This window comes from Chrysoperla carnea, chromosome 5, assembly GCF_905475395.1.
Source record: "Chrysoperla carnea chromosome 5, inChrCarn1.1, whole genome shotgun sequence".
Lineage (NCBI taxonomy): Eukaryota > Metazoa > Arthropoda > Insecta > Neuroptera > Chrysopidae > Chrysoperla > Chrysoperla carnea.
In genome coordinates this window covers 69,480,635-69,624,813 of record NC_058341.1, presented here as the reverse complement: position 1 = coordinate 69,624,813, position 144,179 = coordinate 69,480,635, and the positions used below count along the sequence as shown (strand labels likewise).

The following is a 144,179-nucleotide window of genomic DNA, read 5'->3' as shown; positions in this document are numbered from 1 at the left end:
GACGACTTTTATACTTTACGTCTCTCTATTACTAACAATCAAGGAAATTTTATTATACCATGTATACAGGGCGTTCTGTTATTGACTGCAGATCGTTATCCTATAAAATAAGCTCATATAGACGAAAAAAAAAGTTATTTTCCACTTTTGGATATGAGGCCTACTTTGCGAGATAATTAACAAAATAAATTAATATATCTTTAGCGAATCACAGTTCAATAACATTTTGAATGAAACCAATAAAACACTACTTAAAGAGAGGATGTGTTTTATCATAGTGGAAGGCGTCTCTAAATGCAAAATTATTACAAAAAAACTCTATTTGGCTACTTTTGTTATTATAAAAACTAACCCATTAAAACCTACACTACGTTTCTTGGTAAATTAAATGTTGTACGCAACTAATCGTGCGTATATCACATACGTTAGGCATATATTTGGCAAGACGGACAATTGTCCGTTTTGATAAATGTATGCTGAGATACACATACACCGACACAAACCAAAGTATGTATGTTGTGTGTTGAAGTTGTAAAGTAATACAATGTTTAAGATTTTGTATTCTGTATTACACTATTTATTCCCCCCTGCCCCGTACCTATATTAATATATAATTTGATACCTCCCACATCTAACTGGCTATTGGTGATTTATATTTTAGTTTTCTTTATAAAGAATAACAACAAAATATTTTTTTTAATATTCACTACCCAATTAAATCAATTATTGTTTTATGATAGTCTCCTCTAAGTGACACCTACTAATTTAATGAATTTGATAGGTTTGTGAATTCATAAATCTTTCTATTTTCCCATAGGCACATCGCCCGTATCTGGCCTCAAATCGAGATTTGGTAGAGAGTTATTTTGTTCGTCTTTATGAGCTTATTCTGTAGGCCAACGATCTGCAGTTAATAACAGAACGCCCTGTATATGAAATATACATAGTATTATAAGTTTTTATACCATGTATATATGAAATATACATAGTATTATAAGTTTAGTCCCAAGTTTGTAACGCCTAAAAATATTGATGCTACAAAAAAAAAATTGGTATAGGTGCTCATAAAATCACCTAATTAATCCATTTCCGGTTGTCCGTCCGTCCGTCCGTCCGGCCGTCCGTCTGTGGTCACGATTACTCAAAAACGAAAAGAGATATCAAGCTGAAATTTTTACAGCGTGCTTAGGACGTAAAAAGTGAGGTCAAGTTCGTAAATAAGCAACATGGGTCAATTGGGTCATGGGTCCGTAGTACCCATCTTGTAAACCGTTAGAGATAGAATAAAAGTTTAAATGTAAAAAATGTTCCTTACAAAAAAATAAACAACTTTTGTTTGAAACATTTTTTTGTAAACATCACTGTTTACCCACGAGGGCGTTAATTAGGTACAAATTTTATAGTATGTATTAATATAGGAATATCAAAGTGAATATCTTTTGTTATTTACATGACGTCAAAAAAAAACAAACGATTGCGCATCAACACTTGCGCATTATATGAGAATATCAGTTAAATATGTCAGATATGTATGTATGTGAAATGTGACAGAGTTATCAACACTGCCTATACATGGTATTTCAACAATTAACTCAGTCAATTGTTTGTTTTCACTTGTTATTGATAATTTTAATTTTGGGTTGGCTACTAAATCAGAAGTATGTCGTTATTTATACTAATATTACGATTATTCATAAAGTATAGAGTTAAAGTAGCTTTAATATTTAATTCTTTAAACAATAAAACAAGTATTGTTTTATTCTTAAATTAATACTTTTTCAGAATTACCAAAGCACAGACATGCAAACAGTATCGTTAGAGAAAAAAAAACCATTTACCAGAAACTAATTAAACTAAACCTGTAGGCGTGCCACAAAACTAATATTTATAATTAATTACTCATACAGTTATTTGTATTTTCAAATAATTTTTATCTTGTAGTATATTTTTCATTTTTTTGGAAAAGACCTCGCACGATATAGATGTAATCTGCATTTCGGTCAAACTTTTTCAAATTTTGGCAAATGGTAGTTTAAGTCATTCTTAAGAAAAGTTACCATGGTCACAAGTCATGAAAATGGCAGAATTTCATGTTATATTTCAGAATTTATTTAATTTAGTATAATATTTGCTATGTGTGTATAGGCAAATATACATATACTGATATGTATAACTACATGCAAACGTGTGTTTTTTAATGTAAGGGAGATGTTAATTCTTGTTTTTTTGAAGAATATGTTACGAAATTCAAAGAAGAATAAGTGTTAAATGTTCAGTGGATCAATAATATGAATTGTTAAGATCAATATTTTCAGCTATGCAAATGATTTTTGACAATTAAATTATAATATTTTTTTTTTATATAAATGAGTACATTTTCCAATTTTAATTTAGCGATAACTTGAAATCCTGTCATTTTCATGACTTGTGACAATGGGAACTTTTATTTAGAATGAGTTAAACTATCATTCCCCAAAATTTGAAAGAGTTTGACCGAAATGCAGGTTACTTATAACTTGTGCGAGGTCTTTTTTTATAGCAAATTGACTACCAGTCACACTGAATATTTTAAAAAATAGACAGACGAAAAAAGCACAAAATGATCTTACAAATTTGAACATGTGCATAAGCATTAAAATCAGCAAACAAATCAAAGCAAATCTGAGTAAAAAAGTAAGCGCCACATTTATAATATACGAAGATACGATATGAACATATATCCTACCGAGTGTCCCACGACACCTATCTTTTTTAAGTTTTTATTAATCAACTCCGTATGGGCTATTTCACTGAGGAACAATTTATTATGTATTTATTATCAAATAGAACCATTTGCGGAACTTCCTCATGGCTAATTTTAATGATATTTGACACCTAAGAAACACACTCCAAGAGGTTTTAGTGAACAGCGTGCGGGTTATTTCATTTTTCTTAATTTGTATCATCTTTGACTGTACTAAATTTAAATAGCTCACACATTTATTTATATTTCTGGTCTAATGAATTTTTACAAGGTCGAAATTACAATGAAGTCATTATTTACCTACTTAATAGTTCTTATGATTATTCTAATAATGTTTATAATTCTAATAGACGAAGAAACGAGCTCTAAAAATGATCACAGTTCGAAAAATTTGAGCAGCAAGTCGGATTTGAATGCGGCTTTCAGAATTCGATTCATTAGAGCGTCAGGAAATTTTGAGACCTAATTTGATTTATAAGAAATTAAAAATATACAATTACCATAATTAATATGCATTTTATAATTGCATTTTAAATTGACCCTAAATATTAAATTCACAATTTGGTTAACAGTGATGAAAATGATTTCAAATTTCTTACACGGGGGTTTTTGGAGTCGCTGAACACGAGTATCGCGACAGAATTGGTCTAATAGATACCTGATGGCAAGGATAAACGGTTCCATGTGCATCCTAGAGTTTTCGGGAAATTTGTTATATAATCGGTCCAAACTAGTTACTCGAGGATTTTTGGGGTCGCTAAACACAAATATTGTGGCAGAATTGGACTCAGAGGTACCTGGTGCCTAGGATAAACGGTATGCAAATCGCTTCTTGGAGTTTTGGGGAAATTCATCTTATAATCAGTTCCAACTCGTTACTCAGGAGTTTTTGGGGTTGCTGAACACGAATATTGTGACAGAATTGGTGTCCAGGTTGAACGAAAACTTTAGGAGACGACGGAGATAACGTTCATCCTAGGGACCAGGTAGATCTGAGACCAATTCTGTCATGGTATTCATATTCAGCAACCCCAAATACTCCCGTGCAACAAGTTTGAAATCATTATCATCACTATTAACCGAATTTACAGTCAATTTAAAATAAATTTATAAAATGCTTATTAAGTATGCTAATTGCATATTTTTAATTTCTTATAAATCAAATTATGTCAAAAAATTTCCTGTCGCTCTAACGAATCGAATGCTAAAAACCGCATTCAAATCCAACTTACTGCACAAATTTAACTTTATTCCTTCGTTTCTTCGTCTATAAGAATATAATACAGTAGAATCTCGATAAGTTAAAGTCCAAGGGAAACACAAAATATTTTAAGTTATAGAGGTTTTAAGTTATCAAGTGTCTATGTTAGGTAAAGGTTAATATAGAGGTATGTACATGTACATGCATGTTTCTATGTACCCTAGTTAATATAGAGGTATGTACATGTTTCTATGTAGTTACTGAGGGCCTATACAGAGATTATTTATTTAAGTTATAGAGGTTGCGTCTTTTAAGTTATAGAGGTTTTGGGCTCTGATGGGAAGGGAACATAGTATTTTTTGAAGTAACAGAGGTTTTTATGTTACCGAGATTCTACTGTAGAATAGTAATTTTTGATCATTGAACTTTTCTCGATTATTTTGTTGTGAAAAATTGTGAGTCAGAGATCAGAGACATACCCTGACTTTCTCTATGGAGTTGTTCGGTAAGAAGTTACCATTTATATGCATAGTATATAATTTTTGATGTAATACTTTGAAATTTCTTGATACTCCTTTGAAATGCCTGAAATTGGCTGATTTAATTGTTTAAATACCATGTACAGATAGTGTTGATGACGCAATCGTTTGTTTTTTTACGTCATGTAAGTAAAGAAAGATAGCCACTGTTACACACATATAATGAGATCTTTCTTCTCACTTCCTCAGTGGACATACTAATAAACAAACACAAGCATGTGTATACACTACATGTATACATACTATATTTATGTTCTAAAGGTAAACAGTGATGTAACGAAAAAATGTTTCAAACTAAAGTTGTTTATTTTTTCTCTTCCGATTTACTAAGGTCCTTCAGACCCCAGATTCAATTGATCTATGTTCATATACGAACTCGACCTCAATTTAAAAATGGGCCAATTAGGTGATTTTATGAACATCTTTACCAAAATTTTGTTCGTAGCATCAATATTTTTAAGCGGTACAAACTTGGGACTAAATTTAGTATACCTTGATAAATTTCATATATACATAGTATAATAAGCATGACAAAAAAAGGTAGTTAGTGATAGGGGCTGTCGACGGAAGCGAAAAATTCAAACTTTGGAATACTGTTTTTTTTTTTTTTTTTTAAATTTTTTAATTTCTTATAGAATAAATAATTAAAATTTCATAATTTTTAAATTGAAATTATTAACGTGTGTCTAAAAAACTATTATAAATAATAATAAAAGGCAACAACACACATGATTTCAAGCGTTGAGAGAACCGATGTTTTCAATGTGGTATGTATGGAGGAGTGTGACGATGACACGAGTTCCTTGATTTTTGTTCGCCCAAAAAGTGCTCAACGTACCGAACAAAATTTTCACGTTAAAAATAGTACAAGCGAGAATTTTGATATTGAGTGAACTTTTCTGATGAACAAACAGGGATTTTCAAAATAAATTTCATATTTAACCGAATCAATGCACAGACGTTACACATTTCAAAAGACGCTCAATCGATATGCTGGTCTTTAGGGTATTTATATCTACATTAGACTAGAAGTTTCGACATGAGGCTAAGAGTTTTGCACGAAAAATTAGAAAGAGGCAATTTTCAACGACATGCAACGGTAAAAAAAAATTTGAGACCATTGACCGTCTCTGTTAGCTGATATAAATTTTCAAATTAGCCGATATTTATCATGTAAAGGATAAGAATTCATACTATTTACAAGATGTTTTTGAACATATTTAGTTCGCGTTTTTGCTACAGTTATTGACTATTTAGTTTACGTAATAGAATAAATAAAGATTACTTTTTGACCAATATTTATATTAATACAGAAGTGAAATGTGCAAGCGACAATGTTGTTCAATTTACTCTTTGTGCTGTGAACATGAGATGCTTGACTATTGTGTACACAGATGTGCAATATATGGTAGTATTCATTGTAGCGTTGACAGATTTACTAAAATATATAATTGGCTACATTTAATATTAATTTTAATTGAATGGCCATCTGTTGATTCTTTCAAGTATTAAAAAACGTCATAATGAAAAATACAAAAATACAAAAAACGTGATAAAAAAACATAAACAATTAATTTTGGCAGTTCTACAGTAGAATAACTAAAAAAATTAAGTGATATTAATACAAGTAATTAAAAAATTTTAATTATAGTTATTATAATTTTATAGTTATTAATTAATTGTTATTAAAGCAATAAAATGACACGACGTCGTACGTTGACGGGTCGTAAAGAGGGTGATCGTAATCGATCATTAATGGGTGATGATCGTAAACGACGAAAACAAGATCAAGAACAATTATATCTTTATCGAGATGATATTAATTTTAAAATGTATGCAGAAAATTTTGAGATTGCTAAAAAGAATTTGCATTTTGAAGTATGTAATGTATGTCATCGTCGTTGGTTTGATTTACAAATTAATAAAGATGGGTTTTGTTGTATTTCTCATCAATTTAAAAAAAAAAATGAATTGAATATTTTCACAGCGGATAATAACATGGATCCTGGTTTACAACCTGATGTTTTAAAGAAATAAACGTATGTTGAGGAACAATTAAATAAAAAATATATATATTTGTCAATAATTGAAGTATAATTTTATTTTAGAAATATATATTTTATATGATACCATTCGCGAGCCATTACAAAGTTATACTTTTAGCTAGTAATTATAGCTTAGGGATGTAGTATAAAGTCCTACTTTAGGCGAGGGGGGTGTTTAAGTCAGGGAGGTGTTCAATTCATGTGCTTGCTTTTGATTGGCTGCGGCTCTCACTTGCGGGAAAATCCAAATAGAATACTGTGTGTGTTTTAGATTTAAATATTCCTATATATCCATGGTTTTGAATGCCTCAAGCAATATGCCTGCTTTTGTTGATTGGCTGCGGCTGTTCGCACTCTCAATTGCGGGAAAATTTAATTGTTTCTCGAATTCTGCGTGTGTTGTAAATTGCACCAAGCAAAAAATCTTTTTATTTAAAGTAAAATCTTTTACCCTAAAGAAAAAATTGTTTTTTTTTTTTTTAATACAATTTAGAAATTAATTACAAATATAATATTTTTAACTAATTACCCTTGGATGAAGGAATGTACCTTTAATATTCCTATGACCGACTAATTACCTAAAGAATATATCGCAAATAATTCGTAAAATAAGAAAAATATAACTTCACTTATTTAAATTTAGATTAGGTTAACGGGTACATAATTAAATACCTAAATAAGTAATAATTTTCTCAAATAAATTTTCATATTTAAAAAATTTTATAGTACGTTGAAATTTAGTATTGAAAATTAATCGACGTATTTTCGAGACATTCTTAAGAATTATGTTAGTTAACTTATAATGGTCGTAACACTAGGGTTGAAAATTGAATATTCACTAAATTGAATAGAATATTGTTGCGTTTAGGTGACTTATATCGTTGAAAAAATTGATTTAAAACAAGCATAAATACTTCATATATTTATTTTTCTTTACAAATTTTACTATTCTTTGAATAAAAGCTAATTACCCGACTGAGCAACGCAAAGGAGTGGTAACTTGTTTATCAGCTATGTATGTGTGTTCCTATCTGTCTCACTAGAGACCAAATGCGTGGGCCGATTTTGATGATTCAGACGTCAATTGATTTGTCTTAACCTTGGAAGTGCTACTGAAGATATGACAGTCATGAAAATTCAATGTGGCCCACTAGAGACCCACTAGATGTGGCCCACTAGAGACTAAACGCGTGTTCCGATTTTGAAATCAATCGATTTGTTTTAACCTTGTGAGTGCTACCGAAGATATGGAAGTCATATGGAAGACAACTTCCATTTGGCGACCAGCAGACGTCATATTGTGAAAAGAATGCATGTAGCGAAATTGGGATCACACGTGTGATCCGTTTTTGATGATTCTGACGTCATTCGATTTTTCTTAACCTTGTAAGTGCTATTGAAGATATAACAGTAATGAAAATTCAATAAGGCGACCACCAGATTAACAGCCAATAGAAAGCAGGCTCAATGATACCCTGACTCCCCCCCCTGAGTGAGGTTCACCCCACTCGGTTATAATCCATCCCTTTTAAAATATTTCTATATCCATGGTCATGAACAATGTGTGCCATAGTGTAAACTAAACTTTACAATATAACTGACAAGTGAACACTGACCAATCACTACTGATCAAGTCCTAGACATTGTATGAATTGGGCTTTTCATTTTAAAATCACGATTCACTTTTGTTTCTTACTAAATGATATTTATAACCAACTAGATTGATACCCACCCGCTTCGCTGGGTTTAAAAATAACGATTGATATAGATCGCTCTCGCTTATCCCCTTTCGATAACACTCGAAATAATGGTAAGGATTGATTTACACAAGTAAAATATTTATATGGTTTTCTATTTTTTTAAATGTATAATAGTTATTATTCATTGAGTATATCAGAGAAGATGGCCATGATATATTTTATATTGCATATTTTTACAGAAATCTGTAATTTATGGTAATTTAAATGTCAAATTAAAATAAATTTTTTTATTTTTTTTAAAAAAGACTAAAAATCACTAACTCAATTTAGTTATCTGCCTACTGCCTACCCCCTAAGAACGATGGCGTGATTATTTATAGCCTATGACCATTTCTAGGTTATCATCTATCACCATACCAAATTTCATCAAAATCCGTTCAGCCGTTTAGGCGTGAAAGAGTAACAGACAGACAGAGTTACTTTCGCATTTATAACATTAGTATGGATGTGATTAAAAATGAATAACAAATATTTTCTATCTTAGTTCTACTTATTGCTGTCAGTACGAACAAATAAACGATGCATTTGCGCTTATGACATGATGAAAAGGCCAATTCAATTTATTATTATGTGGTTGCGTTAATGAATAAACTATTTGATCAACATTAATAATTGTTTTGTTTCAATCGTTTATACCAAACGATTACAATGTGCAGTAAAATTAAATAATATAAAATTTTAATCTAGTAAAATTTGATTAAATCGCAGTTGATGTCGGCAACCTAGTTCATCCTGTTGCGAGACGTCCGTGTCGTGAGAGGCTTCAAAATAAACAATTGAATTATGAATGGCAGTGGTAAAAGATAATCTTGTATGACTGTTAAAATAAAAAAAGTGTCCAACAAAAATCGTAAAATGAGGTTTCATTGAATGGCCACAATGGCGCTCGTGAGAATGGGGACTACTCTAACTTGTTTAGATATCCATCTTACTCTTTTTAATTGGTATTTCAGTACACCAGTACCACCTTAATTTTACTCATTTTTTTAGTTTTTTCTTTTAAACGGGTTGTTCTCCCATGTTCTTCTACAATCCATAAATTTAACGACCTTTTTTTTTTTTTAAAAACAAACATGTATTAATTTCAAAATCAAATAATTTACATATTTTTATTACAACATTCCAATTCAATCCATTCCATTCCAATATTTTCTTTATATATGCATCCATACAATTCTATAATTAAAGTAGTGTATCGTTACCATGTCATAGTATAGTGTATCGTAAAACCAATTTCTGGCGTGGCGCCACGCTATATGATGGTATATATATACAGTCTATATGCAGTAGTGTGTATATTATTATTATATACACACTACTATATTATTATTACTATACACTCACTATATACAGTCTATATGCAGTAGTTGTGTACGGTGATTTAAATAAATATTTTGTATTTAATGAAAATAAATGTTTATTCAATAGTCATCGTTATCTGGAAAAAAAATCGTAATATATTATTTTATCATTATGACATATTTAGTTCCTATCACAATCTGTTCTTTTCTGCATATTACTTTTACAAAATAATGTCGATGTTTCACATCTGCCAGGCGTCCCGTGACGGCTCACATTTTTTTTACATGGATTATGCATTATGGCCAAGAGTAACGAGCGTCTACTAAAAATTATGGCGATGTTGATTTTTAAAGATTTCACTCTCAGGTTCTATGAAATCAATTTTAAACTTTTCCCTTGATTTAAAAATTTTTTTATTTGTTAATTAAAATAATAACATTTAGATGTTTATGATCATTCAATTCGTTTTTATTTGTAAATATTCTGTCGCAATCTTCACACGCATATGGAGTTTGATCACTATGAATTCTTCTATGTTTTACAAAGTTTATTTTCATGCTAAATGTTCTATGACAAACATAACAACAATATGGCTTGTCTCCTAAATGCGTTCGTTTATGCTTAGTTAAAGTATGCTTCAGACTGAATGCTTTATCACAAACATCACATGTATATGGCTTCTCTCCTGTATGAGTTCGTTTGTGTATATTTAGGCTGCTGTGCTGAGTAAATGTTTTATTACAAACATTGCATGAATGAGGTCTTTCTCCCGTATGAGTTCTTTTATGAGTATCTAAATGTTCTTTACGGTAGAATATTTTACCACAAACATCACAATCAAAATATTCTTCTGCTGTATGAATTCGTTTGTGTCTCAATAAAAGTAAATTCGAAGTAAATTTTTGATCACAAATTTCACATTTAAAAGGTTTTTCTTGAGTATGTGTTCGTTTATGTACAACTAAATCACCACTATATCTGTATGATTTATTACAAACATCACATGAGTAAGGTGTTTCTCCGGTATGAGTTCGTTTGTGACTACTTAAATTGTACCTGGATTTGAATTTTTTATCACAAACATCACATGCATGCGCCTTTTTTCCTGTATGAATTTTTTTATGTGTAATTAGATCACCAGCAGCAGCGAATGTTTTATCACAAATTTCACATGAATAGGGTTTTTCGCCGGTATGTCTTCGTTCATGTACAGCAAGATTAGATTTTTCTCTGAATGTTTTATTACAAATATTACAAGAATAACGTTTTTCTCCGGTATGTCTTAGCTTATGTTTAGCAACATAACATTTATCTCTGAATGTTTTATTACAAATATTACAAGAATAACGTTTTTCTCCGGTATGCCCTAGCATATGTCTAGCAGCATAACATTTATCTCTGAATGTTTTATTACAAATATTACAAGAATGAGGTTTTTCTCCAGAATGAACAAGTTTATGTCTAACCATACTCTCAGAATGAGTGAATTTTTTATTACAAACATTACAAGAATAAGGTCTTTCTCCTGTATGGATTCGTTTATGTCTAACTAAATTGCCGTTGCTGGTGAATGCGTTATCACATACATCACACACGTAAGGTTTTTCTCCTGTATGAGTTCGTTTATGATAAGTTAATTTGGTACTAGTTCTGAACTTTTGGTCACAAACATCACATGCATGCGGCTTTTTACCTTTATGAATTTTTTTATGGTTACATAGATCACCAACAGCAACGAATGTTTTATCATAAATTTCACATGAATAGGGTTTTTCGCCGGTATGTCTTCGTTCATGTACAGCAAGATTAGATTTTTCTCTGAATGTTTTATTACAAATATTACAAGAATAAGGTTTCTCTCCAGAATGAACTCGTCTATGTATTTTCAAGCTAGTTTTTTTGTTGAATTTTTGGTTACAAACATCACACGAAAAAAGCTCTTTTTGTGTATTTGTGTGAATTTCTTTTAACATTTCATCATTTTCTGATTCACATCTGTTAAACATTTCGTCGAAATCTTCATGTTTTAAAATTAATTCCGAATGTAAAGCTTGTTCAATTTTAATTTTTGATTTTTTCAACATCTCATCAATATTCTCATCCATTTCATCATGGTTTGAATAAAATTCTTTTGATATTTCTTCGTCATTGCAATCAACTAATTGTAAATTTAACTCTTGTTCAATTTTAATTTTTTCTTTTTTCAATATTTGTTCACCATTTTCAATATTTGTTAATCCATCAATTAAAATTAGTCCTGTTTGTAACTCTATTTCAATTTTTGTTTTGTCATTTTCAACTATTTGTGTTTCATCAATATCCTCATCCATTTCATCATTATTTGAGTAAAATTCTTTTGACATTTCGGTATAATTAATTAACAAAACCTATTTTCACCATGAACATAAATATTGTAAATATAATATGATAACATTTTAAATATAATATAAAAAATAAAATAATAAAAATTTCTTACCATTCATAAATCACCAAACAGGTTATACATACATATACAGGAAGCACGTGCAAACCATAGGTCGCTGTGTAAGTGGAAATGGCTGCAAAAATATAAATTAGATCATGAAGGTTATAAAGAAGGAGAACGATCGCTATAGAAAATATTGTCCCCAATATTTTGAAAAAATAAGTGAGGTGCTGGGATCGCTAAGTTGTATCATTAAATGCGGGCTGTTGTGCGCTAATATACTACTTACCGACGACAGCGCGGCTGGTGGCTGAAAATGAACTATAAATTCTACAAATTTTCAGGGACAGGTGCGCTAATGCTTTAGTAGTACATAGCGATCGTTCTCCTTCTTTATAACCTTCATGAATTAGATTATGAATTTGTTAGCATCTGTAGCATGAAGGTTATAAAGAAAGAGAACGATCGCTATAGAAAATATTGTCCCCGAAATATGGATAAAATAAGTCCTCACCTATTTTATCCATATTTCGGGGACAATAGTTTCTATAGCGATCGTTCTCGATCGCTGCGATCGTTAAGTTGTATCAATAAAAGCGGGCTGTTGTGCGCTAATTTGAAATGATATATCAATTTGTACATTATGCAACTAACTTCATATACTTGTACTCATAAACAGCTAACTTCGCAGATACTACTTAATGATGACAGCGCGGCTGGTGGCTGAAAAATGAACTATAAATTCTACATTTTTTCAGGGACAGACGCGCTTTAACACGTAGCGATCGTTCTCCTTCTTTATAACCTTCATGATCTGTAGAACGTCTCACGATAGGAACATAATTGATTGAAATATAAATTGAGAAAGATTGAAATATAAATATATCATCTAAAAACTTACTTAGAAATGAAATGTGTAAATAACATGTTTTTGTCTGTTCTAAATAACATATTTTTTTTTGGTTTTGTGAACGTTCTCAATTTGAACGAATTGAACACAATGCCATATTTTAATTTTATACCAAATATATTAAATTTAATGTGTCATTGTTTACAAAATAATTCAAAATTCATATATGATACTTAAATTGATATATGATATATAACCTCTTTGAATTAAATTTTTCAGTTATTAACAAACTAGCTGTGAACTACCCGCTTTGCTGGGCAACATCCCCACTTGCACCCCTCCCTCCGCATTTCCTTGCGTGGGATAACAGTTTTGTAATGTACACGTCATGCTCTTTTATTTTATACCCCACTTAGGTATATTTGTAAATATTCGATAATTCCTTCCCACTTTCTCGCTACACCTTTCTACCCTCCGAAGGTTAAAAGTAGATAAAAACAATAGATCTTTGAAGCTGGTTGTATATCGTGTCAATATTGAAGCATATCCCTTTCAACCCCTATTTCAACCCCTTACTCTACTATAATATGGATGTATTATACTTTATACATAAAAACCTTCCTCTTGAATCACTCTATCTATTAAAAAAAACCGCATCAAAATCCGTTGCGCAGTTTCAAAGATTTAAGCATACAAAGGGACATATGGACATAGGGACAGAGAAAGCGACTTTGTTTTATACTATGTATATTGATTGATATGACCAATTTACCAGTTGTTACAAACTTAAACTTAAAATATTTCCAACTATCCAACTAAAATTTTTTTTGTTTTTATTTATAGTTTATTAGCTTGTTACACCATCTACCATCGTCAATTAGAAATAAAAATGGCCTTAAACTTGTGCATTTAACTTATTCATCTGTTTACTGATATAGTCTCTGTATCTTGGTTCTTAAAGCATCTTTCAATTGCTTTCAATCCGCTCGTATAGTTTGATTATACCATAACATTACGACCACAATTAATAATGGACGGTGAGAATTTTTAATTATAATTATTTATTTATAATATTTATTTAAAAGATACTAAAATAAAATATAGGTTAAATTATGAAAAATGAAGAATGATGTTTAGAATTGGAAATCAAAGAAGAGGTTAATGACATTAAACAAAAGTTACATTCAGAATTAATTATAAAAGATGAAAGTTAAGATGAAATGTTTGAAGAAACTGAAGCTGATTCAAATTAATATCAAGAATTGTTAAAGGAAAATTATTTTTGTGATTAAATATTTACAACTAAAATTAAATTACGTAAACCTAAAAAACTGCACAAGCAGAAATTGTATTTTAGCAATTTAGTAAATTTAGTAAAAAGCAATTTAGTTAAACATGAACGAACTCATACTGGAGAAAAACCATTCTCGTGTGATATTTGTGAGAAAAAATTGAACGTTGAACACAATTTAGTTCGTCATAAACGAAGAATGCATATTAGCGAAAACACCTCCGTGTGTAGTAAAACATAAGGTCACCAACACCTCCATATGCATGTGAAGATTGTGATCTAATAATTATTAATCAAAATGAACTAAAAGATCATAAACATAAAAATATTGTTATTTTAATAAACAAATTAATATTTATTTATTAAAACTATAAAAAAAGTTTTTCTTTTAGAATATCGTTTATTTAGCCCCAGCGTACCCGTTTTCCAGGTAATTTAAGTACTGCGGGACAAATTAGCAAGTAATCTTATATTACCGGGTAATTAAGGATATTTTAAAATTTCGTTAATTATTTACATGTTTCCTTATATTTAAACAGAGTTGGATACATTTTTTATCAAATTGAATGCATTTTACACAATTTTAACAATTGTTTTCATATGTATACCTATAAAATAATGGTATAACGCAACAACTTTTGATTTTGATTTGGTTTAAATTAAAAAAGCAGTTTTATTGGAATTTGTTTAAAATCGGATGGTTTTTCATTATTTATCCGGTTATCAGCCAATTACATAGAAGTAATAATATAGAACCGTAATATAGAAGTGGCCGCCCAAACCGTTGATCGTTTGAACTTTGAAAATATACTAACTGAAATTGGCAACAGAGTGGGTGCGTTTAGCAGAAAAAAGCGCTAGTTCTGATTTCGATCAAGTATCTTAAAAAATCAGACCCATCACTCTGTGTGAGTGCAAAATTTTAAATCGATATTTCTCTAAATAACGTGAGTATGAGGGTGTACTCATCTTCATTGCGATGCACTGTATATTGTTAACTTATTACAGTGTCTTAGAGCGCAATCAGCTAAATCGTGGACTTTTATACAAGCGAGATTGAGCGTTAGAGAGTGAGGTCAAACCTACCGACAGCCAAAGTCTTTTTTTTCTCACTGAACTTGATATTTAATATCTTTTTATTTAATTATGGAAGCAAAATTGGATATTTTATTAAAACCCGATAGGAACTATGTTCCTACCGCATCTTCGTACATTATAAATGTAGCGCTTAGCGCTAGTTCTGATTTCGATCAAGTATCTTAAAAAATCAGACCCATCACTCTGTGTGAGTGCAAAATTTTAAATCGATATTTCTCTAAATAACGTGAGTATGAGGGTGTACTCATCTTCATTGCGATGCACTGTATATTGTTAACTTATTACAGTGTACTTAGAGCGCAATCAGCTAAATCGTGGACTTGTATACAAGCGAGATTGAGCGTTAGAGAGTGTGGTCAAACCTACCGACAGCCAAAGTCTTTTTTTTCTCACTGAACTTGATATTTAATATCTTTTTATTTAATTATGGAAGCAAAATTGGATATTTTATTAAAACCCGATAGGAACTATGTTCCTACCGCATCTTCGTATATTATAAATGTAGCGCATACTTTTTTTACTCAGATTTCTTGTGATTTTTTTGCTGGTTTTAATGATTCATTATGCACATGTTAAATTTTGTAAGATCATTTTGTGCTTTTTTCTTCTGTCTATACTTTAACAAATATTCAACGCGATTTGTAGTCGATTTGCTATCAAAAAAATTTTGAAAATACAAATAACTGTATTAGTAATTAATTATAAATATTAGTTTTGTGGTGTGATGCCTTACAGGTTTGGTGTAATTAGATAACCGCGCCAGGATGGCAATGAATTCTTACTACTTTACACTCCAAATTATTGTCAAAATAATCCAATTAATCTACGAAGGCCTAAAGTTTTTGACAAAATTGCTATCAGAAAACAAAAAAGACGTTGTTATAGAAGAAAACAAGCCAAGAAACATAGCGTTTTTTGTTTGCGGCCATTCAATGGCTAAGTTACCCTAAAAAAATCGCAAAAGTAAAAAAAAAAAAGATTTTCTTGCGATTAAAAAAAAGTTGACGTACAATGCAAAAGATTAAGTGATGAAGTTCTAGATATCAAGAAAACTTATCCATTCACGTCAGGTAAGTCAGATTTAGATGTTGTTCATTTACGAACTCGACCTCACTTTTTACGTCCTCGGCACGATATAAAAATTTCAGCTTGATATCTCTTTTCGTTTTTGAGTAATCGTGATGACAGACGGACAGATGACAGATAGACAGACAGACAACCGGAAATGAACTAATTAGGTGATTTTATGAACACCTATTTTCGCTCTTTTTTTCAAGTTTTCTCGGCATCCAAATCGGACTTGTTTGACGTAAATGGATGGAGGTTTTTGGAGATCTAAAAAACCGTTTTTTTTACATTAGCGAATTTTTTGCGTTAACTTAGCCATTCATTAACCATCAACAAAAAACACTCTGTTTTTTGGCTTGTTTTCTTCAACAACGAGTTTTTTGTTTTCTGATAGCCATTTTGTCACTCGTTGCGCAGGTTAATTGGATTACAATGTAAACTAATAGCAAGTCTCTGTAGTAACTTTTTTTTTTCTTTTTATAAAAAAATAACCAAGCGCGGATCCAACCTTCAAAAAAGGTGATGGGCACGGCACAGCACCTGAAAATCGTCCAAATGCGAATCGAAATATTAACTACTATCATTCTTAAAAAAGAGATGTTTACAAAATATCTGACGCCCTAGCCAAAATTTTGTACAGTGTATTTGCCCACGTAGGCAAAGTCGTGGGGCGAACAGTAATAAATTGATAAACTTGTAAAATGTTAGTTTGTTCGCTGACAATAATTAAAAAAGTAAATGTGTGTTTGGTTGCACATCACAGTGTTGCATTTAGACTCTAAACTACTGAACCAATTTTGGTGAAATTTTTAAAATTCAAATTAAATTAAACACCTGTAGAGATTTTGCATTAAATAATTTTATTTTAGTTCTTACTTAAATTACAAGTTCAAGCTTTCATTTTTTTCGCGAAAGCTTTGACAATATCATCGATATCCAGATGTTTAGAAAACCTAGCCCGAATAATCTTTCTTGTTCTATTGAAGCACGCAATCAAGATTTTACCTCGTGAAGTGTAGAAAACGATCTCTCTGCGGTAGCTACGCTGGCTGGAAGAGTTGCGGTACAAATCTTGGTCGCATGCTTCAATGAGATGAGCTACCGACTCTGGTATGGCGGAAGTGTTTTCACATTCTATTTTCCATTTGGCCATCCAGAGACGGAATTAATTTATTGATGCCGTTGATTCATTATCATTAATGAACCGCCTGTACATCTAAACCACTTTTTTTACTGCCTGGATATCGATATTCAGCTCCTTGATATCAACATTTGGTTCACGTAGTAAAACTCCCAACTGAAATTGGTCGAGTACCTCCGGAGACAATCTTTGCCCCAAATCATTCATAACGGAATCATATGTAAATTGATTTTTAAAAGTACTCTTTCTTACCGATTTTTTTTCGATTTTTGAAATTCACATGTTTTGAAACAAAAAATTGATCCCTCCAAAAATTATTAGATGGGGATTTAGTATGAAATTAGGAACAATAGACTTACTATTTGAACCGATTCATTTTTTTTTTTTTTTTTTTTTTTTTAATTTTATCTATAAATATATAGGAGACTTTCTATAGATATAGATAGTCACTCATCACGATATCTCTGGAACTATAAGACCTAGAGACTTGAAATTTGGCAGGAATATTCCTTTTGCCAAGTAGAGGTCAGCTAAGAACGGATTTTACGAAATTCCACCCACAAGGGGGGTTGCGGGGGTGTTCATGAATAAAAAATTCATATTTTTCAATTATGGCTTTTAATAGTTCAAAACTTGGTCAGAATGTTATAAATTATATTTAGAAATTTTTTTAACCTTCGGAGGGTAGAAAGGTGTAGGGAGAAAGTGGGAAGGAAATATCGAATATTTACAAATATACCTAAGTGGGGTATCAAATAAAAGAGCATGACGTGTACATTACAAAACTGTTATCCAACGCAAGGAAATGTGGAGGGAGGGGTGCAAGTGGGGATGTTGCCCAGCAAAGCGGGTAGTTCCCAGCTAGTATATATATATAGGAGACTTTCTATAGATCTATATAGATAGTCACTCATCACGATATCTCTGGAACTGTAAGACCTAGAGACTTGAAATTTGGCAGGAATATTCCTTTTGCCAAGTAGAGGTCAGCTAAGAACGGATTTTACGAAATTCCACCCACAAGGGGGGTTGCGGGGGTGTTCATGAATAAAAAATTCATATTTTTAAATTATGGCTTTTAATAGTTTAAAACTTGGTCAGAATGTTTTAAATTACATTTAGAAATTTTTTTTTACCTTCGGAGGGTAGAAAGGTGTAGCGAGAAAGTGGGAAGGAAATATCGAATATTTGCAAATATACCTAAGTGGGGTATCAAATAAAAGAGCATGACGTGTACATTACAAAAATGTTATACAACGCGAGGAAATGTGGAGGGAGGGGTGCAAGTGGGGATGTTGCCCAGCAAAGCGGGTATATTTTACGCCACGCAAAGCGGGCGGGTAACAGCTAGTTATTTCATAAGTTTATTTATGTGATGTATATGTCCATCATGCCCACATGGGTAGATTCGTCTATGAAAATAACTAAATTTGAAAATGCGAAAAGAGTAAGTAAGGCATCAAAATGGGATGGATGGGAAAAATGTACAAATATAATAACATAATGGTATCACAGAGATGGTAAAAGAAGCTAAGGGCGACAATCAAAAATCAATGGATGAGAATTGTGAAAGGTAGGAAAAATGGAAGTCTTTGTCGAAGGACAAGCTGTTGAAAAATCTTGATTTTTTATAAGAAACATTAAATTTTTACATTCTCGAGCTAGGGCTGATTGAGAATAGTAATATTCTACCGATCATATTTAATGTAGTCAATAATTTTAACCGTCTTCTGGAATAAGCTAGATCACATGCGCCACCTATAAGCTAGAACTGGTAAAGAATAATATGGCGAAAATTTAAATTTAATTGAAACTTAGCCCGTTTTTTAAAATGTTCTAGTTTATTACTTTTTGAAAAGCAATAATAGAAATAATTATTCAAAATGCATTTACAGTCAAACATTTTATTGGGTTTTGTTATTCTAGGTTAAAACAATGTGATTATTTAATTTGCATATAAAAATCAAAAACACTCGGCTGAATAAAATTTGCCTTCATAAAATTGAAACATGCACTTATAACTTTCGAATAGTCAATCCTTAAATGATAACGCATTCGAAGATTTTTTAGTCATATTTTTTCCGAATGTATACCTACACTGATACAATGTATTGAAGGTCAAGCCGTGGGGTTTGTTATAAATCCGTTTCATGATCCTTAGAACATATTTTATGCGGTTTTAGAGGTACGAGAGCTTTGTTATTGGAAGGGGAAAATAACCTCCCAATAATAGTGAAATAAGATGTTTAAAATTTTATTTTTGTATCACAGCTGGACAAGAAAAAAAATATAATGGTTCCTTTACCCTTTGGGAACGGAACCCTAAAAACTATACAAATTTTTTTAATTAGCTTATTGTAAACAATTTAATTAAAGAAAACTTTCAAAAAATTTTTTTAAAATAATTTTGTAATAACATTCACGTCAATAGTTTATGTATTACAATAATAATAACAACATCAATGTCTGAAATTTTATCAAGATAATTCCATAAAAACAGTAAGTTTTGAAAATTGTTAACAATGGGAATTATTATTTAAACAAGTGAAAACAAACAATAGACTGAGTTATTTGTTGAAATACCATGTATAGACAGTGTTGATAACGCAATCGTTTCTTTTTTGACTTCACGTAAATAACAAAAGATATCCACTTTTAAATAGCCACACACACATAACTGATATTCCCATATTAATACATACTAAAAAAATTTGCACCTTATTAGCGCCCTTGTGGGTAAACAGTGATGTTTACAGAAAAATGTTTCAAACAAAAGTTGTTTATTTTTTTATAAGGAACATTTTTTATATTTTAACTTTTGTTCTATCTCTAACCGTTTACCAGATGGGTTCCACGGACCCAAACACCAATTGACCTATATTACTCCTTTACGAACTGGACCTCACTTTTTCAAATTTCAGCTTGTTATCTCTTTTCGTTTTTGAGTTATCGTGTTGACAGACAGACAGACAGACAACCGGAAATGAACCAATTAGGTGATTTTATGAACACCTATACCAAAATTTTGTTCATAGCATCAATATTTTCTAAGCGTTACAAACTTGGGACTAAACTTAATATACTATGTATATTTCATATATACATGGTATAAAAATATTACTTTTACTTTTTGTATTCCTAGTAAAAAATTGAACCAAGATGGTCCTAGTGATTAATGGATCTATATACCATGTATATGAAATATATCAAGGTATACTAAGTTTAGTCCCAAGTAACGCTTAAATATATTGATTCAACGAATTAAATTTTGGCATAGGTGTTCATAAAATCACCTAATTAGTCCATTTTCGGTTGTCTGTCCGTCTGTCTATCAACACGATAGCTCAAAAACGAAAAAAAGATACCAAGCTGAAAGTTTTATAGCGTGCTCAGGGCGTAAAAAAGTGAGGTCGAGTTCGTAAATGAGCAACATAGGTCAATTGGGTCTTGGGTCCATAGAACCCATCTTGTAAACCGTTAGAGATAGAACAAAAGTTTAGATGTAAGAAATCTATATATATAAAAAGAGAGTGTTTGTTTGTATGTCCCCGATTTTCCCTAAAACTAACCATTGACCTTCGGTAGGGGATTATGTCATTGGGTAGCCTATAGGCTCCCATTGTGAATAAGGGAGTTTGGTGGGGGTGGAATTAAAAATGATCTAGGAATTCATAGAAAATAGATTAAAAAAATAGTTCTAATAATTTCCAATAGATGGCGCCACTGTCAATAGTACAATTTTCACTAGATGGCGCTACTGGCGCAAATGTTCAATGGATTTCTATCGAATTTACTAGAATTTTCTCGAACATTCTGGAATGTTATATGGATTTCTATCGAATTTTCTAGAACTTTCTCGAATATTCTCGAATGTTGTATGGATTTTTATTGAATTTTATCAAACTTTCCCGAACAATCTGGAATGTTCCATGGGTTTCTGTCGAATTTTCTAGAATTTTCTCGAACATTATGGAATGTTCCATGGATTTCTATCGAATTTTCTAGAACTTTCTCGAATATTCTGGAATGTTCCATGGGTTTCTATCGATCTTTCCCTTACTTTTCCGTACACACAGAGAGTGTAGACATAATATTGGGATCGGCCAAAAAAATCTTACTGTTCCGTACACACAGAGAGAATTAAAAAAAAGTCTTTCATTTAACAATTTTGATATTTAAATGTGCAAAAACAACCCAGCGAAGCAGGTTTAACAGCTAGTATTCTATAAAAAATAAACAACTTTTGTTTGAAACACTTTTTTGTAAAAATCACTATTTCTCGTGAGAGCTAGGGAATATAGAAGTCTGTGTGAATTTGGTATCGTGTGGACCTACTATTAGACTATATTGACTCCTATAAACAGGAAATCAAAACCAAATACTTTGATTTTTAGTACAAGAAAAAATATATTTAAATTAATTAGTACAAGAAAAAATATATTAATTAAAATTTCATGCGGAACCTTTTATAAAAACTGATATTCTAGCGATGACCTTTGTAAATCAGAATTTTACCAAAATGCTTCTAAAAATTTTCTAGTTAATCCATTTCTTTCCCACTGAACACCCCCTGATTTACAAAAAAATATCAATTTAAGATTTACTAAAATGTATCAATTTGCTAACAGTGCAAAAAGATGTTAAATTGTTTATTTTCAAACAACAAAAATTTTATTAATAAAAATATAAGTAAATAAACATTAAATTTAAAATATTAGAAGCATTTTCAAATGAATTAATTTTTTTAAGGTTGGCATGTCACCTGAGCACATTATGCACTGAAAGGCTAGAAACACGTACTCATTCAGTCAAAGAGATTATTATTAATGTCTTCTTCAACTGCATTTTATCATTTATGGATTGATTATTCCAGGCTCATTAGTACTGGTTTTTTGATTTTTGATTGACAAATAAAATTTTGGTGTTGTTTCAGATTAATTTTAACCTAAAATGGGTAAACACAATACAATTCTTGTCGATAAGTACATTAAAGTAATAATTATTTCTACTATTGCCTTTCAAACAATAATAACTGGGACACTTTTAACTAACGGGCTAAATTTCAAACACCATTCTAAATCAACTTTGCATGCGCTGCCCAATATTTCAACAATAGTTTTTCCGAAAGAATCAACAGATTTGATTTCAAAAAACTTTTTACCCTTTAATGAAGATATATTTAATCAGTTAAGTCATAGAAAGTCCAAAGTACATCCAATTCGTCGAGATTCTCGAAAATGTTGCACTATTAACTTTAACAACAAATGCAAAACAGATACTTATTATAACACGTTTTGTGAATTTTGTGAATCAAAAGTAGAATATTTTCAAAGCAGCGTACAAAACATTCTCGAAAATGGTTTGGACGATATATGCAATCAAAGAAATTGTGCATGTAACTCGGAAGAAGGCGATGACTGCCAAAAATTATATAACATTTGTGAATGCGCTGTAGAATTAGTGGGATACGAAATACCAGATGGATCATTTGAATTTACTAAAATTATGAAGAAAAATTTGGAAATATACAAGCAAACTTTATCGAAGATATCTAAGCTGGTTAAAAAATTTAAAGAAGTTAGTGAAGAGGACGAGTGTTTGGCTCCAATTTTAATTGGTAAATATAAATTCAAGCAAATTGCAAAGAGAGTTGTTACACTCATAGAAAAAATAGATGAAATACTAAAAAATACACAAGTATCAAGGAAGACAACTAAGGCAAGTAAAGTAACTCGTCCAACTAGACCAATTAATCCCATTAAACCAACTCAGACAAGTAAGATTTCTTCGAATGAAAATGAAATCGTATCTGATATTGTAAACGGACGAGTAAAAAGTGCTATTGAGAAATTTGAAGCTTCAAAAAGACTGGATATATCAATTATTACAGACAATGCATATAGTTATCGGTGTTGAGAAATTAAAAACTACCGAATGGATTTGAATCAAATATTTACCGAATTTGAATGGATTATAATTTATAAAGATATATTTAAAAAAAATTAAAAAAATTAAATTTAATCTATCATTTTACTGCTCCATCTATGATCATCATTTTGAACCATAAATTAAATATTTCTGTAAAAATTTAAAATGTGTTTAAAGTAAAGAAGTAAAGAAATTATTTCCATTTTTATTATGTTTTCAAAGAGTTCGAAAATTATTAGAAGGGCACATGCCAACCCCCGCCCCCCTCCGTAAGAATGCCTATGGTTGTATTAGTACCTACATTAGCACAAGAATTAACGATTCACTTTAATTATAATTTATTTTTTACTCTGTAAATACTGAATTTTAAGAGTAAGTTAGTTAATAATCACCAAATTTCGTCACAAATTCTGCTCAGGCGCCAAATCATTCTTCTAACGGCGGTTTCTGTAATAATAGTAGGGAAGCAGGTAGAGTGCAGAGTCCGGGTGTAGGGCCCGAAATGCCGGAAAAAAGCTCTTAATGTACAACTATACCAAAGACGAAACTTATTTTTAACGATTGATTAAAGTCAAAGAAATGGGAAAATGTAAATCTTCAATTCGAAAAATGTGGTCTTCCCAGGTATTAAACATTGTAAAAATAATTTTAAAATGTACAAATTGACCAAGGTTGAGCTTTTGTCAGTAAATAGTTGGCGTAGTAAGTTAACGGAAAATTATTGTATTATTAAATTACAGTTGCAAACATGGTCTTCCCAGGTGTTAGACATTGCAATTTTGTATCAATTTGTACATTTTAAAATTATTTTTGCAATGACTAACATCTGGACAGACGCATTTAACAACATTTTTCTCATTTCTTTGACTTTAATTAATCGATAAAAATAAGTTTCGTCTTTGGTCAAATCGTTTCGTCTTAGTGAACAAACAAATTGTTTAATTTATCTTTGATTTAATCACAAAATATTACACAAACTACAATTTACTACACTTTTAAAAATGATATAAATTTTTATTACATATTTAATAATTCAAGTTTTAATATATGACATTTATTACACTTGGTTTACAACAGCAGTCGTGGCCGAGTGGTTAAGGCGTCTGACTAGAAATCAGATTCCCTCTGGGAGCGTAGGTTCGAGTCCTACCGACTGCGAATGGTAATATATATTTTTTAACATGGTAATATATATTTAAAACAGTTAGTGGAAAACCTCATGTCTTTATAAATAATTCACCCTCAAGGCAAAATTTGTAAGACATTTTTTAAAAAGTCATGAGCAAATTCGGTTTTCCACTAAGTGTTTTGTCTGAAAATGGGTTGAAACTATGATTTGAACACCATTCATTCCAAATATTGAAATTATTTCTTCAACAATTCTTTTTCAACAATTTCTTCGACAATTTTCATGCATACTTAGCTCGAGAAATAACGGGTTGATATTTTTTTTAAGGTTCTTAATTGCAACTGTTTGATAAATAGGGATGATAGTTTGCTAACAAGTAGATGTCATTTTAAAGAAGTGAGAAATCTGATCTTAGATAACCACCTTAAATTACGTACAAAAATCCAAACGCCATGTGTCTATTTCAACAGTTATCGTTGGCATAAACGGTAAACAATAGACAAATTTTTTAAGGTTTCTAATTATTGAAGTACACTTGAAAAATTAGTATGAAAATTATTAGAGTAACACAAAAATTGTTGTGATAGCTGGGTTGCAAAAAATTTGCAAAGGTTATAAAAAATTAAAGATGAAAAAAAACAAAGGTATTTCGTTTTTAGCAAATATTTCATAAAATATTAATATTTAGATATTTAAAAAAAAGATTCTTAAAGAGAAGGTAGTATATCTCCATTATTTACAATTTTAATTTAATGCTCAAAATAGGTCTTCGTGCGTCAATTTTAGATTGTTGTAATAGCATTAAAAACGAGTATCTGAAATTAATAATTTTTTCAAGGCAATAAAATATTAATTTAAAGATTTGAACAAATTATTATATATTCTGAACATTCTAAAGAATTTATTATCCTTGGAAATTTATCTTAAAGTTAATTTTTCATCAAGTTAGAAAATTGCTTCTTAACAAAATTTTCTTGAATTTTTGTTTTCATTATAAACTAAAAAAAAAAAAATGTTTAAATAATTGACGTTAAATTTTTTGTCTTCGTAGAGCACTCTATTATTTATATACTTAACAGGATCGCGTCAATAAAAAATTATTCATTTTTTAAGTATATACATAAGAAGGGCTCCACAAAGCCAACAAATTTAACGACAATTATTTAATCATTTATTTTAGTTTACAATGAAAACGAAAATTCATGAAAATTTTGTTAAGAAACCATTGTCTAACTTTTTGAAAAATTATAAAAATAAATTTCCGAAGGATTTGAAACATTAAAATAGTTTTGTTTTAAATTACTTGAAAATGGAGTACGTGCTGAAATTTGGTATCGTGCCGTTATTTTAGGTATTTAAAATTTAAAAGAAGATATATTATCAATATCAATTAGTGTAAGCCAATTAAAATAAGGAATTTTGATTAGAAAATTTAGACATAAATTACTGCCTATAAAAAAGGCACTGTACTACTCTCATGGCTTACTTGATTTTTGAAACCTTAATCATCGGAAGCAGTTTTTACTCAAAAATTGAAGTACGAAAATTTAAATTGCTCTAAATAATTTTTAATTATTGGATAAATCTAGCGGATTTTGATAATGAATTCTTTTGTTGTAAAAAATACAGAAATGGAGTTTTCCGGTTTTAAATTTCGATTTTTGCCCCAATTTCCTAGATCAGTTTTTTGTATTTTTAAAATACGTATTTTCGACTACCAAGTAGTCATCATCAGTAAGACTTAGCTAGTGAATGTTACTCTTTGCTAATTTGGTGGCGGACTGCACACTGTTACTTTCGTGTTTTTACAATTTATACTGTTCACAGTATCTGTCAAATTGTAGTATCAGTGGCGCTGACCAATCAACTTCCATCAGTTGACTAGTGCTGGCCATCGTAATTACTCTTATGTTACTCGTTGCTAATTTGGTGGCGGACTGCACCATTGAATTGGGGCAAAAATCGAAATTTATTATGATGGGCGTGTTTAAAAATATATAAAATTTCATAAAATCTAAGTCTCATTTGGTCATCAGATGGATGAAGATAGACCTTTTTAACCGTCTTTTTGACTAGTTGCAACCTTATTTACACGTGTAATTGTAATAATTTTTTTATGTTTTGTCATTATAGAGAAGAAGTAAGGAACTTGATGCAAAAAGCCCCACTAAGTTTCATTAATGAAAAAGGCATTAAAAATCGTAACAAATTTCAATTTGAAAATATAACCAAAATTACAACCGTATTTATCTGCGGTCGCTATAACCTAGTTGTTAAAAAGCGACCTTAAATAAAAATTAAAAAAACCTTATCTTATATTAACAAGTGAAAACAAACAATTGACTGAGTTAATTGTTGAAATACCATGCATAGACAGTGTTGTGACTCCATCACATTACACATACATTGATGTCACACATAATAACTGATATAGAGTTCGTACAAAACGAAGTGGCACCGAGCAAGAGAGAGTGTATGATGTATATGTATGTGCACTCGTATCTACACTCTCTCTTGTTCAGTGCCACTTTGTTTTGTACGAACTCTACCCATAATTACATACTATACAATTTACGCTTAATTTGCGCCCTCACAGGTAAACAGTGATATTTACGAAAAAGTGTTTCAAACAATAGTTGGTTATTTTTTTATAAGGAATATTTTTACTTTTAAACTATTGTTCAATCTCTAACGGTTTACAACATGGGTCTTACGGACCCAAGACCTAATTGACCTATGTTGCTCATTTACGAACTTGACCTCACTTTTTACCTCACTTTTAATAATGATGCTAGGATTAGTCCATTTCCGGGTGTCCGTCCGTCCGTCCGTCCGTCTGTGGACACGATAACTCAAAAACGAAAAAAGATATCGAGCTGAAATTTTTACAGCGTACTCAGGACGTAAAAAGTGAGGTCGAGTTCGTAAATGAGCATCATAGGTCAATTGGGTCTTGGGTCCGTTGGACCCATCTTGTAAACCGTTAGAGATAGAACAAAAGTTTAAATGTAAAAAATGTTCCTTATAAAAAAATAAAAAACTTTTGTTTGAAACATTTTTTTGTAAACATCACTATTTACCCACGAGGGCGCTTATTAGGTGCAAATTTTATGGTATGCATTAATATGGGAATATCAGTGTGTGTGTAGCTATTTAAAAATGGATATCTTTTTTTATTTACGTGACGTCAAAAAACAAACGATTGTTTCATCAACACAGTCTATACATGGTATTTCAACAATTAACTCAGCCAATTGTTTGTTTTCACTTGTTTTGGTAGTTATTTTGATTTTAATCAGTTGCGTAGCTCTCCTTGTAGGGGACCTTTATCAAAATTAGTTTGGGGGCCTAAATAAATGGTAAAGATTTCTCACAAAAGAAACAAAAGTGCTTGCATTAAATTAAAATAAATATTTATTGATTATAAGTTATCATTTCCTCCTAGAAATTGAACTAGCCAAACAATTTAAATTAAATATTCACTTTTCTAGCCTTTTTTCGGCAAATTGATTTATTAAATCATCTATATCTGAAGATGATTTCAGTTTTTCTAAAATTTCTGCCTCTAGACAATAGTGACAGGTCTGATACCTACCTGTCCCATCAAAGTCCTAAGATAATTTTTTATCAGTATTAATTTTGAAAAACTTCTTTCAGCTGTTGTGGTTGTATCTAGAAGGGTCAAAAATATATGGATGCCAGGCTATTGAATTTTGTCAGCAATAATTCCATGAACTTTTTGTACTTCAGATTTTAAGTATGTTTTCAGAGCATATAATTGCTCATAAAAGTTAACTGGGATGTCTTTACTGTATTTAGTTGACAGTTTTTCGGAAACGTTTTTTATCTCTTCGTTTGAAAAAGAGATAATATCTCTTGAGTTTTTCCGGTTGTAATAGTACGAACATATAACTCAGATCACAAAGGTTCTGAAATCTTAGTTTAGTTTGAGAAATTAATATATCTAAACAGCAATTGTATACATTGACCTTGAAATATGATTCTGGGTATGACATTCTCTCATCTCGTGATAACACTTACTTACACAAGTTAGAGGCCTCTGTAGCCTGCCCCCCCCCCATTGATACGCGGTAGCTACTTCCTTGGTAATAATTCTACCTAGATTTAATTTTAATATTTTATTGGTTATTTTAGTTACATATCTATTTTATTTTATTTTATTTTATCTTATTTTAGTAATTTGATTTGATTGTTATATTTATCTTTTAAGTAATGCTACTGAAGGTGGTTCTCAAAGCAGTCGAAACAAATCTAGCAAATTGATAATAATTGTATAAATCTAGCTATAAATATTTTTATTGTGGGTCACGTCCGGAAGGAAATATATTTTAACAAAATGCACAACACTTTTAGTGTGTAAATTGGTAAAATGAACTTGTAGATGATTGCAATGATATAATTTGTATGTAAATGGCACGCTTAGCGCGTCCTTGCATAACGTTTCGCTTTATTTATTGTCCAACAATACTGGTTAGATCGAAGAATAATGATTAATATTGATAGATCAAAGAATGAAAATAAGCAATGAAAATAATGAAACTAGATATTAACCAAGTATGACGGTCACAAATTGTGTATGTTCTGAAGGCGAAAAAGCGCGCCGTCATTTTTTATTTATAACATTTTTATCTAATCTCACCGTTTTCGAAAGCATTTGAAAAATAAAAAGCGGAAATTTCTCCGAAAACTTGTTATTGAGGAAACTAAAGATTATTTTGTGGTTCCGGACAAAACTGTAATTTGAAAGCCATTAGTTATTATATTTTGGACCATTTTAAGTAATTTTTTGACTCGTGACAATTTTCACTAAAGCTCACTGTTTTCGATATATAATCGATTAAAAAAATAAATTAGGTATGGATTTTTACCGAAAATTGGTTATTGATGAAAATACTTTTTCTCTTCACTTTTTTCTTCACATTTTTTTACTCGTGACATTTTTACCTTACCTCACCGTTTTCGATATCTCAGCGTTTGAAAAAAAGTTTTTTTCCGAACATTTGTTATTGACGAAAATCAAAACTGTTTTGTGGTTGTGGTGAAAATTTTGATTTTATATTATTGACCTAAGACCCAATTGATCTATGTTCCTCATTTGAACTCGATCTCACTTTTACGTTCTCAGCATGCTGCTTCAACTTGATATCTTTTTTCGTTTTTGAGTTATCGTGATGACAGACGACAGACGACAAACAGACAGACAGACAACCGAAAATGGACTAATTAGGTGATTTTATGAACAACTATACTAAAATTTTGTTCGTAGCATCAATATTTGTAAGCGTTACAAACTTGGGACTAAACTTAGTATACCTTGATATATTCCATATACATGGTATAAAAATACGAATTAAAGCTTGTTCATCAAGGTACTGTCAACTTAAAAAAGACATTCTATATTAATTATTAATTCACGTACTTATTAAACCGAATTTGAACAATTTTTGGGTTTAGATATTTGTTTTATTAGTAAGAATTGATTTTCAGCTCTGCTAGAATAGATCGTTGGAACGGAATGTTTAAAAACAGCAGAGAATATATCGAGTCCCTGTAAATAGTAACTTTACTAAAAGAAAGAATATTTACACTGCATACGAAATTGTTCAAGCAGTTACACCTGATTCGATTGATTAGTAATGTAAGAAAACGTAAATACTTGATACAACAAAATTTCATGTTTTCGTCTAATACAATAATTATTTTACAGATTTGGAAATACGAGTAGTGCCACCTGTAGATGAAATAACAAGCTTTACAATGGTTTGTAGTCATGTTCCTTGTTTTATAAAATAGTGTATGTCTACGATACGAATGGCTTTTCGCTTATTATTCAACAGATTTCGTTAGTAACATAAAAACTCTATACACTATTCAAATAGATAATAAAGCGTCAAAGCGACAATTATAATTTTAATTTAATTTTTAATTTCCTGGCAAGGGATGTTTTTATTTAAAAAAAAATATTTCGAAACTTTTATGATAATTATTTAACAAATATATTTGTATGCGTATGGGTTCGTGGGTGCGAATCTGTTGCGTGCGCCCGTGAATGATGGAACTCCAAGTGGAATTGACACCATATCTTGGGAACAAAAAGTCATACCTTTTTTCCAATGATCATGGTCTTTTTTCGACGACACGTTCCGTTAAAGATTGATTGGAGCAAGGGGATTTTCAAGTTCATATTTTGTGGCTATTGATTGCGTCCAGGCTATATGTCGCATTCACCATTGGCACCTCATGTACCTTAAAGAAAAATGGAATATCATGTAGGGGTGCCGGTACTATCACTTATTAGTGCAATTAAACTAAATATCTAAAATGGAAAAATTAATGTCTCTTTCAAAATTTCTACAGTTGTTTGGGTGTAAACACTTCGAAAAAAAAGTCGACCTATCAGGGACGTACACAACTCCCTTTGGGGGGGAGGGGGGCAGTTGGGTGTTTTAATCATTTTTGTACAAATTTAATACTAATTGACATTTCAAAAGAAATTGGTGAAATGATAAAAGCAAAGCATACCTACCCTTAGCATTTTGCTCAGAAAACATGGACTTTTCTATATAAAAGTTTATATTATACATACAACGTTTCTGTAACAGTCATGGCCTATGTTATTTAATTTAGAACCTATTTACTGCAGCGACATTAATAGGGTATTCTACTATTTTTAAAACAGTACTTCAAAATGTTGATTTTGCTAATAAAAATCCACCAAAAATTTATTTCGGAAAAATACACACGCTTTCTTTCCAAAAACTTAAAATAAATTTTAAACCTTTTTTAAACTGTCAGCAATGCGGCCATCCAATTTGGTGATGTAATATCGGTATCATTATACGAAATAACAGACAAGTTTGACAGACAACTAATTATATTAAATATAAATAATTATTATCTATGGATATATTATACCCAGCTGTCTACACTGCACTAACTGACGGTCTATGGTTCATACCGATATACCATCACAGCAGGGCTTACCCGCGTTTTAGGTCACGTGATATACAGTTTAAAAATTACTATTTTTAATATTATAAAACAATTATATACTTTTATGACAGAATATTTAAGTAAATTTTAACATAAATTTTAACTTTTTTCAAATTTCATAATTTATTTTTCACTAGTGAAAGATAATTTTTTTTGGAGCTCATTTAGCTCACATGATAAAAACGATTGGAGTGAATTTTTGAAACTTTGAGATTTAATAGTAATAATTTAATCATTTGGTAGTTTTACCTGCAAAGTTTTCCAGGAGTTTCGAAAATGGGTGGTTTTATAGATTGTGAGGTACTCTTTCTGAATTTCCACTTTGCTACCTTGCATCTTTGCCGCTCACGCTGCTATATTGGAAAGATGGCGTAGAAAAACAGTTTTTTTTAACAATATCTCCTTTTTGAGTCATTTTATGAGGATATACGTACAAAATTAAACCTAAAAAAATTTCCTACAATTTGTGTTTTAACAACCAAGTATTTGACGTTAAATAACGTTAATTTGACGTTAAAATTTTGACGTTTTTTGAAAAAAGTATATCATACAATTTTAAAATTAGTAGAAAAAACCTTGAAAATGAAAAAAGTTTCAAGTCATTTGCACGAAAATTAACGGTGTTATAATGAAAAGAAAGTTTCTCGTACCTTTTTTTATGTTTTATTCAGCACAAAACCTGATAAATTTACCACGGGAACTAAAATTCAATTAATGCTTGCCGCTTTCCAATTTACTTTATTAAGGTACTGACAACATGCTTAAAAAGTTTTAACAGTTTCGGTTACAAAGTTTTTGAAATATTGCAATTTAAATGCAAAAAAAAGTTTAGAAAACAACGGAAAAAATTGTCTTTTCCGTTAAATAACTCGAAAAATAATAAAGTTACAAAAAAAAGTTTAGAAGGAAAAAATTTAGCTCTTTTTCCACAGAATATTTTACCTCCCAAACTTTTTTTGTCGCTTTATTATTTTTGGAGTTATTTAATGATAAAGACATTTTTTTTTTGTTTTTTTCGGAAAACTATTACTTTTATGAACGAAATGGTCTGGACATAAATTGTAGGAATTTTTTTCTAGTTTAATTTCCTATGCAAATTTTTCCCTCGTAAAATAACTCGGAAAGGAGTTATCATCAAAAAACTACGTTTCGAAGTCATTTTTCCAATATGCCGGCGCGAGCGGCAAATATACGAGGTACGTTTTGAAAATCACTCATTTTCAAAAATCCCGGAAAACTTTTCAGGTAACCCCTTTTTTGAACCAAATGATGAGTATAAGCCCAGATTCCAAGTTATAAGGTGTAGATTACTTACTATATATATGGGATTGACTTACTTATTGAAAATAACGGTGAGTGAATTTCTCGAGTTTATAATTATGAAATCGCATTACGTATTTACGTAACATAAATTGTAGCAGATAAATTTTGGTACATATTTAACACCTCCATAAGAATTCAAAATTCACAAAGAAGTGGAAATACTAAACATTACAAAGTTGTAAAATATTAATTTATCATAATTTGTCAATGGATACGATAGTTTATTTAATTCAAAAGTTATTAATCTGACCCTTTATTACGGGCAAATCAAGCACGACTTGTTTATAAATAACATCAACAAGAAACAATGAAAATATTTCTTTTGTTATAGACAACTTGTACAACATATATGTAACAAGTATAATCATACTATACAGACAAGCTTGATGTGTTTTTTCATTCAATACCCAAGTTAATTAATTAAAAACCAAGAGAAACTTTTATTAAAGTTGTAGTTATTTTATTTTAAAAGCATATAATTTGTTAAAAATGTGTAATAATATTACACTCTTCTCAGAATTTTTCAAATTAAAAAAAAAAATTATCATAATTACTTTTTCCATGAATAAATTTTGTTTATTAAGGTAGTACCAGCATGAAATCACTTTTCGACAGATTTGGCCGAATTTTTTTTCTCGGGTTTATAATAGCTTTATTTATGAATTCCTAAAATTTCATAATTTTTGACCGTTTAGATCGCGAGATATTTAAAGACAAAGTTCGCGATTTTGAGGCTCATGTCCCATTTAAAGCATGTAAAATGTCCGGTCTCTCTCCTATTTTTTATGATATTATTATATATTGAAGAAAAAGTAGAAAAAAATGTTTATACAATACAATTCTAAAAAAAAAATTTAGAAATTAATTTTCACTTTCGAGATATTAATTTTGACGTAAATTGATCGAAATTGGGACGTTGGCATAATTATTTCCCATTTTAAACGGTCAAAATTTCTGAAACTTTGGGAATTAATAGTAAGCATTATTAAATTCTTAAATTTAATTTTTCGTTAAATTCTGTCGAAAAAAAAATTGTACCATTGCTTTAACATAGAAACTGCAAATACCATGCTGGAACATCCTTAAATTGTAAATCACATCGTGTGTTCAACCTTACGTCAGTAACTGAATTCATTGACTAGTCTCGATCAATATTATTGACTCCAATATATGTTAAAATTCGGGTGTCGTTATATTATGAAACAATATTGGTAATAATTATTCGGTAATATTGGTAATAATTTGGTAAAATTGGTAATTATTGGTAATAATTCTTTGAATAGAGACAGCACCTTAAACAAACTGACGAGTTACTTTTTATCAAAGTAGAATTTTTGTCATATTTTTGAAAACTTACTGCCCCGCTAAAAAAGCTGCGTACTTATAAACAATTTAAATTTTCTCGAAATTTAAAACAATTTTATCTCGGCTAAAATATAAATTTATTTTATGTTTTCTAATATTCTAATTAAGTAATATTTTAATTCAATTAATCCGCATCTTTTTTTGTAGGGTTTTGTGCATTTATAGTCAGTACGTGGAACTGAACCTATTTAAATAAAAAAATAACTCCTGTAATTTAATTCAGAAAAAGATTCTCTGTAGTCAGCAGTATTCAAGGTCTTGCTAAAAAAATTGCGTTTCTCATACATTTCCAAAGTTATTAATAAAATAAAGAATAGTTTTGATCGTAGGTTAGGTTAGGTTAGGCTAGGTTATATTGGCTGTTCACGAAGGACACACTTAGGCTATAGAGCCCATTGTGATACCATATATGTGTTTTACCACCTTTCCGCTGATAATTTCATTTATCAGCTCCTCAATTTCAGTGGCTGAGTGCACCCCTTCATGCATATACCAGCCCATCACAACTAATAATTAAATTAATTTTGTTGCGACGGCGGGAATCGAACCCGCTACCCTATGCATACCGCGAACGGAATTGATCACGCCTTAACCAACTGAGCTACTAGGGTGACAGTTTGATCGTATCTTTGCATAATTTCATAATTTGGAGTAACCTTCTGTATAAAGCGGTTAGAGATAATACAAATTTTTATATTGTGCTTTGAAAACTACAAAGTTCAAGTTTTTGAATTTGCTGTGCGTGCTCGACGCCCAAATATTTTTAGTGGAAATACAACAGCAAAAAAAAAAAAAAAAAAAAATTGAAAAATTTCAACTTTGCACGTAAAATGTTGTTCTTCGTGAGAATATTTAGAATATTTTAAACGGGAAAACTATTTTATTACTCTTATTTCACGCTTAGCAATTGCATCTGAATGCGTGAACATTGGGAAAAATTATTTTAATTCACAAAATACTAATTAGTCATGAAAGAGACTAGTATTTTATTTGATTTATCTATCTCATGTAATTTAAATTCTTATACGGTTATATACTTAATAAAGCTGTAAATGGGCATAATTATATATTAAGGATGTATGAGCATGACAACAACGTTTGATTTAAAGGCTCAAAACTTTTTTATTTTTTTATAAGCAGACTTTTACTCAAACAATATGTGGTTAAAATTTCACCATAGGAATCCGTGCAAATTTTTTTAAAAACATTCCTTGAAAATCGATATAAAATACATTGACTTTTGTGGAGGAATATAAAAAAACGTCATATTTTGAAAGTTTTTGATAATTTTCACTGGAATGAATACAAATAAATTTAAAAAAAAAACTTTTAAATAGAAAGTTAACATATAAGCAATGGAATAGAAAAAAACCAAGTGTCTCCGTCCATATAAGGGATGTAAGAGCAGGGTAGATTTAGGGTTCAAATTATTTTTATCTTATTTTCAACTTTGATGATGAATTTTGTTATAACTTCATGAATCTAGACGAAAAATAAGTACACAATTTTCGATATGTGCCTTGGTTTTCGAAATATCGAAAGCTGAATAAATAAACAAAATTTTCAATTTTCGATATTTTGAAAATTACGACAGATATCGAAAAATTGAGTTCATATTTTTCGTCTTGTATCATCAAGCTACATAAGAGACTGTTTATATTTTTATTTCCAGTATCCCTTGGTATTCATTAACTGATTCGCATTGCTTAATTAATTATTTCTTGGAAAATTGAGTATTGAGTATGCAGTACATTATTGTTAAAAACTCAATAGTTTAAAAGTTACGAACAAAAATTTAATTGGAAATACATTTGGTTGGCAATTAAAGAACAAGATAGCCAAGATACTCTTCTTCAAAGTGAAGAAAAATTTCATTTTGACGACTACTACTTAATAATTTTTTAAAAATAAATCCGACATCAAAAGAAAAAAAGTGTACAAAAACGTAAAATAAAACTCATAGTACGATCCTTCTAAGATGTCAATAGTATATAAACAAACTACTTTTAAATAGTTAGATGCTAGTAATAACTTGACAGGAGTAGTGTTCTTTGAGTTTAAAACTATATAAAAATATAGTTCTTGAAAAGCAGAAATATTTAAAAGTATAAATCTTTGAGAAAAGTTTTTGTTAATTAGTATTATTTAAGAGTAGTATTATTTAGGAGTAGTATTATTAAGTATTATTTTCTATTTCAAAAGTAACGAAATCTAAATATTATTATGAGATAAAATTTGTGTGTATGTAAATAGTTTGTCGGAAATTGCAAAATGGCAGCTATGATCATCTGATAATCTATACTTGTAGGCTCACGTAATGTGAGCATACTAAGAGTTCGATAACAAAAGTCCAAAAAAAACTACACTGTTACGAGCGAAACCAGATACTACAATAGTAGTAGGTTGTAGATAGGTCTTCTTCATGGGGTTTCAATATCTAACAGTTCGAAATTGAAACCTCAAACCATACTGTATATGAAAATGTGTATATAAACTGAATTTTTCCCGAGTTATCATATTTGCTCTGTGCACGAGTTTTATTTCAGGGACTTAGCATAGTAACGACACACTGCTTTATTAATATAAATGTATGCAGGCTGTAGATAGATCTTCAAGGGGTTTTAAGGCGTAAAGAAGGATAACAAGAGTCAAGGAGTGTGAATACAATTGGCTAGCCATGCGGGGGGGGGTAGTAATAATGAGTTATTGATAAAAGTATTAATGAACATTTTTTTTTATAAAAACTGACATAAAAAATTCTAGTCGATTCTCTATAATGCTTACGATAAATTGATTATTAAAAACAGCCATTTTTAAATGGTGGTATATGAAGAAGTCGTAATTAATGTTGGTTTTTAGTTAATAACTCAGTGCTGGATTACCCATTAGGCCGGACTAGGCCATGGCCTAGGGCCCCGGACGGGCAGAGGCCCCCTGATATGATTATTTTTGAACAAAAATTTTCAATTTCAAGCTATTTAACAGAAAAAATTACAATATAATTTAACAGAAAAAATTATTTTGTTCATTTTATTTCGTTTATAACCTTGGAATGATATGAATAGGCTGTACGAATGCTATGAATACACAAATAACGATTAATTTTACAATTATTCAAAAAAGGGGGGCCCCAAAATTTTATTGCCCTATGGCCTCCGATGGGCTTAATCCGGCACTGTAATAACTGCTTTCAAAATGTTTTACTATTAACGTAAGAAACATTTATTAATATTCCTCTAGTTTTAAGCTTTAAAACCATACCAAAATTTAAAAATGAAAACCTTTTTTTTTTGGTATAACACTGACTTTCATAGTTAATTTCTTCTTAACCGAACGGAGACGAGGTATGAATTTTTCACAAAAACATATAAAAGGATGAATTATTTATAAATAAAATTTAAAATCCTTGGTATCATTTCAATTTACGGTATCAAAATACCAAATAGAGTTGAAATGGAAATAATAAAAAAAATTTTAATTTATCAATTAATCATCCCTTTTTTATACGTCTTTTGTGAAAAATTAAAATCGATTCTCAGTGCGGTTTATGAGAAATGTGCCTTTTTTGTTTGTAGCTAATTTCCCCCAAATCGATCAGAGAATCGATATGAATTCTTCAGAAAAGACATATAAAAAAGATGATTTCAAACTTTTTTGTTCATTTTCATTTTTGTCGGTATCGAAATACGTTAAGTGCGTACAGGTAGACTTTTTTCGAAAGGCCATAAATATAGTACCATAAATTTACAAAAGCATTGTTATCAATATCGATACAAAATGTATAGTAGCATAACACAATTGATTCTGTATTCTATATTAAAGTACATACCAGCCAAAGCTTTTAATATAATTACAAATTTGTGAACTTAATTCATTGAATAATCGAATTTGGGTTTAGTTTGTAACAATATAAAGAAAGGGTGTCACAAAAAAACCTATCGTGTTTAAATATTCTGGACAATCAGGACCAGGGGTACAAAGGGTTTACGCAACGAAGTCTAATAAACACCTTACGTACAGTTCGAAAATAAAATCTCAAAACATGCATGCTTATGGATATGCACTGAATCTTTCCTGAGTTATCATATTCGCTCCGTGCATCAGTATTAATTCAGGGAGCGACCATAGTAATGACACACGCTTTATTAATATACTTGTGAGGTTGGACATATAAGTCTATGGATTGTATGTATGTTAAACATAGAAAATTTAATATTATTTTCTAACAAATTTAATTAAGTAACTAGTTGAATAAATCTACCGGATTTTGATAAAGAATTCCATAAATTTTTTCAATGGCTTAATTTTTTTTAACAGTTGTTTTTTGTTGTTGTAAAAAATAAAGAAAAAAATTTTCTGGTTCCCGAATGATTCGCGTGAACTTCTGCACGCGGTTTTATTGCAACATTGTTTTCTTTGGTGACGTTTCCTTGAATATCTCCCCCCCCCCAACAAAGGGTGCTAGGCACGCCCTGAGAGGTTTTTTCAAACTTTTTTTACAAAGTGTTTACAACCTCATAAACAACTGTGGAAAATTTTAAAGTTGCATTAATTTTAAAAATTAAACCTCTCAGGGCGTGCCTAGCACCCTTTGTATATATATATCAACGATCTCGGAAATGGCACCAACAATTTTCATGAAAGTTAGTATGCAGAGGTTTTTTGGGGAGAAAAATCGATCTAGCTAGGTTTAATTTTTAAAAAATGTCGTTTTATCAGTGTGTTCAGGTAAAACTGAACCATAAACTGCAAAATGTGACTCTTTCTGACATCTATTGGTGTATATCGTAGTAAACGAAATAAAATACGTTACCGGGACATTGAAATTGGTTTTTGTGCTCAAAAACTACCCAACAAAGCTCGGTCATCCAGATATTTTCATTTTATTAGACTAGTATGGTATTCTAGCCACATAATAATGATAGAAAACATAAACAAAATTTTGCCACACCCAGTTGAAGGAAAGCAAAAAAACGCAAAAAAATATATCAATTGCTAAAAATAGGCATTTTTTTTTTCAAAATTTAACACTTTCTTGTGCTACAAAACACACATTATTTCTACAAAAGCCATGAGAAAATTGTCACAAATTTTACCTTAGGTGTAAAACTTTACCATTAGATAGATTTCGCATCAATGCAATAAATACTTTTCACAACTCAATAACGAGGATAAAAGAATCTAGTTCTATTTATAATTGTATATTTATTCATGTACCCTTATATTTATTTTAATTAACATTGCCTAAACTAGAGATTTTTAGGGAAGATAAAAACATCATGACATAAATCTGCATAAATCGTGAGGATTTATGAGTTTATGTTAATAGGTATGAATGGATAGATGTTTATTACGCTTTCACACAAAAACTATTAGATGAATTTTGACGAAACTTGTCTGACAAATGTCTCGTAAATATTATACACAGTTATGTAGTCTGAATTAATATGTATACTTAGTCTGAATAAATGTCTATACTCTTTTGCGAGTGCAGCGAGCTTCGTGGCCGAACGCTGAAGCCAGACCTAAGGTCGTATAGTCCAATGTTTGGAAATACAATTGGTTTTAGAAGGCCAGCTTAGCGAGGACAAGTAGGTTGAAGAAGAGTCGGTGGAGGTTTTATTTTAAAAGTTGATATTGGTTATAATTCAAATGCTATCGGGGGGGGGGGGGGTAGTAGACAAGGGAAGTAAAGTCAATAACGCGATATTTTTTATTTTTAAAGCTAGAATTTCCCAGAATAACGTGCGAGTAACTGCTAATTCTTTATAAACTGGTTTTTGCGAATAGAACTTACCAATGGACTTGCTTTGAAAATAATTGAAAGTTTTCGATGGATTCGATTTTGCAATTATGATCGAATCGATTTATTTTACCAAAATTTTACAATCAATTTGTACCACAAATCGATAGTTGATTAACTTCAATACCTTCTAATGAAAAACAATGTCACGAAATGGTAAGTTTAATTTAGAATCACAAAACTAACTTAACCTTATAGAGAATTCATCAGGTCAGTTGTCAGATTTTTTTCCCTTGGTTTTGTAAGGGATTCTCTGGGCCTTTTGAGCTGATTTCTAGAACAGTTTAAAATATAATCAGAAATTAATAGTTATAAGACCACCGTTCATTTTTCAGACTTTTTCGGTCTAAAATTGAGAAAACACAATGTTGAGACCCATTTTTTTGCTCCGCCAGGTTAAAATTGATAAATATTTGCAAGTTTTCTTATTTTAATAAGAAAAGAATCGAGTGTCTAACATTGTAGTCTTTGGTCCGACACTCCATAAAGAGCTGTGCTTATTTTATAAAAATTGAAAAATTTCACAGTATCTGAAAAATGAAATTTAATATTTCAAAGTACCGGAGTATCAACACGGCACGGCCCTTTACTTAGTTTCAGATCAGGGTCTACAGTGTCGAAGATCCTATTATTTTTCTAATGGAATAAAGAATGGAATATTTTTCTAACGAAACAATATACTTTAAGGAATTAATCTTCGCAAATCAAGGGTATAAACAACCCCAGTTGCTTTGGTAAGAATAATGGTACCATACATTCAATTTTCGATAGAAACGCAATCACAATATAATTTTCCAACTTATATTGAGTGAAGGCGATACATAGGGAGTCACTATTTTTAAATAACGAATTCGGAAAATTTTTAAATGTCCCGCCAGGTTAATATTGAATATTTTTCTTTTATTTTTTAACCTCCGAACTAAAAAATAAGGGTGTTATAAGTTTGACCGCTAGGTGTGCGTGTCTGTCTGTGGTATCGTAACGCCTAAGCGGATAAACCGATTTTAAGTTTTTTGGTTTCATTTGAAAGGTAATTTCACGGAGAGTGTTTTTAGCTATGTTCAAGTTCAAGCGCAAGTTTAGGGTCCCGTACCCAAAAAAAGCTAAAAAATTGCGACGATCTTCAAAATGCTTTAAGGAAAAATGTAATTTAATGGAGAATGTTCTTAAATATGTTTCAAGTACCCGATAAATTTGTCGTTTTTTTGTAAAGTTCACTTGTTTAGGATGATAATTATTTCTCCGTTCAATAAAGCGCTGCGTTTGTCTACCAACATGAGGACTACGACCACATAAATTTAAAAAATAAATTACCTTAATTTTAATTTGAATATCGGTTTCTTTCCAAAATATTCGAATACCTTCGATTTTTCTGTGACACCCTAATATAAATATAATATAACAGAGCGAGCGCATTCAACATCATATCCTTTCAAAATACATTTAACGTTCTTGTTAGTTCAAACAATTCATTTAGACTGTCAGAAACACAAACATTTATTAATAATACAATAATGCTATTGCTGGCTGCTGCCTGGTTGTATTATAAGAAGTTTTGTTCGTTATTGTAACATAAGCATAACATAAGCATTGTAGCATTAGACACAAAGTGTACAACAAACCAAACCAAAAACTCTTTATATAATAACAATGCAAAAGCTTCATCATATAGATATGTATTTGAGAGTCAAAACTTAATTGGCGAATTATTGGGGAAAAAATTGTATGAAAACAATTTGCCTGGGAATTTTTGTTGATTTTCTTTTTGCGAATAGCTGAAATTTTGCTCCCCGAGAAGAGGACAAAAAGATATAACCATTTTTACCTTTTTTTTGAATGGTTTTATTCGAATAGGAGATTGACTCTAAAAATAATATGTATGCCGCGAAAGATAACGGTTTTTATGTTATTTCACCTCGATTTTAATTTTAATATCGCCACTTCCAGCACCAAAACTAATAATTTCCAGAAAATCGTAAAATTAAGTTTTTACACAGTTTTTTTATTTTAATTTTAATTTTAATTTTTTTTTTTTTAAATTGAGAAGATCAATATTACCTAAAAATACCATCCATTGTTTTCCAGTTTTGGTCAATACCCCAAACGCATTTCCTGCAATATCTCCGGTTCTAGATGAATGAAAATAAATCGGCTGGCGGCAAAAGTTGGGCCGTGGCCTACTCTAACAACGTGCATAATTTAGCTAACTTAAAGGAATTATAACCTGAACTATTTACCACTTCTTCGATGCCCGAATTTTCCAAATTTACTTCAGAAGTCGGAGTATTGACATCTGTCACGGCATAAATATTATTTTAGATTCAACCTACTATTCGAAAAAAAAATCTTAAAAATGGGTAATAATGACCATATCTTTTTTGTCACACCTCGGAGAGCAAAATGATCCAGACATTTGCAATTTTTTTTAACGGGCTCGATTTTGACTATTTTTAGACTGGACTATAAAAGATTTATCATAATACACTAAAGAGGTCACCTTATCCCAAAAAAAATTCGGTACTCGGTATGCCTAGGTTAACGTGGTCGATTCCCACCATCACAAAAAAAAAAGAAGAATTTATTTAAAGGTTGTTATAGGCTGTTGTAGTGCATGGTATATGCATGACGGAGGTGCACTCAGCCTCTCAAAATAAATGAGGAGTTGATAAAGGAAATTATCAGCGGAAAAGGTGGTAAAATACATATATAGTATCTCTATGGGCCGTATGGGCTAAGTGTGTCTTTCGTAGGCATCCAATATAACCTAACCGAACCTACCCCAACAAAAATTCAAATATCTTAGTTGTATTAGAAGCCGTACTAACTAGGTTGCCTTGTTGATATAATGTAGATTCATTTCAGCATTTGAATTAAAAACACTGGCTGCGTTTTTAACCAAGAGAAAGAAGACAAAATCCCGATCTGCTTAAAAAATCCACTGGAATGCAAGAAATGATTTATGAAAAGTCCATTACAAAATCATATACGCAAAAAAAATTATTTTGTTTCAAAGGTCGCGAAAATAGGTTTTTTTCAAATATCTCGTAAACTATTAAGTTTATGGTAGTTTCAGCTATTATAAAATTTGTTTGTGAGTTAATTTTACTAAAAAAGGTTCCATACAAAATATTCGTAGAAGTAATAGTACTCAAGATATTTGGCTGAAACTATTTTTTTCATTTTTACTTCATTTATTATTTATTTTTATACTCTGTATATAAGAAATATATCAAGGTATATTAAGTTTAGTCCCAAGTTTGTAAAGCTTAAAAATATTGATGCTCAGAACAAAATTTTGGTATAGTGTTCAAAAAACCATCGAATTAGTCGGTTCATCTGTCTGTCGACACGATAAGTCAAAAAAGCAAAAAGATATCAAGCTGAAATTTTTAAAGAGTCTGCAGAACGTAAAAAGTGAGGTTGAGTTCGTAAATGAGCAACAGAGGTCGGTTGGGTCTTGGGTCGGTTGGACCCATCTCGAAAATAGTTAGAGATAGGAAAAGTTTAAAGTTAAAAAATTTTCCTTATGAAAAAATAAACAATTTTTGCTTGAATCTTTTTTCGTAAACATCCCTGTTAACCTGTGAGTGCGAAAATTAAGTCCAAATTATATAGTATGTATTATATGAGAACATTAGTTATGTGTGTGTGTGTGACATGTATTGTGTGTGTGGCTATCTATCTTTACTTACATGGCGTAAAAAACAAACGATTACGTAATCAACAGTATCTATACATGGCATGTCAATAAGTAACTCAGTCAACAGTTTGCTTTCATATTTTTGTCGTTTCGTAAATCGAAAGGCGAATTTTCTCAGTTAAATACTTCGAAACTATGAAATTTTGCTTCTACGGAAATTTTGTAAACAACCTTTTTTATGTAAAATTAGCTCACGGACAAATTTTATAATAGCTAAAATATAAAATATTTAATAATTTTTTTTGCGCACATGATTTTGCAATGGACTTTTCATAGGTCATTTCAAACATCACTCGGATTTTTTAATCAGAAAAATCTTAATTTTCCTGGGCTATTTGCCGATAGTATTCTAAAAATTGAGCGTTCAATGTCTATTCATAACGTTAAAGAGCAATTGAGTGTAATTATCTCCCAAATAAAATTACCAATTGAAAGATTCCAAATTGTAGCAAAAATTTTTTTCGGTGGATTATTTTTTTAGAAAAATATATTTAGTTAAATAATTCCTGACTTCTCGATACTGTCGTCATTTAAACTCATTGGTGGGTTCTCTCAATAAACGTAATGTCATCAATCAATGTAAATTGAATTAATTTATTTGCATAAGCACGAATTGTTAAATTTAATTTTAACTAAATGGATGTAGAATTAATTACGTATTGCCTGCAACTTTGTTAGTAATGAGTCGATAGTATAATCATTACCTCTCATTTTTTGCATACCATTTGGTGAGTAAAATCCAATAAAGAAGTGACGTAGCATTACTGGACAGTGTTGGTTTGTTAAAAATTATTTTAATAAGAATAATGTATCAACTTAAAACGCTAAGATTACGAAACTCTGGCCTTTGCAAGTAAGCTAAGTGCTGGTATGCAATGATCCTGATATCAAATTTAAGGTTGCTAGCTCAATAGTATCTTGTAGTTTTACCCGGAAAGTTTTCCGGGAGTTTTGAAAATGGGTGATTTTATAGATTTTAAGGTGCTCTTTTTGAATTTCCACTTTTGACAATATCTCCTTTCCGAGCCATAAAAGTGTACAAATTACTTTTTTCAAAAAACGTCAAATTTTTTAGTTATTTAACGTTAAATACTCCGAATTTAAATCGTCAATAACTCAGAAAGTATTGAAATATGACTTATATAAATGACATTTTGTGTTAAGATATCATCACTCTATCGATTCCCGTTGCCATTTTCAAAATATAGTTTTTTACTCCCTAAAAGGGGAGGTTACATTTTGCGGCGCTCGTACGTTGAAACTATTTAATTGTAGTAAACTTTTTCTAGTTTAATTTTGTATCTCGATTTTTCCTCGTTAAATGACTTGGAAAGTAGATTAAAAAACTGCTTGTTCGACACCATTTTTCTAAAATGGCGGCACAAGCGGCAAAGATACGAGGTAGCAAAAAGGAAATTTGAAAAGAGCACCTCAAAATCTGTAAAATCACTCATTTTTAAAACTCCCGGAAAACTTTTCAGGTAACCCCTTGTTTTTGGACCAAATGATTAGAGAACAACCAACAGGTTATTTACTCGTCGCAAATAATTTTAAATATGTGAGCTCTCACGCCATCTACAAAACAATGTGATATGTATGGAACATGACGCCTGACGATGACGCGAGTTCCATGATTTTTGTTCACCCAAAAAAGTACTCAACGCGCCAAAGCAGTTTCATTTCAAAAAGAGAAGGAATCAACTGATATGTTACTTTTCACCGCTGAAAATTAAACCTCCTGTTATAATACCAAAATGTTTTCCTAAAGGGCCAAAGACAAAAAAGTAAAACTACCATTACGAAGTTAGAATTATTTGTTCTACTTGGACAGTATATGAGTTAGTCACCACTTATTTTCATATCTATCCGCCAATTCAGTTTGAATTAATGGGGACAATAAGCTGAAATAGTTTGTACAACAGATTTTGTTATTTCATATGGTATGTGTATACTTATAGGCCAGACGATAGATTGGAAAAAGTGGGGTTAAATGAAAAAACATCGGAAGCTTATGAAACTTTTTTGTTCAGGGGTTGTTGTTCAGGGATGGTCAATTAATAATTTCTAAAGTTTTGTACCTTGAGGAATCTGTACGAAAAGAGAAGGGTAGAGAACTACCAAATTTTCGACTTTCCTCCGATTTTGCATCAACAACTTTTTTCCCTTACGTCCTATGACAAAAGCATCATTTTTATTTAGTAGAACGTAAAATTTTCTCACAATTTGATTTTCAAACATGTTTGTTTATCAATTCGTTATCGAGATATGGAACTTCGAAGAAAAAATCATTTTTAAAATTCGCTAAATATGCAGAATTCCACTTTTTTTTTTGTTATACTCGAATTATGCTGGAATGTTGTTGTAATTATGGTTCCTGGTTACAATCAAAAACTTTGGATTGGTAGCGACATATGGATTACTATCGATTTTAGTGTTATAATTCTACAGCTTAACCAACTGCGCTTTCGATGCGTGTTGCATATATACGAGCTTAATTCAAACTTTCTGCAAGTTTTAACATCAATCTTCATGTAGTTGGCTTAATCACATATGGACTAGACATGATAGATATGCGATTATCATAAGCAAATCCTCTTTTTATAGTAAACGAAAAGAAATTTTCTTTTAATACATCGATTCGCTTTATCTACTCGATTATATATTCCAACTAAGTACATTTTTATTTTTTATCAATAAAATGCATGACTTTGTTTATTTATCTTCAGTGACTCTGTATCAATTGTAAGAAAAGTATTTTTATTTTATTTCAATATGAAACGGCCAACTATGACCTAGCCGGCCTGGGATAATTATGTAGTGGGGTGGGGATGCATATCAATCTGAAAAGTAACTAAAACAATACCAACATGATGTAGGTATGTTTTACTTTCCCCAGAGAGGAAAATTAGCTTTCGAAGATTGGGTTTGGAAAGGGAAGGGGGGGGAGGTGTTGAGGGGAAGTTGTCTTCAAAGGTGTTTATTGTAACCAGGAAACATAATTAAAACAACATATAATTCGGATATATCAAAAGAAGTAAGGTGGAATTCTGCATTTTCAAGCATTCTTCTAAGGGCTATATCTCAATAACGAATTGACATGTTTGAAAATCAAAATTGTAGAACATTTAACGTTCTTCAAAAAAATATAACGATGCCTTTGCCGAAAATACTCCGATCGACATGTAGTTTCAGATGGAAAAAGGTCATACGTGAATGAAACTTGGGATGTTGTTCAGGGATGGTTAATAACCATTTTTTCAAGTTTTGGACCTCGAGGATTCTCTACGAAAAGATCAGCAAAAACTGCAAAAACTTCGACCTTATTCCAATAAATTCTTATTTTACGTTTTTTTTTCAATAAATTATTATAACGTCCTTCAGAAAAAGCATTCCATCCCTTCTTTGTTTGCCTATTCATATAGCAATTGTGCAAAAGTGCGATCCTCCCTCCATCTAGGATTTGCCATTTTTAAGATATCATCTTTAAGCAGCAGCTTGCAGTTCGCGAACGGAGCTTCTGGATGCCTATTGATGCTTGTGCCCGACAGCATTGTGTCATTTCTAGCAAGCTTGCCGGCTTCACAATTTCCTGGAATGCATCTGTGTCCCGGTACCCATACCAAGTTTACATTCATTTGAAGTATTTAAGAGCTGCTTGGCTATCGGTGAAGATAGTAATGTCACTGCATTGAGAGTGTTTAGTCTTATACATTCACATACCTCGTAAATAGCCATTCCTCCCGCTTGGTGCCAGCCGAAAAACAGTGATCTGGCAACCGAAATGATCAAACTGGCAAATTGAGATTTCACAACCTTCTCTCCTCTCTAACCTAGATCCGTTGGTATAAAATACCACGCCTTTTGGTTTAACCAAGTCCAATTCAACTTCATCCTAATCCTGTCTGGAGGGGATCTTTACTGAGAGCTTGTTCCCGAAGTTAGGAGAGGGCAGAACGTAGTCTATGGATCGTGGAAGTGAATATTTTCTTAATATCCATCACCAGATTTAGCGTGAGAGCTTCACCTGCCGCGCATTTCTCAAAGAGGTCAGTTGGCAGGAGGTACAGAATTACATCAAGAGCTTTAGAAGGTTTTGTCCGTAGACATGCTTCACTAACTATCGACCTTTTTCTACCTGAAACTCTTTTTCGACTGCACTAATATACAAGTTCAATATTATTAAAATGGAAGAAGGTGACATTAAAATGAAGAGTATCCATTCTGGTCATTTTATATCGTCTTCGTTACTCGTTTTACAACTCCAGTTGTAGTTATAGTTGTTTATAAGTATAACATTTATATCATTTACTTCCTTACATATAGCTTTAACTATAGCTCTGGTTATACTAATAACAGTACTGTTTTGCCTTTAATATCCATTATCTTAAATTTATTGTAACTTGTTTTGACAACCTGAAATCCTGAAATGTAATCTGTAAATTTTGTATTAGGGATAGTCATTCATGTATAGCTATTACTATGATGATTATGATCAGTGAAGTAGTTGAAAACATTTAATTAGGGGGAAAAGGGTGTAATTCTATTTGTAAAATTATTAAAGAACAATTTTTCGTAAAAATTTATTTATACATTTCGTTTTTTCTCCAATTTTTGAACTATGTTCCTTATCGCACGTTATAGTTTCTTTGCTAGTTGGGAGGTAAAACAAAAACATGAGCAACAATTTAAAACAACCTTAAAATCCGACGATGTGTTACCTAGGATACCAAAATTTGTTTAATCGATTCAGCTAGCCATGAATTTTGAGAATATTTTGGAAATAATTTACAATCTGTCAATTTATATTTTTATCAGAAGAAGTTAAACATATTAGAGATAATTTAAAGTAAGAACAAGGAAATTTTATGTTATGTCATAAAAAATAGCATGATGAAAGCAAATGAAGATGATGTTCGCACATATTGGGTTGACTACTAAATCAGAAGTATGTCTTTTTTAAACTAATATAACAATTAGTTCATTAAGTATAGAGTAGCTATTACATTTAATTATTTAAATAATTAAACAAGTATTTGACTTCTTAAATTAATACTTTAAATTTTCAGAAACGCAAACAGTAGCGTGAGGGAAAAAAACCATTTACAAGAATTACACTAAAACTGCAAGGTAGCTAATAACTAATATTTATATTTAATTACTAAGACATTTATTTGTATTTTCAAATAATTTTTATCTTGTTGAATATTTTTCATTTTTTTGGAATTGTATTTTTTTTTTTAACAAATCAACTACAAGTCAAACTGAATATTAAAAAAAATAGACAGTTGAAAAAAGCACAAAATGATCTTACAAAATTGAACACATGCATAATCAATCATTCAAACCATCAAAAAAATCAAAACAAATATGAGGAAAAAAGTAAGCGCTACATTTATAATTTACAAAGATAGAAACATAGCTCCAACTGGGCGTCCCATGAAACCTCTCGTTTTTTATATCGTTTGTTGTATAACACGTATCGATTACCATGCCATCATCTTGAGTATTAGCTAATAGCTAAAGAATCAGTGGATGGTAGACAACACATATTTGAAGAAAGCCTAACATTTCCTGAGTAATCCTGCTGTATCTGCCGACTATGAGGTGGAAGATAGCTAAGCGCGATATCGGTGGTTTCAGCGTCTCTCAAGTGCGATTTTTGTAATAATTTCAAGAACTAAAATGAATTTGAAGAAAGCTGTCGTTTTTATATGCTAAAATATACTAATATAGCTACTTACAAATGAAATGGCAAATGACTAACATGGTGGTAACCTGGTGGCAGACGAATTGAAAATTTTAAAAAAAAATCTCATATTTCTGAAGGCAGATGTGCCTGACGATTGCTTTGACCGGCAGACTGTAAAGCCGTTTTCTCTAGTGTAAGCATACAAATATATAGAACAACCTATTAATGTATCAAACTATTTTATATGCATTATATAAAATATCTGGATGACCTGGTAATTTTTTAGTTAAAAAGACACAAATTTTATCACAAATATAAGAACCGTTTAAAATATTTCCACACAAATACCAATTCGAATGTCCCGGTGATGGACTTTATTTCGTTAACTACGATTTAGACCAAAATATGTCAGGAAGAAACATATTTTGCAGTTTTTGTTTCAGTTTTTCCTGAAACACGGATAAAACGACGTTTTTCAAAAATGAAACCTAGCTAGATCGACTTAACCCCCCCCCCCCCAAATTTATCAAACGTTTTAATATATATGAGATAAACAAGCACACTGTCTTTGAATGGATTTTGTGGAAAATGAGTCATTACAAAACAATATTAAATGTTAGAGAATAATAATGATATTATGAAATAGAAATGATTCATTTTCTCCATAGTCTATTCAAAGGCAGTAATACTAATAGTAATACAGATAGTAGGACCCAGGAATCGACTCCTCGCCAATGGATTTTTATAGAAGCCGGTAGAAAATATAAATATACCCAAATTTCCAGTAACTTTACAACCCATAATTGTCGTCTCATGAAATTATTTTGCCCAAATACAATCATTATCATATCAGGACACTCTGTATGAACTTGAAAAATTATTTTGTAAACTTTTTAATCCATTTGCACATGTTTTTAAGGAAGGAGGACATTGCCCTTTCCTAGATACGATACTGTAAATGACACTGATACTCTTACATCAATTACATTTTCTTAAATAAATTATATCATTTTCATTTTCTGATTATCTCCATCCTTTCTCGAGTGTTTTTGATAATCAAAACGAATATTGTAATTTGATTTTGTTTAATAATTCATATGTAATATGCTTTTTATTCATGTTTGGAGGTGTTTTTGTATTATGGAAAACAAATCATACAGCATAATAGATTTTTACAAAGATAGCAAAACAAAATTAAATAAAACAAGTGAAAACAAACAATTGACTGAGTTAATTGTTGAAATACCATGTAGAGACTAGTTGATATTATTAAATTTCATTTAATTTAATAATTTCATTTAATAATATTCAACTAAGGAAGGGATTTTTTAAAAGTATAAAATGGATTACTACGTAAACAAACAATGATAAATTTTTTACTAATAATTATTACTATTTTCTCACGATAACAAAATAAAAATATAAAAAGTGGGATAGTTTGACCAAATTCAATTAAATAATTTTACACTTTTAAAAAAATCCCTTCCATTATTAAGTGAAACTTACTAATATCTACTGATTATCATTGGCTACTGGTAATCGAATGATAGTCAGTGAATGAACAAATGTATCAAGATTGGTCATACCCGTATCTCCCAAATTAGGCCTCAGATCCAAATTTGGAAAATAATTTTGTTGTTGTTCTTGATGAGTTTATTTTTGGAAGCTAGGTTTCTGTAGTCAATAACAGAACACGTTGTACACATGGTATAAAAAGTATGGCAATAATGAAAAAAGTGTTGCATCTTTGAAATTTTCCACATTCTTTATTACTTTGATTAGTTTTAATAACGAACAATTTTCATCTATCTCTTACCTGTAACTGACCTTCAAGGTTAAAGTGCTATCTAAGGTGCCTGTGAGATACCCACCTTTAATACAAGCAACTTTTGCTAGAAATTTTTCTAATAAGAAACAATTAGAAGTTGAAAGTTAACATTTTGGAGGAATTTTTAACACCCTACTTGTACACCATCCTTTGTAGTCCGGTGTCCGAGACTTGAAAAAAACTGAGAAAAGTTTATTTTAATGGAAAAAACTCTCTTTCTTAACAAGTTAAATTTCACTTAAAAAACCCCCAACAAATGCGATTTATTCCTTATAAACCGATTTTTGGAAACTTAGCTATAAAATGTTCTCAATCAAGTAGGTTTGACCGTTTAGGGGTTACGATGTCACTGAGAAACACACAGACGCACAGATAAACACTTTAAACTTATAATACTCTTTACTAATATCAAAGCGATGGTCAAGGACATCAGATGAGATGAAAAGGATACTTAGAGAGTTATAATTATTTGGGATAAATTTTTGGAAATATTTTAATTGAAATTGAAATATTTGAGTTGACTTTGTGCTTTTGATTTATTGTTTTGAATTACCTAATTATTTACCATTTCACTTTTCGAAATGAATTGAGCCAGGTTTATTTGACCATTCAATTCCGTAGTAGTTATTTATATGTTAAAATTATTTGTCATGCCTTTTCCAAACTGAATCGGTTTTGAAGATCATCGCCAAGTTTTTAGTTTTTTCGGGGGGCGGAACTTTAAGCTCGCACTTGAAACACAGCTAAGAAACATAGCAAAAGAAACCAAAAAAATTAAAATCGCTTCAACCGTTCAGGCGCTACGATGCCACAGACAGACAAACACACAGACACACACATAGTGGTCAAACTTATAACACTCCTTTTTTAGTTCGGGGGGTTAAAAACTTATAGTGTCTGTGTGTATGCCGAAAAAACTTTGAATCGATTTTTACTATTTTTCCATGATCCAATCGAGCTGAAACTTTGCAAGCAGACTCGTGCTTTAGCAAAACTTTATTATTATGGGTTAGTTCTTTTCTAATTTTAAACAAATCAATTTGAACCTTAATTTATGTGTAGATACTTTATATTTGGATAAAAATAGAGCCATAGACTACAAGCCCATGCTGTTTTTCGGATGAAATAACCCACCAAGAATCATGATGAAAAAGATGCTCTTATATGTAAAAGTAATTTTAAGCACCATTACGTCATTTTTGCGCGGTACAGCTGAGAACAGTTGAGCACCACGAAATATTCGACGTAAATTATATAAATGGCGTACAAAAATAAATCAGGTAACTTTGGTACTGTGGGTAAAAAATTTTTTTTAATCTTCTGTCAATTTTCGAAGATTTTGATGGAGCAGGGATGAGACACCAAGTGGTGTGACATTCATATTCTCACCTGTACTCACCTTTACCGCGCAAATTACTTTTACATATAGGAGCATCTTTTCAACATGATTCCTGGTGAGTCATATTACCTGAAAAATTTCAGCATGGGATTGTGGTCTACTAGAATAAACTTTTTATTAATTTATGTTTTAATTTAATTTATTTATAACGAACATATGAATTTTTGTGATAATTAAATGATTCTAAAAAAAAATCAACCGTATTTTGAATTAATTTTTTAGTAAATTAGAAAAAAAGTACATATTATTCTGCAACGGAACTAGGCTCATTTGTTAGGTACCTTGATAAAGTTAATTTTACTGTACAATAATTTCGAATTTGCAGTCAGGAAAATTTCTTTTGCAGTTTTTACTATTTAATATGTATCATCATATGTGTCATTAACATTTAAATTTTACTTCTTAACTCGTCAGCACCCTCGCGAGGGTTGAAACGATTGACGCGTCAATGGATTCTTAATCATTAGCCGCGTGATTAGAGATTTGCTCACGCGTTTTGCTTATGCGTCAAATCTTTCGCGCCTTTAATAATTTTCAACTTTGTCATAACCTGTACATAATTTTATACATTTTTTTTAAATACATTAGTTTCTTAAAAATAATTTGTTTACGTAATGACAAACATAAGGGTCTAAGAACATTATTGAATATGTTTATGAAAATAAGAGCAGAGAAATCATCTTAATAATTAAATTCATTTTAATTAATTTCCTTATTTTTCTACCACAAGTTTTTTAATTTACTGAGTTCGAATTACATTAAACTAACGAAATTACCTTAACATTTTCTCTTTACTCTCGTGAATTCATGATTCTCACAATTTCTGAAGGACTCGAAATATATGTTTGAAAACTGTAGATAAATTGAATAAATCTGAATAATTCATAATTCGAAAATAGATAAAATTATCTGAAGATAGAAAAAGTTTCAACCACATAACAATTTGAAAAATGAAAGTTTTAAATTGAGCGTGAGCAAAATTTTGTAGCTTATTTTATAACGAACAATTGGAACTTTATTTGAGTGCTCTATGATCTTTTAGTGCTCTATGAGCGGAAATATAATCGAAAAGCTGAATAAAAATATTATGCGGATATCTGATCGATGAATGTAAAACAATTTTTTCCGAATTCTAGAGTAAATTTTTACAAAAATAAATTTTCTAATATTTTCCAACTTTTTGGGGACAAAATTTTCTTTGGATAGCAGACTATTCTGTATTAGTACGTAGCGATATCGAGTTTTTTCGATATCTTGCAGAACTTCTTAGATATGGAAATTTAAGACCAGTAGTCTTAGATATGAAAATTTTGTAACAGTCTTTTTTTTTCTGTTGTAACATTTTTTTGTGTCTCGCCTTTTCTATGCTTTCTAAGAAATTCCATTTTGACCAGTTTATAAGCTTCTAAAGAAGTTTAGGTATTATACCTACATGCAATCACTTGTCGATATATTTGGCCTATTTTTCACTGGCTCGGGGATTTTTCAGGCACAAACTTTATTTTATTTCACAGGCTCAGAATAATGTTAGCTGTGAATAGCTGCCGATATTGCATAATTTTTGGTCACTTAGATCGCGAGATAATCAGCTGCAAAGTTCGCTATTTCGAAAGTCAAAGCATGTAAAACTCACTGTCCTCCCACCTGTTTTTATACCATGTATATATGAAATATACATAGTATTAATATATAAGTTTAGTTATACCATGTATATATGAAATATACATAGTATTATAAGTTTAGTCCCAAGTTTGTAACGCCTAAAAATATTATTGCTACAAAAAAAAAATTGGTATAGGTGTTCATAAAATCACCTAATTAATCCATTTCCGGTTGTCCGTCCGTCCGTCCGTCCGTCTGTGGTCACGATTACTCAAAAACGAAAAGAGATATCAAGCTGAAATTTTTACAGCGTGCTTAGGACGTAAAAAGTAAGGTCAAGTTCGTAAATGAGCAACATGGGTCAATTGGGTCATGGGTCCGTAGTACCCATCTTGTAAACCGTTAGAGATAAAATAAAAGTTTAAATGTAAAAAATGTTCCTTACAAAAAAATAAACAACTTTTGTTTGAAACATTTTTTTGTAAACATCACTGTTTACCCACGAGGGCGTTAATTAGGTACAAATTTTATAGTATGTATTAATATAGGAATATCAAAGTGAATATCTTTTGTTATTTACATGACGTCAAAAAAAACGATTGCGCATCAACACTTGCGCATTATATGAGAATATCAGTTAAATATGTCAGATATGTATGTATGTGAAATGTGACAGAGTTATCAACACTGCCTATACATGGTATTTCAACAATTAACTCAGTCAATTGTTTGTTTTTACTTGTTTACGATATAAATTTTATCAAAGATAATAAATTAGATCTCTAGAATATTTCGAAATACAAATTTCGATTTTTGCTCAATTTCCTAGATCAATTTTTGTATACTATAAATTCGTATTTCGACTACCAAGTAGTTATTATCAGTATAAATTAGCTAATCGTAATTACTCTTATTATGTATGTTACTCGTTGCTTATTTGGTGACGATCTGCACACCAGAGCAGTAGCCAGCGTATGTAAAAAAGACATTAGACTCCAAGTGTAAAATATATTTAGTCTGTGCACAGTGGAGTATTTGTATCAAACCGGACAAAATATAATGCACGGATTTTTATGCTCAAAATTTATTCAAAAGATTATTTATATGCAAAAGTACCTTTTATTTGGTAATAATTTTGCTTCTGAGCCGCTTTTCTTATCTATGCTTGCTTTTGTTTCCTCGTAAGGTAATTTTGGAATTATAAGTTACAAATTTTCACTGGAAAACTGCTTGCTCCCTTTTTTGACTTTTGGCCTAAGCTTTCTTAATCTCTATCCTTATCTTAGTCTTAAAGGAAAGGCGCCAGTTTGCGCAAGATTTTTTTCCATAAAAATATTATAGAAAACTTAAACTTTGCCCTTTTACAAAATATTTTACCGGGCAAAAAGGGGCTCATAAACAAAAAGCTTTCAGTTTCATAAATTTAATGAAAAAATTTATCTTTCTTAACAGCAAATATGAATCACAAATATTAATTATATTAATCGAAACATTATCATTAAATACTAATAAGTTAAGCAAAAAACTTTGTTTTCAATTTTAAAAAAAATTTTCTTACTTAATTGCCCTAACAAACACAGTAAACGTAAATTGAATGACTCGGTAAATCGAGAGCATCAACAATAATAACATGCATCCAAGGAGCAGGTAGATTGAGACTTACAAAACAGGCGGGGAGCGAGGTTAAAGCTACTCAAGTGACTTGTTTGTGATGGAGTAGTTATTTAACCTACACCAAAAAAAAAAAACTCTCAATGCAAAACAAAAGAGTTGTCTTTTCGGACTTTTGTCCGGAAATTTTGTATAAATACTTTACTGTGCTGCGTATGTAAAATAGACATTAGACGTTGAAAGGATCTTCAAAAATATGCATATTCACGCATTCAAAGACCTTGACAAGATGATAGAAGTACTATTTTAAAACTTGAATAAAATTTCGAAGAACACCTAAAAATTTTATTGAAATATTCAAGGTCAAAATACGAAAATATTGTAGGAGTCTAGTTTAAAAATTTAGGTAAACTGAATAAAATTATGAAAAACATTTAAAAAAAAAATCTAATAAAGTCTTATCTAATTTGTTCTAAATAATGAATACACATTTTTTTATTAAGTAAATAAATAAATATCTCCTCACTTATATATTTATATTTGACATGTTGCAAAATCATAAAAGTCACATATTATATATATTACACTGATAAAATTATCAAACCTATAAAGATTAATTTTCTTTTTATGACTTGTTTGTGTGAACTAAGATTTTGTTCACTTTTTAGATAGACAGTTATTGTTTTCATCATGACAATCGAAATTCAAAAGTCATTCCTTTTAGCTTTAATCTTGAAAAATTTTGTACAACCGAAATCGAGAGACATAAATATAGAACCTAAGAGGGATCGAAGATTTATTGAAAACCACCCCTTGAGTTCATGTCTCAATTGCTGGGAGGATTATTTGCTAATTTGTAGAATTTAACCAAGAGGGAGGGATTTGGGAGGCTTTGAAGATTGGTCATAAGCTACCATCGATGTTCAAATCCTATTCCCGGCACACTTATTCTTTGTATCTCTCAATTTTGAGTATACCTGTGAAATTCAGTAGAGTTTGAGGGGGGGGGGAGGGAGGAAGGATTTACGTTCTGTACTATAAGCCTTCAGGTTGGGCATAAGAGATGGTATTTAACCAAACTTCTAGGGCTCCCAGATTTTATATCAGCATCATTCGAATTTGGTAATGTCTGTGGGTTTTTTTTCAATTTTGGAATAGGGTTTGTTGCTCTAAAAATGTATTCTTGTGATATCTTAGACAAAAAGCAATCGGAAAATGTTAGTTTTAGTTCATAAAATAACAAAATAAATTTTAAAATTAAATTTCAAATTTTCAGTTTTTATCCCATGTATATATGAAATATATTAAAGTATACTAAGTTTAGTCCCAACTTTGTAACGCTTAAAAGTATTGATGTTACCAACAAAATTTTGGTATGAGTGTTCATGAAATCCATTTTCGATTGTCCCTACGTCCGTCCGTATGTCTGTCTGACTGTGGACACGATAACTAAAAAAAAGAAATATCAAGCTGAAATTTGCATAGCATGCTTAGGACGTAAACAGAGAGGTTGAGTCAATTGGGTCTTGGGTCCGTAGGATCCATTTTGTAAACCGTTAGAGATAGAACAAAAGTTTAAATGTAAAAAACTGTTCCATATAAGAAAATAAACAACTTTTGTTTGAAACATTTTTTCGTAAACATCACTGCTTACCCGTGAGGGCAGAAATTAGGTGCAAATTAAATTTTATGTATTATATAGGAATATCAGGTATGCGAGTATGAGACTGTATATATATATATATATATATATATATATATATATATATATATATATATATATATATATATATATATATATATATATATATATGTGGCTATATCTAAGAGTGGCCATCTTTCCTTATTTACATGACGTAAAATAAAAACAGATTATGGCGTAATCAACACTGTCGATATACATGATATTTGAATAATTAACTCAATCAATTGCGTGCTTTCAATTGTTTTAATCTGGTTTTTTACACCATGAAACAGTAGCTTTACCATGTTATTACGTCAACTAAAAAGTGAAACGTGTAAACTAAAAACTTTAAATTATAAACAATTATTAAACAAAATACCGTCGCATTTGTTTACACAGCCAACGAACGTCATGTCCGTTAGGTAAGTAAATATTATTTTCTGAACGTTTTCGAAATTTAAAAATTGATAACGCCCTATGGAACGAAGGAGATGGGTTTACATTCTATCAATCGTCGCAGCCTCCTCGATTATAAAATTGTATCGCTCAGTTTTGGTTGTAAAATTATTGAAAAAGAGAGGGAGGCGGCAGATTTGCGCAAAATTGATAGGCCTGCAGAATGTTGTTTCTAAAAACATCGGACGGCTATTTCATTATCCAAAAAATGTATGAGACATAGCTTTGCATCAGGTAACGATACCGAAGTGTTCCTGGACGATGGACTATTCCGCTTTCTTATGATATGAATGTGGTTATCATACAACTACAAAAATGATCCAAATGATCCAAATTTTTCTTTAAAAAATTATTTTAGTTCCATAAATAAGTAGATTTAAATATCATATCATATAGTCACATCGTAGGAGTTGCAGGAAAAAGTATTTTTGTTCTTTTTGGAATCTGCTAGCTTTGAAACAAGTAGTTAAATAATTTTGCGCCTTCACGGTTAAACAGGAATTTTTTCGAAAAATGTTTCATACAAAATTTGTTTATTTTTTTTATACGGAATTTTTTTACATTTAAAATTTTGTTCTATCTCTAACGGTTTACAAGATGCAAGACCCAATTGACCCAATTATTGCTTATTTACGAACTCAATCTCACCCTTTACGTCCTAAACATGAAGTTTATAAGAAGGAGAACGATCGCTATAGAAAATATTGTCCCCGAAATATGGATAAAATAAGTGAGGCGCTGCGACCGCTAAGTAGTATCAATAAAAGCGGGCTGTTGTGCGCTAATTTGAAATGATATATCAATTTGTACATTATGCAACTAACTTCATCTACTTGTACTCATAAACAGCTAACTTCGCAGATACTACTTCTTGATGACAGCGCGGCTGGTGGCTGGAAAATGAACTATAAATTCTACAAATTTTCAGGGACAGACGCTCTAAAATGCTTTAACACGTAACGATCGTTCTCCTTCTTTATAACCTTCATGGTCCTAAACATGCTATACAAATTTAAGTTTATTATTTCTTTTCGTTTTTGAGTTATCGTGATTAATAAGGCGATTTTGAGAAGGCCTATACCAAAATTTTGCTCATAGCATCAATATTTTAAGCGTTACAAACTTGGGACTAAACTTAGTTTACAATTGCGAGTTCATTGTCCTGTATATTTTTGTTTTTGTACAAAGCATTTTAAATAAAAAATACATAAACGTTACATCTTGTACGATGGTGCGAAATCCTTCGAACGACTCGCTTTTGGAAAAATTATTGAAAATTCGATTTAAAATTTAAAAAATGATATTTAAAGTCCAAACCTACTTTTTAGCTTTACCGTGATATAATTTACCGGAATAATAACTTGATTAATTTGCTTTATTTTAAAATGCATGCATAATTTAATTTAATAAAACAGAAAGTTATTGGTCTGACATCTAAAAATCATAACTACAACATAATTTTATTTTTTTAAATAAAGAATTTTAGTTCATAAAACGATACTTTTTTTAACTGTTTATGTGGTGTCCTGTGTTTTAAGGAAAATTTATTATTTGTAAGAAAACTAGTGCTAGATATTTCTGTGAATGGAAAAGTGAATTAATCTTTGTGAATTTGATAGTGACTGGGAAACGTGAAATTATTCTATTTTTATTCAAAACAGTGCAGTGATAAAAGAATTGTTATTTAAGTTATCTGTTTGGTAGGTTTTTGATGTGGCTATTTTTTAATAATATTTAAAATGAAAATATTGTATTGAACGAAGTTCTTTACAGAATGAAAGTCCATTATAAAAATTGAAAAAAATGTTTTATTAAACTTGGTAACTAGAAATTCGATATTACTTCTCTTTTAATGGAAATGTAGCATTGATCGAGATTTTTTTTAGCGAATATTAGTCATAATTAATTTTTTTTAAAAATTTTTCCCTGTCGTTCTTTACTCCCATAAACAAGGAGAAAAAAAGACGAAATCTCTAAAATTTGACCTACATCACCGATTTCGATGAAAATTTGGGATAAAGCTTTTTTCAACTAGAACAAAATGGTGCTTAGTGGTGCTTTTGCCAAGGGGGTGGAATAATATATGTTGAAATGCCAATCGGTAAAACGTTGAAATCCAAGCAATAAATTTCTTTCAAATATATTTCTAAAAGTCAATTCCTTCCGAGGTATTGGCGATTGAAATTCAGAGTATTTAACATTAAATAACTAAAAAATCAGATGTTTTTTGAAAAAAGTAATCAACATTTAAGGTACTATAAAAAAGTTGAAAATGAAGGGTTTGGAAGGAAAAATATTCTGTGGAAATATAGCTAAATTTTTTCCCTTTTATTGCAATTATTATTGCAAATTGCAATATTTTGACAACTATATATCTGAAATGACTTGAACTTTTTAAACATGTTGTCAGTACCTAAATAAAGTAAATAGTAGAATAAAATTACGCCTTGTGTATGGATTAAAAGTTCGGGCAGCGAAACTTTGGGGTTTTTCCTTTCACATCAAAATAAGTATTTTTTGAAATTTGTTACTTTCCCTGAGCGGTGCCAACATGTATAACCAACAAAATTTCGTCAAAAATGGAATTTTTTCAGAAATTTTATCATTTTTATTTTATATTCGCAAGAGGAGACATCGGTGCATATCCAAATTTGGTAGGTTTTTGGTCAATTTTAAGAACTACTCCTCATATTTATTTGGGGGAGGTTTCGTCCCTTCTCCTCCCAGTTATATATATATGTATACATACATATGGTAAAACAGTTCATTTGACTATAACTTGAAAAATATTATTTGATTTTGATGAAACTAATATCAATAGTAGGTTTTATTACTTACAACTTTCGGTTAAAATTTTAGCGAAATCCGTTAAATAGTTCGGCCAAAATTTCCGAAGGTGTATGGACTGTCTTTGGGGGGTGTTTTTTTTTTGGCTTCAGAAATCTGTTTTTAAAAGAGGTCTATATGGTTCAAAACAAAATTTTTAAGTTTTATCCCCGGCGATATTAAGGGGAAGGGGTGTATGGAAAAAATGTATTTTAAAAGATTTTAAAAAGAGGTCAAAATAGTTTAAAATGCCAAAGTAACCCAAAACTTTAGATTTTTTTATTAATATAACCCTTTTTACAACATTCACTCCCCTCCCCCTCCCGCTTTCATATTTTTTGCAAATTTAGAATTTTTATGACGTATACAGGGGTTTTGGGGATACGCTTCGAACTTTTTGGCCCAAATAAGTACACCCCCTAGAAATATTACCACTTTTTTGATAATCTAAAGAAGAATTCGAGATCAGCGACCCCAAAACCCCTTTATACATCATAAAAATTCGCAATTTGAAACAAAAGAAGAAAAAGGGTGGGGGAGGGGAGTGGATATGGTAAAAAGGGCTTTATTAATAAAAACATCTAGTTTTGGGTTACTTTAGCATTTTAAACTATTTTGACCTCTTTTTAAAATCTTTTAGAATACATTTATTCCATACACCCCTTCCTCCTTACAGCGCGGGGGTTAAAACTTAAAAATTTAGCTTTAAACCATGATACTTTTTAAAACAAACGTCCTATTTTTCTGTTATTTAACGTTAAATACATTGAATTTCAATTGCCAATCACTCGGAAAATATTAACTTCGCAAAATTTCCTTTATTTGCTTGTATTTCATCGCTTTATCGATTCCCGTTGCCATTTTCAACATATATATTTCCACCCCTATAAAGGGTTGGTTACTACCCCCTGGGCAAAAGCACCACTAAGCATCATATAGCTTTTGATCTAGCGGGCCCAAATTTTCAGGTAAATCGAAGCTATAGGAAATAATTTAGAAGTTTAAGCCTCGTTTACTGGAGTACTTGTTATACGAATCACTGCAAAATAATTCACTGCAGTTCCCATTATGCATCTTCTAATCCCCTTATCTTCTTTTAAGAATTTTTTTTTAAATCTTAGCAAAATGTTTTGAGATTAACTTTTGACTTTTGATCAAGAAAATATGTACCTAGAATTTCTTTAAAAAACAAATTTTTTTTATCAATTTAAATTGTTCGGTTTGATATTGGTTTTCGACTAAAATACGTATGTGTTAAAATAAGTGTTTAAGGTGTTTCGATACCAAAACGAAAGTGTTACTAAAATTTTGTGTGTCAATTAATGAGTGTTTAATACGCCACCTGTATAAAACAAATTGATTCTCTGTACGGTTTGTGAGACATTAATTATTAAAAACATCACGTTTTACTTGGTGGTATATGAAGAAGTCGTAATTAATGGTGGTTTTTCAGCCAATAAGTGATTTTAAAAATATTTTACCACGTACATAAAAAAGTTTCATCAGTATTCCTCAAGTTTTAAGCTTTAAAATTATACCGAAATTAAGAAATTTTTTGTTGTTGATAAAAACACTGACTTTGATAGTTAATTTCTCCTAAACCGTTCAGAGAATTGATATGAATTTTTCACAAAAGACGTATAAAAGGATGATTAATTGATAAATAGACTTTCAAATTTTTGGTATCATTTTCATTTTTATGTCATGGAAATATCTTAACGAGTTGAAATGGAAATGATAACAAAAATTTAAAATTTTATTTATAAAATAATCATCCTTGTGTCTTTTTTAAAAAATTCATATCTATTCTTTGTAAGGTTTATGAGAAAGGTAACCTTTTTTTGGTAGTTGATTTCTACTAAACCGTTCAGAGAGAACCTTAAACTTTTGACTGCAAAACAGAACTTCTCAACCATAGCTTGTAGCTAAAATCAAAGTTAAAAAATTAAAAAAAATAAAAACTTGACCGACTCGACACGGCTCGACCGAATGTTATGAACTATTTTCGGATCATAGGTCCGTTAAAACTCGATCGGCACATGAACGAAGTCGATATCATTTTTGTTCGCGCGATATCGATCAAGATAAAATTTAAGAAAAAGCTCGGCCGACTCGACCAAATGTTATGAAATTTTTTCGGATCATATTGCTTTTAATACGCATCGATCGATACGAAATGTCTACGTACGTAAGCAAACACACACACACACATACTTCTTCTCCAAATTAGTGTTAATGCCATATCCTAATCATGAAACATAAAGATATGTTGAAAATTTCGATATCGATAATCGAACCCATTACAATAACTTCATATAGTGGGAAGTGGAAAAGTTTTTTTTAAATCAATTTATCAAAAACATGTACTTCTGTGACTGAGTTAAGAGTAATCATTTTGAATATTTTATAATGGTACAAGGAAATCAAGTGGTGTTCCCAATACTAGCATAAAGAAGTTTCATAATTCGAAAAGAATAGTAAAGTTCGGACTTTTCGGGAGACTGTTCACTTTGTATCAGCAAAAAGTGGCCTTTAATTGTTTTTGAACCTATTAACTAAAACCTATTTCGCAATCTTTGACCTTGATTATTTTTTTGCCCAAATGATTTTGCAATGGACTTTTCATAGGTCATTTCATAGGAGTCGGTTAAAAGAGATTTTTACCGATTTTGTTTTTTAGTCAAAATGAATTTTTTTATTAAAATTCAAAAATAAATAATTTCGATATCCGCTACGTAAAAAGAGATGAATAAGTTTTATTTACACCAGAACAAACTGGTGTAAATAAAAGTCCGAAATCTCTGACTCGTCGAAAAATAAAATCAAAAAGAATTTCACTAAGTCATTTGAAGATGTTTTTAAGTTGATCTAAAAATCTACTTCTTGCTGTGTTCGATCGGGAAGGGGTGGCGTAAGTACGAGCTTCAAAAGATACTAGGGTCTTAAGTAAGGGATCCCACTTGTCATCGCTTCTTTTCTTGCTTTATATTAATGGCCCAGGAGCGGATTGCCAAATCACTTATCTCATCGGTAACCGGCTCGACCTTTACATTCAGACTCTAAACTACTGAACCAATTTTGATGAAGTTTTTACAAATTAATTAAACGCCAGCATACATTTTATATTAACAAATTTTATTTAGGTTTTTACCTAAAAAATTCAAGCTTTCGTTTTTTTTCCACACGAATAGCGTTGATATCATCGATTTCCAGATGTTTAGGAAAGCAAGCCTGAATAATCTTTTCTGTCCCATTGATTCACGCTACCAAGATTTAACCTCGTGAAGTGTAGAAAACGATCTCTCTGTGGTAGCTATGCTGGGCGGAAGAGTTATTAATGAGATGAGCCACCGACTCTGGAATGGGGGAATTATTTTTACATTCTGTTTTCCATTTGGCCGCCCAGGTCGGTATTCATTTATAATAGTTGATTCATATCATTAATGATTCGCCGGTACATCTGAATCACTTGTTTCACTGCCTGTATATCGATATTCAAGGACTTGATCTGTATACTTGAATCATTGATAATTGAATCTAATTATATAGGGGTATGTATATTGATTTCCGTAAATACTATTCTACCTGTTTCGCTGGGATTTTTTTCGATTTTTAGAACCTACATGCTTTGAAACGATTAAAAAAAAAATTTAGGTAGGGGTTTAGTATGAAATTAGGAACAATAGATTAACTATTTAGGTGAATGACATGCCCATATGGGTGGATCCGCCACTGTTCCTAGGGCAAAATCAATGTCTACTGAAATTTGCAATTTATTTTGAATGGCTTCAAATTTTTTGCAAGATAATAGATAATTTGTCGTTGGTGGTACTTTGCAGAAACAACAAGCCGGTGGTCTTGATTTATCAATTTAGTACGAATGGGCTGCTTTGTGACCAATGCGAAGCCCAGCTAGGGCTACTTCAAAAGAGCGATTTTCTTGATGTGTGGTTTCCCATTATATCCATCTTTATGGACGTGATTTGAAGACTGAATATTTTAACTGAATTTCTTCTCTGTCTCTTTTGATACAAACTATGTAGGTATGACGTTCTAATTGACAATCACTGTAAAAAACATATATTTAGTTAACTAACCAAATAGAAGAAAAATAAAAGAAAGTAATCAACTGGATTTAATCCGTTGGGTGTTCTTAAAATGTTGTCAAGCTTTTTTTTTTTGTTAGCTCATTCTTAGTAGATAGAAGTAAACTAGACAAGTGTACATACTATTGCTGCTGTACAGATAAAAACTCATATATAGAAATGTATCCGCCTATTCCATTTCTTAAATTATTGGTATGTGTATATCTGTGGTTACATTCTGAACTCAAATATATCCCCTAAGTTAAAATTAAATGTTCTCACTATCTCAATGCAATAATAATAATATGGGATCTGATTTAAATGAATAATTTTTTGTAGCATGTCGACATTTCCTTCTATTGAGGGTTTGTTTTACATATTACACTTGTAACTTGCTATCAAAAATTATAAGTACCTACTTTGAAAATGAAAAGTTCTTGTTGCCATTTTTAGCAATCAGGGCCCTTTAAAATTGTTTACTCTTAACTCATATTTTGTATTTATCTGGTTGCCACCTTCTGTTCCATTGGCTGGCGGCGCCTCTGAATAGTAATAATATTTGCGAAGTAATTGAAGTTACTAGAAAATAAAACAAATAAATAAGTAATCATCCATTTTGATAAAATCTATTCCTCTTAGAACCCTTAAAAGTATCAAATTTTATTGTCCTTAGGGTCCTTAGGGGATATATTTTAACAAAACAACTTTCAAAACAAATTAATATTCACTAAAAAGAAAAAATATAATGTAGTTACAATTATGATTATTTTTGGTGTCAGGGTCAGCCAACTGTCACAGAACAGTTTGCTACATTAACTTGGCTGACACCGACTCCAAAAATAACAATAATTGTAAATACATTATTTTTTTACTTTTTAGTGCATATTAATTTGTTTTGGAATATATATGTCGGTTTTTAGTGAATCTGAAGTACACTAACTAATTTGTCACTAAAAAAGATTCATCGAAATCGGTTTGCGTGATATTGAGTTATTTGTCCATTTGCCGCGCACATAATGCAAATTTACACATGGGACAGACCAGCTTTCAAATAAAAAAAAGAATCATTCAAATCGGTTCACCCGATCGAAAGTTTTGAGATAAGAAACATAACAAAAAAATACAGTCGAATTTAGAACCTTCAGAAATGCTCATCTTAATTTGAATAAGTAATTATCGATAAACTTATAAAGAAAGAAAAATAATTACCAAGGCTCAGAGCAAAACTTGAACTTGAAAGAATTTTGGACAAACACTAACTTCTTTTTACCCCGACTATACAATGGCGAGGGTTATGTGTTTGGTACATATGTATGTACGTTCATCTGTTCCCGTCTAGCTTCTAAACTACTGACCATAATTTTACAAATGAGATATCGTTAGAAGCATTTTGATTGCCCAATGCTATGTGGCGTCACATTAAATTAAATATGGCGTTCTCTACAGGACATAAAGTTATGATCGAAAAACAATCTCCCCTGTGAATGAACAAATTTATAAACTTTTGGCATACCTGTAGCGCCCAAATTAGGGCTCAGATCCAAAATTGGTAAATAACTTTTTCCTTCGTCTTTATGAGCTTATTCTATAGGCCCACGATCTGCAGTTAATAACAGAAAGCCCTGTATACACGGTGTTTACCAATTTTGGATCTGAGCCCTAATTTGGGCGATACAGGTATGCCAAAAATTTATAAATTTGTTCATTCACAGGGGAGATTGGTGGTGTCCTCATTATTCGTATCAGCTTAGTTGGTGTCAGGCTGAGTGAAATTTTTGCATGCTGTGTCCACGCAGGGCTTGCACACTGCAGAGCACAACAGACCAGGCCTTTTAACAGCTGCAGCCTGCAGTAGCCCAACCACTCGTACACTTTCAGCTTATTATATGAAGCAGCTGTCCTGGAGCAGCGTCCATCGTTGTAGTGATGGGAACCAGACCTGTAGACTAATGAATCAGTCAATTAATGCACGTGCATTGTATATGTTGTTACGAAAATATTTAACAAAATACTTACCTTGTTTGATAAACTTCCGTACCCATTGAAAAGGGTAATGTTGATGTCTTTCTTGGCTTCCCATCCACGCCTGAACTTGAAAGTAGGTCCTGTATGAGTGGTACTTGGCAGCATCTCTAGTTGATGGTAGTCTGATAAGCTGACATTTCCTGTTTTTCCAAATAACATCAATGAAAATGTTTGGGAAATTCGATAAATTTGAAAATGCTACCCCAATAATGGATGAATTTTTCCTTTTCAATCAATCAATTATTCAATTGCATTTTGGTAAACTTGATTTACAAGGAAAGAGATTGTATTAACAACTTGGGCTTTATTACTAAATATCATACACAATCACTTGAATAATGTAGTTGTTTACATTTTCCCACAAATTTTAACTTTTCCGAGTTTTTAAATGTATAATGTTTCAAATAAATAAAAACATTCCGAAATCATAAAACGAAATTATTTTGAACGAAAATAATACTTAATGATGACAAAATTATTATCCTGAAAAAATAATGGAAACTGCAGATCAAAACAATAATCTTGTTCGGCGGAACCTCCTCCCACCCCGTGACATCACATTGTCTGTACAACGTAAGAGTATTTGGTGTGAGTGAAGGTTTCTAAAAATGCACTTCTTACATTAAAATGAGACACCTCGCGTTTAGGGAAGAGGGAAAAATGGGTTAGGGGTAGGACTGTGGCCATAGTTGTATTAAGCTGTTGATATTGATGTGCGATTAATATAATTAACATGATATGATGGTAATAAATAGTTATAGGGACAAAACCTTCATGTTTCGGCTACTTTTTTACATTTCGAGTAACTTTGTCTACCTTTGATCGGCTGTATCTCGAACACTAATAAGTCTAGAAAGTACATGTCTACTAGAGTATGTACATTGCATCACATTACGTACAATGAAGGCTTTCAAAACCAGGCGCTTCTTTTGTAATGCGTATAGTTCAAAAACTACTTGACGGATTGTCAAGCAATTTTTTTTATTTTGTAGCTAATATTATCAGGTTTTATTTAAATAAAAAAAATATGTGACCATATCAGAGGATATTTAATTGTTTTTTTCACTAGAATGAAAAAATTTATGAAAAAATTACACATTTTTCTTAATATTCGTCCGCTATTTTTATTTTTTCAAATGGAACGTTTTTCATTTGATTAGAGATGTCAATAAGAATCGATTGACACCTCAATCACTTAAATCGGTGCAACCGTTTTGATTCTATAAATTTTTTAAAGTATGCAGACGCCATTTTGGAAAAGGTCCGCCATCTTGAGTTCCAGTGGATGAAATTTGTGTTTCCTCGGGTGAAATCATTCATATTGGTCCCTGGTATCACTGGGTAAAGTGGCTTGCTTTCTGTATAAAATGCAGTTTCATTTTGCTAAGCCCTATGACTATATCTAAATAATTTTTTTTTTGTTTTATATGTTAAATATAAAAATTATTATTCTGTTGGCTGTTTTACGTAAATAAATTACTAAAATTAATTAACAAAATTGTAAAATGTCACAGAAAAAATTGTATGTGTGTATATTTTTTTTTTTACAAAAGGTATATTATATATACGTATAATTTCATATTTATATATTTTTTTAAATTAATCAAAATAATTTATAACAGTTACTTTGATTTATTTATTTTAGTTTCTTTTTCATTCTCTCATATAATTTTATAATGTCATATAATAAAAATAATAACAATAATAATAATAATAATAGTATATACAATTATTTTAGTTATATGTTATATTTATATATTAATAATTGAACAAAATGTAACAGAGATAATATTTCAAATTGTAATGTTAGCGCCCAGCAATGTCTGTTGTATACGCATAACGTATTCGTTGCGTTCAGAATCAACGCCAGAGGTAGTAAATTAAAAAATTTCATACGATAAAAAAAAAATCATTTGTTAAAAAATTTACTGGCAATGAACTTTTGACTTTTAAACTTTTTTCTATACACATGATATTTCTAATATTTACGTTGAATAAATTGAAGAAAACAATTAATACGCTAGTTGCACGATGTCGAATTTGCCGTATCACTCATAAAAATATAAAACTAGACTTGATACCATGACAAAATTTGAAAATGAAATTAAAATTGATTTAAAAACGAAAAAGTTATAAGCATTCAAAGATTGTTACCTATCTGCATTTATAAAAGCAAAGTTTTATGTGCATTTTATATGTAACTCTATGGTGATGTCAGACAATGACGTTACTAACCCATAAACCAAAAACCAACTTTACTGTTCTTCAAGCGTATTGACAATTCTTCACCTGAAGTGATAAGAAAAAACCCTTTACACAAAAACAAAAAAAAAAAATTCTTCAAAAAGCAAAAAAAATAAAATTGGAGTAAAAAGTAAAAAAATAACGATATTATAATGTAGCTATAATTATTGTTATTTTTGGAGTCAGTGTCAGTCAAGTTATTGTAGCAAACAATTCCGTCACAGTAGTTTCCTTTGCTGACACCGACTCGTTTAGTGCATTTTTATTTTTTAACCGACTTCAAACAGAAACGGAGGAGGTTATCAATTCGACTGTATTTTTTTTTTTTTTTTATGTTTGTTACTTCAGAACTTTTGATTGGGTGAACCGATTTTGATGATTCTTTATCTGTTTGAAAGCTGGTGCTTTCAAACAGATAAAGAATCCAAATTCATCGAATTAAAGAATACAAATTCTTCATTTTGGTACAGCTCCGACAACGGCATCCATGAGAAAACCATAAAAGTCTTAAATTTTCATTAAGTATGTACGACAAGAAGACGAATAACTCAATATCACTTCGATGATTCTTTCTTTAGTGACAAGTTAGTGAGTGTACTTCAGATTCACTAAAAATCACAAAATAAAAAAAACTTTTAACAAAAAGAAAACCGACTTCAAAAGGAAAACTTTTCCAAAATATATTAAAATGCACTAAAAAATAAAAAAAATACGATAATATAATGTAATTAAAATTAATGTTATTTTTGGAGTCGGTGTCAGCCAAGGAAACAACTCTGACAGAACAGTTTTCTACATTAGCTTGGCTGACACGGACTCCAAAAATAACAATAATTTTAACTACATTATATTATCGTTATTTTTTACTTTTTAGTGCATTTTAATATATTTTGGAAAAGTTTTCCTTTTGAAGTCGGTTTTCTTTTTTTTAAATGTTTTTTTTATTACTTTTTGAACTCGGTTTTTTTTTTTTGCTAAAAGTTTTTTTTATTTTTAGTGAATCTAAAATACACGAACTAATTTGTCATTAAAAAAAGAATCATCGATATTGGTTGGCAAGATATTGAGTTATTTGTCCATTTGTCGCGCACATACTTAATGCAAATTTAAGACTTATATGGTTTTCTCATAGATGCTACTGTCATAATTGGACCAAATTGAAATGGGGCCACACGGGAAGTACCACCTTTCAAACAGAATCATCACAATCGGTTCACCCAGGCAGAAGTTCTGAGGTAACAAACATTAAAACAAATGCAATCGAATTGAGAACCTCCACCTTTTTTGTTTGAAGTTGATTAAAAAATTTAGTCATCAAGCCTATTCCAATTTAATATATAAACATTGAAACGTTCGCGCTTCACCTCAAATTTGAACTTACCTTTACTTATTTTGCATGAACGTACATCACTACATATTATAAAACAAAGTCGCTTTTTCTGTCCCTATGTCCCTATGTACGCTTAAATCTTTGAAACTACGAAACGGATTTTGATGCGGTGATAGATAGATAGAGTGATTCAAGAGGAAGCTTTTTATGTATAATACATCCATATTATAGTAGAGTAAGGGGTTGAAATAGGGGTTGAAAGGGATATGCTTCAAAAATTAAAAAAGTTGTGCATCGATTAAGATCAATTATTGACACGATATACAACCAGCTTCAAAGATCTATTGTTTTTATTTACTTTTAACCTTCGGAGGGTAGAAAGGTATAGCGAGAAAGTGGGAAGGAATTATCGAATATTTACAAATATACCTAAGTGGGGTATCAAATAAAAGAGCATGACGTGTACAGTACAAAAATGTTATCCCACGCAAGGAAATGTGGAGGGAGGAGTGCAAGTGGGAATGTTGCCTAGCAAAGCGGGTAATTCACAGCTAGTAATATTAATAAATGTCTTTAAAACTCGGAATATAAGTTGTTCCGTAATGTTTTAGGAACTATACAAGACATTCTTCAAAAGGCTTTCACGATTCCCAATGCGAAATCGTTATACAAGTTACCTAATATAAAGGACTTTTAATATATCAGTTAATGATAAAATATAAAAATACTTAAAAATTCCACAGATGTTTCCCTTAAATTGTAAATCATAATTTCTGATTCATCTTGTACAAATTTATAGAGCTTTAACACCTTTTTCACTTGAATATTGTGTAAAGACATGCAAACTTTAATGTTTTATAATTTGCTTTCGACATATCTCCACCCTTCAATCTTAAAATTGTTTTTATATATACAAACAATTATTATTTATTAATGTTATTATAATAATAATTTTATTTATTTTATTTTAAATTTAAAAAAAATTCATATTTTTTAGACAGTTTCCAATTATATCTAGATAATTAATTAATGAAAGTAGTCCTGTGTATCATCAAAGACTTGACATTAATTATTCAAAGCAAAAAAAGTATTATAGCATACTTTTCTCAACCTTTAAAAATTCGTTTTAATTGGGAGTTTTGATTTTTTAAATTTATTTAAATGACTATGACTGCTAGCGATCATGTTAAAGGATTCAATAAACACTATTTTTTCCGTAATTAAGGTCAGCCAAACTTAAAGAAACAAGTAAAAAAACCCCAACTGACTGAGTTAATTGTTGAAATACCTTATATAGGAAGTGTTGAATATCAGTGCTTGCATTATTTTTTTTTTATAAATTAGAAGAGTTTAAAAACCAACAAAATTATGGCGGCCGTATGGTCGTTTTTCGAAAATGTTAACTTAAATGATAGCTACTTGAATATATCTGCAAATAATCAAGTCTTTCTTTACCTTTTATAGTTTTAGAGAAAATGGACGCCAAAGATTTGTCCTAATTTAACCAATCACTAGGCATGCAAAAATACGACTTAAAATATGCCATTATTGCATTTATTCGAAAAAAATTCTAGCTAGCTTTAGAAAAATTTTTTCGGGAAAAGTTTTGAAGGGCACTGAATGTCATTTAATTGTGGTTTAAGCCCCGGTAAATTTTCAAAATTATTTGAAGATCAAGTTTAAATAACCTTGATACTAGAATTTTAGGTCAAAATCATTGACACAGGGTAAAATCTCCTATTGCCCTTGAGAACTTTCGGCCAAAGCATTTTTTTCTAGCTACCGTGTTTTGGTTTAAATGCATAAATAACCTTTTTTAAGTCGTATTTCCTCTCAAAGCTAACGATTTTCGAAGAAAATGTTTTAAATAAAGAATGGTAGTTTTTTTATGAGGATCCATTTGGTATTTTGAAGTGTGATTCTATCTCTTACCTTTTAGGATTTAATCTGACCATTAAAGGATTCTGAAGAACTAGACCATTAAAGGATCCTGAAGAACTAGACCATTAAAGGATTCTGAAGAACTCTAATTTAAACTCAGAACATAATGTCCCCAAACTCTGCAATTTTTTTTATTTTTTGTTTGATTAACTACAAAAAAGCCATTGTGCATTTATTTACTTACTATAGCTGTGTAATCACTTGTTATTAGTTTAGATTTCCACAGTTATTTGAATAATTTGATGGGTTGAAAATGCGTGCGATAATATTTCAACTGAGTCCGCCAAGTAGTTCTTATCTCACGGGCGTAGATAAAAATTATAAAATAAACATCTTCTAAATATCTTATCACAATATTTTACAAGAATATTCATACTGTTGAATGAAAAGGAAAGAAATATTTATAAAAAATGAAAACGGATTTGTATATGAAATTTAAATATTTACATGAATCACGAATAATATATTACATCGTAGGTATTGTATTAGCTATGTATTTTTCTTCATTATTTTGTTTATCCTCTGGTAAATTAAATTTCTTTTTAAAGGTGTCACACAGAATCATCTTTTCTCGGTTGTAACGTCTATGGCACCTTTCCTTATTTAAAATAGGTCTATTATTATTTAACCAACCAAAATAAAATGTGACATCGACCTACAGTCATTTATAAAAGGTATAAACTATAAAGAGAAAAAACATTCGATTTTTTGCATGATTGTTAGTTTCAAAACTACAAACCCATTTGAAAAATTCTTTTAGCTGTAGAAAGCTACTTTAGGAACGTGTAGCACGGGTTGTATTCTATTTTCAACAAGTAAAATTTACAAAATTTGAAAAACCCGCGAGAAATTTTTCGGGTACGGAACTCATAACTCTCACTTGAAACATAGAACACTCGCCATTTAATTACATTTCAAAAGGAACAAACAAATTTCAAATCGGTTCATCAATTTATTCGCTACGATGCCACAGATAGACAGACACACATAGCGGTTCGGGAGTTAAAAAGCTATGCACAATAGTAAATTACGAAAACAAACGAGTGCACGTGAATTTAGTAACTATAATTAAAACAAGTGAAAACAAACAATTGACTGAGTTAATTGTTGAAATACTATGCATAGTCAGTGTTGATTTATTTATCACATAACACATACATACATGTGACACATACATAACTGATATTCAAGTATAGTACATATTATAAAATTTCCGCCTAATTGGCGCCCTCACGGGTAAACAGTGATGTTTACGAAAAAATGTTTCAAACAAACGTTGTTTAGTTTTTGATAAGGAACATTTTTTACATTTAAACTTTTGTTCTATCTCTAACGATTTACAAGATGGGTCCTACGGACCCAAGACCCAATTGACTTATGATGCTCATTTACGAACTTGACCTTACTTTTTACGTCCTGAGTACGCTGTAAAAATTTCAGCTCGATGTCTTTTTTCGTTTTTGAGTTATCGTGTCCACAGACGGACGGACGGACGGACAACCGGAAATGGTCTAATTAGGTGATTTTATGAACACCTATGACAACATTTTTTTCCTAGCATCATTATTTTTAAGCGTTACAAACTTGGGACTAAACTTAATATACTATGTATATTTCATATATACATGGTATAACAAGCGAAATTTACAAAATTTAAAAAACCTCCGACAAATTTTGCGGGTACGGAACCCTAAACTCGCACTTGAAACATATATAAGAACACTCTTGATTAAATTATGTTAATCCTTAAAGCATTTTGAAGGTTGTCGGCAACTTTTCAGTTTTTTTCGGGTACGGAACCTTAAACTCACACTTGAAGCTACGATAATTTTTCAACATATGACATTTTTTCAACCTATTTTTTCTACAGTTTAAGCTTTTTTTTCAAGACCTTCAGAAATTGTGAGAGTTTTTCTCATCACGAGGGTAAAGGTGTAGTAAAAAATTGTAGCTTCGGAAATTTTCTGACCCGTTTGTGTTCTTTCGTTACTTTTATATAAGTCGTCCTCAGTAAAATACAAAAACTTGTGATAGAAATATGGTGAAACTTGCTAAAATTAAATATAATTAATTAGATTTATTCTCTGCCCTAATTTTATCACTCTCAAACATCATTCAATAAACACGTTATTAAACTATTTTTAATTAGGTAGTGCATTAAAAAATAAATTTATATAAAATTATGTGGAGGTATTATAATTTACAAAGTTAAAGATAATTTATATTGTTTGTATTGCACACGTCATGCCCTTTTATTTAATACCCTACTTGGGTATATTTGAAAATGTTCGATTGTTCATCTCCACCTCCATCCCCAAACTTCCACTCTCCGCGGGTTAAAAACAAAAGATGAAACAAAACAAAAATAGATAAAAACAATCCTTGAATCGTGTTGTTTATCATGTCAAATTTGAGTACAATCGATGAAGAACTTTTAAGCTTTTGGAGCATACCCAAACGAACATACAAATTGTAATTCTCCACAAAGTTGCTAAACTTTTGCTCCTGCGGATTGTATTTACTTGCGCTTTTTTTGCATTGGCTTCAGTAAATTATCCTCAAAAAAATCTATATGGTTTAAAGCGGAATTTTTTATTTTTAACCCTCGCGCCATTGAGGTGAAGAGGGTTTATGGGGGCTGAAAAAGGCTTAAATTTTCAAAAAAAAGTTAATATTAATTTCGGGGGTCTCTTTATGTGGGCTAAAACAGGGGTAGGGGTAGGAAATTCAACATTTTGACTGAAAATTGTGTGGGGTTAAAATGTTTGCTTTAAATCATGTAAACTTTTTTAGGATAATTTTCTGAAATTAATCCAAAATACCGCAAATCAATACACTCCACAAAAATTTTTGCGTAAGAAAAAGGTTCGTTTATTATACTATATAGACATCCAGATTTATTAATTATGCCATGTATATATATAATATATATCAAGATATACTAAGTTTAGTCCCAAGTTTGTAACACTTTAAAATATTAATGCTACAAACAAAATTTTCTTGTTGGTGTTCATAAAATCACCTATTAAGCCCATTTCCGGTTGTCTGTCTGTCTGTAATCACGATAACTCAAAAACGAAAAGAGATATCAAGTTGAAATTTTTAGAGCGTGCACAGGATGTAAGTGAGGCTAAGTTCGTAGATGAGCAACATAGGTCAATTTGATCTTGTTTCCCTAGGACTCATATTGTAAACCGTTAGAGATATAACAAAAGTTCAAATGTAAAAAATGTTCCTTATAAAAAATAAACAACTTTTGTTTGAAACAATTTTTCGTAAACGTTACTGTTTACTCGTGAGGGCCCAAATTGTGTAGTATGTATGAGAATATCACTTATGTATGTGTTATGTGACAGTGTAATCAACACTATACATGGTATTTCAACAATTAACTCAGTCAATTGTTTGTTTTCTCTTGTTTAATTGTAATATTAATTTATAAATTACGGAAAAATATCAAGATAGAAAGATACAAATGATTAATTAAAATTGTAGGTAAACATTCCTTGGGGCATGGTTTTATGTTTGTACTTTATATAATTTGAATGAATAACTATTTGTATAGAAAAAAATTATATTATAATATTAATTTACTAACGATATACTAATTAAAATTACTTTTTTTTATAATCATCTCGAAAAATTAATTTACGAACATAAAATAGCGTTAGGATGCGCTGATGATCTCGTACTGCTAGCAAACAACCCTGGTCAAACTCAAAGACAAATTGATACCCTCTCTATTGCAACTAGAATAATCTAATAATTAACACCGATAAGACTAAAATATTAATATTTCATAAAGGTCGACTCGATTTTAACCGAAACTTCAAGTGTATGGATCACAAAATTGAAACGGTTAAAGAATACGAGTATCTTGGAATAACGTTCAGCTCATCAGGTCTATTTTACAAGGCAATCTATAAAGGTACCAAGGTTAAAATTGCCACTGGAAATTTGATTAGCATACTTGAAAACTGGATGTTGAAATGAGATTCCACAATTACTACGATAATCACTACTCTACTTCTTTATTGCTCTGCAGTTTATGCAATTCGATAGAGACCAAATAGAAAAGGTTCAATGCCAATTCCATAAAAATCTATTCGATATGAAACCCAACACTTACACCTATCTTCGTATATATTTAGAAGCACATTTCGTTGGTGGAATTAGCTTTTGATGATGTGCGAGAGCAGATATGCCAAAATTATATTCCGACGGCAACTCGAATTAGATCAACTACCTGACAACATCGTAAAATACAACTGGGCATCTCAATTACGAATTATGTTAGAAGATTGTTAGAGGAGAATTGAGTGATATTTATAATACCCAAGAACAAAACCATCTGCGAAATACTATGCCTCAGTTATTGGAAGATTACAGCCAAGCTTTGTTACAACCTAAGAATGTACAAACCCTATACAAACTAATAATGGAAAACAACATATCTGAAATAATATTCAACAGCAACACAGCCATTGGCAGATAAAGGGTAATATTTCAATTAAGTGCTGCGTCTATAATTAAATCGACAATTTATAGCAACAAATTAAAAATAACTATAAATCCAGCCAGCATCTGTCAAACCTGTAACACTGGTAGTCCAGACGATTTATATCACACGTTTTTTGAATGTGCACTATGTACGGGAATACGAAGCCGCTACATTTCTAATTATTTTAACGAACAGAATCACACTGATTTCTTCTTGCTTTTCATTATTAAAAGCAAAGATCGAATAAATACATATAATTCTTTATTCGAAAAGCAACAAAAATTAAAAATTTTCTTTTAAACAATTACAACGAATACTAATATTTAACTTTTATATCTATGTACGAGTGATGTTATTTCCAATATTCGCGAAGACGAATGCGAATGTCTTCTTTCAAGTGAAGCGCTCACAAATTCTAATGTATTAATCCTTATTATATATTATTTTTCTCCAGCATGTTTTTTTTCTGTCCATATCTTATCTTCCTTATTCCTTTATCAAATTCCATGATTCGCGCCTCATTTTCAAGCTTATCATGTTGGTTTCTGACGAAAGATATATTCACGGGCTAATGAGAAAAATCGGCAAGTAAACAAGGAGGGGGGATGTCTGCGCAAAATGTGTTATTTTTTCAATCTCTGGCGGAATTAGCTCAGCAAACGCAGCTTCTGCGTTGCAAATATTTTAAAACTTTTTATTTGTCACAATTTTATTAGAACAACCTATATATTTGCAAAGTTAACAATCTATGTGTTTCTCAAGTGATGTTAATTAATTAAGTTGTCAATATATACGTCCGCAATGAACATTTTAATGTTTAAAGCACAATTTATTCTCAATATAATTGGCTGAGGGTATGATTCTATATAATTTCGATTTTTGCTCCAATTTCCTAGATCAGTTTTTTGTATTTTATAAATACGTATTTCGACTACCAAGTAGTCATTATCAGCATGAATGAGCTAATCGAAATTACTCTTATTATGTATGTTAGTCGTTGCCGTGCAGTCCGCCGCCAAATTGGCAACGAATAACATACATAATAAGAGTAATTATGATTTGCTAATTCATACTGATGATGACTACTTGGAAGTCGAAATACGTATTAATATAATACAAAAAACTGATTTTAGAATTTGGGGCAAAAATCGAAATTTATTTCGAAATATTCTAGAGGTCTCATTTACTATCTTTGATAATATTTATATGATTCTATATGTTTATCAATTCTATTTATTTTCACAATGAAAAATTTCATTTACAACTTAGTAGAATTAGACATAAATGACGCTATAAGGTCAGATATTGGCGACCGTATAGTGGCATTTAACCCGCCAAAAAAAGTATGTCATATGGCAACTGTTGCGTATCTAAAATCTATTTAATTATAAAAATTAATTACTAAAAATATATTTATAAATGATTTTGCCGAATGAAATACTTGTGTTTTATATAAAAAAAATTAATGTTGCTTACTTGAGGAATGAACTTGAAGAAAGCGAATTTAAGATATGCGGCAAGAAATTTGCGAACGACTGCTGGACGCACTGATTGCTTAGGTAATGGATGCAGAATCATGGGTTTTGAAAGATCAAGATGCCAATATGACGATTCAAAATAATGTAAAAACAACTTGGAAACGCCATGAAAAACTAATTTCAACCAAGTCAAAATGCCACTAAAATCAAATTGACACAATTTGAGAATTATGTAATCTATTGCCATGAAAAACGAATTGACAAATCGTGCAATTTATGCACGTTTTCGAGAAAAAATTGCAAAAAAGCTAGATTCGTAGCAGCAGCAACCAATCAAATAGAGGAGATTAGTAAGAGTGAAGCGATAGATAAACAACACTCTTAAAGCATAAGAAAAATTTATCACTCATTTTTAAATTGTAAACGTCCCAGATGAGGCCAAATTCTTTTTCCACTTTGCAGCTACTGGTGATTGTAATGGCTGGCCAAACAATCGAAAAGCATTAGAATTTACTGTAGCCTTGAGAGGGGAACGTGTTGCACCAAGGGAATAAATGATTAATAATTTATTCGTCGCTTGGAAAATCTGTTTGGACATTCTCACTTGGATCATGATTACCATTCCCAGCTGCAGAATTGTATCGAAGGAAAAAATGAATGTGCAAAAATTTGAGAGTAATATCGCTCTCAACGTTAGGTTGGCATACGTCACACCATCAGGAGATATTCGGAAACGATAAGCTTTAGATGGTTATTAACTGCCTTGGAGATAACGAGGTAAGGCAAACACTTACACTAGCGTCCGCTCTAACTTAGTGGCGCTTTTTCCCTAGTATTAGAGTTTAGGTCTTCCAAGCGAAGAAGATCCAGACCAACCCGTGTGTGCATTTTTACTACGGGTGGCACAATTTGTCAACTGCCAAAAATACAAACCTTCTCGTTTCTGGAACTATGAGAAACATGGTCATATAAGATGATGTAGAAAGATAATTAAAAAACATCACCTCGGAAACAGCGGAAAAACTTAATAGGCGTACAAAAGTTGATGTGTGGCTAACATTTTCCACGAAAAAGAGCTCAAGATGCTTCTCTTAAATTATACGACAACAGTGTATGTGGCTGAATTCATGGGAAATCTTCTTTGCCTAGTGATCTTTGAAGATTGAATTGCTTCCGAGGAATCGTTTGAAAAGTCACTTAAGAAATTTTAAAGAAGTTTTTATTATTTTATGTGTTTTTCATTAAAAAATCACTCTTACAACAGTGTATTTGATTGGTTCCTGGAAACCAACTCGGTATATCAAAAGGTATTTACATAAAAACTCCATAAAAAGTATTTGCTCTAAACTATTTTAGGTATTATTTACACAAATAACAAATAAAAAAACTGGTTTTTATAATCTATCAAAATGGTATTATAGGCATGTTTTATATTTGCCAGAGATTTTTATGAGTAAATTTAATAAAATGTCACCATTTTCAGCCAAATAGTAAGGAATAAAGTATAGTAAAATATTTTTGAAAATTGCATATATAGATACAATGAGATTGTTTAAATTTAAATCATGGGCCTTCTTTTTTGAGGGAGATTTTGTCGCAAAATGGGAAAATTTGTTCAAGAGTCAATTCCTTAGAATTTCAAACATTTCATTCAGGAACATTTCGAACTATTTCTTATAATTATATCTAGTCTGTCACCTTGTCTACATTCCCTTATCAAATAATATTTTAAATGGTTTTTAATAGATTCTTTTCGAATATATAACAAACAAATACAAACAATTATTCATATTGATTTTGCTTCCAAGAATTCCCAGGCTTTAATTACTGTTAAGTATTACAATTAACAAAAATAAAATAATACTTACATTTATAGCGTATCATATTTACAGTGCAAGGGTTCTACGTACATTTACCGTTTCTTCGAAATGTATATCATTTTTCATGTTAATAACACTTGAGTTGATTTCAATAATTTTAGGCTTACCTGCTCGGTTATTTACACCTGCCACTTTTCCTGGCTTAAATAACAACTCTCGTTCGATCGACTCACAGTGGAGTATTTCTTCCAAATTTCCAGACAAAAGTCAGAAAAGTCAACTCTTGTTTTGCATGGAAAGTTGTTTTTTGATGCAGTTACATAACCACTCCATTACAAACAAGTCACTTGAGTAATCTTAACGTCGCCCCCCGCCTGTTTTGTAAGCGGCAACCTACCTGCTCTTATGGATACGATTTACCGTGTCATTCCATTTACGTTTACTGTGTTTGTTAGTGCAATTAACTGCGGATTTTTCTTTCATATTGAACACGAAAGTTTGGGCATTATTTATTAGTATTTAATGTTAATGTTTCTTTTAATATAATTGTAATTCATATTTGCTGTTAGAAAATAAATTTTTATTTCATTAAATTTATCAAACTCAAACCTTTTTGTTTATATGCCCCATTTTGCCCGGTAAAATTTTTTGCAACAGGACAAAGTTTAAGTATTCTATAATATGTTTGTGAAAAAAATATTCCGCGAACTTGCGTCTTTTTTCTTCTAAGACTAAGATAAAGATAATCAAAAGTCAGAAAAAGGAGCAAGCAGTTTTCCAGTGAAAATTGGTAATTAATTAATAACTTATTATTCCAAAATCACCTTACGTGGAAACAAAAGCAAGCATAGATAAGACGATTATGAGTAAAAAAAATTTTTTTATTATTGACCAATTAAATGTACTTTTGTATCTAAATAGTCTTTTCAATCAATTTTGAGTATAAAACTCCCTTCATTATATTTTGTCTGGAAATTTGGTACAAATACTTCACTGTGCGACTCGAAATATTTTTCTATAAGACAAAAGTTTCCAGGGGATTTGATAGATACATTTTCTACATTTTAGTCATTTTCGAGTAAAGTTTTTGATTTCTCGAGGCACTCTAAGTCCCCACAAGGATTTCTCGAGTATCTCGAGAAATTTAGAAGTTTGTAATAAAACACGATGTTTTTTTTTTTTAAATTTTTACTTTATTATAAATTAAATTTATTGATTAGGTGAATTGAAACAAATGATAAATTTTAGGGGTATATATAAGTACACATAAAAATATGTTAATTAACGCCAGATATTAATTTTTGTAAATAGGTGATTTCACGCCAGATTTAGTCATTTAACTCCAAGATAGATAGAAAAAAACCGCATAAATTGAATATAGAATGACAACACAAGCTTGTACAAAATAGAATTAAAAACGATAACTATTTTTATTTTATTTTTAACATTTTATAGCATACAACATATTATACATTATATAGCATATAACTAAATTTTTGGCCTTTGCGTTTGCCCTGTGATCTACGGGCAGAGCATAGACAACCAATTGTAATATAAATAGTTATTATCTATGGGGTAGAGTTATTATGGGTCTGCGGATTTTTTGGCCGTTGCGTTCATTCTATGATTGAATTCACCCTGTGATCAACAGGTTGGCCATCCATTTAATGGGGTCGAGCCAGGACGGGTCTGCAGGTTTATTCATTTTTAGGCTTGAAAATATTAACCAAGAAAATTGAGCATATTTTCCTGAATTAAAGTTTCGGTATCTCCGCAGACGCATTCGTAATCTTCGTAAAAAATGCTTGAAATTGTTCATGTTCTAGGAGGATTTTTAAGGAAAAGGGCCTAAACTGAACTTTTACCAAATTCGGTTTCGTCTCCCTCCAACGTTTTCTTTGTGGGGCATTTGGTCCACATGCCTTTTTTTTTAATATAATCATTAACTTCTTCAGTATTTTGGAATTCCGAAATACCAATTTTAATTTATAACCAAAAAAAACTTTTTAATTTGATCTTTAATTTGGCGGGTAAATTGCAAATCTAAACATTTTTACCAACTTATTATAAAATTAAAATGTTGTTGTTCATATTTAAAATAATTTTACGTTATATAGCCGTAAATTAAATTTTAATGCTGTTAAATAATCATTATTGCAGTTTTTTTCATACATAGATGTTCAATATAATATTTTTCTGTGCATATTATATAAAAACTGTCTGGCGTTAAAACACATTTTTTGACGTGATTTTCACCTTTTTCAGAGCACATTTAAATCGTACCCTAAATTTTAAGTACCTTTATTGTGACTTTATTGTATTATAATTACCCTTATGGTTGCTCTTAACAAATCAGCTATGAACAAAAAATTAAACAAACTGTACTTGAGTGGTCTATACAAAAAGTTAGGTGTAGGATAGTACTTAACTGTTTTAGAATTATAGGGCCGCAGTTCCCAAATGTGCAATATTCTTTAGGGATGTATGAGCATAAGGCAATTTAAAAAAAAAATTCTTAATTTTTTTTTTATATGCAGGTATAATTAATGACTTCAAAAGTAGGCATATTAACATTGGTTTTTTGGTAATACGGTAGATTATATGTTTTCATAAATTTCTCCAAAGCTAGTCGGTGGAAATTAAAAAAAAAGTATTTAAATTAAAGTTTAACCCTTAGTAAATACTCGAAAAAAACAAAAAAAAAACCTGCTGACTAATAAAGGATGTATGAGCACAGTAGTGGAGATACAAATTTAAAAAATAAATATTTTCAATTTTGATGGTGAATTATGTTACAACGTGACAATATAAGGCCAAAAGTAAAAATAAAATTTTTACACGCAACGAATGTGTATTAGACCCGCTCTGTAATCAAAAGAGCTGCATGGGTGATATTAACGTAGATATTAAACTTGAAATACAAAAATGTGTAGTTAAAATACTAAGCAACTTTTGTTTGAAACATTTTTGTTTAAAACGCTTATTCATACAACAGACATATTAGATCTTATGAGAATGCTGCCTATTTTCTGTCCGTACAGAGGTATAACCGGACAAAAAATGGAAGTTAGTTTTTTTAAAATTTTCCATTAAGAGTGTCATGACTATACAAAAAAATGAAATTCTGATCTAAGCTAGTCGAAATATGTATATGTAGGTCCTTTATGACTGGATTAAGTATAAATAAGCCAAAAATGATCAAATTTGACATTTTTCGATAGAAAAAACATTTTTTGAAAATTTACGATTTTCCATCAAGAGTGTCTCTTAATTAAAGAGTAGTTTTTAATTAAACAAAGAGGAAGATACTTAAAAAGTGGAGTCATTCTTGAATATACAGAGTGCTTTGTAATTGACTGCAGAGCTCTTCACTTCTTGAATAAGCAAAAAAAAATAAGAAAGAACATTTGACTCTCTCTCTCTCTGTGGACATTTGACTGTCTCTGGGGGGAGGGGTGTACAAAATTGGAGCAACAAGAATAAATTGAAAAACTATCAAATTTTGTTATGGTAACAAGTCTACTTTAACATTTTTATGGATAATGTGTCAAATACGATATCAGTCATCTACCCAATTTTGGTATTTAAACACGAGTAATTGCCGAACAGAATAAATGGTTCATTTGTAAAGCTAAAAAGCTTTAATTGAAAATAATGAATTTTGGAAGATAATAAAAAACATTATTTAAAAAATCAAAAAACTCGACTGAGTTAAAATCTACATTGAAATGGAAAAAAATTCTTGTAGTTTACAAAGCGACTTTTACAGCCGAGACCCATTATTGGTAAGATTTGAACCGGTGTAGATTTTAATGGGTCCCGACTGTAAAACTCGCTATGTTAACAACTGAACTTGTTTTTATCTTTTCAATTTATATTTAACTCAGTTGGGTTTGTAGATTTGATTTTACCCTTTTTAGTTAGATTTTACCTATTCAACTATACCTCACTTACACTTGGCTCTATACGCCAAATGCATGAACCGATTTTGATGATAACGTCAATCGATTCGTCTATTTCATGGCTATTCAATGATATCTCAGTTTTTACAATATGGAATCTGGTGGTCGCCATATTGAGTTTTCATTATTGCCATATCTTCGGCAGCACTCTCAAGGTTAAGAAAATTAGATTGACGTAAGAATAAAAAAAAATCGTCCCATTCGTTTGATCTCTAGTGTGTCACATACGAACACACATATACAGGGCGTTCTGTTATTAACTGCAGATCGTGGGAATACAGAATAAGCTCATAAAGACGAAAGAAAAAGTTATTTACTAGTTTTGGATCTGAGCCCTAATTTGGGCGCTACAGGTATGACAAAAATTGATAAATTGGTAAATTCACTAACTGTTTTTCGATAACCAGTAGCCAATGATAATCAGTAGATATTCGTAAATGTCATTTAATAATATTCAACTAAAGAAGGGATATGAACTGATTTCAATTGGATTATATTATTTTGAAAAAAACATTTAAAAAACTATTATATTCTTTCATTGGTTTGGTCAATTCCCACTTTTTTTTTACTTTTATATTTTTGCAAGAAAACATTAGATTATTAGTAAAAAACAAAAAACGTCGCAGAAGGGGTGTTTTTAATTTAACGTAAACAAACAAAATTATTAAAACTTAAAATGCAATAAGTAAAAAAACAAATTTCGTCACAAAAAAGGCGTTTTTTGTTTGTTTACGTTAAATTAAAAACACTCCTTCTGTGACGTTATTTGTTATTTTACTAATAATTTAATGTTTTCTTGCAAAAATATAATAATAAAAAAAAAAGTGGTAATTGACCAAACCAATGAAATAATATAAAATTTTTTGTTGAAAGTTTTTTTCAAAATTTAATCCAATGGAAATCAGTTCATATCTAAAATTGGTAAATAACTTTTTCCTTCATCTTTATGGGCTTATTCTGTAGGCTAACGATCTGCATGTAACAGAACGCCCTGTATAGACTGAGAAACACATGACCACTCCTTTGCGTTGAATATACTTTCTTAAATAATGCATTCATTCATTATAATTCAATAAACTAATAGAGTATAAATTTCTACGAGAGAATCACAAGAACTTAACTGTTTCTGAAACATAAATAGAAATGGGAAAACATATTAAATACATAATAAATTAAAATTATAATAAAACGTTTTCACTTAGATGTGAAAACACAATTCTAAGACTTAAAAAAGCATGATCGGCTCAATTTTATTTGTAATACATAATTATTTTCACAGTTATTAATTAATAAGTTGCATAATCATTTTTCTTTCGATTCGACCCGGCTCAAACGGCCTGTCACTTTCATTATTTTTTGTTTCTCATGTTTAGTCGATAAATTCAAATTGGTGAAATATAGAAATAATGTCTATATAAATACATGTGTTAGCTAGTTGGAATGCTGTCTAGAAAAATGTGCTTTTTGCTGAAAGCGTTTCTTATCGCATACAAAATTGCAAAAATTGTAAACAATTAAGACGATATTTCATAAAGATAATATTTAACAATTAAAGATAATATTTAAGAAATTAAAAAGAAAGATTTTTAAAAAGAAGTAAATTTTCAATAAAAAACTCCCACTCTCGAAAGTCTATCTCCATTATTTATAACGCTAAAAAAAGGTCTACTTGGGTCACTTTTAGCATGTTTTAATATGGCTTAAATCAAGAATCTCACACTATATAATATTTTTAATCTATTAAATAATTATAAAAAAATTTGAAAAAAAAAATATTGTGTATTCTAAACACATTACTGAATTTATTACCGTTTTAATTTTAAGAGGTCTAAGTAATGCTACTGAATCGAAACCGGTCTAGCTAATTAATAATAATTTTATAATCTAGCTTAATATTTTTATTGTGGGTACTGAAGGGGATATATTTTAACAAAATGCACTGTCTATACATGGTTATTTCAACAATTAACTCAGTCCATTGTTTGTTTTCACTTGTTAAATTAATATTTAATACCTTAAGGGGATATGCAAGCATTGAATAATACGAGGGATTTCAATGAAACTTTATAAATACATTTTTTTATTAAAGTTTCCAAAAATCACAAAAAATTCCTAGGTCATCGAGCTTTTTATTATTACTTTATCGTTCAAAGTTGGCTGAAAAAAAATCTAAAAAGTGTGATAAAAAACCATCTAAAGTATTAAGACAATCTTGTAGTTTATAATAATAGCATAAAAATATCATTTTGTCAGTGATATAAAAACAAAATTTTAATTTAATTATGAGTTCATCGGACATCCATCATTTGATAAACAGAGACGCCTATAGTTAGAGTATTGATGATTGAAGAGCGATATCTATATTATCGAAATTATAAACAGCACTTTCACGCAATATATTATATATTTTTGTCTCTAAAATTGACACATTATTTGACTACAAAGCATGTATTTGGTCTACATGTATGTACCATGCAGTAAACCAAAACTTTTTTTACAATACTGTAAGGAAACAATCACCTTTAAAAAATTATTTAGTGTGAGATACTCGTTTGTAACGCTACAATTATTTTCAATCGTAACAATCTAAAAATGGCGCAAAAAGACCTTTTTTTTTCAACGTTAATTTAAATTATAAATAATGAAGTTAAACTTTCGGGAGTGGGAATTTTTTTATTGGAAACTTCCTCTTCTTTAAGAATATTTTATGAAATAATGGCGAAAAACGGAATAATTGTTTTTTTCATCTTTAATTATTTATAATTTTTGCAATTTTTTATGTGCTTAAAAACGTTTCTGGCATTTTTTTAGACATCATTTTTTCTATATTTCACCAATTTGAACTTGTTGGCTAGACTATTATAACGTTTTTGTTATGACATATAGATCGTTAAATGACAAACAAATTTTGGTTTAGTAATTAAATTGTTTAATTTTTAGGAATAACAATGAGTATCAGTACTCCAACATCACCAGATTCATCCTTATTAGATAGTCCAACAAGTCCGTGGAGAACACGACGTTTTTATAGACGACCACAGATAGATTTGTTTACTACAGCATCTCCATCACCAACAAATATCGAACAATTTTATCAATTCTCATCAGACGCAGACGGTGGTGACGACACTGTGTCACCACAAAGTATAACTAGTACAACTGGCGGTGGTAATGGTACCAGTTTACTAGATTCTGAATATGAATATCCAATTGTATACGAACGTGTTACAGAACCAAGGTTTGTATTCCAATAAAACCATTAATATTTTATTATTGTTGTTTTGTTCCACAAATGTTATGTAGTTGTCAATCGATCGATATTCGATTAATCTGATGAAACTAAAATAAATAAATTAGATATTAATAATAATTATACGATATACTTTACTATTATACGGATGGCTTAAATTATATACTACAAAAATATTGGATGATTCATTTTGAAAAAAGCGCTATAAAAAAGAGGGGCATATTTAGGTTGTGTCGCACACTTAACACATGATATATTATTATATTATGGTAAGTGTTAAGTGAGTTGCAAAAATGAGACGAGTTTAGTTAGGTATCATACCATGAACGATTAGCGTAGGCGTTGAGTGGGTTTCGTATGTATTACAGATCCCACCGAACAAAGCGTGTACTTCGACGTATTTTGAACCGCTGAATCCGAATTTTCACTTGCTCATCGCTCAGAGGGGGGGGGGTTTGTTACATACAAATTAATTGTATATAAGGCCATAACTCCTAAACTGTTGAAAGTTTGAAAAAAAAATTTTGTACCATTTGATTCTACATGAAAAAAAAATTCTCCAGAAGTCAAAATTCCGATTGACTAATCCCTTCTATAGTAATTCGCCCCGCTTGTCCAAAACAGCAATACTCCGTAAATATGAAACAAACCTGTCTAAAAAAGTTTTATCGTTTTTGGGGTTGCCAATCATAGTTCCTAAGTCAGACTTTTTATATACTCACCCCCTCCTGGCATAATTCGTATTGCTCTTCTTCTACCCTTGCTCTTCCAAAACAGTAACTATAAATATTCGACAAAATTATGAATTATGTCCGAGGGGGGCGTCTATCGAAATCGACTTCGGAATCGTAATCAGCGACCCTTAAACTCTCGCTTATACTTTTTTGATCTATTTTATTGAATAATTGCAGAATATTGCAGCAGAGGGAAACTATCCCAGGAAAAAGAGGGGAGTTATCGAAATTCTAACTTCGGATTTGTGAATATTTACATGCTTGGGCCACTCCCTGCTGGTTTTTCCAGCAGTTAGTGAATTAGTGTAGTCCTATTATATTGACTGTATAATTCTTTTTTAACGTGTTTTTTTTTAATGCATATTTTACTTATTTTACTCTATACTTTGTTCGATTATGGAAGTTTTAAACATATATATTTTTACTATTGTATCTTTTTCCAGATTATTACAATAAACGCTTTATTCCTAGGAGGAGGTAGTTTATTCGATTCGGACTTCAGAGTTCCTATTAATCATCGTATGCACTTTTCTTTCCCCTTGAGAGTATATCGGAATTTCAGCTTCGGAATCGTGATCAGCAACCCCAAACGCTTCTTATAGTATACTTTTTTGGCCTATTTTGATGAATATTTTCAAAGTAACAAAACTTTCATAAATCACCCCAGAAATGGATTCCGAAAATTAGCTTATGTGGCCAATAGCAAAGGCCAACCTTTCTAGCGGCACCGAGTTAGATGTATATTTTAATCTATGCACTTTCCAGAACATTTAAAAAAAATGACCCAATAGGTTGAGGTACAAAAACATACCTCATTTTACACTTTCTTCATCTAAAATGATTTGTCTACTATCAACGCATCTACCTTCATACTAATCTCTGTTGCTGCAAACAGCAAACAGTTGGAAACAGTGCTGGTTCATTAGTTTGATATTATACCATAGAAAAGTAATGATTTACATCTCCTTAAAGTTGCTGATGGAGGAACCACAGTAGTCGCTAACTAGCACAAATTTTGTTATCAAAAGTATTTAATCCTTTTTTTCCCCGTGAAATTATCCTTTATAATCCTCTGTTTACAAACCGTTGTTGAATTTTATGGAAAAATTTGGAACTTATAACTATTATTAATTAATAAACATACATGTAATTCACAAAAATTGGCAATAAATTATTTGTATCTTTTATTATTGAATATTAGTTTCAATGCCATTTTAAATGTGACTTTGTTCCAATATATTTTACTAGCTGTTTCCCGCCCGCTTTGCTGGGCAACATCCCCACTTGCACCCCTCCCTCCACATTTCCTTGCGTTGGATAACAGTTTTGTAATGTACAGGTCATGCTCTTTTATTTGATACCCCACTTAGGTATATTTGTAAATATTCGATATTTCCTTCCCACTTTCTCGCTACACCTTTCTACCCTCCGAAGGTTAAAAAAATTTCTAAATGTAATTTAAAACATTCTGACCAAGTTTTGAACTATTAAAAGCCATAATTGAAAAATATGAATTTTTTATTCATGAACATCCCCGCAACCCCCCTTGTGGGTGGATTTCGTAAAATCCGTTCTTAGCTGACCTCTACTTGGCAAAAGGAATATTCCTGCCAAGTTTCAAGTCTCTTGGTCTTATAGTTCCAGAGATATCGTGATGAGTGACTATCTATATAGATCTATAGAAAGTCTCCTATATATATATAGATAAGGAGGAAAATCTAGAAGATTTGGAGGCGGTTTGAAAAAGTTTCCCAGAAAGCCATTTTTCTATCTAGTCATGCGGGGTCCTTTTGGTATGTCATAGTTTTCAAAGTTTATTTTACCACTAATCATGAATTTTGAAAAACTTGAACATGAAATTAACTTTATCAATAACAGCCATAGGTACTCATCATTGCTAGTAATTCAATGTTGAATTTTGCATTTCCGTATTTTAAAAAGCCTTATTGAAATATCTGGTCAGATACGCGCAAAATGATAAAATGAATTATCTAGTAGACACTAATATATGCTTCACACATAGGCTACAATAAAGGCCAATTGTAATTTATAAATAAAATTTTTTATTGAAAAATAATAAAATAAAATATTGTAAAATATAAAATTGAAAAATATATTTTATTGTCTCTATCCCTTTAAAATCGATTTGATACAATGCAGGAATTGACCCGATGACGTCTATATACCGCGACATCCAAAAATATTAAATGGACATAAATTTAATTTTTGAATGGCATTCAACATGAGCATATAGTATGTTTTACACGTATTACCAAGTACCTCCTTAACATGTTGAGCAGAAGTAGTTTAAATGAGCATAACGCTCAATTTTTATTTTCGCACTATAGGAAGTTTTGTAATGGGTCCGATTTTTTAAATAAAAATTTTCAACATATCCTTTTTTTACAGAGGTAGGAAAATACTTTTACGTATCGTCAGGTTAAGTTATTCTACCTACTATGTGGGACTCAAATGTTCAATACCGGCTAAAAATCTTCTCTTTCTCCAGCCTCTTATTCCCCGCGGAAACCCCCGTTAGGCATTACTTCGTGAGAACCTCTGTGACGAAAATGCTGGTCGAGTTCTAAGCAGCTTTCGATTCCATCATTGCTTCTACCAGTGTGCCTAGTTCGAACGGCTGTTGACGGATCTCTTCTAAGTCGTTGCGCAGCGAATCAAACCGGGAACACAAAAAATTCGTGATCCGCGTCTTCAGTTACTCCAGGACTGGACGGGAACTTTTTAATAGAAAAAATCATTTAAGCAATAGCATAGAAAAGAAAAAAACCAAGTGTCTCCATTTATATAAGGGATGTAAGAAGGGAAAATAAGAATACAATTTTTCAATATGTGCCTTGGTTTTCAAAATATCGAAAGCTGAATAATTAATCAAAATTTTCAATTTTCGATATTTTGAAAATTACGCCAGATATCGAAAAATTTTACTCTTACTTTTCGTCTTATATCGTCAAATTATAATATAATTTACCATCGAAAGTGAAAATATATATTTTTTAACTTTGTGCCCCCACTACCGTGATCATATATCCTTAAATATTTATATAATAATAATAATAGCGTTTTGCCATGTATCTCTAACATAATGTAAATACTTGTAGGAATCATCGATGTCGTAATGAAAAACGTGTTATTGAAAAAATTGGTTGTGATAATGTAATATCAATTAAAAATATCTCACGTATGAAATCTGTACGATATTTAAAAGATATAGTGAACACAATAATTGATAGTCGATGGCGTTGGACATTATGGATATTCATTTTAACATATTTTGCAAATTGGATTGTATTTGGTAGTTTATGGATGCTATTACCAAATAAAAAACATGAAAATATTTATAATTCAAAAAATAATACATATGTACAATATGAACGTGATTGTTTTATTGGCACTGAAACATTTACAGCATACTTTTTATTAGCAGTTGAAACACAAGTGAGTATACATACTACATGTATGGAAGATGTTTGAAGGTTCCATACATTCAATTCAATTCATAATAAAATAAAGTTCAAAAACCAAAAACCAAAAACCCGACGACTCACGCAGTCACGCTCTTAAAAGTATGAAAACTAGAAAATATTTTCATCTGAAATTCAGTCGGGGGCTGTTTAATTTTAGAGGTCCCCCGACTGTAATGACTTTACTTATCATTACGATTTCAGATGAAAATAAATATTTTCTTGTTTTCATACTTTTAATAACGTGATACTGTAGTCGTCGGGGTTTCAACTTTGAAATTTATTTTATTTAAACTATTTTGGTGTTAAAATTTCGTGAGAAAGTATAACAACATATATTTATTTGGAAAAGGCTAATTACTTTTTATTTGATACCTAACACGCTATCATTAAAACGAAATGTGTTTTTCGATCATAACTTTATGTCCTTTAGTGGGCACCATATTAAACTTAATGTGACGTCACATAGACTATAACCACCGGGTAATCAAGACGCTTTTATCGATACCTCACTTGACAAATTATTATATTATAAGTAGTTTAGAAGCTGGGAGGGAACAGACGAAAATACATACAATTGAAACTATTTTGCGGTTATAATTGCGTGATTGAGTATAACAATATATATATATATATATATATATATATATATATATATTTCTGAAAAGTGCTGATTACATCCTTTCATTTGATACCAAAGACACTATCATTAAATCGAAATTTGTTTTTTGATAATAGCTTTATGCCCTCTAGTGAGCGCGCTATATTAAATTTAATGTGACGCCACATAGTCTATAACCAGCGGAGTCCAATATTTAAAGAATAAAAATTCCAATAAAGTGCTCAAATAAATATACGTAAATCTATCCGTAATACAATTTTGGAAGTAATTTTGAAGTGACCTAATAACAAGAAGTGCTTATCTTTAAATTTCAAATGAAAGAAGAATCGTTGCTCCAAGTATCACTTCGTCTAAAGATAATGGACAAATAATATTGAATGAATAATTTTTTGTTGCAGTCACAAAACTATCTCCATTACATGTTCAGTGTGTCGCATTTAAGATGAAGACACCCTCATATTTTCGTTATTTATGGGAATATAAATTTGAAATTTTGCACAGTCAGGCAGGATAATTGGTCACATTTTATTAAGTACTTTATCGAAGTCTAAAGTTAGCCTACTACAAATTGCCAAATAAGGCCGATTCTGAAAATTTTGCTTAGCGTCATAGATGGTTGGAGATTTAATAGAAATATTTTTGTTTAAAATAATTTTTGATACCCATACACTAATTTTCATGACAAAAATCGCATTTGTAATTTTTTCATTATTTTGGTCCACACTCATAATTATTACAAGTTTATTGAAATATTTGAATACATAACAATATTAAACTATCAATTTGTCCAGTTTTTAATGTAAAAACTGGACAAATTGATAATTTAAAAGCGTTATGTATTTAAATATTTCAATAAACTTGTAATAATTTTAAGTAAAGATCGGTAAATAGGAGTGAACAAATATTCTAAGCAACTTTTTCTAATAATATTTTTGTTCGATATCCCTAACCATCTTTGACGCTAGGCCAAATTTTAAGAATCGGCCCTATTTGTTAGTTTGTAGTAGGCTGAGTTTAAAATTCTAATTTCGATAATGTAATCGGTATTCCTATAAATATGAGGGTGTCTTTATCTCAACTGCTACGCACTGTATAATTAATTGTTTTAAATTATGTTACTCCACCCGGTGCAAAATCAACGAAACTGAGATCAGGACAGATTCAGAACATGAAAATATATCTAGTCTATATCAAAATTAAGCCCACTCCCAATTTTTTCTCGAAAAATAACGACAATAACTGACATATGACCATGTAAATCATGTTATATCTAAGATTACTTCTAATATCTATTTACTTTGGTCGCTAGGAACTTTTTTACCAAAGCAATATTTAATAAATATATACCATGGTTCCATTGAGCCATTTTTAAGATATGGCATCATAGTGTGAGGTAACTCCACAAATTGTCAAATGCTTTTCAAAATGAAAAAAAGGCCATACGTGCAATTGTAAGAGTAAACAGTTGTGTTTCTTGCAGACCTATATTTAAAAAATTTAACATTTTAACTTTACACAGTTTATATGTAAAGGGTGGGCCATCTGTTAGTTTTTTTTTTAAATTATTGATTTCAATGTTGAAACACAGGTGTCATTATTTGATTTTCTGGCATATGTCAAGTTAGTCTATGCCAAACTTAGTCATGAATTCATTATCAACGCAAGAACGCATTTTAATTATCCAAACTTATTACGAAAAAGGCCGGTCTATAAAAGTTACATTTAAAAATTAAAAAGTTACATTATATAGCAACAATTGGCCGGCAAGATCATGTGATTTGACACCGCTTGATTATTTTCTTTGGGGTTATTTGAAAGGAAAAGTGTATGCCAATATCCCACGGACGATTCAAGACCTCAAACGCAACATTCGGCATGAATTTCAAGTTATTGATCCACTTTTATTGCAAAAAGTCATTGAAAATTTTGATGTGCGGATACAGACCTGTAAAAGGAGTCGTGGTGGTCACTTGGACGATATTGTTTTTCATACTTAATTGCCATAGACACGACTTTGATTTTCAATAAAGATCTACGAATTTTATTCATATGAAATGTGTTTTATTTCCCCTAAAAAAAAACTAACAGATGGCCCACCCCATATATGAAAGCCTTAAATTTGTGAAAAATAATATTCATATACTCCATTAGCAGCAACAAAATCACAATTACGAAACAAGACACAAACATATGTTCAAGGAAATAAAAACATCAAAAACCAAAATTAAAAATGGCTCAATAATTAATATGGTCATAAAACTTTATAATAAAGTTCCGAATAATATTAAAAATCTAAGTGGTTTAATATTTTTAAAAGAACTAAAATCGTATTTAGTTGACAAATGTTTGTATTCTGTCGATAAATTTTTTTTTAAATGTGATCCAAAATTTTGTTTTTGACTCAATTTATATAGTTTTTTTGTTGTAAACCATTTTATGAATAAAGAGTAAGATATTATTATTATTATAAGTTTCTCGTAAATTCAAATGGTGGGCTTGATCAAAAAAAGGTCTTTGCGGATTTTAGTTCCGCTTAACCAAAAAAAGAAGACCGGTTAAAGGTCCTAACGAATACTTCAATAGCAGAATTAAGTTAAACATGACTAAGGCTCCAAACGAAAAGTGTCTGGTTAAATAACGATGTATGTATGCCTTGACCATTTCTTTGCCGCATATAAGATGGTAGCGGATCTAATTATGAAAGGTCACCGCTCCACAGTAAGTTTACACTTTCATGATGTGTTCAGTTCTATAATTTGCATACTTTTTTCCGTAAGAGTAACCGTTTAGACATTAAAAAAATAATAATTTTTAGGATGTATCTAATAGGATTATAATAACAAAAAACCAAATATATTTAATAAAGTCTACTGTCTAGTATTTTATTAATTTGAGTAGTAGTAATCGATGTAATAAAATTCAATTAAACATACCTACAAATATTTTTATGTTGAAATAGATCGAATTCTCACAAACCGAAGAGCTAGGTCGGGTGTGTTCGAGGACACTGCTACACTTTTTATTTGAAACCGATTGCCTTCAAATTTAACACAATTACTTATTTCGCGATGTAGGCGTTCTCTTTGAACGTATTTTTGAAAACTTCACTCCTTAGGTAGTACCAAAGGCTATGAAAATTTATATATGGAAACCCGAAGTAAATAGTTTTATAAACAAATATAGATCAACGCTTGCTATAATGTCAATGTTACTAAGCCTTTTCTTCAAGTTCATTCGGTGTATAATATTTACAATTCAGAATAATAGTTATTCTTCTCACAAGTAGTAGGTTAGGAATGTTTCTTAAATCCAATATTTAAAGATAGTAACTTGAAATTATTTACTAAAGTTCCTTATTCAAGCGTCTATTTTAGACGCTTGCTAAGGGATGACTTTTTCAATCCCTTTCCGCAAAATAAAACGTGGCATAAAGAAAAAACTACGGCACAATAGATGCTTGCTGTGCTCTGTTTTTGTTAAAAGCGGTTGTTTTATAATACAAAACAAAACAATTGGTTTCAAATTTTCGATCGGGAGGGTCTCCATGAAGTAATTAGCCAGCAACCTAACCAAACTGAAAAGAAATTAAACTAAAATGTTACAGCGAGTCAACGTAATTAACAGGCCTACCTTGACGACTTACCTACATGCCTGAAATACTTTATAAACGGAATGCTATTTATTTCATTCGCTATAAAATGAAATATATTTCAATAATTTTGATTACCTATTAAACCTTTAAAACTAACATTGAAAATACTTTTAACTATATATATTAAATAATATACAGACATGTTTCAAATATTTTCTAAACAAATTATTAAATGTAGGTATTAGTCGTGTCATTTTAGCATTTCATAGATAATTTTTTTGTACTTCAGAATATCGAACCATTTTTTTTTTTTTTTTAAATGATCAGGAAGGTCCATATATCAAAGTCTACATCTAACTTCTTGCCGCTAGAAAGTTTGGCCATTGCTATGGACCAAAAAAGCCCATTATTATAAAAAGTGATTTTTGAAAATTTAAAAACCTTGAAAATATGGGCCAGAAACGTATACTCGGGAGTTTTCTAGGTCTCTCACTATTCCGAAATCAGAATTTCGATAAAATCTCCCCCTGTTGGGGTAATTTACCTCGCTGGTGCAAAATTGCAATATTCTGTAAATATTCAAAATGGATCAAAAAAGTATACTCAGGGGTCTTTGGGGTCACTGATAATAATTTCGAAGTTACAATGTAGATGTACTCCCCTCTTCTGGGGTTATTCGCCACCGCTGGTCCAAAACAGCAGGATTCTGTAAATATTCGACAAAATGGGCCAAAAAAGTATACCCGGGGTTTTTTGGGGTCACTGATCACGATTCCGAAGTTATAATGGGAATATACTCCCCCCAATTTTGGGGTTTTCACCCTTCGTTGACATAACACTGCAATTTTCTGTAAATATTCAATTTGGACCAGCGGGGTGAATTACATCAGGAAGAGGGTAGCAGTATATCGAAATTCTGACTTCAGAATAGTGATCAGCGATCTCGAAAGCCCCCAAATGTACCTTTCTGGCACATTTTGTTGCATATTTTCAAGGTTTTGAAATTTTCAAAAATCACTTATTATAATAATGGGCTTTTCTGACCCATAGCAATGGCCAAACTTTCTAGCGGCAAGAAGTTAGATGTAGATTTTGATATATAGACCTTCCTGAACATTTAAAAAAAAAACTCCCGATAGGTTAAGGTACATAAAAATTCTTCACTTTAGCCTTTTTTTATCTAAAATGATGCGTCTACGTAGGTATGTTTTTGTTGAGTGGAACCTTTCAAAAAATAACTATTGTGTAGTACAGAGTGGGCCAAAAGTCACTACCCATTATCTGATTGAATACAATACAAAGATGGGTAGAGGCTTTTGGCCCAGCCTGTATGTTCAACCAATAATAAATTTGAAACAAAAATTATTTATATTATGGCTTTTAAATATTTTTCAGACTACAATTGGTTTTGGAAATCGTAATGTTACGCATTACTGCTTTGATGCGATATTAATATTATGTTTGCAAATGTTAACATCAATTTTGATAAATGGAGCATTTTTAGGTGCTGTATATGCAAAAATGATACGTCCAATTAAATACAGTCGAACACGAATATTTAGTAAATATGCTGTGGTAAGTATACTTTAATGCCAATCATCTTGGACTTTCCACCTCTAGAAAGTAGAAATACGACGAAATAGAAAGTAGAAGCATGGAAACGTACAGAGTGGGCCATTTTAATCTATTATGGATCGCCCTATTAGCTCAGTTGGTTAAGGCGAAAAATCAATTCCACCCTCGGTATGCTTAGGGTAGCGGGCTCGATTCCTGCCGTCGCAACAAAATTAGTTTAATTAATAGTTGTGATGGGCTGGTGTAGTGAATGGTATATGCATGGAGGAGGTGCACTTAGTCTCTGAAATTGAGGAGCTAAGTGTGTCCTTCGTAGACAGCCAATGTAACCTAACCTAATCTATAATGGCTAATAGATCGTTTTGTATTTAACAAATCAAAAAATAACTTAAACAATTCTGTAGAATTTGATGGCGGACATCATGTTCTGATATCACCTTGGACTTGGTTCTTCTACTTGCTTTAACAACCAATTTTGATTCTAAACGGTTCTAAGAGATAAACTTTAAATTAGAAAGTTGATCCTCATAAAAAAACTAACATTTTTTTTTACATTTTTTCGAATAACGAATGTTAGCTTTCATAGCGTTTCATATATTTTCAAGTTTATCGATAGTGGTAGTTCAAAGTCATGGACACACGCGAATGTCCTCTATTGCCCATGATAACTTCTAGCTTTCGAATAAATGCCATTATGACATAAGTTTAAGTCGTATTTCTTTCGAAAGCTGACGATTTTCGAAAAAACAGTTTAGGGTAGTACTAGCGGTAATAGATGCTGTCCATTAATATATCAAAATTAACCAGTTAAACTTTTAGGGGCCTTAAGAGAACTGAAAAAAAGATATTTTAAAGATATTTTAACATTGATCCTTATGGAAAATCACACATTTTATTTTATTTCACAAAACTGGACGTTCAGATTTTCAGTTCTCTGAAGGCCTCTAAAAATTTAACTGTTTAATTATGATATAATAATGGACAGCTATGCTAAGTTTCATTAAATTCTGAATGCCAAGTCTATTACCGATAGTACTACCTTAAATGAAAAATATTTTTTATGAGGATTACCTTTCTAATTTAAAGTGTTATTCTATCTCTTACCGTTTAGAATCTAAATTTAATTAAAGAATTCCAAAGAACTGGGTCAAATCTGATATCAGAACATGATTCCCCCATCAAACCCAGCAATTTTTGTTTAAGTTATTTTTAGTTGATGAACTACAAAACGAGTGTTAATATAGACACGTCAATTACAGATTAAAATGACCCTCCCTGTATACCATTCTGGAAAATATATTTTGCAAATACAAAATAATGGAACATTTGTGCCTCTGTTTATCCAGAAAACCTTTGATTAGTTTCGATCAAATATTAGAAACATACTTTTTTTCATATTTTGGAACATTTTAAACAATTTTCGTCCCATTAACTTTTTTCATTTCACTTCATCGTTTTGGAGATATAAGCGAGATAGTTGCAGATTTTATTAAGATAAAATTTTGTAATCAAAAAAATTGACGACTCATACGATATTCTGACATATTTGATTTAAAAACGATTAAAAACTTCTATTCGAAACACTTTTTGTCACTTGGTATATTTTGCCTTACCTCAACATTTTTAAGAAGCATTTTTGATATTAAAGCGCAGCGCTTTACGCTTTATTTTAATGAAAACGCTGAATTAAGGCGAAAATGAAAGTAAACAAAGTTCTAAGAATAGTCTAAACTATTAATTTCATTTTTAAATAAAAAATTTGATAGAGAAGGTATTTAGTTTTCTCAAATTTCATGATTTTTCAGCTGAATTAGAAAATGAACTAGTTCTTTGCTTATTAATATGACTTTGTTCTAGATACTCGTACAAAAATTATGAGTCGTGATTAAAATTGTGAAACCATGGAATTGAAAACCTTAAAATTTTGTTCAAAAATACCACAATAGCCAGAGCAAAAAAAGTAGTTTCATAATGCAATTTACTGCAGAATTTTTTTCCTATTGGAGCATATTTAGGCGTCCTCCGAGCGTAAATCCAAATTGGCGGGACGCAGGAGCGTGCGCTTCAGCCGCCATCTTGGAAAACACGTTTTATCAAATATCTCGTGAACAGGACATCGTATAACAAAAATGATAGAGATCATTGTCATACAGAATAACATTTTCTATAACTTTTATTCGAAACTTTTTTCTGTGTAATGCATAGGTTTTTATTTATACCGCTCCAAACTTTTCTTAATACGGTTATTGCTTAATATATAGTTAACGGTTCACGGTATATTAAAAATGGTTATAAGCAAATTTGAATAACACCAAATTTCCAATAAACATCCGAATATTCGTAGTTTAAGAGCCATAGGCCACTAACCTGATATTTTTGCAGTAAATTGTAGAAAAAAAAACTGGCTAATGGCCTATAGCTCTTAAACCACGAATGTTACGACAAAAAGTTTCGAACAAAATTTATTGGAAATTATATTTTCTAAAAATTTGTTTATGCCATTTTTCATGTACCAGTTAACTATATATTTAGTAATAACCATATTAAGAAAAATTTGGGTCAGTATCAATAAAACCCCTTCAATTATACAGAAAAAAATCTCCAATAAAATTTATAGAAAATGTTATTCTCTATGAAAAAGATCCCTACCATTTTTGTTGTGTGATGCTCGGTTCACGAAATATTTGGTAAAACGTGTTATCCAAGATGGCGGCCGAAGCTCACACATCTCCGCCCCGCCAATAAGGTTTTACACTCGGAGGATACCCCTAAATATATTCCAATATGAAAAAAATTTCTGCAGCAAATTGCAGACAGAAATATTCGATATTTGGCCTAACTAATAGCCAGAATAAAAAAAGCAGTTTCATAATGCAATTTACTGCAGAAATTTTTATCGCCTTTGAAAAATTTGGAGCGGTATAAATAAAAACCTATGCAGTATACCGAAAAAAATTTCTAATAAAAGTTATAGAAAATGTTATTCTGTATGAAAATGATCCCTACCATTTTTGTTGTACGCCCCTGCGTCCCGCCAATTTGGATTTACACTCGAAGGATACACCTTAATATGTTCCGAAACGAAAAAAATTTCTGCAGTAAATTGCAGAAAAAAAATACCCGGTTATTGGCCTAAAACAATTATTTTTTATTATATTGTACAAAGTAAAGTTCATTAGTCTAGTTATGTTGGAATTATACATTTAGAAGTAGAATTGCAGTTGTGAACCTTTCCTTTTATACTTTCTTGTACGTTTAAACTATACCTCAATTCATTTTGTGGGTTTACATGTGTTTAAAGCATTCATCAAATTCTTCTTATGATAAAATTTAAATAGCTCCATAAACAAAGACAGTAAATTATAAATTGGAATGTAAAATTGTATTTTAACTCTCAGGTTTTGATTTTGTAAACTTCAAGCCGTCAGCACTCGCGATATGAACCTTATGCTCACGATTTAAAACATAAATAATTTTTAGTTTTCAAATAGTATATATGGTTCTTCTTATAATTTAATCTATTTTTCTTCTTATATTTCTACAATTTTAAAAGGAATTTTTTTTATATTTTAAAGTTCTTCAGTTTCTCTGGTTACGAGATTAAAGGTGTAAGCAAAAAATGTTAACGTCGGAAATTTTTGGGGCTGTTCGTGTACTTTCGTTAGTTTAATATAAGTGGTACTCAGTAAATAAAAATACTTGGGATAGAAATATGCTCTGCTGCATTTCAAAATATTCAATCAACTTATTTTAATTATAGCTAGTGAATTAAAAAATAAAGTTATATAAGATTATGTAGAGGTTATCATATACAAAGTTAAAGAATATTTAACGCGCGAAATATTTGACACAAGTGCAAAACGCGTGAGCAAATCTCTCGTTATGAGACTAAATATTACCGAACGATTGATGTGAGTGCTGACGGGTTAAAAAAATGCATTATACCTAAGTTCCCACTTTTGACAATTTACGTCAAAATTAATACCTTGAAATCAAAATGAAGTGGCCCTATTTTTTCTTCCAAAAACATTCCTTTCCTTTTTCCTAAAAAGAAAACTTTTTTTTTCTTTTTATTATGTTGAGAGAATTTTTTAATATCGTAAAAAATAGCTGGGAAGACAGTGAGTTTTACATGTTTTGATCCTCGTTCTTATGTTCTTTTATTAAGCAAAGTTAATTCCTTATACTAAGCAAAGAAATTATTGAAACCGCAAAAAAATTCGATGCAAAGTTTCCCACGAAAAATTTCATTTTAAGCACCCGTAAATATATATTGAGTAGTTTCATATATGAATTGCTCAAAAATCATTAGGCCTAGAATATTTCAAAAAAGTTACCCGGCTGATCAACACATGCGAGTACAAAATACGCATATATAAAGTCTGTACGAAGAGATAATCACAAATTTTGTTGAAAAATTGATTGTTTTAGCAAAGAGTCCTAGTAGGTGGAGGGGACAACTAAATCGACCGTAGCGTTGTTATCTTATAAAATATGCAATAAATCATGCATTTTATTTATAATTTGTCTAATTTTTAATTGTTTACATGTAAATGGTAAATATCAAATTAAATTTATTAAAAAAATAACAAATAATTTTACTTGTTGCATTAGAAGTTATGAAAATATGATACAAAATAGAAAATTTTCAATTATTTGCATTATATATTTTGCATTTACAAAAACCAATTCGTTACTTCGAAATCAATGTAGAGTGTCATGGCGTCTTGAATGACATCACCATTTGGCATACAATCATTTTTTTGTATGCAAGTTTAAGCACTTGTAATCAACTAACCTGCTTCGTTCTATAAAAATTTAATGTTATTTACATTGTGTTTGCCGTGGCGTGAAGCAATACTTTCTGATTGGGTTTTGCTGTCATGTGACTGAATGTGTAATTTTACTAAAACCATTTTATAAAAACAAATATTCCATATTTTTTATGAAAAATAATTATGTGTTTTGTTATCTACATATCATGATAAATCATTAGAATTTTTTATCCAACCGATTTACTCTTGCACAAAAGGCTATTCCATAAATCCTACTTTTATACCATGTGTATGAAATATACCAAGGTATACCTAGTTTAGTCCCAAGTTTGTAACAATATTGATGCTATGAACAAAATTTTGGTATAGGTGTTCATGAAATCACCTAATTAGTCCATTTCCGGATGTCTGTCTGTCGTCTGTCGTCTGTCCGTCTGTCATCACGATTACTCAAAAACGAAGCTGAAATTTTTATAGCTTGCTGAGAACGTAAAAAGTGAGGTCGGGTTCGTAAATGAGCAACATAGGTCAATTGGGTCTTGGGTCCGTAGGACCCATCTTGTAAACTGTTAGAGATAGAACAAAAGTTTAAATGTAAAAAACGTTTCTTATAAAAAATAAACGACTTTTGTTTAAAACATATTTTCATAAACATCACTGTTTACCCGTAAGAGCGCAAATTATGAGAAAATATCAGTTATGTATGTGTGACATGTATGTATGTGTAATGTGACAGTGTAATCAACACAGTCTATACATGGTATTTCAACAATTAACTTAGTCAATTGTTTGTTTTCACTTGTTTAAATGTAGATTAACATTCAATGCCAATTTTCAATGAATTGAATTTTCAACGAATAAATATATACAATCCATAGACTTATATTTTAAAAACGCCTCCAATAAAACTCATGTACGGAGCGAATAGCGCATAGCTCAATATTTTATAATTCAAAATCCATCCCTAAAGACTTTCTCGATATACAAGAATAAAAAGCTGTACGATACACTAATCAGATATCACAGGATTATCTTTATACCAAATTTTATTTTAAATCGGATCATCCATCATATGACTGATTGTATATAGTCCTTCCTTTTACATAACATAATATACTTATTCTAAAATCATTTACATAAAACTGTTCAAAGAGTTTGCCAATCTATATCTATCTATCCACATTTTTAAAAGCACATACACACATACATACATACGAACACACATAAAATTTAGCGTTCAAAAAATCATGAAAGCAAAAGTAATCATCGCACGCATAAGAACGAAAAAAAAGACATATAAAACTAACATAAAAATTATTCGAGAAGTAATAATAAAATTTCTATCACGTAATAAAATCATTTTAATATTCGAAGCAATCAAGGTAGCAGGCAAGACTGGCACAAATAGTAATAATACTGTTCTGCGAATGACTAGTACACGGAGAAATTTTTCTATTATTATTTTATATATTAAGCAAAATCATTTATTTTTAACCGTTCGAATACAGAGTTCCCCAAAAATGTATACCCTGGTGGAGTTTCAACGGTATTCAAAATTATTTATTTGTGAGACTAGTTTATAGAAGAAAAAAAATCCAAAGTACCATGAAAATTTATTTCGAAAGACCACATTAATCTGGCGGCTGCACACAAGAAATCCCTTTTTTTTCTGTGGGGGCATTCCAAGCACAATGTTTAAAGAATAAGGCCAGGCACAATCAGTAAGATAAAAGCAGTCATTGAAAATGAATGTGCCCAAATACCAATTAAAACGATTAGGAAAATTTTGATTTTCATTGATCAGTATTATCACTCGTACCTAGACCATAATGGCCAACAATCTGAATACTTTCGATTAATGGCTGTTTCCAACACTCTTTCACATTGTTTTGGAATTTAAAATTTTTCTGCATCATAATATTTATAAATACCACAAACATAAAAAGAGTGTATACATTTTTTTGGGACAGCGTTTATTTGGCAAGATATACGTGCTACGATATCTCCATTCAGCAATTAGATTTAACTTGTCGAAAAAAATAATAAAATAGCATTTGTCGTTGCATACGTAGCCTTTATCAAGCCTTTCTTGTGTTGTTGTAATTGAAAAATAATGTATTCATCCCGTGAATGATTTCTATTTCAGGGAGTTTGCATAGTAACGACAAGCTACTTTATTTATATAATTAATTGTATGGATGCACATGTATGTCTATGTAATAATAATCATCTTTATTGACATTCCGAAGCCAATCAAATTTACATAAATAATACCAAAAAGAAAAAAATTCTAGAATTGGAAAAAGTAGTAACACTATAGGCAATTCTTTCTTTTTATACCATGTATATATGTAATATATATTAAGGTATACTAAGTTAAGTCCCAAGTTTGTAACGCTTAAAAATATTGATACTATGAACAAAATTTTGGTATAGGTGTTCATAAAATCATCTAATTAGTCCATTTTCGGTTGTCTGCCTGTCTGTCGTCTGTCTGTCTGCCTGTCATCAAGATTACTCAAAAACGAAAAGAGATATCAAGCTGAAATTTTTATAGTATGCTTAGGACGTAAAAGGTGAGATCAAGTTCGTAAATGAGCAATATATGTCAATTGGGTCTTGAGTCCGTAGAACCTATCTTGTAAACCGTTAGAGATAGAACAAATGTTTAAATGTAAAAAATGTTCCTTAAAAAAATAAACAACTTTTGTTTAAAATATTTTTTCGTAAACATCACTGTTTACCCGTGAGAGCGCAAATTATGCGCAAATTTGTATGTGTAATGTGACAGAGTAATCAACACTGTCTATACATGGTATTTCAACAATTAACTCAGTCATTGTTTGTTTTCACTTGTTTAAAATTAAACATAAAAGAAATAAAAATTTCCCTCAAATCATAAAAATCAGATCAAATTCCCTTTAATAACATTAATTAATAATTAAAATTATTAGGGAGTTTTGATAGGTGTAACTGGCACGCTGAAATTCTTAAGTGTTTACAGGGGTTCTCTGCGATCCAAAATATATTTTAAATAAATACATCACTTGTTAAGTTTATATATGTATTATATATATTCCTTACATTGAAAATTTAATATTATTTTCTAACATATTTAAATAAGTTATGATGTTAATTTATATTTAAAACGTGTTATTTATGCCACTTCTCTCGTATTTTCACAACTTCTAATGCCAAAAGTTAAGTTTATTTTTAAATAATCTTAATTTTACATTTAATATACCATTTATATGTAAACAATTAAAAATAGGTCATATTTTAAATAAAACGTATGATTTATTATAATTTTGATGCCTCTACAATGCCTCTGTCAATATATTGGGCTCAGCTAACTCAAAAGTGAATAATAGTTGAAAAATTTTCATCCCTGAAGTTGCAAAGGGGTGAGTTTTCAATTTTTCAGGTAAAATTTGATTGAGCTTAAATTTATTAATAAGATTGAAAGTAGGGTCCACGAAGAAGTAAATAGTTATGATATACCAGTACTAAAGTAGTTGTATTAAGTAGTGAGAATAGTAGGTTGCAAATCCTACAGGGAATGCGCAAAATTAAATAGAATCAATGCTATCTAAAAGAAAAAATTCTAAGAAAGATTTGCATTTTTCCAGCCGATATAAAACATCTACTAAAAAATTCCGGAAAAGTCAAAAACGGTTTTTCGCATTAATAAGAAAAAGTCATCTACAAAACGAAGTTAAATGAAAAAGTGGTATAGAGTATAAAAATCTATCCAATGGCATAGGCTGGATGATTTTAGTTTTAGGCTTGGAAATCATCCTGATTTTTTCGTTTAAGTTGAGGTTATTAAATGATAAAAAAAATTTTCCCTGCCGCATATAAAGATCTGGATCGCTTTCATAGGCTATTCCAATCGTGATCAATAGTCGATTTAAAAAAAAAGCTTTTTTCTAAAAATTATAAAAATAAAAGGCGCAATTTTTATTTTTCATAAATGCTCATTTTCTGCTCGGCAGCGGTAAAACTTTTTTTGAATTACAAATAATTTTAATAAAAATTGACCCGTTCACAAACAAAAAACGACGATTTTCGATGAAATTTCTCGAATTATCAACGAAATTGTATTCAGAATCTGTCATTCGATAGGTTTTTTTATTCTCTACAGCTTATATTATGTTCTGAACCAGTTGGAAAAATGCAAAAAATTCTATCTTTCTTAGAAATTTTTCTTCTACCCGACCAAAGTTTTTGCTTCTCGATAGCATGCTTAGGGCTTTATCATTGAATCGTTCAGAAACTCTCTGGATTTTAACACGAACTTAAATACTATGAAGTCTAGTACTATAGTATTTAGTACTAAAAAATATCTCCGCGTACGAACTGAGTTGTCGGCTTTGAATCAGTTAGGTACAATTTATAACAAAATTCATCATGTTTTTTACGTCAAAGTGAAAAGATGATTTTATTTTACTTGGGCTATTAAAACTTTATATATTTAATATGTATAAAAGGTATATATGTGCTTCTGTATGTATGTTTGTATGTATTTTGGTACATGTTAATGCAAAAAATATTGAATCAATTACATAAATTTAATTTGAAATATCAAATGTTGATTACGCAATCGTTTGCTTTTTACGTCATGTAAGTAAAGAAAGATAGCCACTCTTACACATAAAGTAATAAGAGTATTTTTTCTCACTACCTCAGTGGATATGTGCTATAAACAAACAAACACATACATAATATTTGTAACGTATTCATTTGAAATATATGCAATACCTGCTGTATACACGCTATATAATGTTTCTAGCCTAATTTGCACCCTAAGAGTAAACAATGATGTTTACAAAAAAATGTTTAAAACAAAACTGGTTTATTTCTTTACAAGGAACATTTTTTACATGCAGACTTTTGTTCTGTATCTAACGGTCTACAAGATAGATCATACCTACATACCACAGACCCAATTAATCATTGTTGCTCAATTACGAACTCAACCTCACTTTTTACATCCTGAGCTCGCTTTTAGATTTTCAGCTTGATATCCTTTTTGGTTTTCGAGTTATCTAGTCCGCGACACACAGACAGACAGACAATCAGAAATTGACTAATTAGGTGATTTCATGAACATCTATACCAAAATTTTGTTTGTTGCATCAACATTTCACAAGTATAAACTCCTTCTAAGCGAGGTAAACTCCTTCTACTTGCTCTCCATATTCACTACCAAATTCTTCTAAAAGCAAAGCAAACACGAAGATCTCTCTTCAAAATCCACCGCCCCACATGTACTTTTTTCTAGTAATTTCTTGATTGATTTTTATTCAACTTAACATCAATTCTAAAGCAACGCAACAGTGGAGAATACTGGCATACAGCCCGGGCTCAAAAAACTGGCTGTAATGTTATGTGTCCCGAGTAGGGCCTTCGAGCCTACTTTTTTTACTCTCCTCATCTCCAATATGAAATTTCTACTATGTGTAATGAAGACTTCCTCCAGTTCGTTACTCTTTACAATCTATGGGATTATAGAAATACTTTTATCAACCAATTCTTCTAACCATTTATTAATTCAATGCAATTTGATAAAATATCTCAAAGAACTGTTTGAGTATATTTTTTCTCATTGTTGAGTTGTCAATTCTCCTACACGAGCTGGTCTAAGCCCACGTCAGGAAAATAAACCAAGCTAATATGGTAGACAGTGGCGGTTCCACCCATATGAGCATGATGGGCATGCCTCTGCCTAAATAGACATATAGTTTAATAAAATAAAAATAAAAAACAATGAATCGCTTTAAATAGTTAGTCTATTGTTCCTAATTTCATACTAAACCTTTCAACTATTATAATACTGGAGTAAATCTAAGCAAAAAAAGGCTGTTATATGGATTAAAAGTTCGAGCAGCGAAACTTTGGGGTTTTTCTTTTCACATCAAAATAAGTATTTTTTGAAATTTTTTACTTTCCCGGAGTGGTGCAACATGTTTAAAAAACAAAATGGCGTCAAAAATGAAATTTTTTTCAGAAATTTTATCATTTTTATTTTATATTCGCAAAAGGAGGCATCGGTGCATATCCAAATTTGGTAGGTTTGTAGTCCATGTTAAGAACTACTCCTCATAATTTTTTGGTGGGGTTTCGTCCCTTCCCCTCCCAGTTATATATATATGTATACATACATATGGTAAAACAGTTCATTTGACTATAACTTGAAAAATATTCGATTGATTTTAATGAAACTAATATCAATAGTAGGTTTTATTACGTACAACTTTCGGTTAAAATTTTAGCGAAATCCGTTAAATAGTTCGGCCAAAATTTCCAATTTAGGGAATTGTTTAAAATGGCTGCCATTTTATGCCATTTTGTCCTACGAGGTTAAAATTTTTTTAAATTGTAGCATTTTTTATTATCTTTCGATTTAATAATAAGTGGCTTACCCGTAAAATGACTCCTTGATCCATATTTTTGCGAAAAACGGAAAATTTAACACTTTCTGGAAATAATTGTTTGGGGGGGGGTGTATGGACTGGCTTTGGGGGGTGTTTTTTGCTTTGGCATGAGAAAACTATTTTTAAAAGAGGTCTATATGGTTTAAAGCAAAATTTTTAAGTTTTAACCCCCGCGCTGTAAGGGCGAAGGGGTGTATGAAATAAATGTATCTTAAAAGATTTTAAAAAGAGGTCAAAATAGTTTAAAATGCTAAAGTAACCCAAAATTTTAGATGTTTTTATTAATATAGCACTTTTTACAACATCCACCCCTTCCCCTCCCGCTTTCATATTTTTTGCAAATTCAAAATTTTTATGACGTATAAAGGGGTTTTGGGGGTCGCTGATCTCGAACTTTTAGCCCAAATAAGTACACCCCCTAAAAATATTACAATTGTTTTTGATAATCTATTGCAAAATTCGAGATCAGCGACCCCAAAAACCCCTTTATACGTCATAAAAATTTTGAATTTGCAAAAAATATGAAAGCGGGAGGGGAAGGGGTGGATGTTGTAAAAAGTGCTATATTAATAAAAGCATCTAAAATTTTGGGTTACTTTAGCATTTTAAACTATTTTGACCTCTTTTTAAAATCTTTTAAGATACATTTATTTCATACACCCCTTCGCCCTTACAGCGCGGGGGTTAAAACTTAAAAATTTTGCTTTAAACCATATAGACCTCTTTTAAAAATAGTTTTCTCATGCCAAAGCAAAAAACACCCCCCAAAGCCAGTCCATACACCCCCCCCCCAAACAATTATTTCCAGAAAGTGTTAAATTTTCCGTTTTTCGCAAAAATATGGATCAAGGAGTCATTTTACGGGTAAGCCACTTATTATAAAATCGAAAGATAATAAAAAATGCTAATTTTTAAAAAAAAATTTAACCTCGTAGGACAAAATGGCATAAAATGGCAGCCATTTTAAACAATTCCCTAAATTGGAAATTTTGGCCGAACTATTTAACGGATTTCGCTAAAATTTTAACCGAAAGTTGTAAGTAATAAAACCTACTATTGATATTAGTTTCATTAAAATCAATCGAATATTTTTCAAGTTATAGTCAAATGAACTGTTTTACCATATGTATGTATACATATATATATAACTGGGAGGGGAAGGGGCGAAACCCCACCAAAAAATTATGAGGAGTAGTTCTTAACATGGACTACAAACCTACCAAATTTGGATATGCACCGATACTTCCTTTTGCGAATATAAAATAAAAATGATAAAATTTCTGAAAAAAATTTCATTTTTGACGCAATTTTGTTTTTTAAACATGTTGCACCACTCCGGGAAAGTAAAAAATTTCAAAAAATACTTTTTTTGATGTGAAAAGAAAAACCCCAAAGTTTCACTGCTCGAACTTTTAATCCATACACAAGGCGTAATTTCACTCTACTATAAATAAATACCGACTCTGGATGGCCAAATGGAAAAGAGAATGTGAAAATAATTTTTCCATACCAGAGTCAGTGGCTCATCTCATTGAACCATTCCGGCCAGCGTAGCTACCGCAGGAAGATCGTTTTCTACACTTCACAGGGTAAAATTTTGGTTGTATGCTTCAATGGGACAGGAAAAATTATTCGGGCTTGCTTTCCTAAACATCTGGAAATCGATGATATTATCAAAACACGAAAAAATTTCTCGACAAAACGAAAGCTTGAATTTGTTATTTAAGTAAAGAACCTAAATAAAATTATTTAATGTAAAATGTATACTGGTAATTTAATTTGAAGTTGTAAAAATTTCATTAGAATTGGTTCTGTAGTTTAGATTCTAAATGTGACACTGTGATGTGTAAACAATGAAACATTTTCTTTTGTAATTTTTGTGAGCGATAAAACTATAATTTTACAGGTTTATTAATTTAAAAATACACTGTAGGTACAAAATCTTGGTCAGGGCGTCATATATTTTGTAAACATCTCCTTTAGGAATGCTCTATATCGATCATGAGCGATTTATACTCCGATTCGCATTTGACCGATTTTCGGTTGCTGTGCCGTGCCCATCACCTTTTTATACCATGTATATATGAAATATACATAGTATATTAAGTTTAGTCCTAAGTTTGTAACGCTTAAAAATAATGATGCTAGGAAAAAAATTTTGTCATAGGTGTTGATAAAATCACCTAATTAGTCCATTTACGTTAGTCCGTCTGTGGACACGATAACTCAAAAACGAAAAAAGATATCGAGCTGAAATTTTTACAGCGTACTCAGGATGTAAAAAGTGAGGTCAAGTTCGTAAATGAGCGTCATAGGTCAATTGGGTCTTGGGCCCGTGGGACCCATCTTGTAAACTGTTAGAGATAGAATAAAATTTTAAATGTAAAAAATGTTCCTTATCAAAAATTAAACAACTTTTGTTTGAAACATTTTTTCGTAAACATCACTGTTTACCCGTGAGGGCGCCAATTAGGCGAAAATTTTATAATATGTACTATACTTGATTAACAGTTATGTATGTGTCACATGTTTGTATGTGTAATGTGATAAAGAAATCAACACTGACTATGCATGGTATTTCAACAATTAACTCAGTCAATTGTTTGTTTTCACTTGTTTGAGAGCTGACTTTAAAAACGGACCTTGTGTGTATCATGATCGTTATTTTAAATTCTTTATTTTTGAATAAATGAGTACTTTTGTATATATGTATATGTGTTCTGCAAAAACAGATAATATAATATCTTTTTGACTGAATTTAATGATTGCCTTTTATGGTTATAATATATTATACATATATAATATCTCTACTCTCCATAATATATGTACTAAAATAATATACCTATTAAACGTTACTCAAATTATATATTCAAACATATAAAGAGATTATTGAGTGAAAACTAAGCATTTAATTGACAACCAAGATTAAAAAGACTCTGTTATTATTAAAAATTGTCCTCTTGCTCGTGCTGCCAGGCGATTATCGTTTCACCTTGAAATCGATGCGTCAACAATGCAAAAATTGATAAAAATTTATATTTGTGTGTGGAAACTAAAGAAAATGGACCAGATAAAAAAGACAAAAAACATCCGTCTGTCAAAAGAAAATCTGCTTAAATAATCCAAGTGAAGTTTTTTCACCGGGATTATCTTTATTTGGATGCAGAATCAAGTACGTAAATATTCAAGGGCAAATTTATTTATTATATTAAGGTTATTGCATTAGGTTGTAACTACTATAAAATTTGTTCGGGCTACTTTTAGCTATTATAAAAGGTTTGAATTTTCTTAGATACCTTCCCATAGTCTTTTTATTTAATGGATCAAAGGACCATAAAATAAGACAGACATTAGAATTAAAAATGAAGATTTCCTTGATAATATTCTGCATCTAGAATTTCAGACTCCTAATATTTAGAAATTAAAAATCCTGAAATTTGAATCTTGAAGTTACAAATTCTAGGCTAAGGGATTAAAATATCAAATTTTGAAGAATGAATTTAAATTTTTGTTGGTGCTGAAATGAACTATTGCAAGAGTCTTATTGCAAAATCGAAACTTGCTCTTGCCCATCGCTACGTATAACCTTGTTTAATAATTAAAAATTTAAAATTAGTTAGTGAAAACTGAAAGAATTTTTTTTAAAGTACGCAAAAATATCTTCCAAATGAAATGTAGTACAATTCATTAGCGTCGCAAGTAGCAGAGCTATGATGACAATAAAATTGTTTGCCCGCTTTTTTCTCACCACACTATTGAAAGTAACGTCAATCCTCTAACAATTAATTTTATTACATCAATAATACTAGGATTTGTAAATTTGAAAATAATAAAAATTTTCAGTTTTGACTTTTTATCCGACAAACGAATGGAAAATTGAAAAATGTTAGTTTTGTCACATTTTGTAAATTGAATTGGGATTTTGAATTAAATTTTTTTTTTTCTTTGATAAAAATAGAAAGATCATATATATATATAAGTTTTATAACAAAACTGTTTTTATTTGTTCGTAATAATTTTAAAGTTACAGGCAGTTTTAAAAGAACTTTTCAAAAGAGAAACGAAAACGTCCGATAAAAAATGGTCGTATAATCGTGTAACGTTATAATGTTAATTAATAATTGTATACTGTGTAATTATAGTATTCAATTTACAATATTACGCCACAACGATGATTTACGTAAATTTTTTTTTTGTCGGTCGTTTCGTTTCCCTTTTGAAAAGTTCATTTAAATCTGTCTGTATCTATAATATTACCATGAAAAAATAAAAACAGTTTTGTTTTAAAGCTTTCCATTTTTGAAAAAAAAAAAGAAAAAAAAGAGACCTTTTTCATGAAAAACAGAAATGCTGTTTGTTGATTTTTTATGAAAATATAGGTCGAGTAGAGCCTGTAACTCAAAAATTACGCTTTTTTAACAATAAAAATATTATGAAAAAACTTGTAAAAAAGTCACAATATTTGAAATAATTTAAATCTATTTTTTTTTTGGCTCCACCGCACACGTGATCAGTGATGTCAATCCTACAAGCAATGACAATAAAACAGTGTCAACAGTCGTATTAATATATCATTATTATCAACTTTAAATGACGTCAAACCAACCTTCGTGTAACTTCGTGTGTTTTCGGATCGTTTTCGCCAATTTGAATTTTAATGATTTTCAGTGTCTGTTTTATCGGTCATATGGCTCCAAAAAAATCGGGGGAAAAAATTAGCCCATTTATCAAGACATTTTCTTTCATTTAAAAAAGAGAAAAAATAAGGTGAAAAAGGTCTTTTGGTTCAAAATCACAATTCAATTTACAATGCTGTGACAAAAATGACAATTTTCATTCATTTTTCGGACAAAAAGTCAGTGCTGCAAATTTTTATTATTTTCAAATTTACGCATCGTATTAAATATGCTCTGATAAAATTAATTGAACGAGGATTTTGTATAATTTCCATTCCGTTACTTTCAACTTTCAACTATAATCCCTATTAGAAAAAACCGCATCAAATTCCGTTGGGTAGTTTTAAAGATCTTAGCATACATACCGACATGACAGGTATAAATAGCGTTAAGGGACTTTGTTTTTTACTATGTATTGATACGTGTATACACACTATTTAATGCTCTAACCTAATAAACCTAACCACGAATAAATATATATACGAAAAAATGTTTCAAACAAAAATTATAAAAGTAATTTTTTTGTACGAATATTTTTTACATTTAAACTTTGGCTCTCTCGAGTGGTTTATAAGATGGTCAAGCAATTGACTTATGTTGTTTATTTACGACCTCGACCTCATTTTTTACGTCCTAAGCAAGCTATAAAAAAATTTCAGCTTGATATGTCTTTTCGTTTTTGACTTATCGTGTTCACACGCAAGCGACGGACAGACGGGTGAACAACCAGAAATGAATTTTATAAACTCCTATACCAAAATTTTGTTCGTACTATATACTAAATGAACTTTGTTTCACTTACAATTTATTTAATATATAACTATTGATCAGCGATTATTGATCTTTATTAACCTGCAGTTCCAATTCAATAATAGCTATACTATGCTTAGCTCGCTGCTTTTCATTTGGCTAAAATGAAAACCAATACACAATGCATGGATAATAATAAATACTACCGCAATACTATTCAAATATTTGTTCATAATTATAGATAAATATGGTGGGAGCGCAAAGAAATACATAAGTGTACAGTAAGATAATATAATGCATTATTTATAAGCGCTTGCACCATTTATTGAATTTAATATTTTGTCTTAAATTTTCGAATGTTCCGCTCAACTTTCGAATTTTTTCTTTCATAAGAACCTTTTTCTGACAATAATTAACAAATAACTCGATCATCTTAGTCAAAAAAAGTGGTTAACCTCAAAATCTAACGGAATAAGCTGAATATGTGTACATGTTTATTTTGACAGTATAAATGTTGTCACAAAAGTCACAAATGGTCACGTGTGCGTCTCCTTAGATATTCAAAGTCAAAGGTCGCGAAAATCAGTTTTTTGTGAATATCTCATTTCTTTTGCCTTCAATCGCATTAACATTTATTATAAAAGTTGTAAAGGTTAAAATTTTCTACAAATTTTACTGAAAATTATTTTGTGCGTTGAACCGCTTTTGAAATTAAGGACTGGGTCAATATTTATAAATATAAGTTATAAAATAATTACTTAAGTATTAAAAAAAGTTTCAGCCAAAATTTGTAGAACATTGTATCCTATACAACTTTTACAATAAATGTTACTACGCTTGAAGGTAAAAGAGACGAGATATGCACAAAAAATGATTTTCGCGACATTTGACCTTGAAATCTACGAACGCGTGACCATATGTGATTTTTGAGACAATATTTGTACCATCAAAATAAAGGTTTGTACACAAATTCATTTACTCCGTTAGATTCCAAAGTGAAACCCACTAGATTCAGAGGTGAAAGATGATTGGAGTAAAACCAAAAAAGAATTAGCAAAATTGTTCCATCAGTTCTCAAGTTATAGCGTGGCCAGGAGAAATAGGTTTTCATTTTTATATGTATAGATAGAGACATGGTATAAAAAGATTATTAAATTTTATATTAAAACCTAAAGCAACTAATTGAGACCTAATTAAGGCATAAGGTCCGTTATGTGCTGCTAATCTCATTCTGTTAGGGACATGACAATGATTACAGAAATGCATTTAAATGTTTTAAAAAACAAACTGTAAACGTAATATTAATAATTATAAAGTATTAAAATTGATTTAAAACACAAAGTAGTGTATGTCTATGACTATGTATAATGTACCTTCTATGTATGGTTTATATGTACTACGACTTGTGTTGTATATGTTATTTTATATTATTACTACTTGATATTAATAATATAAACTTTATTAAATAATAAACACTTTTAATAAACATTTAACAATAATTAAAATTAAAGTGTATGAAAATGAGTAAATACTTCTCTTTAGTTCAGTTTTAAATAAATTTATTACCTTTTGAGATATTATTATTAAAAAAAAGATTATTTTCTTCTTATAAAAATTATTTTTAGCAAGCTTTTATGTTATTTAACTATTTCACAAGTCTTTCTGCTGTCTTTACGATTAAAATCTCATATCTACAACATAAGAAATGATGCCAGATTTAGACCAAAATGTTACAATTTTGAAATGGAATATGATTTTTTACCCAGCTCAAAATTTTCGAATGAGTGTGTAGATCAATCAAGCTGCTGAAAAATTTGAGAAAACAACCTTTGGACCTTATATTTTGAACTATAATGTCTCTTGAACTTTTTTCCTAAACCTCACAGTTTTTGAGATACAAGTGATTGAAAGGCGTATCAAAAGACAAAAAATACTCTTTGTTTTCTCAAATTCCGTGATGTTTCAGTAAAATTAGATTGATGGAACTTTTAGAGACACTCACGTGTGCGCATGGCGATAGCACTATTGCTACTCAATATGATTTTGTTCAGTGAAAGTTACTTGACTCGCCTTGAAAGGCACCAAAATGTTGAAATAATCAGTCTCTTAGACAATGGTGAAAGAGTAAATAGACTAAATAGACAAAGTGTTCTAAATTTAAGATTTAGATTTACGTAAATAGTTTACATACTATAAACTCGATTAGGTGACTTTCAGTGGGTAGTTACGGTTCATGGTATCTATTCATCAGACCTATTTATGGTTCCTTTAGGAACTGATAATACAATATTAGGATACCAAAAAAAAAAAAATAATAATAATAATATTATGATTTTGTTCTATACACTCATAAGAAAATTTTGAGCTGGGTTTTATAAAGAAGCATATTGTACTTCAGAATTGCAACCTCAGATGCTTCATTTACTACAATAAGTATTAGCAAGGGCCAATGGTGGTCCAAAAAATAATACCATAATACCAAAGAGGAACTATGTGATAAATTTAATATTGATAATATCAGTCAAGAACTTTTTAAAATTAAAAAATATAATTAACGAGACATTAACCGTAAGATCAAAGTACCGCATAGGAGTTCTGAAAAAGATTTTTAGTTTCTGTTTGCTTCAGTAATTTTTGGACACCCTATAGGGTGTCCTTAGTCTCGTATAGGGTGTCCAAATCTAAATTATTAATTATTTTATATACAGAGTGTTCTATAAACTACTGCAGAACGTTTGATTTCCTGAATAAGCTCATAAAACCGAAGGAAAAAGTTATTTACCAATTTTCGATCTGAGACCTAATTTAAAAGATATGGTTGAGGAAAAAATTGAAAAATAATCATTTAAATTACCAATATTAGTCATTTAAAGTAGTAGGTGTCATTTTATGATATGGAAGGGGCTTTCACAAGACTATAAAGTAATTTAATTGGTTTAAGTTATAGTTAGTTAGTCTCTTTATTTTATAATCAAATTATCTCATTTTTTTATTATATTATTTTCACAAAACAACAACAAATAATATTCTTAAGACTGCGCACTTAATATACCCGGAGCCAGAGGTATTTGATTTTGCCAAATGTGTGTACCACATTTTTCAATTGTACTTGTACAGAAAATCTTTTACAAGCAGATTTATACTTCGGATGTTATCAGAATATCGATTGCTCCAATTTTTGTATACCCCTCCTCTTCCACAGAAACAGTCAATACAGTCTCAAGTTTTAAGTCTTAAAAAGGTTTCCCATATATATAAAAAGATATATCGATAATATCGATATCGACTCAGTAATATTAGCCGTGTAAGACAAATTGATCGTTTTAGTGTCTTTGATATCTTATATCAATAATTGTTTCAATATTTTCCTCTCACCATCGATATATGGTTCGATATCGATATTGGTTCATTAATATGAACCGCCTGGGGGTGCTTTTTAACAGCCCATTGATTTATGTGAAATACGTAGAAGGCGTTGTTTTTCTCCTGTTTTGCCCTTGAGGAAAGTGGACATACACAATATATACAAAATGTCACCGTAAACATTTCAAATCCTTCTGAAATGAGTCCTAGAAAAACATTTGTTTTATAGCCTATTTTTACACCTGTTTTACCCTAAATAAGATGACAATCTTTCTTTCGAAAATAAGTTGAAAATGATTTCATCCTCCTTGATTTTCTCAAACAAACACATAAAACCGATAAAAGTCAAGATTTGGTTTTTCTTACCCTAGATAGAAGGGTGGGTTTTTGTGATTTTTATACATAATGCTTCAAGTGAGCAGATGTTCAACCACTCTGAAATCTGTTTCCTGATGAGGCAGACATATTTTACGTTACGGACTTTCTAAACCCCGCCCCCACTTCTATTGCAAACAACCTCACAAAGAGTATATTTTGTAATATTTAAGTTAAAACCGGGTCTCACCTTTCTGAAATTTGTTCAAACTACAGACAGGCGGACCCTCTTTGACAGTCTCTAAAGGCCAAAGATTCTACCAGAATAATTCACGGTTGAGGTCGTAATGCTTAAATAAATCTATGAAATTTTCAGCTTTTCTAAAAAGAAAAAAACTACGCTCTGTCGCGGACCTATATCCAATAGTCAACCAAGTTATTTTACGAAAATTTTCTATTCAAATTATTCTGTATGAGTTTACCTAGGATTCTTAGTTTATCAACACAACGCCGAAACTGTTGATTCAAGGCTCTTTTGCGCTTTATATTTAGAATTAGTTTTTTTACAAATTAACTGTAAAATAATTTCAACTTAATATAGGCAGTTACCATTTTTAATGTAATTTTGTAGGCGAGACATTCTTGACTACAAAAAGGATGTTATCTTGAAAAAAATTTCATTGCTATATAATATACCATCAGCATGTTTTAAAATTGAATAAGTCGCTTTGTATATTTTAAAACATGGCTTACCACCAACCATAACATCTTTTTATGTACTACGATGAGTTCAAATTTCTGTTTGAGTTATCCGAAAGTATTTTTATGATCTCAGCGCTGCGGTTGTAAAAAAATGAATTATTTATCAGGTCACTCAACTTATCCTTTTCATTGAATAAAAAAATTATAAATTATAGAATGTACTAATATATTAATTTATTTTGTAGAAATTTTGTATTATTGTATTTTAAGCGTGCTTTTGTTTTTTAAAAATAGCTGATTCCTTTCGTTATTTAAAAACGATTGATCTCCTGTGTTGTTGATATTTGTAATTTTGAATAAATGTTTTTTTTTTTTTTGTAAATTTATACTTGTTATCTTTGTATAATGAATTGAAAAAACTCTCATTCGTCTCGTGTATTGTTGTCGAAATTCCCAGTTTAGTCATCTAAATTTTTCTGCCCTCGGTTTCTTTATTTCCCGTTCCTTTTTTGTTTTTGTTCTACCTGAAGAAATTCTATGTATTCGTACGAATTGTAGAAATTCAAATAAAATATTATTTACTAAATTACATTCAGCTACACAGCAAATATTTATCCAAAGGTATTTTATTTGATATTTACAAAAAAGTTTTGCTTTATTTGCTAAAACAAACCAAAAATAATACATCCAAATATAGCCAACCTAAATTATTTATTCGTACGTAATCACTATAAATAGCATATAATTAACAACCATATAAATGGCGAAACATTACATCTGTAATATGTCTATAAAGTGACCTGTAAAAACGTTCCAATTAAAATCGGCAGGAAGACTCTATTCCTTAACAGGATTGTCGAATATACAAAAAACTTATAAAAAAGTTTCTCCTAAATTTCCTATACGCACTGCACTGACTGCAAATCTGGCTAAGCCACTTCAAATTTCTAATTTCTCGAAAAGAGTTGATTATATTATCACCGAATGGAAAAACAAATTTAATGGTAATATATGAACAACTTCGAGGATGTTTATGAAAATTAACATCCTCGAAATACGAAAACCAAAACTGAACGAATAACTTCGACACTGGAGCAACAATTTAAAACATCATTTTTCTGTATTCAAAAACTTACCTTTATTAATCCGGTCTACGCAAATGGTGATTTTTTATTTTCTAAATTGTTTAATTTTTATGTTTTAGATTTCCCAACGTGATGGAAAATTATGTTTTATGTTTCGTGTATGGGATATAAATCACTCACATATTATTGGTACGAAGATTCAAGCATATTTTATCCGTACACATAAAACACAAGAAAATGAATTATTAAAAAATTATATGATTGATATGAAAATTGAGTCGCATGGTTTATTGATCTGGCCATTAACAATTGTACATATAATTGATGAAAATAGTCCTTTATATGATATGTCAGCAAAGGATTTATTAACAAAAAGGTTTCCTACTAATATATTATTATTCTCATTATTATTATTATTAGTATTATAATCCGGTCAAAATAAACCAAATATATGAGTGAAAAAACAAAAAATTAGCACCCGGTTGAATTTTGGTAGAATTATTCAAAACACCATTATAAATGATATCTAAAAAGTCCTCATCGATCCGATTTGTGGAAAAAAAATTACGCGGGGTCAATGGTAAAAAAAAGGTTTTTTGCGTTTTTCAGCAAAACGGTAAGTTTTAATATAAAATTAACGCAGACAAAAATTGTAGATGAGAAAACTAAATATGAAAAATGTCACCATATTTTTTTTTCTATGAGCCACCGTTTCGTAGATATTACGATTCAAAAAGTTGAAAGAGTTGTAATGGTCATAATATGTTCACGTTTCCACAAAACCTTCCTGGTAGTGCACTTAGCGTGAACTGACAGTCATCGCTATTTTCAATGTAAGTGAATATTTCTTCTATTACCAGATTCGCAGTTTCATCTTTTTGATGACCGAGTTTAACCTAAGTAGCCCTTCTTTTCTTATACTCTTAATTCAATTCCTTGCCGCAAAATAAGCATAGTTTTTTTACAAAAAAAAAGCTGATACACTTACACGTGCTCTAGTACGAGGAGGACTTCATGTTGTCGTTTAATAGCTGCAGCAATAGAACACTTACGAGTATAATTTTTACGGTACTCCACATGTATGGTCACAAAATTCTGCCCTTTAAGATATTTTGAAATTTCATCAGTTCTTTCAGTACTTGCATTGATTAATGTCTTCATACCACGTTCAACGGTAACAATTTCACCTGGGTTCCTGGGGAAATCACGTTAAAAAAAACGCGCTTAGTACACTTGAGATAGTGGGTTTAGCTAAAAAAACCGTTTAGTTAAAAAAAACCTCCCACAAGTGATATTAACGCGTTTTTGTTAGAATATTGTTTATGTGCTAAAATTTTAACTGAGAGTGAAATTGTTACTGTTGAACGTGGTATGAAGACACTTATCAATGCAGGACTGAAAGAGCTGATGAATTTTCGAAATAACTTAAAGAGCAGAAATCTGTGACCATGAGGTGGCGTGGAAGCGTGTGCGTATGACGATTATCCTTTCAAATTTTTGAATCGTAATGTCTGAGAAACGGTGGCTCCTAGGGAAAAAAGTATTGGGACATTTTTTATATTTAATTATTTGATCCACAATCTTTGCCTGAGCTAATTTTATGAAAAAACTTTCCGTTTTGCTGAAAAACGCAAAAAAACCCGTTTATGTGCCAATTTACCCCGCGTAAATTATTTTCCAGGTATCGGATCGATGAGGACTTATTAGATTTCAATTATGATGGTGTTTTGAAAAATCCTACCAAAATTACGTCGGGCGCGAATTTTTGTATTTTCGAATGTTTAAATTGACCGGGTCATTATTATTAAATTGATTATGCCAATGTATAATTCATCTTCGCATACATAAATTCGGGAGGGCAAGCGATATCTCTTTGGATTTTCGATTAAAGTGAAGAAATTTAGAATAGACGCTAATAAATCCTAACTTTATCATTTTAGTCATTGTCATGATCGAAACTCAGCCGGGTACGTTGTGGTAAGAAGGGTCATATCTTAACGGTGAAAAACCATATATATATAAGATACTGGGGACACTGTTTCACCCTTATGTTTATTCCATAGTTCCTTTGTATATGGTTGGATTGGGTCTGCTGATAGACAAGGCCGGTCCTATCCAGAGAGGCGTCCCGGGTGAGCTCTGTATTTGGCCACCATTGTAGGTCATATGCAATTATAATTATAAGAACTTATTTCGAATTTGTACCATTTTTCCTTTTTAATAATAGAAAACTATAAACATGTACCTAAACTTTTAACTAATGTAATCTCAAACAATGCTCAAACTGTTTTCTTAATTACTACTAATTACTGACAGTTTATTACGTTTTGTGCTTAATCAGAACCATTTAACTTGTGAATTTTCCTCCGCACCTACAGACGTTTAAAATAACTACTCTATTCTTGTATATAGCTATCCGAGAATCCGAACTTTGCACGTTGTGGTGTGCAAAGCTACATCTTTTGTCTTTTCATTCTATAAAAAAATCAGCTGAGTCTAAAAAATATGTGTTACTTGTTTTTACTCGATACGCTGTCATCTTAATGTTAAAATTCCGTGGTCCTTTTTAATAAACTCAAAGATTATCGATCAAAGAATTATGAAGAAGAATTATAAGCCTATAAATTTTTTTAAATTCCTGTTATAGATTTGAAATAATAGTAGTATTAACTGGTTGCTCTGAATCAACATCACAAACATCACAAATGCGTACATCATATTTATCAAATGAAATATTATGGGGACATCGTTTAATACAATGTACTGAATACGATAATCGTAAACAGGCGTTCATTATTGATCACAGAAAATTTCATCGTACGTTGCCAATTAACACACCATTATGTAGTGCAAAATATTTAAATAATTTTATTAATACTTTAAAAATTAATATTTTAAATAATAACGCAACAAATAATTATAATGAAACCAACTGTTAATAAAAAGTGTTAATAATAAAATACGTAAATTATTTTAATAAAATTAATTAGAATAAATAAAAATAAATAGAAATTTATTTTGTGTGTTTATTATTAACCCTTTTGTCATTTCTAAACTGTATGCCTATTTTTTAACCGACTGCAAACAAAAAAGGAGGAGGTTCTCAATTCGACTCTATTTTTGTTATATGTTTGTTACTGTTGTTTTTTTTTTTTTATATGTGTATGCTGTTTGAAAGCTGGTGCTTCCCGTGTGGTCCCATTTCAATGGTGGTCACATTCGGTCTATTTCTGACAATGGCACCCATGAGAAAACTATATAAGTCCTAAATTTGCATTAAGCATGTGCGCGACAAGTGGGCGAATAACTCAATATCACGAGAACCGATTTCGATTATTCTTTTTTAAGGACAGGTTATTCTTCAAATTAATATGAGCATTTCTGTGGGCTGTATTATGCATTTTGTTAAAATATGTGACATATGTGAAGTTATTTAGTGTAGTACTAATGGGCTCTATAGCCTAAGTGTGTCCGTCGTATACAGTCAATAAAACCTAACCTAACCTAACCTAGTTAGTGTACTTCAGATTCATTAATAATAAAAAAATAAAAAAACTTGTAACAAAAAGAAAACCGACTTAAAAAAAAACACTATTCCAAAACAAATTAATATGCACTTGAGTAAAAAATAACGATAATATAATGTAGTTACAATTTATGTTATTTTAGAGTCGGTATCAGCGAATGCAACAAATTACTCTGTCAAAGTTGTTTTCTTGGCTTATACCGACTTCAAAAATAACAACAATTGTAACTACATAATATTATCGTTATTTTTTACTTTTAAGGGCATATTAATTTATTTTGGAATATTTTTTGTTTTGAAGTCAGTTTTCTTTTTTAAAAGTTTTTATCACGTATTGTATTATCAATAGCTTTATTTTGACGGATAGTACAGTCAACAGTGGTAGTTTCAGATAGAAAAAGGTCGGAAAATAATGAAACTGAGATATGGCGCTTCAAAAAAAAGATCATTTTTCAGAATTCGCTAAAAATGCAGGGTTCTACCTTATGGTAGGAGAACTGATGACAGTATTTATTCTATTATTTTAGCAAGGTTGAGAACACATTTTATCGATAGTACTGATCCAATACAATATGAGGAAGCTATTGATCTTTCAGGCCGTACGCGTTGCAGGATTGCAAGAAATTTTAAATGCCCAATTTGATGAAAGACGAAACTTATTTTTATCGATTAATTAAAGTCAAAAAATGAGAAAATATAAGTTTTCTATTCGAAATATGTTGTAAAATGCGTCTTGCCATGTGTTAGACATTGAAAAAATTATTTTAAAATGTACAAATTGTTCAAGATTGAGCTATTGTCAGTAGATAGTTGGCGTAATATGTAAGCAGGAAATTATCGTCTCCCATTAAATGAAAGTGAAGACCATCGTCTTCCAAGAGCTACAACGCTTCTCTGGGAAGATGATGTTTGCAGCTGCAATTTAATGGAAGACGATGATTTTTCGTTTACTTATTGCGCCAACTATCTAGTGACAAAAGCTCAATTTTGGGCAATTTGTAAATTTTAAATTATTTTTAACCGACTACAAACAAAAAAGGAGGATGTTCTCAATTCGGATGTATTTTTTAGTTTTATGTTTCTTACCTCAGAACTTTCGACTGGGTGAACCGATTTGGATGATTAAAAGTTGGTACACCCCGTGTAGTCCCATTTATTTTGGTGCATTTCTGACAACGGCATCCATGAGATAACCATAAAAGACTTAAATTTGCATTAAGTATGCACGACAAAAGAGGACTAATAACTCAATATCACCCTAACCGATTTCAATGATTCTTTTTTTTAGTGATAAATTAGTTAGTGTACTTCAGATTCACTAAAAATTACAAAATTAAAAAAAAAAAAAGAAACTTTTAACAAAATTACGTCAAAAGAAAAACTTTTCCAAAACAAATTAATATGCACTAAAAAGTAAAAAAAAAAGACGGCAATATAGGTAATGTAATTAAAATTATTGTTATTTTTGGAGATGGTGTCAGCCTAGCTAATGTAGCAAACTGTCAGAGTTGTTTCCTTGGCAGACACCGACTCCAAAAATAAAAATAATTTTAACTACATTATATTATCGTTATTTTTTATGTTTTAGTGCATATTAATTTGTTTTGGAAAAGTTTTCATTTTGAATTATTAAAAGTTTTTTTTTATTGCAATGCCTAACACCTGGGAAGGCTTGAAGCTCTTGGAAGACGAGGTTTGCAACTGTAATCCAATGGAAGACATTTTCCGTTTACTTATTCGCCAGTTATCTACTGAAAAACGCTTAACCGTGGTCTATTTGTACATTTTAAAATTAGTGTTGCAATACCTAACACGTGAGAAGACGATTTTACAACATTTTTCGAATAAAAGGTTTCTTTAATTAATCGTTACAAATAAGTTTCGTCTTTGGTCAAGTACATTACGTTGCGTGGCCAGAGCGTACAACGTATATGGCTTGGAAGACCAATAGTTTACTCATATATTGGATCAGCACTATTGATAAAATGTGTTCTAAACCTTACTCAAATTGGTTTACTCGAATTACAACAAAGTTTCATCATACTTCGTATATAACAGAAGAAAAAAGGTAATTTTGTATTTTTTTTGCAAATTTTGAAAAATGAATTTTTTTGAGGCGCCATTATATCTCGCTAACGAATTGATATGCAAACAGAAAATTTACGTTATACATAAATTTGTTGAGATGCTTTTGCCGTAGGACGAAAAAATTATAGAAATTAGAGGAAAAACAGCAGAAAGGTCGAAAAGTCCTCAAGGTTCAACACTTGAGCAAGTGTTAATTATCTACCCATGAACAACATCTTAAACTTCCGATCTTTTTTCAACTAACCACACTTTTTTGAATCTGTCGACTGTACTAAGACAAAAACACGAAAATTCGAAAAACCCGATATACATAAATTCTACACTCAAGTCACAGTTAAAATAAACATAAAGGGTACATTTTGTATCGAAATTGATTAAAATTAAATTAGTGTTTTGCTTTGAAATCTCCTTAGTTAAATAAAATAGTCAACATTGATCAAAAGATAACAAGAATTTTCAACAGATTTTCCCGGAAAACAAATTTTGTCTTTTTGAAGTTAAAATTCGTTATAAGCGTGTTAAAAATATATAAACTGATATAAAACTCGTAACAGGTAATAGGTTATAGTAAAGGAAATCCAGCAAAACCAAATAGAATCATACGTCTGAAGGTTAGTGAAATACGTAAAATAAATTTGTGAATATCACTATTGTAGCAGATATTTTGTAGAAATAGAAATATAATGAATAATTCTTTTTTATTTCTTTTTTTAACAAAATTCAAATCGTTAATTGAAACAGTAACAGCACGTTGTTGGATGCTGCCTTTAAATCTATTTCGAAATATTTCGAAAAATGTGAAGTTAAAGTGAGGTAAACCTAATGAACATCACTTTTATTTTAATCGTAAAACCTGAAAATAAATAAATCTGAAAATATACAGAGTGTTCCATTTAAAAAAATACAACTTTAATACTTTTCCATACATTCTGTACATAAGGAAAATAATTTTAAAATGCATATTATCTATCCCAGAAAGAAAGTGTCATTAAATCATCGTTTTACGTGAAAAACCCTGTACACATTACGAAAATATTTTATTATACTATTTACTATCTGAATTTTAAAACAATTTATTTTATTGTTTATGGATGATTGCCTGGTTATGAGGAGCTTCGTTAAAATAAAAATTCCTGCAAATATTAAAAAAATGGTGACCATTTAAGAAATTTCAAAATGAAATATAACTAACGAAAGTTCATCGCGTTAACGGTACATAGCTATACGATAAATTGAAAAAGTTAATTTATAATTAAGTAACTTAACTAGCATTATACCCGCCCACTTCACTGGGCTTAAAAACCATCGCTTTATAGCCACCATCTCTCTTGATCTCACTTATCCCCTTTTCATAACACTTCAAGAGATACGCAGCTAAAAGATATGCACAGTTTTCAATTTTTTTAATTGTAGAATAGTCATAATTGATTGATTATACCAGAAAAGATGGCCATGAACTGTTTGATATTTACTATTTTAAATTTTTACAAAAATCTATAATTTATGATAATCATTTCTCATCCTTGCTCCATCTAGGATTATTATTTTGAACCATAGATTAAAGATTTCTGTAAAAATTTAAAGTAGCAAATGTCAGATTAAATATAATTTTTTTAAATATTTTAAAAAAAATATATTTTTATAAATTAATGCTCATGTGTTATTATGATGTATGGGCTATATTGCTCTACAACTTCATTAAAAACCATTCGCTAGTTTTTTCGTAAAAGTGTAACAAAAAAAAAAAAAAAGAAACAAACATTCTCACTTGCACATTTATAATATATAGGGATTTATAATGTACCTTATTACAAATATTCGTTTAAGATGGGAGTACAAATTAAAAAAGAGTACCACCTATATTCCAAGAGAATTGAACAATTTCCGCTACCTTAAATTCGACTTAAAAATGTATGCCAAGAAGTCAAAAGCTCAAGCCCACCATAGCATGAAGTACACTAAAAAAGGTCATATTTCGCAGAAATAATAAATGACGGTTGTTTAAAGTCAAAGCGATGCTTAAAGTTGAACGTAAGGAAACGAATACCAAAAAATTAAAATTGGTTGATTGGTTTAATTTTCTCATAATAAGCGAAAAACCTTCCACTGAGAGTATTGTAAACCTCGTATGTATTTAATATATATAAACGTATACCAATTTTAGTCTCAAATTTTTAACGCTTAGAAATATTGATGATACGAATAAAGTTTTAATGTAGGTATTCATAAAATTACCTAGTTAGTCAATTTCCGGTTGTCCGTCCGTCTATCCGTCTAACGACGCGATTACTCCCAAATGAAAAGAGATATCAAGCTGAAATTTTTAAAGCGTTTTCAGGACGTTTTATTTCGTATATGACCAACATATAAGAGCAACGTAGGACCCATCTTGTAAACCGTTAGAGATAGAACAAAAGATTAAATGTAAAAATGTTCCTTATACAAAAATAGACAACTTTTGTTTTCAACATTTTTTTTTGTTAACATCACGTTCGGGCGCTAATTAAAACATAAATTTGGGGTCCATATTTGTGTCGGTTTTTTAAACTCATCTAATTAATATGACATTCAAAACTCTCTATACATGGTATTTCAACAATTAAATATGTCAATTGTTTGTTCTCACTTGTTGAAAATAGAATAAGACTCTCAAGACTTAATTGGCAGAATAATTTCAAGCTGACAACTTAAAATGTTAAAAAATGTATAAGTTTCTGAAATATTCGATAAAGTTAAGGTTCCCAGCTCAAGGCGTTGTGATGGCAAGTAACGCCAACTTCACTGAAAAAAATGTATTCAATTGAATTTTGTTATCATTTTCAGTTAAAGAAACAGCTCAGTCATTACTCATTTAAAAATAAATCTTTTGATTTTACAACGGTGGATTACACTTATTTTATTTGTAAAAAATTTTGACAGCGGTGGGATTCGAACCCACGCTCTTTCGAACTGGTGCCTAAAACCAGCGCCTTAGACCACTCGGCCACGCTGCCTGTATAAAAAAATGATTTGTTAAATAATAGTTTTGACATCTTATGCCCAATACTTTAATAGAAGTGTAACTTCTTGTTTAATTGTAAGTCGAAAATGTTAGTTTTGAATAACGTACTATGTAGACAGTTGCAGTACGAGTATTACATATATGTATTATTCTAATATCAAAAATTTAAATGCAAATTTAAATGAAAAAGTTAAGTGTATGTAAAAAAACAAATTTAATTGAATATAACACTAAAAAATTGTTTAAAATAGAAAAATTAAGCTCAAAATAACCCATGTTTTAATAAACTTTTCTTTTTACAAAACAACATGGTTTGGGGTCTACGCAACCTTAAATTAACCAGCCATCACTCGCGTAATGAGCATTTTGCTCACGCTCGCTTTAAAACATAAATAACTTTTATTTTTCAAACGGTATTTGTTGTTCAACTTTTTTGATCCTCATAAAATTTTATTTATTTTCAAATTATGAATTTTTCAGATATTTCCACCTATCAGATTTTTTCATACCTATCTACAGTTTTGTTAAATAAATTTGTTTCAGTTCCTTCAGAAATTGTGAGATTTTCTCTCATCATAATGAGTAAAAGTGTTAGCAAAAAAATATTAACGTTGGAAATTTTAAGACATATTCGTGTACTTTGGTTACTTTTATATAAGACGTTCTAAGTAAATTAAAAAGATCTTGTGATATAAATATGATGCAATTTCTTAAAATGAATTTATATAAAATTATGTAGAGGTTAAGATTTTAAAGTTAGAGAATTTTGAACAGGCGAAATATTTGAAGCATGTACAGAACGCTTGAGTAACTCTCACACGAAGATTTAATAACGAGGGGCGCGAGTGTTGTCGGGTTAGGTAGAATGTTTGCTCCTGTCTCACGTTTGGCATAGATATCATTCTAAAATATTGCCATTTCTTAGGAAATATTTTTTTTTTTGTATACTTTATTTTAAATACAATTTTAAATATCATTGTCGATTTTCAATTTATTATTAACTTTTATGATTCAATGGTATACTATACAGCCAATATACTATACAGACATATTGATATGATCAAATTAACTTTTTGAATAATTTAATTCTGAGTTCGGAGAAAAAAATTGAATTTAGTAGATCATTATGATACAAATTGAGGAAACTAAAATCTAACATTTTTTGATGGTCGGAAGGGGTCCAAAAAAAATGGTAAAGTGGCCTAATCCGGTCTTTCGCGTCAGACACCGTCGGATTGGGTTAAAAATAAAAAAGTGTTCAATAAGCTTACGCGCCGTAAAAAGGCGAAAAGAATGAGCTGCGAATGAACCCGATTGGTCCATCGATGTCCCCACAAATTGCAAAAAACCATCGATTTTGCTCGAAATTTCAAAACTTCATAGCTCTTGTTGTTTTAAAGATTCAAAGCTGAGATTTAAATGGATTGTAGCTTTTGTACCCATGAAGTATCACACACAATTTAAGCAAGATCGAATGTATACTTTTTGCAAACCGCAGCTGAATGCAAAAAACAGGACTTTTGTAAAATGGCCCTAAAAAAGTTGTGGTGCGGTAACGCGCTATTTTTTTTACGCGATCATATGCTTCAATAGTTAAAGTAATACCTACTAAAGTGTCAACCTCTCATCTTAAGTAAAAGTTAATAAAATATTAATTTTAAATTACTATTATTTTAAATTATAACATTAAAAATAGGATGGGAGTAATGAGAGCAATTATTAAGAGACAGAAGTTATGTGACATTATAGTCTTAATAATTGCTCCCATTACTCCCATCCTATTTTTAATGTTATAATTTAAAATAATAGTAATTTAAAATTAATATTTTATTAACTTTTACTTAAGATGAGAGGTTGACACTTTAGTATGTATTACTTTAACTATTGAAGCATATGATCGCGTAAAAAAAATAGCGCGTTACCGCACCACAACTTTTTTAGGGCCATTTTACAAAAGTCCTGTTTTTTGCATTCAGCTGCGGTTTGCAAAAAGTGTACATTCGATCTTGCTGAAATTGTGTGTGATACTTCATGGGTACAAAAGCTACAATCCATTTAAATCTCAGCTTTGAATCTTTAAAACAACAAGAGCTATGAAGTTTTGAAATTTCGAGCAAAATCGATGGTTTTTTGCAATTTGTGGGGACATCGATGGACCAATCGGGTTCATTCGCAGCTCATTCTTTTCGCCTTTTTACGGCGCGTAAGCTTATTGAACACTTTTTTATTTTTAACTCAATCCGAAGGTGTCTGACGCGAAAGACCGGATTAGGCCACTTTACCATTTTTTTTGGACCCCTTCCGACCATCAAAAAATGTTAGATTTTAGTTTCCTCAATTTGTATCATAATGATTTACTAAATTCAATTTTTTTCTCCGAACTCAGAATTATCTAAAAATTGACGCCATTTTTTTTTTATTTGATCACACTATATATACTATAGAGACAAAATAACATATCGAGTTAATCTCGATTAAAAAGAAATGAAAATAATCTGGAATCGGGCCCGGATCTTTTCGATTTATGCGAAGCGCTTTTTTTGCAAATCTCTCCACTTAAGATTAACTCGACAAGCTATTTTGTCTTTACAGATTACGCCGTTATAGCACTAATATTAATCTTAAATCTACTTTGTTGTTTAAATTTGTACATAAAACTAGCAGATACCCGCCGGTTTGCTGGACAACTTCTACTTGATACTGGCTGAATTAACACTTTTTACTGCTATTAAATTATTGGGCATAAGATGTCCAAATTATTATTTAACAAATCATTTTTTTATACAGGCAGCGTGGCCGAGTGGTCTAAGGCGCTGGTTTTAGGCACCAGTTCGAAAGAGTGTGGGTTCGAATCCCACCGCTGTCAGATTTTTTTTTCTTCAAATAACTTAAGTGTAATAGCAAACCGGCGGGTATCTGCTAGTTTTATATACAAATTTAAACATCAAAGTAGATTTAAGATATATATATAAATTCGTTTACTTGAACAAATTGCACAGTTTACCTATAGCGTATATGCCCCAGTTGTTGATGTCGAAGTGAAAAATTTTGAAGCAACCGAATTTAAATTTCGTGTAGACAATTTGTATTAGAAAAGTAAGTAGAAACGACAAAGCCTATTATGAATTACTTTGCGGCGATATTTTTTGCGTAGAAATATTGGGAGTATAACGACGAGCTATTTCATTCTTTGGAATTGTAATTTTGATTAATAATAGTTATTAAGCAGAAAAAAACCACAAAAGCTTTTCATTCCATTATTTTCGATTTCCATATAATTTATTGCATGTATTTCGTAAATTTGGGGGAGAGATGGGAGGCTTAACTAAACAAGCCAGTGTGCCAACAAACTAAATTTCTTAAATACATTTTCCTTCTCCATTATTTTTCTAATCAATTTCCAGTCTTAAGAAAAAGAACTATATCTTACACATTCGAAAACTTTGTCTAAAAATATCTATTACATTGAATATTAATTAAATATATAAAATATACACAACCAAACAATAAATGGAAAAAATTTCACTAAAATATCAAACAGATGTATCTCTGCGATAAATCACCGAATCAGAAATAGCTCATTTAAAAACAGGTCTTTTTCTAGTTTCAAAATCCATAGATTAAAATTTTAAAACATCTTGGCGCTTCGAGCGGAGGGTTAAAAAGTGAGAAAAGTTATCCCTTAATTTTATTAACTTCCCAGTGGGGTAGTTATTGTAATGGGTCCGATTTTGCAAATTGAAAATTTAGACATATCTCCACGTTTCAAGGACTTTAGAGTCGAACAGTATGGTTTTTAAAAGGATGTCCGTGTGTGCACATGTATGTTCGGGTTCAATTTTCGTCTCGCATACCTCGAGGACAAATGATGATATTGACGTGGGGCCAGTATCTTTAACGCATAATTATGTAACTTAGACCTGATTAGGTTTTGAGCAAAATCGGTCAAGCCGTTTTGGTACCGAATGAAAAATTGTATAATTGTCACTATTATCACTTATCATTTATATAGTTTTAACGTCATAGGGGGTGCAGAGGGCGAAGCCCCCGCTGGGTAATTTTTCCAAATATAATAAATATTACTATTAATAATTATAAATATTAAAACATATGATATTTTTTATCCTTTCTACTGGGAAGCATACCAATATTTCAGAAATTGTTTTAACATATTCAGAAAGCGAATATCTTGATCCAAAAAGCTCGTTCATGAATTTTTTATGGTTTTTTTCAAGAGAAACAAACAAGCTACCGAGTATTCTTAACAATTTTTTTTTTAAATTTAGGTACGCTTTCAAACTTGATATAAAATTTAGAGATAACATTTCTTACTTTTTGTGATAAAAATTTATAAGCCATGATTTCTAAAACTATAAAAAACAAGTTTTCAAATGAGCTATATTTGGGTCCAAATTCGACTTTTCACAGAAATCCAGCTGTTTTAAATTAAGGTAAAATTTTGTGTACAAATTTTGTTTCTTTAATTATTTTTCTGTGTATATTTTCTCATTTAACGACAATAATAATAACTAACAATAATAATTAGTTCATATTATAATATTATTTACAAGCTTCGTTTCTTGTTCGATAATTACTGTTTTTGTGAAAATTTCAACAGCCACCACCATTACATATAGCAGCAACAATGTAGTGAAGTGAAGTTTGATGTAATTATAGATAATTATTATTTAAAACAAATAATCAGACTACAATAGAATGAGCAAAAGTATAAAAAGGAGAAGAATATATGTATATTGTGTATGGATGCTCTTTCCTATTACAATAATAACATACAATTAATTTGAAAATGTTCACAATTGAAAATTACTATACTTATTTTCTCTATTCAAACATTTAGTTTCATGAACATGAATATACATTTTATTCAAGTACATCTCTCACATTGCAAAAATGCCATAATAGCAACATATATATGAGTATTTTACTCTTTTTACACTTTTAAATAATTCTGTATGCGCTTTGTTTGGGAGTGCCCAACTTTATGGGCCTCGGGCGCGAAAACAACGAGTCATATAATGATAATAGTGTCATGCCTGAGAACAGACGCACGTTGACTACAACCGCTTTCCACTCTTCTTATGCCAAGCGTACGAGCTGATAACAGTTTTTAAGAGTGTTGTAAAGTTATAATTATCTTAAGAAAATTATTTCTTATGCGGCCTCTTTTTCTTCTTTCCTTCATGCTTCCAGTTAACACTACACTTTCAACACTCATATATTAAACAATGAGACATAGTAAACTATTATTTAGACAAATATTATTGCCCGTTATGCTGTCTATAACTTTCATTGTGACTATTTAAATCGAAAAAAGGAAATTTATTTGCCTCAACTTTTCAGTAGATTGTTTCATAGGTTACTTACGCAAAAAACGCATAGGATCTTCTTTGTGTTATTCACTACAAAAATGCTCTCGGCACTCTTTTCGCTAAAATTAATAGTGTAGCAGTTATTGCAAAAAAAAACAAACTCACCCTTTCGGCCAAGGTCTTTCCCCAGAGTAGCATCTCGCCTGTTCAAATTTTTTATCTTTGATCATCCTAATCGTTACCAAAAAGTCAGGCCTCCCCCCAAAATTTCGAAACTATATATCATTTCGGCTAGGATTACTGTAATATATTGGGATAATCATTTTGCCATGCGACAACGGGAGAGATGAAATAGAACTACGATAACAAGAACAAAAAGTATTTTCAGCGTAATAGGTTGGCTGATAAGTCCCCGGTCTGACACATAAATGGCGTCGCTAGTATTAAATGCATATTATTTTTATATAGTACCAACCTTCAAATGATTCGTGTCAAAATTTGACGTCTGTAAGTCAATTAGTTTGTGAGATAGAGCGTCTTTTGTGAAGCAACTTTTGTTATTGTGAAAAAAATGGAAAAAATGGAATTTCGTGTTTTGATAAAATACTGTTTTCTGAAGGGAAAAAATACAGTGGAAGCAAAAACTTGGCTTGATAATGAGTTTCCGGACTCTGTATTTTTTCCCTTCAGAAAACAGTATTTTATCAAAACACGAAATTCCATTTTTTCCATTTTTTTCACAATAACAAAAGTTGCTTCACAAAAGACGCTCTATCTCACAAACTAATTGACTTACAGACGTCAAATTTTGACACGAATCATTTGAAGGTTGGTACTATATAAAAATAATATGCATTTAATACTAGCGACGCCATTTATGTGTCAGACCGGGGACTTATCAGCCAACCTAAAAAGCATGACAATTTATAAAATAACTACCTGAAAGACTTTTCCGATACTTGTATAAAAATTTATTCTAATTGAATATACTTTTTTATATTAATAATAATATTTTCATATTATATTGAACTGCAGTTAATCCTGATGGACCAATTAATAATGCAAAAGTAAAAATAAGAATATTATATCCAACATATAAGAAAAGGTAAGTAAGCAGTCCCATGTAGAAAGTTGAAGTTCACGATCCCACTGTTTGGGCCCAACCATTGAGACCCGGGTGCGTTAGAATTTATCAAAGCATCGATCAAGGATTGATTTGAGTATTCAAAGAAAATTGATAAAAATATCAGGTCTGTTAAACTGGCTATGTAAAAATGGCCAAAAAGAAAAAAAAAACACCGCGTACTTTGTTGCTTATTATTTGCTAACCAATTGCCAAAAAAACGATTTTGTTGGTTGAACCGATCGAGAAAAATCGGCGACTGACCTAGCTTAGCGTTAAGGTAGCTTGAAAAAATCAAGAAAGGTATGATACATAAATGCAAGTGAATTTTTTGCTTTAAAAAAAATTGTGCCAAAATTAATACTGCCCACGCTAGCTTAACTCCCAATTTTTTCGATTTTGTTAAAATTTGTTGCTGCTTACACTTTTACTTGTTACGGAGCATAGAGTCAGTAACAAAATAAAAACCGAAAGTCGGAAAAGTTTTGGCCGATTGTTAGTTATCCTGAAACCGGTTACAAAATACACAAAAATTAGTTGCTGCCCACGGGATGATTGGATGACTGGATTTAACAAAATTTTACTCGGAAATATCGGGAGCTAAGCATGCGTGGACAGTATTAATTTTGTTACCAGTTTTTTTTAAAGCAAAAAAAGCATCAAATTAGTAACAAATTCACTTATATTTACCAAAAGTATCTTACCTTTAGTGATTTTTTTCAGGCTAGGCTATCGTTAAGCTAGATCTGTCGCCATTGATTGTCGATCTTTTTGAGTCACAAAATTGTTTTTTTGGCAACTAAAAAGCCAATTTTACATTGCCTATTTACAGACCTAAAATATCTTTTAAAATATTTATTTAATCATAATATATTTTATACCAAATTAGAAAGATATATTTTATATGTATACAAAATATAATTAACAAGCAAATACAAACAATTGACTGAGTTAATTGTTAAAATACCATGTATAGACAGTGTTGATTACTCTATCACATTACACATACATACATGTCACACATAGATAACTGATATTCTCATATAATACATACTATACAATTTGCGCCCTCACAGGTAAACAGTGATGCTTACGAAAAAATGTTTCAAACAAAAGTTGTTTATTTTCTTATTAGGAATATTTTTTACCTTTAAATTTTTGTTCTATCTCTTAAGGTTTACAAGATGGGTCCTACGGACCCAAGACTCAATTGACCTACGATGCTCATTTACGAACTCGACCTCAATTTTTACGGTCTTGAGTATGCTGTAAAAATTTCAGCTTGATATCTTTTTTCGTTTTTGAGTTATCGTGTTGGCAGACAGACGGACAAACGGAAAGACAACCGGAAATGGACTAATTAGGTGATTCTATGAACACCTATACCAAAATTTTGTGCGTAGCATCAATATTTTTAAGCGTTACAAACTTGGGACTAAACTTAATATACCTTGCATATTACATATATTCATGGTATAATAAGTAATTTCGATACATGTAAGATATTTCTAGCGATAGACAAAACTGTTAGACCCGGTAAAATCGGTCATTGAGAAATGAATAAAGTTTGCATGAAAAATCTCTGCAAAATTCCGCTTAGATGTGCTTTGTTGGGCATTTTTAAAACTAAATTAATATGAGTGCCTAATTTTTAATGCCACAATGACATCTAACTCTAAGGAAAGAAACAGTGTAAGTGTGAATTTTTTTGAAACAATAGGTGTATTTAATTCGGTTAATTTTTAGAAGCATTAATTGGCAGCTACTCTTTGATTTACTTAGTTTTTTTCATTTGAGCTTTTTTATGAACATTGGAGTGGTATGTCGTATAAGAAAATGGTTTGACCTTTACGACCTTCTTCCCATAACTATATACATACAATCCCTAATAATATATTAAAGTAAAGCTCTTTATGCGAAAGGATGGATGAATTAGAAAGATAATGATTGATGTTATTACTCTTCTTGTTTGCTAAGAAAGTGTTTTGAGCTATCATAAAATATATTTAGTTTGGTTTTTTACACCCATAAAGTTTATGTATGGCATAAATATTATTGGAACTACCTATAAATTTGAAAAAAATATTAATATTTTAAATTTCAATAGTAATATAGGCAGGGCATATCTTATATTGAAATGGTTAAATCGCAAGAAAACGACTAGTTTTGATTTTTTAATATGTTGTTAAGGCCACTACCAGTAATGTATATCCAAGTTTGCAGCTTCGAAAGACCTGTGCTAACATCGCAGAACTCAAAAACCCTCCAAATTTTTGCCCTTTTTTTGATTTCCTCAGTATAAGCCTGTAACTATGCGTTTTTTTAGAAAATATATAAAATAGAAGAATTTCTACAATTTGCAATCAGAACCAGCTCTGTAAGTTACCGAGAAACAGCTCCCCAAATACTGGCAATTTTTTTGAAAATGAAATTTTAATACTTGGTCTATTTTCGGCTTTGCTATTGGCGAAAATACTCATGTTATGGGTAAAATCGTAGGGTAAGATGATGTAGCAAATGTAATTAGCTTTAATTTAAGGAAAGAACAATGTCTTTAGGCCATATAGTTCACTCACAAATCTTAAATATCCAAAAAGGGAAAACTATATTTTTTGCTAATTTGCTTTATTTAGTTCTCATAATCGTTAGAAAGTATAAATCATGTACATCCACAATAGTCCGAAAACGAATCGAAAAATTACTTGTTTTATCGGTTACCAGTCTTAACTTTGTAACAAAGCGATCACACTCGTAAAAACAATAGGCTATGGCAACCCTATGAGAACAGTTGCAAAATTGCACTACCTTTTCTAGAAAAAAAGGTTGGGTTGCCAACTTGGCTCATAGGACAACCGGGTAATTTTCAAGCGAAATTATAGCTTACAATCTACTTTTCAAGAAAAAATAGGTTAACAGGCCAAATCGGTTGGAAAAGTTTGATGAATATATAAAATAAAATAAAGGGCAAAAATTTCGAGTTCTGCGAAGTTGACAAAAGACTTCCGAAGCTGCAAACTTGGATATACGCTACTAGTAGTGGTCCTAATAACATATTAAAAATCAGAACTAGCGATTTTAAGGTTTGATATGACTGGCCTAATATACCATCATAAAAATCCATTAATGTTGAAACTATATCAATAAAGTGGATTATTACCAAAATTTTCTGATAGGCAATTTCTATTTTCAAATCGAATTATATGTTTACGTTTTTGAGGTGTATTTGTCACAGTCAAAACTCTTATGACTGTAAAGCTTTTGACTGTAAATTTGCGGTCAAATGTGGTTTTGACTGACGCTTCTGGTCAAGACTAGTTTTAGTCACAAGAGGAGAACGGTCATGAATAACTCGGTATTTAATAATCCTGATAAAAACAACTCCATGCCAAAACAACTCCGTTCAAAACAACTCGGTACAAAAATAACTCGATACAAAAACAACTCGCGTTAATCCTGCGACTGCGTTCACTCATTGATCCACGGGTTCGCCATGCCACCATAATAGGGTGCAATTAACACGAATCTACAGGTATTTCGTCCCTTGCGTTTATTCACTGATTCACGTGTTGGACATCATTTAATGAAGTCAAGTTAGCATGATTTTGTAACTTTTTGGTTAACCCTGTAATTGCGTCCATTCACTAATCCACGTGGGAGTCGTTTTTGTAATAAGTTTGTATTGAATTGTTTTGACTGAATTTGTTTTTGCATCGAGTTGTTTTTGTGTCGAGTGGTTTTTATCAGAATTGTAATGTCCGAGTTCTTCTTTAGTATGTAGCCTCGCAAGAGTCAAGTGTATATTAAATTCTTTGGAATGGAAATAAAACTATTTATTTATTTAATATTGCGAAATGGTTTTTTACAAAGATTTTGTATTGCAACTTATACAAAGAAATAGTACCAAGTACTTAAAAAATTGACAATAAAATAACGAAAAAAGGCAATTACGTTATAAAATTTTTAATGGTTATTAGCTTTAATTGAACTTAAAATAGTTCAAGTACTTAGTAAAAATCAGTTAGTGAAAACTATTTTTGACTGTTATTTCTTTCAAAAGTACTTTTGTCAAGTACTGTTGTCGAGACTTTTTCCATCTTTACTTAAAATATCGTCATTCTGCCAGTCTGTGGGATCTACCACTATTTTTCCATAAAAGTACATATTATAACAAGAAAATCGCACTTGAGTTTAACCTTTTAGGATTTAATTTCATTCAGGGTTTTTCAACTCTACCCCCCTCCGAAACCGTTTTGTTTGAAAAAAGTTTTGTATGACCCTATTTTTTCTCGGTATGTATCACCTCAATAGTTAAAACTACTTATAAATAATTAATACAGTTTTTAATCTTTTTAGAAATGTGGTTGCCTCATGTTCATGTAACAACGAAACGCTTATTGACTTAATCCTCAAGTCATTGATCTGGCCCTTAGAGATATCTGGCTCTCATATCGAACACATTTTGTTCTAGATTTCCGGTATTAAATAGAAAATGATAGAATTACATCAATAACAGTATAATAATTTAATTATTTGAGTTATAGTGAGATGAATTATACACCAATAAACGAAAGTCAAAAACTCATGTGCCTGATGTTTTGTCATAAAGCTTCATCTGGCATATAAAACCTTATTAAAGGTACAGTGTGTTTAAGTTTTGTGAAAACATATTTATTTTATTTTTTTTATATTTGCAGCTAGTAAAAAAACACGACGAACGAAATATAACGAATTCATTCTATTCTGTACCGAAGTGTACTGGTTTAGAAATGGTGTTAAACTTATTTTCAAGCTATCAACAGATTGAAATTGTGTCCATCGGATTAATAATTAAAGAAAATTGAAAAATGTTTTCACGCCAAAACAGTTGAAACAAACAGGAAAAAAAAGACAAAATTTAGATTTTTTGTGGTTTTTTACCGTTTTGTCTGGATCTTTTATTTGGGCAGAGGTAAGTATAAGCATTGCTTCAGTCAAAACAAAGTAGATCATATTTTCTTGCCAAAGGCAATAGAGGACATTCGCCTGTGTCCATGACTTTGACTTGAAATTCTAGTTTCAAGGTCCTTTGATCTTCAAATTATCTTGAAAATTAACCTGAGCTGAGCTTAAAAGTTATTAACAGAGACGAAGGACTTTTATTGTCCTTGATAACTGTTGCCTAAAAATTTTTTCTATAGCTAGCGTTCTTTCGATTAAATATGATATAATGACTTTTTTTTTTAAATTTAAAAATAAAAATATTTGTTTATAAAAAGGAGGATCAACTTTGTATTTAAAGTGTTATTCTATCTCTTACATTTTAGGATTTATATTGACTATAAAAGCAACCCCGGGAACTAGATTCAATCTGATGTTAGAACATGATACCTCACATCAAACTCTACAACCCTTGTTCAAATTACTTTTTGATTGGTAAGATACAAAACGAGCTATTAGTCATAATAGATTAAAATGGTCCAGCCGTTATATACAGGGTTGTTTACGATATACGACATGGAAGAATATGGCTAAGCCGCTTGATTTTAAGCTTGGCTTATCTCACTTTAACTTCATTGTTTTTGAAATATTCGGCATTTTGTGAAATTATAGTAGCAATTTTAGCCTATAATTTCTTAAAGCTTATATCAGTTTTTCAAACCAAATTTAACTTGGAGTCTACTAATCGATTTAGTTGTCGCAACTGGTGAATAATTGAATAACGTATACAGGTTTCCCAAAATTATGACTAAACAATTACAATTTTAAACGATAGTAACTTGTTTAACTGAAATACAATATTAAAGGAAAAAATTTGTGGACACGGATATGGGTGTAAAGTCGGCGGTATTGATAGTATATTAAACGAATGCATCAAATTAGCCAGTGAAAACTTATATTTGCAAAGAAAAAGGGAATACTCTTGAACCAGGGGATTTTGTATCAGGGGCATGATACCCTCACCCAACATCAGTAAAATTAACACTAAACTTTTATTTGACCGAGTTCAGCAATGGATCGATAATGAAAATATACTTAATGAATTTCAAACAGATTTCAGTAAGGGATATGAAGCAATGGATAACTTCTTGATACTTAAAATCTTAATTGATAATGCATTAAAACTTAAAAAATGCAAGATGTACTGTTGCTTCATTGACTTTGAGAAAGCCTTCGACAGTATTAATAGAGGTTTGCTGTGGAATAAATTACCAAACATTGGACTTCCTTAAGATATGCTGTTATACAATCAGTGTATAAGAAAACCTCTTGCTGCATACGGTTGAATGGAAAGTTTGCATCGAAACAGCTTTAGACATATCAAGGCCTAAGACAAGGCTGCCCACTTATTAACGCCAGTTTTGCTATTATACATAAATGATCTAAATGAATGGATGCAATATATAAATACCACATCTCCAAGTTTCAGAGGATATTATTTTACGCTGATGATTTGGTTATTTTATCTAGGGCTACCACTGGAATGAGGCGTACACTGCAAGGCCTACAGGAATATTCAAAAAAATGGAAATTATATGTGAATGTCAATAAACTGAAAATGCTAATCGTAAGCAACGGCTGTAAACTTTCAGCAAGTGAAACATGGTGTTACGTAGAACAAAAAATTGAAAATGAAAAAAATTTAAATATTTAGGTATCTACCTTACTTATCATGGTAAATGGAATGAACATGTTAATTGTATGAAAGAGAAAGCTAAAATCGTTCTGTTGTACATTCGAAGGCATATTTATCAATTTGATAACTACCCAATAAAAGTCTTAATTAATTTGTTCAATACCTTAGTTGCACCAATCTTAAACTACGGATGTGAAGTTTGGACTAGCGATGCCACAAAATAGCAATTAAAAATAATTAATACCCAAGGATCAAATTTTTCTAGAAAAATTTTGGGTGTTGCAAATTCAACAAGTAATGCTGCGACATTTAGTGAATTAGGAACAAGGTCCATAGACATTATCTGCCTACAGAGAGCCATAAATTACGATATAAGGGTGCTTTCGAGTGGGAAATACTTGCAAAAAATATATGCAGCTAGCATAGCCCCAGCAAACCACTGGTTGGTTTGCTGAGCAACTCATGAAATACGAATTGAGTAATGATAGCAGCAAATAAGTCGTCAAAAATAAATTAAAAGTGTATTCGATGCTATCGCCACTTAGTGAAATCTACAGCAAAGAAAGCCTATCGATGTTTAGCAAACTCAATAATTACACGCAAGAAGGAATGTATCTGAACGAATGTGGGAGAAATGATAGAAAAGTGATTGTTAGTTTCAAACTATACTCCTTTAAATGGGAAAATAAAAAATAAATGGAGAAAGATTATGTAAACTGTGTCCGGGGATAGAATCGGTCGAGCACTTGCTAGAAGACTGTCCAGGTACCGCTGGAAAATGTAAGCATAGTTTGCATAATTTGAATCTTCAGAAAGCTGAGAAGTTTTTAATGTGCATGATCAAACTACACTCGAACATGTAGTAAAATATTTAAACTTCCATTTTATTAAAACGAAAGCAAATGCTTTAATCAAACTCCTGCGACCTTTGAATTTTTATTAACCCGTCAGTTTTATAAAATCTATTAATCTATGTTCTTAATTGAATTTATATTAGGTTTTTGGTAGTACATACTTTATTACAATAAATAATTAAAATAATAAAAAATAATTTTATTATTAGCGTATGACCACAAGTTTTTTTATTTTATCTCAAAAATTAAACTTGCGTTCATTCTCAAGAGATTCAATTGAATCAAAAAATTGAATGTCTTGAGAATGAACGCAAGTTCGAAAAATTTTGAGATCAAATAAAAAACTTGCAGTCATACACTAATAATCAAACTAATTTTTATTATTTTAATTATTTATTACAATAATTTTCATTCTGTTCAAACTTTGACCCGAATTTATGTTTTGTTTCGTATCTGTTTTTTATTGGCATTACAGTTACTATTATTATATACATATAAGCGTTTTATTTAGCTTTTTTTTTTTTGTTACTTACCCACATTATAAGAATTGAAAATTTGATTTGTATTACATGTCAAATAAAATTGAAATTAAAATTACAACACTTGGTCTATGTTTACGGCAAATGTAAATTAACTATCTGATACAATCAACTTTCCAATAGCTAACTATGTATGTTATCAACAACATCGTTTAAAAATGCAATTGTTTAGTCATAATTTTGAGAAACCTGTATACGTAATTCCATTATCCACAGTTACGACAAGAAACTAACTCGATTAGTAGACTCCAAGTTTTTGATTTGAAAAACTGATATAAGCTTTGAGAAATTATACGTTAAAATTGCTACTATAATTTCAGAAAATACAGATTATTTCGAAAACTGTGAAGTTAAAGTGAGGTAAATCTCAATGAAAACACCTTTATTTTGATCGCAGCACCTGAAAATGAAAGAATCAACAGATTGTTCCATTTACAAAACAGAACTTTGATATATTCCGCGTTTCCGATCATCCTGTATACTAAGAAAATAATTCTAAAATGTAGATGTAACCCTCCATCTATTTCTGAAAGAAAATTTTGTTAAAATCAAGCCGTTCAGCCATAACCTTCCGTGTCGTATAGTGTGAACAACCTGTATACAGTATGTCAATAAATAATTTGTATTTAATGACAATCATATTGCATTTACAACTACTGTAATCCGTAACTGTCTAGATGATTAACTTAGTTAATACACAATCTATATATATACCTTTATCTACCTATCTATCTATCTATTAGAATCTATGTAAGTAGTTTAATGCAATGCAACACATAAACTTAATAAATAACAAATGTAATGACATTCTCATTATAGAATGCTTTATGTGATTACATTTCAAATTTCAAATAATGATCATACAAAAGAGATTTTATACTAAACTAAAGCTTCCAGTCTAACTATACAGGGTGTCCTATTATTGACTGTCAAACTGTAACCTTCCTGAATAATTCAAAAGGAACGAAAAGGCTCTTTACCACAATTTGAATCTCAGGTTTCCTAACTTCCGAGGTTTTCAAGATACTCAGAGTGCTGGAAGTCAGCAAGCTTGTTAGGCGTAGGGTACTCATAGTTGAATGGAGGGTACTACCACAAAACTTTAAAATAATTGACATAGGCAGTGAAAAAAGAAAACATAAATAGTTTTCTGTCTTTATCGTTGCATTTTAATATCAAATTACCTCACTATCTTCGCTTAATGACAATGGATACTATTTCTAAGAATACGAATAGTATAATTAAAATTTTGAGTTTGCAAAATGTAACGGTCGCATTTGTTTCGTGTTATTTGGGGTTTCAAAAAAGATGTTCCTAATAGTGTTTCACGAGAGGCTGTACTTATAAGTATTCGGGGATGTACTTATAATCGAAAGCATTATAAACAATAAAAGTATGCTTTATTTAGGGTAATAAATTAATGTTTATTAAAGTAACGAATAAAACCAAAAGAAAATGGTCGAAAACTGTATAGTTAGTAAGACAGGAGACCGGCTTCGTGCTCATCCCTACTCCGTGATGTTCGCTGTATGAGAAGTTAC

The 144,179-nt window shown here is 30.5% G+C and overlaps 2 protein-coding genes and 3 non-coding genes across 5 annotated transcripts; 3 read left to right on the top strand and 2 right to left on the bottom strand.

The window, feature by feature from the left end:
* Positions 1-10,002: 10,002 nt before the first annotated feature.
* On the bottom strand, positions 10,003-12,188 carry LOC123300791 (zinc finger protein 271-like). Its single transcript, XM_044883442.1, has 2 exons — positions 12,067-12,188; positions 10,003-11,977 (listed from the first exon to the last, which is right to left on the bottom strand). The coding sequence occupies exons 1-2, from the start codon at positions 12,067-12,069 to the stop codon at positions 10,004-10,006; spliced, it is 1,977 nt and encodes a 658-aa protein (XP_044739377.1). The 5' UTR covers positions 12,070-12,188; the 3' UTR covers position 10,003.
* Positions 12,189-24,467: 12,279 nt separating this feature from the next.
* Trnas-aga lies at positions 24,468-24,549 on the top strand. The gene has a single exon. It is a non-coding gene; the product is annotated as a tRNA-Ser (tRNA).
* Positions 24,550-59,518: 34,969 nt separating this feature from the next.
* LOC123300798 (inward rectifier potassium channel 2-like) lies at positions 59,519-122,449 on the top strand (the record flags this gene model as incomplete). Its single annotated transcript, XM_044883450.1, has 6 exons — positions 59,519-59,694; positions 87,147-87,444; positions 91,310-91,646; positions 97,282-97,461; positions 119,684-119,940; positions 122,212-122,449. Coding segments are annotated over exons 2-6 (1,302 nt in total), but the record flags the coding sequence as incomplete, so codon positions are not given.
* Positions 122,450-128,091: 5,642 nt separating this feature from the next.
* On the bottom strand, positions 128,092-128,171 carry Trnal-uag. Its single transcript has one exon. It is a non-coding gene; the product is annotated as a tRNA-Leu (tRNA).
* Positions 128,172-130,965: 2,794 nt separating this feature from the next.
* On the top strand, positions 130,966-131,045 carry Trnal-uag. Its single transcript has one exon. It is a non-coding gene; the product is annotated as a tRNA-Leu (tRNA).
* The last annotated feature ends 13,134 nt before the right edge of the window (positions 131,046-144,179 follow it).